Genomic DNA, 103,257 nt, shown 5'->3' with positions numbered 1-103,257 from the left:
TACGGATTAAAGAAACTTGAGCCATTGAACTATGCCTTCCTTGGATGTCGAACCAGTGACTTTATTATCCAATGTTGCCCTATGTATGTCAATACTCAATCTTTAACTGTTAATTAAGGTAAAGTTCCCCGTGCATACAGCACCGTGACATGAAGGCACATTGAGGGGGTGTGGTGCTAGGGCAGGCCCGTAGCCAGGCAGTGGCCAGGGGGACCTGAGCCCCCCTTGGCACTGCCGCCAGCCCCCTTGACATTAGGTAAAACTATCTTGTATTCTAATTTGTTTGAGATGAAGAGTGAAAATGTAGACAGAATATTTATTATTTTGTTCCCAACTTCGTTCGTTCATCTTGTTTATGAGCAGAAGTCGAAGCAGTGGCAAGTGTTTAGAAGATTCTCTAGACTTCAGAAAGTTCTTTCATAGGGGAGCTTTTTTATCTGTACCTTCCCTGTCTCTGTTACAGCCTCTCGTTTGACAGAAATCTGTGACTTCGACGTCATCATTCACATTCCTTCCACACCTGCGTCAAATGTCAACATATCCCAAGGGAATGGAAGGGGAGTTTTATTGCTTCGACTGGGGGTGGAATGTACGGTAGACACTATGATTGAAGTGAATATTGTACATTTTAACATTTATGATATAAATATCTGTATCATCACAAATAGTATGGAGTGGGTACTAAGGGATGGTGTCAGTAGCAGTCATTAGCACTTCAAGATATGTTTTAGAAGATATAGAAAAAGAACTGTAGTATTTTTATGATATTTCTAAATTCTATATTCTAAATTAACTTAATGACCCCCGACACACATAATTCATCTTCATTTAATACTGTTAAACTTTTGAAAAGTGGACTTGGTTTACAAAGTACCCCCCTGTACCCGTAAACCCCCCCCCCCCGGAGATCAGTTCTAGCTACGGGCCTGTGGTAGGACCCCACACATTCTCGATCTCGGCCATTTTGGAGGTGATGTGATCAGCAGCACGTTCCGGTCGCTTTTACCTCACAGGGTTGCCCCTAGGTACCAATTCATTCGAGGCTGAGCGAGCCTTGGAGCCGCTTTTATGCGGGGACATGGCAGGCCCGTAGCCAGAATTGATCTCCAGGGGGGGGGCTCACGGGTTATCAGGGAGGCTTTGTAAACCCAGTCCAGTTTTCAAAAGTTTAACAGTATTAAATCAAGCTAAATTGCGGGGGGGGGGGCATTATGCTATTATAAAACATAAAGTTAGAAATATCATGCAAGTGCTACAGTTTTTTCTATATCTTCTAAAACATATATTGAAGTGTTAATTAACTGTTACTCACGCTGTCCCTTAATACACACATTATACTATTTGTGATGATTGATTGATTTGGTGTTTTAAGTCCACTTTAGGCACAGTAAGGCTAATCGGGACTGGGCCTACAGTTTAGAGTGGGATCCGAAACACTGTGCCATTTGTCTCCACCGGGTATCGAACTGGGACCCCTTGATTACAAGGCGACGAGGCTACCACTTCGCCATCGGGGAGGCCCACTAATTTTGATGATACAGGTATTTAAATGATACAAGTAGAAATGTACAATATTCACTTCAATCATAGTGGCTACCGTACCCCGGCCGAAGCAATGAAACTCCTCTTCGTTCCCAAAACTATGGATCTGTTGGCATTTGACGCAGTGTGGAAAGAATGTGGGTGATGACGTTAAAGTCCCAGATATTTGTCAAACGAGAGGCTGCAAGAGGGGCAGGGAAGTTACAGATTAAGAACTTTCTAAAGTCTAGAGAATCTTCTAAACACTTGCCGGTACTTAGATTTCTGCTCACAAACAAGATGAACAAATGTAATAGCTGCTGTTTACATTCTGTGAATTTATCCCTCGCGAAATTGTGAACACAATAAAATATGCTATCTACATTTCACCTCAAACAAATTAGAATACAAAATAGTTTTGCCTAATGTCAAGGGGGCTGGCGGCAGTGCTAGGGGGGACTGGCGGCCTAGCTACGGGTCTGCGACATGGCCGGAAAAATTCCGACCTTACATCACCCACCCCTGGAATCGAACCCAGATCTCCCACGTGATAGTCATACGCCATACCGCTGCTCTAACTTTTAAATAAAGTTTAATTAATATTGGTATTTTACTACGTTGACATTATTACACAAAACATATTGTTGAAGACTTATTTTTCTATTTACTTTCACGTGACAAAAAGGGTTATCTAGAAACTGTGTCGTCTGTGGTGTAACAGGCCTCTGTGGGCCAGCGACTGCCAAAAAACTCGACGGTAAGCGTATCGAGTCCATCGCCAATAGTTTCGGCTCTTGAGACTATACCCTGTCCAAGCTAACTGTAGAGCAGGGCCGCGCATATCGGCAGAGGAGGAGGAGGACAATAGTGGTAAAAGCGCAGCGTTGCCAACCGTACTGTCCTGACCTTAGTCCGTACGCTAAATACACGGCTTGTCAAAATTTGCTCTTGCAGTTTTATCCCTAATATTTCCCTAAGAAATTCTTAAACCATTCGTACGGACCTGGAGACAAAAATACGGTCCGTTTGCCATGTGCGTTCGTTTCAAAAGTTTGCAACGCTTACAGGGAAATCGGGGAACTCCCGTCGCCCATTACACAATCCCGTTTCTCTCACTGTTCATTGGTGGAGCCGTCTCGCGTCACTACTTGCGCAGAGACTACCTTTTCAAGTAGTTTCGGAATTGTCCTCACGTTGCTGGGCCAACATCGAAGTTTTATGGGCTCCCACCGGGAATCGAAACCGGAACCGCTCGCATCAAAGGCTAAAGTAGAAAAATATGTGTTTGGAGTTTTGATAAAGTTATTATGAAGGCATATACAGCATTACGAGACTTAGGAATTCTTACGCATTCTCTAGAGCATTTGAGTGGATCTTCGTGTGGTTTGCTTTCTTTGTTGTCTAGGTATTCACAATATTTTCCTGGCTACGTAAACCTATTAAGAAACTATTTCAAAATTATAGGCAATGTAATTTCTTCGGTGGTTCACGGACAATTCTTGTGTTGAATAGGGAGGAGTAATAATTACGCAATATTAATAACACTTTTAGTGTAGAATTTTACGAAGAGTTGCAAGTGTCTTTGCTTTCACTTTTCAAAACATAAGGGACGCGCGGGTATAGTTCGCAAACTAAAGCCCCTATCACACGGAACTGGATTTCTAGTAGGAATGTCCTAGTTCGCGCTGAACTAACTTTCTAGCTAGCAATCATGGCCGCGTGGCTGACTGCTTGACTGGTTTGGAGAAATAGGACATGTTCTAATTGCTACTTGCTTTCCTCGACTGGGTTCTGTGGAACAGCCAATCAGAGCAAAGTTTCGCCATGTAAAGATAATCTGTGAGTGTGCAACGGAGCGTTTTTGTCTGTGGTTTCCGAGTGTTACTCCAGCAATATATAACGTATACAGCATGAAAGGCGCGTTGAGTTACACGGTGTTTACATTTGAATCAACTAAAATATTCTTCCATACGTGTAAAGTAAACGTTGTAAAGTATGTATTTAATCAGCGCCATTGTTTTGTATCTAATAACGTTTTATACGAAACGTTGTTTCTCTCGGTTGAATAGTTATCGGCTTTTAAAAATGTGAAGTGATACATTGTTTTCATCTCACACGGCCGCCATTAGAACGTCCCTCGTATGGGAACGAAAGTCTATCGACAAGTACGCTGATAAGTATCGTGTGAGGCGAAAACTAGCAAATTGGTAGCCAGTCCAGCGCCAACTAGCGCATACCTACTGGAAATCCAGTTCCGTGTGATTTAAACTGGATGGAGGTGCCAAAACTGAGGGGGGGGGGGTCAAGGAGAGTTTGCTTTCCATTGGTAGATAAGGTTTAGCATAGTGCGGGGGTAACAGTGGCAAAAAGTGGGTGGGCAACTGCCCCTCACGCCTCCCTAATCTCCGCCACTGCTTACAGGACAGAGAAATAATAACGCCAAATGGGTATCTGTCGCAGGACAGAGTAAGTGAACTTTGCTACAGTTGAAAGGCAAAAGAGATTTTGTTTGTAGAGTAGCGCGCACTTGAGACAAAAATGATGTAATATTTGCTACGATTTCCTTACGGACTCTTTACTGAGGGAAGTTGCCGAATTTGATTTTATTTCTTATCTTGCCTCGGGCTAAAAAATCTCTAGCTACGGCGTGGCAAATTGTCCGTTAATTATTCTTACATCAATCAAAGATTTATTGCATGTTAATTCGCCCTTGGTCTAAAACAGCTATTTTAATTGCTAAGCTTTCCGCTAAGGTCCTGGCCGACGCTAAAGTTCCTACAACACTTAACAGCTGCTAAAGACTTGAGAGGTTCGGGGCGTGGCCTATTATGCTATCGTTGAACCATCCAGTGGATTTTAGTCGACCTCCTTCTCATGTTTATTGTTTTTCTCACAGCAGAATATTTCCCTCCCCCAGAACTTCAACATTTCTAGATAACTGCGTCGTAGGTGTTATTGCGAAAGTTTTAAAATTATTTTATTATTATTGTGTATATGATGGGTTTATCCTTCTGAAGTTGTTGACATTATTATTGTTGTTATTGGTGGTGGTGGGGAAGACAAGAATGGACCAACAAAGGAAGACAAGTGTCACTACTGGATGGGCAAGGGTGGGCTCTGGCCCGGCGTGAAATGGTCTTAGCTTCCCCTCTTTCCTCGTCCAAATAGGCACGTATTTAGAAATATGTTTCGGGGTAGGGTGTCCGAACAAGTTGTCTTAATAATAATAATAATTATTATTATTATTATTATAATGTTTTAATTGAAATAATAAATCAAATTAATGCTAATCACAACATAGATTAACATTGTATTATTATTACATGAATAGGTATAGATAGGGTGACCGGACACACACATTCATAAAAGAGGACAGAGCAGGCGAAAAAGGAGGACAAAGTCATAAAAAAGAGGAATACCAAAGAATGGCAACACATTTGCCATTACTCATAATTTAATCAATATATAATAATCTTAATAACACTTTGCTTACAGAGAATTTTCAGGTGATCTCCTTCAATAACTTCCTCTTATCTTTAAGCAAAGAAAGCAATCTCCGAATCTGTCATTTAACAAATGGCAAGAATATCTACAATTTGAAGCACATAGTTTTACTCCTTTTCTAATTCTTGGATATTAGAATGAAATATCCCCACAAGTGAATACAAATGTAACAAGTAAGATTAGCTTTAACTTATTTCCAAACACCGAATTACAATTTTTAAGTTGTTTACATTGTGTAAAGAAATATGATTTTAATGCCATGAACATTTCTATCACTCGAGGTGTAAGGGGTGCTTGTTCCACGTAGTGCACCCAATAGTCAACCTCACTTCCACGTAGTACACCCTGGACTGCAGACTAACGAGGCTCTGGCGACTGGCCCCATGCCAGTATAATTTTGTTTGTGTTGTCCTTATTTGTGCTGAGTGCTCCTTTACAGCCTCAGCTTTTAACGATAGTCAGAATATTTTATGATTTTACTTATGCAACGTTAGAGTTGTTATGTGTAACGATAAGGGGCTGGACCCCATATAATGTGATAAAGGTAAAAGGTAAAGTGCTCCCCTGTGCATAGCACCACGCCATGAAGGCATATAGGGGGTGTGGGGGTAACGCCCCACACTTTCTTGATCCGGTCGTGAGTGGGGGTGATGTGATCAGCATCACGCCCCTGACCGCCTTTACCCCTCAGGGTTTCCCCCAGGTACCCATGTTATTCGACGCTGGGTGGGCGCCGGGGCCGCTTCCATCGTTAGAAAAGTTCCCGGACCTTTAGCTATTCTGCAATTTTTGCATACTTCAGCTTTTTTTACGTGCCTTTGGCTTTCCCTAGATTCAAGAATGTAAGGCTTTGTTGATGTTGTACTGACTGAAATCTGGTATTTACCAGATTCGAGGGTCTCAATGGATTGGAACATTATTTCAAAATATTCTTTTTGTTACAATGGTGCAAATTGTTGTTTCATCATTTGTTCAAATTCGCACAGTAGTTACCACAAGCTGTTTTTGTGAGAATTACTTTTCCCCACAAATTTGAATTTCGATCAAAAGAGTGTTAATTAATATTGATAGTTTGTTATCGTACTTTTATGGATAAACTGAAGTGTTAATACTAGGGGTGTGCGGGACAGAATTTTTTTGGTCGGGACGGAAAATTTTTTAAATCCCGACATTCGGGACGGGAAAAATTTACAATTTCCCGAAGCTCTGGTAATCTCGAATTCTACACGTCATTTTCTCTTTAAGTGATTATTTTTGCATTTCTGGAATAAAAATTAACAATTTCCGATAAGTTCCAGACACTTACAATGCAGAAAACGTCGAAAATTAACGACTTTTTAAAGTGAACATTCGGTATTTTATTTCCTGACAGCTCGGGATCCCGCACACCCCTAGTTAATACAGTCTGTGTATTATAAGAAGAAAATTGAAATAAGTTCACATTCATTGCCTATTTTAATGTCCTTTCTTAGTTTAAGTGCCTTTTTAAGTGCCTATTTCAGAGGTTTTGAGTGCCAATAAATCCGCACCCTATTAATGACTCAGTCGGGAAAGTGATCGTGTTGAGCTCCCAGATGCTAGGTGAGCATTGCTCGAAAACTTAACGCACCCCAAGTGATATGCCTCAAATGATGATCGTTATATGTAGAAGGATTCTCTACATACATTGGCTATGGGCTTTGCTATAGCTACTCTTTCTAAAAAGGAGGACATTTACCAATTTCGCCGGACAGACACCTAAAAAGGAGGACATGTCCGGACAAAAGAGGACATCTGGTCACCCTAGATAGAGACGGTATAAGAATAGAGATATAACAGCGCATATTCATTACATAACTTACCTGTAGTTAAGATCGGAATAATTTATATAAAAACAAGTGCTCTGGCAATCACATTAATGCCAAATACATGAAGAATTCAATATTTATTGAATAACAAAAACAATGTTAGATGCAGTTGCAGAAAAGTAAAGTTTCTGATTAATATTTTATGCACATTATTATAAGTAGTAGTGTGTATAAATCTTTGTAGTGTCATTCGAAACTGTATAATCCCAATATAATCCTTGACTTTCAATGCGCTCAGAGTAAATTAATAACCATGGATTATACAAATGCTAAACAAGCATATTTTCATTATTTAATTTTAGTACTAGGTAATCCTTTCGGGAGGGGGCCCGGATACGTCCTTCCTGCATGAGAAATTCTCAGAACCAATATAGTCACAGCCCGTACCGAAATTTTGAGAAAATCGAAATCATGGAAGCAGTAAAAAAACAGGAGAAAAAATCCGTTTTTAATATCAATATGTTTATTCATCATTAAGCATTACAATAATGCAATAGATGTCGTCATTGGTACAAATATAAAACATAATACAAGAATAGTATAAACATACAAATATAAAACATAATACAAGAATAGTATAAACATACAAATTTAAAACATAATACAAGAATAGTATAAACATACAAATATTAGACATACCTAATACAAGAATAGTATAAACATACAAATATAAGACATAATACAAGAATAGCATATATATATATATCTAAATATAAAACTCAATACAAGAATAGCATAAACAAGCCTATATATATAATAAATACATAGGGTGAATATGGAGAGAATAGTATTGCACATATTAAGAGTTCTAGAAATTTAAATCTTCTTTTGAGTGCAGAATAAATTCATCTATTGAGTAGAAAACCTTTTCTCTTACCCAGTCTTGCAGAACCTTTCTAAATTTTTCAAGAGGTGCATAGTGGGCTATCCCTGACAGCTGGTTGAAGAGTTTTATTCCCATGTGTTTGTAATTATTTTGTACTTTGCTTAGCCTGGTTGGTAGTGTGTCCAACTTATAACTGAATCTTGTGTTGTGTCTGTGTACAGAGTGTCTTATGTCCTTCCCCCGATTACCACTTTGAACGACTTTTACAACGAAGGCTAAAAATGCTAATTACGAAACATTTTATTGCGTATACCTGCTTAGAAACCAGCCATGTAATATCCACGAATTCGCTTCCTTCGGAAAAAAACTGCGCAGGCTAGTGAAAATAATAGAGCAGGAATCACACACACGAGAATAAAAAGAGAGTGAGAGACATGGAAAGAATGAGAGAGATATTAAATAAATAAGGGTAGTAAGAGACAGAAATAGTGACACAGAAAGTGATAAAAACGGAGGAAGGAAAAAAGAGAAACTGGTAAAGAAATAAAGGAACAGAGGAAAAAGACATAGAGAGAAAGAGAAAGGTGGCGATACAAAATAAGAAAGAGAAATATAACAAGAAGAGAAAGAGATAAAACAACAGAGGAAAAAGAGAGATACAAAGAAAGAAAGGTGGCGAAAAATAAGAACAAAGAGAAATAGAACAAGAAACGAAAGAGAGAGAGAAAGATAGAAAACAGGGATAAAGATGTAAAGACCGCCATGTTAGGCAGATTTAAGTTGTATATTGGCATTTATCTTATTCGTATACTTTCAAGTTAAGAACTTGGATTAAATTATTTATACTTAATTGTTTTTATAATTCATGTATATATTTAAGTTTTATCATATGTTATAATATTATTCGCGTATTTTTGCAATATTTATTCAGAATTTATAGGCTAATAATTATCCCAAATAATAAATGCAACGTTTTCATTGTTTAAGCACAAGTTAAATACATCTCTTCTTAATATCGATTTTTGTTCAACAATGTACAAGATTGAAGTAATTTGTCTTCGTTATAAACTAAATCTTTATTTAATCATTTTCTTATGTGCAAGGGCAAATATGATTTATTTGATAAACTCAGTTTAGTTATTTCTATATAGTTTAATATTGTAATATTATAGCAAAGTATTTCTCCCTCGTTTTCAATAAAATATCGTATTCCTATTGGCTGTTTATGTTAGGAGTGGGGGAACCACGCTTCGTGTTCTTGGCGATGTAAAAACTTCCACGTTGGCATTTTTAATTGTTGCCAACCTGAACTTTAGCTTACTATCGCTAATTAACATTGATGTGTTGTATAAATTATCAGTTTTTCTTGTGTTATTTTATGTTATGAGTTTGTATTGTAAGTTAGAACAATCTGTTATGCTGCGCCTCGCGCTTGAGGTAGCAGTTGAGGTCTTGCTATTAACTGTGAAGGCGGTGCGCGGACTCTCGTGTTAAATAAATTGCTTATCACTGCCTGCGAGCGTGCATGACCCAACAAATTATAACTTTTAACTTGTGCGAATCAGTATGTACGCGCGCGATTCGTGATTAAAGATTTTGGACATTTTAATTATAAAGTATTTGGAATTTTATTTACTGTCACGTGTCGCAATTCGGTGGTTTCCTTCCTGGAGGAAGGGCGGATCGTCTTAATCCCGATCCCTGGGTGAGAACTTGTGCTCCCAACTGGCCAGCCGGAGCAAGGAGCGGTGTGTTGCCAATTCGCAACTCCATACCCTGGAGTTACTTACGAGTGGTGGCACGTTACAAAGAAAAAGAGAGAGAAAGAAAGGTGGCGTAAAAATAAGAAAAAGAAATAGAACAAGAAACGAAGAGAGAGAGAGAGAGGGGAAAGATAAAAACAAGGATGAAGGAAAGAGAGATAGAAAGTTGCGAAAAATAAGAACAAAGAGAAATAGAACAAAAACGAAAAAGAGAGAGAAATATTGAAAACAAGAATTAAGGATACAGAGAGAAAGAAAGGTGGCGAAAAAATAAGAACAAAGAGAATAGAACAAGAGAGAAAGATAGAAAACATGGATGAAGGAAATAAAGAAAAACAAAGGAAGAAGAGGAGACAAAAATTAGCAGCCATGTCCCTACGGCCTACGGTATTACAAGGGTTGGGGATCGCACCGGAGAATCCACCGCTTCTTGAAATTTACATCTTTCATTTCAAATTAGGGTAAAAAAAAGCTTATGATTACTTAATCGATAATGCATGAGCTAGATCAGAACATCATGTATTGATATTCTACCACTTAGTCCAAAGAACATTTGATTTTAGAAGTTTTCAAAATTCGAAAAAAAATAAAAGATTTATAGACAAGAGGCCACACAATGTAAACTTTATGTCTAAATTTAACCCTAACTTTCAAAGCTTTTTCTAAAACCACATCTGTTAAAGTTAATGATAAAGAAACTATACTCGTACATTTCAGTAGGCTATATTAATGTAGGAAATGTAAAAAAATTAAGAACGAATAGTTCTGTCGGATATGGCTCGAGTATGTGCCTTGAAGCAAGTCTTTCACACACACTTCAACGAAACATCCTAGTATTTATCTTTATCCAAATCTACTTACAGTTTGTTAAATTCAAAGAAAACTCGGACGTCACTATATATAATTTCAATATATTTTTCACTTATTGATCTACTGTGTTTTGTTTCTTTTTCGTTGCTATGATCAAAAATGTACATAGAAATGTATACATCGTAATTTTACATTATCAATAATTAATTATACATCATATTAATTCAACAACGTTTTGGAACATAACAAAATAGTAATTGATAACAACATAAATATCATAATGCATGTTAAACACAAAATTAAACAATAAATAATAAATGAAATAAATGAACATCTTTGGGTCAGTCACAATACGCACCCCTTCCGGGTGAAAATTTTCGACTTATTTAAGTTCTGTAAATATCGAAAATTTTACATTTAGTTACAAACTTGTGAACATTGCATTTTTAAATTACAACATAATTTTTTTTTCAAACAATATTAATTCAGTTCACTATGATCTCCGTGAATCAAACTTGACTGACATATTCTTCATTTTGTTTTAGTTGCATGCATTCAGTACATTAAACTAAAGACAATATTCTTGAATGGAAACAATCATGAACATAAATTATTTTCATCTGAAACTGTATTTATAGTTTCTCATTGTCCGATGTAATTCTCAAAATCTTCTAACCTTCTTACTTCACTTCTTCACTAAATCTTGGATAATTTCTTCAGCAATATGTTCAATAAATGTATCTAATACACGGCAATCAAGAAATGCAAAACATACACTTAGTTCATTCCTTCTTCTATATCTTCCAAATTACTATCTTAGTTGGAAACTCCGTAATTATTCATGATTACTTATTTACTTGAACGAATACCTCAAGTTGCCAATTGAGTTGCAAGTAATAATATAATGCTGCGACTGTTTCTTCAAATATCATACTTATTTGCGCACACATAAACTTGTTAGACGAAGATAATTATCACATCGTCAGGGCATCCATGGCCTTTCATAAAAGTATTGTCTACATTCATTCATGTACTTTGTAGACACATCAATTCTCAAATAAAATAATAACCATATGTAATCTAGTGGATAATTACATTTCTCATTCCTACTAGATACAACACATTGGCATAAATCAATTATTTAAATGCAGAGTATATTATTCTCTGAACAAATTCTTAAACAATATTGCGCAGAAACAGAATGTACATTCACATTCTTACTTGCATGCAGCAACAATTCTCGTATTTTAGCACATCAGTAGCAATAGGAAGAAGTTCCAACATCATCAGTTACATTGAATATGCATAGATTAAAATATTCCACCTTTCTTTGAATTAAAGTGAAAATAATTAATAAATACATTTCTTGATGTCATTTTAAGCAAAAGTTTGCCCTTGTACAAAAAAAAACTTGCTTGAAGTAAATCATCTCAACCTTTTAATTTAACATCTCACCGGAACTTGCGTTAAAGGTAAAGAACCTTGTACTTGATTTATTTGTGAAGTATTTTGTTCACGATTTGCCATTCTTGTAGAATCAGAATTAATTTGTGATACCAAACTTGCTGCTACAGGTTGAGAATTTAATGGATTTGAATTTGCAGGAAAACTCTGATATGGCATTGTATTATTATTAGCACTGCGATTTTCATTCCTGTAATAGAATCGCGATTGATTGAGCAAATTTTCATCATTAAATTGTCCTGTAGCTGAACGATAATTATCTTGCCTGTAATTATTTCGGAATTGTCCTCCGTTTCTAGATCTGAAGCTATTATCATTGTTTCGTGCAGTAAAATTTCCATGATGTCCATAATTATTAGAGGTTCGCCTAAAATTGTTGAAATATCGACCTCGAAGATTGTTTCCCTGCCGATTTTCGTAACCTTGATTGATAACAGCATTGGCATCTACCTCACTACTAGTTGGAGTCTGAGTACAAACACTAGTGGTCTTCGAACGTCGAACATTAACTTGCCGCACATTTAACTTGCCTCTATTTTGTTCCGAATTCTTAAAAACCTTTGGAATATTTTCACGTTCGTTGTCTTCATTAGGAAGAACAAGAAGCCCCTTTCTACTAAATTTTATTACATCTATTCTTCTTAACATGCTAGTTAGTTGATCTACTGAACGAATTTCGTGACAAGTAATGTGATTGGCAATATTATCAGGTAATTGGCTAAGTATTAACTGCACAACATCTATATCTTGAGGATTTTCAACCAAATTACAATAACTAGAGTGAGTTTTTAAAGCAAAAGTCTCTAAACTGCCATGTACACTGGGATCGTATTTGCGATTCCTCAATACGGAGAGTTGTGATTGGATAACTTCCGAAGAAGCAAACTGATTAATGAATTCTTGTACAAACTGATCAAAAGAATTAAAATAATATTTATGAGTCCGAAACCAATAACCAGCTCTCCCAATGAAGCATTGTTGAATACTTTGCAGTTTCATTTCTGTTGGCACTCCTACAACATTTAATATGTTATCCAGCTGCTCAATATATTCTCTCGCTGATTGTTGCTCTACCTTTCCCGAGAACTTAGGCAATTGAGATAATTCACTTAATTTTAAACGTCCACTTCTTGCATTTCCTTCTCCATTGCATGTATTTCTAGTTATAGGATGATCACTTCTTAATCTCGAACTATACGGCTGATTATAACAAATATGATTTGCTCCGTTTAACCCCGTGTTACCATAATTATGCAATCTAGAACCATTTACAGACGACTGATGATCATCGTGATTGTTCGAAACTGAACATGGTACACTTGCATCACGATAAATATTACTAACACAATCATTTTGTGGGTTAGGTTCTGATATTTGTGGGTTAAAATCACACCACATACAAGGAGAATTACCGCTTTGATCCAGATGACAATGTGGATTATTATGTACATTACTAACATTGTCATTATTTTTAGTAAACACAGAACTAGAAGTAGGATGTGCATTTGTACCAAACAGTTGATAGCAAGCATCAGTGTAGTTATATTTCTCAGCACCTAACTCTCGTTTTTGGAATAGACCTTCTGCGTCGTCACTTCGGAATTTCTTTACGGAAGTTTCGTCAGAGCTAGACCTTACAGATTTATTATACTTGAGCTTCCAACGGACATGTTTACGAGCACGAGTGTTAGTAACATTCTTCTTACCGGAAACTTTCTTAGAAGAATCATCTGATACATCACTAGACGAAGTACTGAGTCCAATATCACACTGGGTTCTTCCATTCCGACATGTATTAGATTCTGTATTATCCACAACAATTGATTTTGTTCTACTATTACTATTTGTAACAACAGAATTACGAGCAGAGGAATTATGTGCAAGGGCTACGCTACCTTCATCATTATCGTTATAATTATCTTTGACTGTTAAATCCTTGCCATCAGTTTGAAGCTTTTTGATATTTTGTTCTATACCTTCAATGTGGGAATTAAACTGTTGGAACTTTTCTGTACAATGAGAAATATGCTTATGTACATCAGCATTAACATCGCTTTTACTTTCTAAAATAGTGACTCTAGATATAAGATCAACTATATTAGCAGAGCAGTCATTGCAATTTGAATTGAGATTATCTAAACGTTGGTCATAATCAAGAACGTGTTCTTTCAATGATAATTGCACATTTTCAAATTCAGATAGTTTGACATCAACATTACGACATTTATTATCAAACACAGATTCAAGACGTGTAGTTGATTGTAAACACGCTGTACTAACCGAATCTATTTTGTCCTTAAATTCAGACATTAAAATATTGAGCCGATTGTTAACATGACTAATATCATGATTAACAGCTTCAAATTTGACATCAAGCTGTGAAGATAACTGTGTATGTGCACTAGATAATTCAGCTTGTTTTAAAGATATAACGTCAAGTTTAACCTGAATATTTTCATTAGACAGATTTAATTCTGATCTAAGTTCCTGATTAGACTGTTTAAATTCCTGATTAGACTGTTCAAACTGAGTCTTAAGTTCCTGATTAGACTGTTTAAGTTCCTGATTAGACTGTTCAAACTGAGTCTTAAGTTCCTGATTAGACTGTTCAAACTGAGTCTTAATTTCCTGATTAGACTGTTCAAACTGAGCCTTAAGTTCCTGATTAGAACTTACAACAGCTAATTGTATGCTTCTAATGCTGTTTAGTATGTCATTTAAATTAGGATTTATACTTTCCAAATACACAGGCAAATGGTAAGGATCGTAACTGGAATCACATTTGTTACAACAGTATTTTTCCTTAGCGGTGGAATAAATTGTCCAATGTGTGACGGAAAGCTTCAAACATGAAATATGATACCATATCATATCAGGGTCGCCAATTTTGCCTTCGTAACATGTTAAACAAATTGAAACTCGAAGACAAAATAAAATTTTAAAAGTCTATAACTACCATTGCGCAAACTTCTCACCACGCATCAGAAGATTGTCCTTTTTTTTTTCAATCCTGGCTGTAGGCGCCAAATTATTGAAGCAAGTCTTTCACACACACTTCAACGAAATATCCTAGTATTATCTTTATCCAAATCTACTTACAGTTTGTTAAATTCAAAGAAAACTCGGACGTCACTATATATAATTTCAATATATTTTTCACTTATTGATCTACTGTGTTTTGTTTCTTTTTCGTTGCTATGATCAAAAATGTACATAGAAATGTATACAACGTAATTTTACATTATCAATAATTAATTATACATCATATTAATTCAACAACGTTTTGGAACATAACAAAATAGTAATTGATAACAACATAAATATCATAATGCATGTTAAACACAAAATTAAACAATAAATAATAAATTAAATAAATGAACATCTTTGGGTCAGTCACAGCCTCTCCCTAAGAGCGCTTTCAGAACGAAGCGACAAGCGTCACGCATCTTTTACACAGAACCGACACGGGCCTCTTCAGTCTAAGGGTGATTTCAGACCGAAGCGACAATGGACACGGACCCTTCAGCCTAAGGGAAATTTCAGACCGAAGCGACAAACGGCATGTGTTGCTTGGAAACGAACCCTCAGTAGTCCAAGTAAACTTTGAAACCGAAGAGACACGAAAAGCTTAACGTGTCGCTTGCTTGTTGCTCGGACTGGGCGCTTTCTCCATATCGTGCATCGCGTCGCCTCGGTCTGTTCGCGCATCCGCGGTAAATGTCTTGCTTTAGACTAAAGGGGCTCGCGTCGCTTGTCGCTTCGGTGTGAATTCTACGGGACATTTCAGATCGAAGCGACGCATGTCGTTTGTCTTCTGTCGCTTCGGTGTGAATCCTCCCTAAAGCAAAACATTCATCGCGCATTGAGAAAATGATCCAGTCAGAGCGACACGTGTCTGAAATCTCCATAAGGTTATATAGGGTCTATTAATAACAAATAGAGACAGGATTTTAAACGGAAAAAAATTACTCTAAGAAGGACAAAAAAGGGAAAATTATTGTAAAAAAAGGAATTAAAATGTCTACAGTTTACTTTTGCACTCCACTAAAAATACTTTAAATGAAAGCATTGTTGCAACAATCGCTGCAACATACTTCCAACTTTCATGTAGATAAGGTTCTTGTTCTTTCTATTCTCTAAGCTGCACCAAATAAGACAATTGTTGAATGCTTTGTTTAGGGAAAATACAGTCCTACAAAATATTTGATATCTTGTCAATAAAGGGACCAAAGAAAATTTTTTAACCCCTTCAGACCTGATTTTTTTTGGCTGAAATGTAGCTATAAGAGCTGCCCTGGTTACAAAAACAACATCATTTATTTTTTCTGAAAACATATTCGTACATTTTTGGCATGTACATGACCTAATCTAAATCCATGTTAAAGTGAAACAAAATGTAGGATATTTACTTTCAATGTCGTCAACTATTCCCGCCATCATTGCAATGGACATTTCCACTTTGACATGAAAAACGTTTTAAATCTATTCATTTTACAGATAATGACACAAACATGAGATGTGCAAAATATCTCGGCGATATTTGTTTCGGTTCTCGAGAAACACGCCTTCAAACACCGCTGAAATTCACCTACTACGTCACGGATTTGAAAACGTCCTCTCCACAGACAGGAGGTCCTCTGACGTCATCACATAGAAATGCGTGCAGGCGGGGCTTCTGCTCGTCGCGTCAACTTAGCATGATCCGCAGAAGCGACGGAAAATTCACTTGTTACCGTGTAAAACAAGTATCTTACAACTTCCCGTGCAAAAATCTGTGCTCCATTTCTTGGAGATGAATTATGCCCTAGCAGTATAGTAGTATTTACTATAATTCAGCCACTCGGTAGAGGGTTTTCCCATTAGGGTGACAAAGCAAACCTTGTAACAGTCAATGGCTGAACACGTGAACAGCCTTGTTCATTGCGAATACATAGGTTAGTTCTGACTGGCAAGAACTTAATGTTATAGGAATGCCTTTTCTGGAATTACAGTTATTTTCGTCATAATATTTTCTTCACAAATTTTAAGATAATACTTTTAGAACACACTGGTTTACACGCCAATTTCTGCAATATAAGAGGTGATACGGTATAAAAAGGTACGGTGAGTTTTTAAATTTCCTGCAGTAAATGACAGTTTTCTTCAGTTAATATATATATTGCAAATTTTTGTATTTAGCCTACTTTTACGTCGCTTTTCCGTTCACTTTGTTTAACCGCAACGATGAGAACGCACGGTTAATTTATTATGTATCTTCTCTAACATCACATTTCTTCCCACTTTTGGCTAATCGCTACAATGAAGATGAATAAATACAAGCTGTATACGAAGTCGGGGTGTAGGAGTACCCCCCACACATACACACACACACTACCACCAACTGCACAATCTAAGTATCACCCAACCTGCCATGATAACAGACGAACTTTTTCTTCTGTCCCATCTCATTTCGAAAACATTCACTTGTCCCATCTCCTTTTATGAGGCGAGACGGAACATGCCTCGTCTCGTGAGCAACACTAACTTTAACAATAGAAGCATCCCCTTAGCTGTCCCAAACTCTCGAGCAAATATCCTCCCATGTAACAATTTCCAGTTCAATGAAATGTCACTCACAAGGAAATAGTCATGCCCAGGTCGAGAGTCAAACCTGGAACATGCGACTTCCTCAGATAAATCATGAATTTTGTGTATAATAATTACAACGCCAGTTCATTCCTGGTAATTCTGAATCTGCAGTTGGGTTTGCATTTATAAGCAGGATAATATTTAGTTTTCGAGGGCTGTATCGTCGAAACGAGGAGTAAAATAATAATAATAAAAAAAAAATATTAAGAAAGGTTTTTTTTGTATTTATAATGATAAGCCTCTGCATACGTTGTTAATTCTATATTTTTCTAGACTTGAGACGAGAACGAGAATTGCCCTCCCAAACCGAGACGGATGTTTATAAATTGAGACGAGACTGTCAATAGACATTTACAAATAAACACGAGACAGACATTTACAACTCTCAACGAGAACGAGACCAAGGGTGCCATGTCTCGTCTCGATAGGATCCTTAGTGGTGAAGTTGTGAACCAACCAATTAATGCGTTCGGGGTAACGAGATGAGGCGGCTTTTTTCGCAGTACAAAATTCAAAATAATTATATCGTACTATTTCAGTATGGGATATTGTTATACACATGGGCGTATATATAGTTCACGGGGGGAGGGATGGATCAACCTTTGGTATGATTAGGGTTGCTTTATTTCGTAAGTGAAAATCCAGGACACTGCTGGCCGGAAGCTTCTTGGGGAGCATGGGGAGAGGGGATGTTGGACCCAACAAAGTTGTGTGTTTGTAGTCACAAAGTATTGATACTTTTCTGTTCATCTTGTGTCACTACGTTTTTAAGAAGCAAATTAATTGCTTTAATATGATTCGAGGGGGAACAAATAACTGATTTGATAGTCTCAATGCAGTTTCTTATCGCAGAAATTCCGACACTATCAGGAAATTGCAGATATTGGTCTGCAGTCCCATCTGGTGTGTGGAATTACGAAATTTCCTTCCCATCCGTATCCCGTCCTATACGTCTCTAATTTAAGAGAATGAAATAAATCCAAAGGATTTTTTTATGAACAAGCGGATAGAACAAGGAAACTAGTAATTTTAGTGAACCAAAAAAAGAGGGGGGTTGGACCAGCTGAATCCCCTTAAATACGCCCATGGTTTTACACATTATTTCCTTGTAATAATTATACATAAACTAAGTATAGATATGTACTGTGCAACTAATGTAATCTTCTCAGTGTATTTTCTCTTATCTGCACAAAAATATTTGATCATAATTTGCGCCACAGAAATGGAACACAAACTGAAATTGCTTTATGGAAAAGAAAGTTAAATAGGCTTTATAAATAAAGTGAAGAATGTGAAAATTCCTATTTTGCACTACATAGGTTACGGTAAATATCGATAAATATAAGTTAAAAAAATATTTTTGAGTGTCTGGTCAGCAACCAATTTTATAAGCAATATTTTTCGCATAGCCTGAGAACACACACGCAGCTGAACCCTTTCATTTATCTTGCACGTGAGCAGCACGGATATTTCATAGAAGAATGATCATTACAAAGCATAGCTTTCCTTTCTCCTACCCCTCCTTCTTCCATTATTTAAATCGGTACAGATTTGTAAAACTGCTGCACGTGTTCACTACCGTGGGCTACCCATCCGGAACTGGACGCTCGAAGCAGACGACAAACGAGCTCTCCCTAAGGAGTGACGTAGTAACATGGCGGCGGCGTGTTTTCAGCGCAACGCTAGCCTCGCAAGTTTGGAAGTCTCCTTTCTGCCTTAAACTGGACGCAGAGAAACGCGAGAACTTGCAGGGGTCATTTTTCCAGGGTGTAGTTTTTAAAATTGTTGTAAAAGAAATTGAGTGGAAATGTCCATTTACTCTCTATTTTCTGTCGGTGATACCAGGTGGCAGTAGCTTAGCGATTTCTCAGCAGACGAAATGTACAAAATCATGCGGAAAAAAAATCAAATGCTGAAACATTCGCTATCGCGCATTAAGAAAATAATAAAAGTGATGTACATGATCATGTAGAGTCGAATTACTTTCGGAACATCTCCTGCGGACTACGCGAGTCTGACTAGTGAGCCTAGTGGGATTGTAGAGCCTGAGCAGGGGCTTAGCGATAGGTTCTGGGATGAGATGACGTCAGTGGCTCGCTTCGTTGATTAGCTGCTTCGAGAGTCGTGACTCGTTCCGAAGCTTCAAATGCATAACAGCCAAAGATGTTATGGAAATAATCTCCCTCTACAAAGGGTCTGAAAGGGAAAAAACTAGTCAATGAAGGGACCAGAAAGAAAAATGTTTTTAAAAAGGGGGGAAAATGGAATGTGCGCTGAAAAAGGGATGTCAAAACCATGTAATCTTGTTGGTGGAAGATAATTATCAACACTATTGTTCAGTGGCGTGGCGTGACTTTTTCAAAAGTGTTACCGGCCATCAGACGTTATCATCTCCACCCTACCGCCCCCCCAAAACACATGCCTCTGATCTGAATTTTTGTTCTCTTTTTGCAATCCGCTCAATGATTTATTTAGCCACAATCGCTCCTAGAAAGAACTACCACTCATGAGAGAGTTAAGCCCGCATCACACGGAACTGGATTTCCAGTAGATATGCCCTAGTTGGCGCTGGACTTGCTATCAATTTGCTAGTTTTCGCCTCACACGATACTTATCAGCGTACTTGTCGATAGACTTTTGTTCCCATACGAGGGAAGTTGTAATGGCGGGCGCGTGAGATGTAAACAATGTATCAATTCACATTTTTAAAAGCCGATAAGATAACTATTCAACCGAGAAGAATAACGTTTTGTTTAAAACGTTATTAGGTACAAAACAATGGCGCTGCTTAAATACATACTTTACAACGTTTACTGTACACGTATGAAAGAATACTTTAGTTGTTTCAAATGTAAACACCGTGCACTCAGCATAGATGGTGTAACTCAACGCGCCTTTCATGCTGTATACGTTATACATTGCTGGAGTAACACTCGGAAACCACAGACAAAAGCTCTCCTTTGCACACTCACAGATTATCTTCACATGGCCAAACTTTGCTCTGATTGGCTGTTCCACAGAATCCAGTCGAAGAAAGCAAGTAGCAATTAGAACATGTCCTATTCCTCCAAACCAGTCAAGCAGTCAGCCAGGCGGCCATGATTGCTACCTAGAAAGCTCAGCGCCAACTAGGGCATTCCTACTAGAAATCCGGTTCCGTGTGATAGGGGATAGTAGTCGAGCCTTGTCAACCATCTCTGTTTCTTTGCAAAGAGGTGGAAAGGGGAAGAAGAACCACACATTTGGGTCAGTTTGACGTTTCTGCGTTCAGCAGAAGACAGAATTCCCCTCCTCCAGCGGTGGGAGGAAGTCCAGATGTACGTACTACTGCTGCCAAGTTAGTTTTTTGGAGCAAGGTTTGTCCAAATCAACAATCGCATCAAGTACTTATCTTTTCGTCTATTACTAAACGGTCTCAGTTGTAGTTAAATCCAGCTTTGGCTTTGCATACTAGCTCTTGTTGCTTAAGAGAAATAGTATCCCCGTTTTAGGCGGGATTTAGCTCTTTTCTGGAAATCCAATGTGGCAACACTTGCTGATCCGGTATGCCGCAGCGGCAACAGGGCCCCTAAACAGGCATATGAATAACCCCCTAGCACACTTGCCTCCAAGTCTTTCCCCGCTGTTCCCTTGCATTGGTGGGCGCCCTTTCCTTTTGTTGCCTCTTGAGGGTAGCCGCAGAAAAAATGTCCTCTGCAATATACACTCAACTGCAACGCTGTCGGTTAACTTATTTAACAATGTTGTTATTTTATTGAGAATAAACCTTTTAATTTTCTTTACTGCGGTAACACCGGTTACATGCACGCCATGCCTCTGCTATTGTTCATTCTATGATCTGTGGTGAAAAATAATAAAGGAATTCCGTTTAAAATCCGGTCTCTAATAACAATGCCTTCACTTCTTTCTTCTTTGATATAGTTTTGACGTAACTCACGTCTATTCTCTAAGGTTTCTAACAGGGCGTCCCAGTTAAAAGTAGCCCACATTCGATCAACAGTTACGTGCCAAGGATCATGAAAAGAAATGAAGTGTGTGTACTGAAGACCATGAGTACCTACCACGGTTCACGTTACAATGGACTATTCCATTTTACTGGTGTAATATAGCCGTCATTTGCCTCATGCACAAATGTCTTTGAGCCGGGCTACTTGTAACTGGGACACCCAGTATAATAATAGTGTTTCGCTGAAAGCGCTTACATTTTTAAACGCTAATAACTGACGACCTACGATTGGCCCAGTACATGGGCGTATCCAGCGGGGTTCAAGGACAGCCACCTGCTTGCTCTCCGTCCATGAAAAAAAAAGTGGAGAAATTTTCATTCTGTTCATTGTCCTTTTTTGTGTGGAAAGTAAAATACATGTTGTTTCTTTTTTAAACAGATTCCTTCCAGGGAAAGTGTAGTCTCCCCCTCCCTCCATGGGAAAAATCACGGCATGTCTATGGCCCGGTATATAAACCTATACAACAACAATTAAAGAATTTTCAGTATCTGAAGTTTTATTACTTGTGGGTTTACGCTTATCAATATTGTTACAAGTTTAGCAAAATATGCAACAATGACTCTGGGGGCGGCCACATTTATTATATACCTTATGACCATGCAAAAATTACATATTTAGGCTAAAAAGAGGATTTATTTATGTGATTTGCTTTACTCACGGTGGGACGGGGATCACTTCCTCTGCTCCCCCTCCGGCGCCGTCTTTACAAGCTAGCCCTTCTCAAACTTAAAAGATACTTCTAGATCAGTGATATATCCACACACTAACAAACACCTCCCCAAAATTGTCAACTTCCTAAAATATTTAACAAAAATCAATTTTATGATGGGTACTACTTTACTATAGGTGTGACACCTATAAATAATTTATTTCGCACTTTTTTACATTGCTTACGTACTATTCTGCATTGCGGAACATTTCTTTAGGTGAAATAATGAATTTCTAACGAAAATAATGTATATTTCTTACATTTACGAGTACTTACTGTTACTCGTTATTTCGATTCTGTAACACACATTATGGCGATAGCGTACTGGTTCATCGCGCGTTGTGCGAGTGTTTTGTCGATTTATGCAGTGTTGCAGCCTTGTTCACTGGAAAATACCTACTTTCGTGCCCGGATTTGGAATTATCCTAATACCTCGCAAACCATTGACGTTAGCCTCACAAACCATTCACGTTAGCCCCACAAACCATTCACGTTAGCCCCACAAACCATTCACGTTAACCCCACAAACCATTGACGTTAACCCCACAAACCATTGACGTTAGCCCCACAAACCATTCACGTTAACCCCACAAACCATTGACGTTAGCCCCAAAAACCATTCACGTTAGCCCCACAAACCATTTTCCGTAAGGTTAGGTTAGGTAAGCATAGTTTAAAAAATTAATAATACTCGACACGTCATGTTATAGTGAAAACACGGCGAGGTTTGAAACATTGACTACGGGGTTTACGTCATCTAACACACGGAACATTGTTCTCTCGTGCAGAAGCAAATGGCGGCAGCAGAAACAGCGTGTATCGGACAGAGATTTTCGCAGAAAACAACATGCATTCGCATTAAAATGGATCAAAACTACATTCACGAACTTGAACAACGCTACAGAAAATGATTTGCGTAAGTACTTTCTCCTGTAAAAAGTAAGAAATCCGTCATTCCTATATGAAAGTGTTACCTTATGATGATTTGGGCACTAAATATCCCTTTACTTCCCCCAAAAACAACCTTACACCCCCGATGGAAAATTCTGGATAAAGTAATTAGTCGCCGGAAATAAAAATGGGACACATATATCTTGAAAATACTAGCTTCTCTGCAAAGCGTTGTGTGATACATTACTATATGGCGATAAGTGGATATTTATATCAAATTTTCAATGGCAACTTCTATCATCGGCGTAGAGGTAGGCAACACACATAACGAGTATTTCAGGATCTAGGTCTCCCATTTTTGCTGATGACTGTATTTTCAAAATCTACCAACTGGAAGCATTCGAGCACATTGCGAATGTTGACTTCACTGCACGCACTAGACACCAAGAAAAGATGAACAGCCACATGTCATTCGAGCTAATCTCTCGTGATCAACAAGCGTGCCAGATCCTGTAACAAAAAAACATTCTTCTCTCCTTGTTAGCTGGCCAACGTGAAACGACGAGACACTTCCTTCTCTTGTCACAACAAAGAAAGTTCATTCTTTGTCTTACAAGCACTGTTTATCTTTGTTTTTGCTTTATTTTCTTTCAATTCCAATAGACATACAGCTGTATTTGCTGACGCAGAACCACAAATGCAAGGAGACATGAAAAACAGCCCTGTCCTTGTAGCGGCAGGCTAGAGTTTATCTGTCGGTCGCGGGTCGAAAGCCACCGTATGAAAGATAGTAGGTCCTTATGAGGAATATATCGAGATGATAGGCTTCGAAGTAAACATGTACACAGGGTGCAACATAAATCCTTTACCAGAATGGACGACAGCAGAAAATTTTCTAAACAGGGGAGGGATTTTTTATGTTGACGTCAACATCAAAAATCATGTTCTGATTGATTGATTTTAAAATTATGGGCATGTCATCCCCTAATACGAGGATAAGCCCCTTAATGCTGGACTGGATCTATGATAGCCGTCAGGGCAAATTCTTTCAAAATTTTCTCTCCATTCGAAAAGCCAAAATCTGAAAAGTATATATAATTCCTTCTGGTGCATTGATGTGGATTTTCGTGTAGTTTGCTTTCACTGTTTAGATATTCTCTATAGTCTCGCGATTACATAAGTCTATTAAACTATTGATAATATCTAAATAACAGTGAATGCAAACCAGGCCCGTAGCCAGGCAGGGGCCGGGGGGGGGGTCAGCCCCCTGGCACTGAGATCAGCCCCCTTGATATTAGGTAAAACTATTTTGTGGAATTTGTTTGCAGTGAAGTGTGAAAATGTGGACAGCAGCTCACAACTTTGGTGAAGGATAAATTCACACAGCATGAACAGCAGCTATTACATTCTTATTCATAAGAAGTAGTCTTAAGTAGCGGCAAGTATTTAGGAGATTCTCTTCTCTAGACTTCAGAAAGTTCCTTCACAGGGGAGCTTCTTTATCTGTACCTTCGTTGCCCCTGTTGCGACCTCCCATTTATACAGAAATCTGTGACTTTGACGTCATTATGCAAATTCCCTCTGCGTCAAAGGTCAACAGCTCCCAATTTTTGGGAACGAAGGGGAGTTTTATTGTGGAATGTACGCTAGGCACTATGATTGAATATTGTCCTATTGTCAATTTTGTGTTGTGTGATATAAATATCTGTATCATTTAACGTAGTATGGAGTGTGTAGTAAGGGATGATTTCAGTAGGAGCCAATAAACACTTCAAGCGATATTTTAAAAGATAGAGAAAAAATGTAGTATTTGTGTGATATTTCTAAACTTCATGTAACTTAATGAGCCCCCTCCCCTACACACAATTTACCTTCATGTAACACTTAACCTTTTGCAAATGGACTTGGTTTACAAAGCCCCCCCCCCCTGGATATCAATTCTAGCTACAGGTCTGAAGCAAACTACACGAAACTTCACGCCAATGCTCTAGAAGGAATTCTAAGCTGATGCAATTTTCAGATTTTAGAATATCAAAGCGGCTTTTCGAAAGATGGGGAAAATTTTATATATATATATATATATATATATATATATATATATATATATATATATATATATATATATATATATATATATATATATATCCCTGACGGCTCGCAAAGATCCAGTCCAGCCTAAAACAAAACTGAGCACAGGGCCGTAGTCTATTAAAAACTTTCTGAAACTAATACTATGGAAGACTACAAACAACTTAAGCTATGAGGCTGTAATGGGGCATTGAGCACACATACGGAGAAACACCGGACAACACGACAGGCCGTAGCTAGAGGGGAGTAGAGGGGGCAACTGCCCCCCTGAGAGCCTGCTTTGCCCCCCCTGTGAAAAATACAGAACACATTTCTACCTGCAATTCTCACTAATCTTTACAATTATATCCTGTATTATTCTCTAGCAACATAACAAAGACACTTATTGATTTTGTGATTTATTAGGGTGTATGGGATTCCGTATGATGTCGTATCAGGATTGGGAGGAAAATTCTCTTCCAGATTCGGACTTCGGGAAATGATTTCGCAATTTTCAGTATCTAGAACAGTTGTGACATTTTGAGTAGTCTTGTATATATTAAAGGTGTCTAATGTGTTCGGGTGTTTTTCTATGAACTTGCAACTGCTTAAATTTTTGTTTCCCAAGTCTGCCTTTTGGTAATAGTGATTCATGTGGTAGAGAGAGGGAGTGGATATTTGATTTCTGTTACTTAGCGTTGCTTTTCTGCCACTTGTAGCTAATCGCAACAATGAGTGATGATGTGAAATTGATGAAGAGACACTCGTAAACAGTGCTGCAAACACAGGGGGGCAGGGTGCTATATCTGCTAATACGAGACAATATATTAAAAATTTGCCCCCAGGATTGACTTCGCCCCCCCCCCCCCCCTTACAAAGAATTCCTGGCTACGGGCCTGCAACACGATCCCAACTGGCCGTGGGTACAGGCGCCAAAGCCTCGTTAGTATGCGAGAAGCAGTTACCGGGGTATGCTACGGGGAAGTGAGGTTGACTTGTTGTTGCCCTTACAGCAGGTCACCCCTTACACCCCAAAAATCGTGTTCTGAAGTGAACATTGATTGATTGATTTGTTGTTTTAAGTCTACTTTATGCAAAGAAAGGCTAATCGGGATTGGATCTACAGTTTAAAGTGGGATCCAAACCACTATGCGCCTCCACCGGGTATCGAACCCGGTCTGAAGTGAACATATGACGTCATATGTTCAATGGTCATGGTAAAATAAAAATGTGTTACCAGAGGCAGAGAAGGATTAAACAAAAGAACAGAAATAAAAGCGAATAGGAAAAAGAGAAAACAATAATATTGATATGATATGATTTATTTCATTCCTTTGACCATTGTACAGTTCTTGTTTTCCACACATGGTATGGAACATGTCAGTACATTACAGTTAACAATTATTTTCAAATAGGTACAAGTATGAAGATATTATACATAACATTTAAAAAACATTGATTACATTATAATTGATTCTCCTTGTTCTTGCTAGTGTTAGTTGCAAGGTTTATATTAATTTACATACATATAATAGATAAAATCAATACATACATATACATGTCCTAGGAGTTCATTTAGGATGTGACAATTTGCAATTTATTGTCAGGTACTCTTTAACAGAATAAAAAATTGATCTAATAGGTATTTTTTTACATGTTTTTTTATATGAGGTAGCTGATTGTATTATTTTTATGTCACTTGGAAGGTTATTGAAACAGTGAACAGCCATGTATTTTCGGTCCTTTCTCAAATAATGTGGTGTTGTGTGATGGTATCGTGAGGTTTCTGCCATTCCTTGTGTACTTGAAGGAATCGTCTAAGTCAGTTTTTCCATACATCAGCAGATGAAGTATATACAAGCATGGTGAGGGTAATATGGGTGGTTTAGAAGAAGCTGAGTGAGGGGAATAATGAAAGAAATAGAGTGGGTAAGTTTAACAAAATAAAAACGAACAAAGGAGGAGACAATATGGAAGAAAACGACAGAAAAAAATAAAAGAGAAAAGTAGCAAAATAAATAATTAACAAGCCTAATAATCACGAAGCAATAGATTCCAAGGCATAGGAAAGAACACGAAAATCTAGAGATAGAAAGAAAAACGGAATAGAAACATGAGAAAGAAAACGAACAGTGCCAATTTGCAGGGGGGGAGGGGCGACTTATCGATTCGACCCCCTCCTCCTGACGCTCACGTACATCCCCCGTTGATTGATTCGGTTTATTTAACTTCGCTTTTCTGCCACTTTTTGGTTAATCGCGAAGATGAGGACGAGTGGCAAAATTGATGAAGGGTCACCCATGTCAAGGCCGGGATTCGAATTCGGGGCGTCGTAGCGCGCTGTGCTAACCACTCAGCCACCGGCTCGTTCAAATTTGCATTCGCCCATTATAATTTTACATATTTTTTGTGGAAAGACAAGGTGAGAATTCGCCACCGCATGGAGATTGTTATTGAGTTCTTTCTGCCAATATTAAAACGGGGCATCGTTAAATCGCTTCTGCAGAAGCAAATACGTTATCAGTAGTGGAGCGATACTTGACCTTTTCAACTTGCAGGCCAACGGTCCGTCATAATTTCCATTTCCTTAAAATTCGCTTGGCAACCGACAGAAAAAAATAAGAGATCAGAAGAGGATTTGATTTAATCTATTCACTGTGCCCTTCCAAGAAGTGTTTTTGACAACACCCCGCAGCAGATTGATACGCCTCTGCATTGATAAGCCTCTTTCTTTACCTTTTGCTTAGAGAGGAATGGTCGCTATATGGTTGTAGGAAACCGCACCGAGACAAACAAGAGTGATTTCCAATCCGAGACTCTTGTCTCGTATTCACTGGCGTACACAGGTTTTTTTTTCCTGGGGGGCGGGAATTGTAAAGGTGCATGTGCTTTCTAGAGGGTGGAACACACGACAAGATATTTTGTATTTTTAGAACTTTCCACTCAAAAATGACAATAGGGGGCAATTTAAGGGGGGTGTATTTAACACTCCGGTTTCTCCACGAGTTCTTCACTGCTTAAATTTGAAAATGTTGATTTTCTCAAAATTTCGGAGCCCCCCTTCCCCCCCGGTTACGTCAGTGCTCGTATTGGACTTTGATAAACAACTTTGGAAATATTACAGAAACCACAATTGTTTTATTATGCCGCTTAATCCGACACACTGGGATGGCCAAATGAATATTTATAAATAGTTATTATATTTGGTCTATTTCGATGACAAAGTCCATGGGCGTAACTTCGGACCTAACTTTGATAGGGGCAGAATCGGAAACTTTTCCATTCCATAAAAAAATAGCATCCAAGATTATTTGCTAAATAGCGGTTACATTTGCAAAATCATCATTATTACTCTTAATTAATTTGCTCCTCAGTCCTCAGGAGGTTCACCAAAGGAACTTTATCTTTTAAATTTTATTAGCCCTGAAAATGTTGGGGGCAAGTGCCTTACCAGGATTAAACATCTTGTATAATACGTTCTTAGCTGTTCTGCTCTACGTTTTACGGGTAGAGTTAAAGTCTCACACTCCAACCCCCAATCTGGGGGACCAGGATTTTCTTTCGGGGTTCACTCCCTTAGCCTTTGAAGTTCCCCTTCTCCACAAGGCAGTGGTTTCCCTCTTCTCCCAAGAGGGTGGGTTGCCTCTTCCGCCATCTCTGCCGTTCCGAAGGTCTCCTTCTCCGCCACAGATGTCGTTGAGGTCTTCACCGTAACCCTGGCAAGGGGCCCTTACAAGGTGCTACCATCCGGAGCCAGATGGACCAAGGTTTTGTATAGAGGTATTACTCCTCTAGGTTCCTCCGCCTCCTCCGCCGTTGAGATGACCATCCATCTTCTTCCGCCTTTGGAGCCGTTGACCGTTAGGTTGCTTCTTAGTCTGGCTCTTTACCCGCTAGCCTGCCCGGCATGGGAGACCCAGCCAGTAGCTATGCTACCGCCGGTATAGCCTAGGGGATCATCAGAGCAGGCAAGCCCCACCACCAACTACAAGGTCCTGCAACCACTAGGTGGGGTAAAGAGACCGAAAGGAAGACCACGTAGGACATGGAATGAGGGAATGAAGGATATCCTGAGCAGGAGGAACATCTCGTGGAGTGAAGGAAGGAAGTTGGCAGAAGATCGTGACAGATGGCGAGCTCTCTACAAAACCTCGACACCAATCGGTAGAAGAGGATCGGAATAAGTAAAAAAAACAAAAGTAAGTAAGTATAATACGTTGTAATGTACTGAGAAATTCATCTTCAGATTTTCTAACCCCCACCCCCCACTATTTCGCCTTTAGATGTCAACTTCTGATAAGGGATGAGTCCCTCCCGAAATAGAATTCCCGCCAACTTACGCCAATGGAAAAGCTAATTGCTTGGTGCACCTGTGAACTTGTTCAGCGCAATTGCATTACTTCAGGAAGAACCGTTTTCCAAAACGTCAAAACGAGAAATAAAAAAAAAATGTTAAGAAACTTTGATTTGCGATAATAATGACCTCTGGATATAGGCTTACCATATTTTTTGGGGTCATATTTGCGATCAATTCGTTACTGCTGAATCTCAGTTGTTTCTTTTTACAAAAATAAATTCAAATGACTTAAAAGCCTTAACATTTTATTGGAACATTGAACTATAAATTGTACAAGAAAAAATATTAACATTATTTTCTAAAATCAATCAATTAATTTTCAAATGTTTAATTGAATAATACATTGTCTGATGTTTAATAACATCATAACATTCACAACATGAAAGTTATGAATTAATTTTAACTTTCAGCACATGTTTAACAGTGGATACTAGAAGTCTACCGCTTTCTGTAGACCAAATATTCCCCATACTTGAAAATACTCTCTCAACTGGAGCAGATGTTTCAGGCAAAGACATAGCAAACTCGGCCATTTTAGAAATGTTGGTACATGAAATGTCAGTCTTTTGAAACACCTTAAAAATTGCTTGCCACTTCTCTTTAATAGTATCTGGTACTTCTTCAGAACTTGAACCACAACCTACCTTTTGGATTTGAATTACCTTGTTCAACAATGTACGTTCATCAAATAGGTTATCAATATTTATGGCATCTTTTACAATTGCATTAATAACTTGTGCACTCTCTTGTAAATCAGAAAAGGTATAATCGATCCTTGCCGGTCATAAATTTTGGTCGTGAATATTCTATACCGGTAGCTATTTTCATGTTCAGATTCTCAAAACCCCGGACATTTTGCAATCCCGGACATCACCCTGGACAGCTCTAAAAAACCAGGACTGTCCGGGCTAACCCCGGACGTATGGTAAGCCTACCTCTGGACGCTTGTAATTATTTATTTCTGGACTCGAAACGAGCCACGATTCGATACGAGACGAAATCGAAAACGAGACAGACTTCTTCATAAGCTCGATACCACCACCATACAAACATATTTACTCTTTTCTCTTTGTTCTGAAGATTTCTGCCTAATTTTCGTCGTGGAATTTGTTTATTGTGCACTCAATTTTACCAGGAACTGTGAATATGTGTGTGTGTGTGTGTGTGTGTGTGTGTGTGTGTGTGTGTGGGTGTGTGTGTGTGTGTGTGGACATTCACAGTTCCTGATAAAATTGAGTGCACAATAAACAAATTCCACGACGAAAATTAGGCAGAAATCTAAATATATATATATTTTCAAATGCACAGCACAGATTTATCATCCATTAAAAAAGATCGATATTTTGATGAAGTTGTTTGAAAGCGACCCTTATAATTAGGGCCTGGGACTTTATGTTATAACATATTTTTTTTATTTGGCATCAGATCGGATACTGGGGTGAGATCTTTACATATCCGATGAAAATCAGTCGAAATAGATAAACGTGATAAGGCATATTTTGACATATTTTACCAATTTATTGTTTTTACAATATATTTCTTCAATTTTCTCGTATTAAGACATATTTCTGTATAATTTCGTAATTGTCTTGCATATAATCGGTTATTTTATAATTTATTTACTTTTATTTTATAATTCGTATCTTTAACACAACGGATAGTTCATATTATCGATGGCAGGATAAGAAAATTACGAGCGAAGAAATTAAAGCAGATGTCATCTTCTTACCAACTAGTACAGAACAAAAATACCCCCTTTTTTTAGAGCGAGCTGCCAATTGTGCTTTACTTTCCACAAAGGTGTAAATCTGACATAATAGCAAATAACATTTCGGATTATTGCAGTGAACCTCACAATATATTGTCAGTATTTTCCCACTACATTATATGGTTAAAGGGATTCTGACTTCATTTAATACCCAACCCCCACCGTAGTTGATCTTCCCTGGAAGATACTGACATCCCGTGACATTCGAAAGTACTGTTGTGCATATTTTTTGGGATACTTCTGAATTTTTCTGACATATTATTAATTTTTCATGACATATTTTTCCATTTTTATAACTTAATTGCATACATATTTTAAAGTTTTATAGGACATAAAGTCCCTGGCCCTACTTATAATAGTTGAATATGACTAAGGGGAGGGGTAAGAGAGAGAGAAAAAGAGAGGGAGAGATATAGAGAAAGAAAAAGAGAGAGAGAAATACGTAGATTAAAATAACAACAGTTTAGAGCTTACATACAATATACAACGAAACGAAACTAAAAAAAATGAACACCTTATATAAATGAGCTGGAAAATAGTATTAGTGTGGATTTCTCAAACAGTAGAACATTTTTTCACTATTCTACTAGTCACTGGCGTAACTGGGCCCGGGTAAAATCCCGAAATTTTTCCAAAGTATTCTCCTCTACAATGAAATGCTTACAGAAACGAAAGTAGTAGCTCTATATAAATTTTGGACTGAAGAATTCGAAAATGACATTAACCATTACTGATTGCTCTTGATTTGAATCAAGAAAATGTAACTGTACGCTCATAATTTTAACAATCGCAAAATATTGCAAATATTAGTATTCTACGGAAATTCTTCATATTTTGCGCATATTCTGTGAATAACACATAAAGAAATCATAAAGATGCTGCTTTGTGTTTAATATGGTCGATAACATTCTGAAAAATTAGTATTTCATGAATACACTAGTTGATATACACAGGTGCGTTATAAGTCAGTAGAGTGGTGTGACGTTCTCGAAACGTCTAAAAGCGATTAGAGTAGGGAAATAGTGCAAAAAAGTGCCTTTACACCAAGGGCACCCGCAGCATTTATTCTCAGGGGGCAGAGTCATAGAAACGTTTATTATTATTATTATTATTATTATTATTATTATTATTATTATTATTATTAATGTTATTATTATTATTGCTATTATAATTATTATTATTATTATTGTTAGTAGTAGTAGTAGTAGATACTACTACTACTAATTTACAAATAATACAATTTAAATTGGATTGAAAATACTTTGGCGTTGTATACAAGTTCAGACTTGAGTTTACTATTTAGATAGAAACAGGATTCGCCTTTCTTCCTTTCAATAAACATCAGTCACTTTGTTGATGAAGAGTTCTTTGTCTTTTTGTACTTTTTCACAATGCATAGATATCAATCAGAGTCACACACCACTTAACCTACTTGTCCTTCATGGTACCTCTGCTCCATGTTTTTATGTGCCGAAGGGTACTGTAAAATAATAATAATAACGATAATAATAATAATAATAATAATAGTTGCTGTAACTTACGGCCTGTAAATCACAGAAAACAATATTTTTTGGTTATAATATATCGCGACAATTTCACAATTCGAAAAACATTTATTCTTTTCAGAAATCTCAGTGGGGGCAAGTGAAGTGCCCCCCTGCAGGCGCCCTTGCTTTACACACATACACACTCGATATACGCATATTACAGTATTCAAATATAAGGGTTTTATATCTTTCTAAAACTTATGGAGTAAACTAAACAGTGAATATGGATTTGCTATACGTTCGTACAGTTTATTTATTTCTATTGGCTCCTCATCTGTAATTATCTTGCCGCAGAAGTCCGTTTGGAACGGATATTTGAAATTTATCGAGATTATACTACTATAAATACAGAAATTAATCAGTGGTTATTATGACACAACATATCTGTTTTTCTTCTATACTTCTCTATCAGGTTTGGTTATCACGTATTTTTAGTCTAATATCATACATGACCTTGTACATGTTCTTAAATAGAATTCATTTATAAACATAATATTTACCGCATGATCAGATCATTGAGAAGATGTAAATAACAAATCGTGTTTAGAAAATTAGCATATCTCCTAATTTATAAAAGAAATCCAAATCAATATTATGGGAACATTTGCATAGACCTATCGTAAACACACATCTTACTCGTCCAGGGGTATACGGATCGGGACCAAATATTAAAATTAAATAAGTAATATGTTTGTTGCATTACAGTAGCTTGCCTAGGACTTTCATAAGGATGGGTTATGACCAGGGCCGGATTTTGATGACCTGAAAATATCAATAAAATGACCTAAAAATGACTAAAATTTTGTCTTTATTTCAGGGTATGACAGTAAGTACGGTATAGTTCTTATTTCTGTAACGTTAGAACTCAAATTTCAAAGTTTCTGTGAATTTTTAAGTATAAAAATCTGTGAAAATCATAACTTATCCAAAATTATTGCAGTAGGTAATGTCGAATTTCATGTCGCTTTGTTTCTACAATCATATAATCTCGTGGCGATAGAATTTTTGTTTTCAGTTACATACATCAAGGCGATAAATGTCAGTTCCCGGCTATAAATTATGTGAGTCAATGAGTGAGTTAAACGTAATGCAATTACATGATTTTTTTTGCAATTACGCAAAAAAAAGTAAAATGTGAAAAATGACGTAAAACTTGAAAAAATGAGAGAGAAATTACGTGAAACTTGAAAAAATGGCCTAAAATTTTAAAAATGGAAATTATGACGAAACATGCACAATACAATTCACGTTTTTATAATCAGAGGCTCATTCAGCATTTTAATTCATAAGAGCAATGCATACTACATAAGGAAAAAAGATGACGTGATCAAAATCGGGGCCCCAGTTATGGCCGCAGGATTTTTCCAGGGAGGGGCAAGCAAGGTAATTTTCCTCCAGGGAGGAAGGAAACATATTCTCCCCATAATAGTGATGCCCCCTCAAAAAACACTGCTTCAGTCTGAAATTATCATGTTCCTTCAACGCCCTTGTAATAATTAACATGAATTACTTTGACTGAAATGAAATTATGAGTGAAATATATACTTTTTAGGTGAACATTCATTTTCCAGGGGGGGGCGTGCCCATCCCCCTTCCGGACGTCCATAGTTATGACAGTAAGAGCCCGACCCTGTGGCCGAGTGGTTAGCACATCGCGCTGCGACGCCAAGGGTCCCGGGTTCGAATCCCGGTCGGGCTTGGTTGTTTGTGAATGTCCATTCATCAATTTCATCATTTCATCACTCATCCCCATCTTCGCAAATTAGCCAAGAGGCACAAAACGCGAAGTAAAATAAAGTAAATCAATCAATCAATCAATTATGACAGTAAGTGAGGGGGTAGGTTTTTTCGACCTTATATTTAACAATCTTTCTGCATTCTTTTCTTTTCTGGACCAAAAGGGGAGTTGCTTCCCACCCCACCCAGCGCCCCTTAAAAATACTCTAGCGTCGCCAGTATAGTTTACATTCACACCCGCCATATTGAATGTGATCATTTTTATCTATTTTTTTTCATAGAAGCGAGTAGATGTGGACAATATTGCCATTTAACTGTAGTTTCAGGCCATGCCATCAGAAGGCGCATCTACATCATTCTCATAAGTAAACCAATATAAATAACATAAACACATCTGGATTAGTCTATGGCGACATCGAGTCAAAAGAAAATCGTCTAAAGTTATTTCGAAAAGACTAGAAACTTACTGAAACGAGCAAGATAAAAAGTTTGCGTTTAGAATAATGATGATATCTTCCTTTGCTCGATGTATTGATTACCCGAAGCTGGTAAGTATTGACACATGCATTAACTGAAAAATCACTTTAAATTAACTTAGAACATTACTCTAAATATACAATTTAGCGTCGAAGTTTGTTCATTTTGTGAACTTATAAAGCTTTTTGATTATAAAACTCTGGTTATAATAAGAAAGCAATAGTGCAATCGACCATATCTCTATAACACATCGCGCTTCGACGGCAGAAGTCCCGGGTTCGAATCCCGGCCCGTGCATCAATTTCATCATATCATCACTCATCCCCATCTTCGCAAATTAGCCAAAAGTGACACAAAAAGCGAAGTAATATAAAGCAAATCAATCAATCATATATCTACATTTTCTTTAGTGAGACATGTGGCCATCGGAACCAGGGGTGACCCAAGATACAATTACCACCCGCGCAATTGATTGAAATACAAATTATGGGTGCGTTAGCACTTAGGCTATTTGCACCCGTTACATTACAAGGGGTACAGCCAGGGTGCGAAATCATTGAAAACTGGTGGGGGGAGAAAGTTCTTCATCTACAAACCCCTTCCCTCACATACATATTCCTAATTTTATTAAAAGTAAAAATAAATTACTGTTAAAAATATATTATTATTACTATTATTATTAATTACATAAAGGAAATTAATTTGTTACTTTTATACATATCAGATATTGCAAAGCAGCTAATTAATTCCTTTACTAACTGGTTCAAGATGTAAATAACTTATGAAATAGTTCAAGTTGTTTTATTATGTGTAAGTTTTTGTTTAGTTTGTGCTTTATGATAAATCAATTAGATTTCATAGTTGTTATTTTCTTGCATTCTTGTTTTACTTTTATTGTGCGTATTCATGTAGATTTGTTAATGATCTCTTGAGAGAGAATGCATTCAATACCCACAACTACACTAATTTGTGTGCCTTTTGAATATTATTCTTAGTAAAGCATATTTGAAATTAAAGGTAATTGCTTATCCTTTGTTTGTTATAACAAAAATTCTCCCCCCTGAAATGTTTGAGGCCAAGATTGTTGGTGGGGGGGGAATGATTTCGCACCCTGGGTACAGCCCATACCGTAACGATCAATATCTGTCTCTGAGAACTAAAATATCCTTACCTATACCACGTTTGGTAGACCCTGTCCCGTTTCCAGCGCTTGTCGGTCGTTGACATTTCTAGCAGACACCAAGCGGCGTTGCCGCTGTAGACCGAGTGAACCCTGCGTTGGGTAAATCCGAAGCCAGGCTGCGCATATGATACGCGGGAATGCACAAATTAACAGCACCGCGCTTACAAAACAAGCTTCTTGCAGACACAAACAAAACACATGGGAGTTAGACCACAACGTGGCAACAGCGATTGCGTAAGCGCCTCTCTTCTGCCTTCCATTCGCTCCTCGCTGCACAGCAGGTGACTTTTTCCTTGTTTCTCATTGGCTCAGAAACTGTCGAGCGATCGCTAGCGCGGGAAAGCTGACAGGTTGTAACAAACGCGGTATAGTTAAAAGCTAAGGCTGTAAAGAGCAAAGCAGAGGACAACACACAGCCTACATGTTTAATTTATGCATGTTGGACGTAGGTTAAGCCACCAGAGCCTCGTTTGACTGCAAGACTGCATTTATCGGGGTGTACTACGTGGAGGTAAGGTCGACTTCTGTGTGCATTCTCAAAAGGTCACCCCTTAGAACCCCGGGTGAGGTGGATTTTTAGCGCCTATGCTTTCCACTTTCCTTTAATGATGAAATACGTATAATAGTCTCATTGTTTAATTACTTTAAGTGTTACTGTTAAATAACACGTTTATTGTAGGCAAGCTCTTATTTAATTCTTAAGTAATGACATCAAGATAACAGTAATCTCTTAGCTATATGATTTAGCAATATAGGACCTACTTATTATGCTATGAACAGTAACTTCAATTAATTCTTGTCTACAAAAATCCAACTATTTTAAAAACAGATAGTCACGATCACATAATCAGAATACGGAGGATGCCCCGGTTAGGCGGGAATCGTGGTGGCCTAGTCGGTAGGGCATCTGTCACGTGGGAGACCCTGGTTCGATTCCTAGGGTGGATGATTTAAGATCGGAATTCTCACCCAACCTCAATGGGTACCTGGGAGAATCCTAAGGGGAGGGGTTAAGAAGAATGGAGTGTGGTGCTGAGCACATCTCATGCAAAAGGCCGAGGTCGAAGAATGTGTGGGGTCCTCCCCACTAGTCGTAGTGGGAGGGTGGGGTGGAGGTATCCCCAAGTTAAGAACAATTTAGTGAAGCATCTACCAGCTAGGATAATTTGCATGAGCATTCCTCGCCCAATGTTGATCCACACAAGCACTCCTACTATTGGAAACTTGACAAAGCATTCTCCCAGCTAAGAACTACCATCCTATCAATTATTTAACACTTCGCCTGTTTATTTAGCTGAAATGCTCAAAAGGCAGAATGAATATGAACACATACAATAAATGCAATGTTATGTATTCCAGTGAAATACCCACCTTCTTCCCTGGATTTGGCATGCTAGTCACTAGCCAAGTGGTGACTTCATGACACATTTACCTTTTCTACTGCAAATTATGCAGAAGAGTATTCCGAGCAAAAAAGTCCCACAATGTGGCCATACCATACAGTCTAGGGTACTGGTCTACAAGATGCATGCTGCTTTGAGTCTCCTGGGGGGAGGAAGCGAAAGAACTTTTCTCCAGTGTATGGGACCGGTGGCCAACCACCATCATGAGGAAATTGGGGGACTACAACAATGATTGACGGTTTGTCCTGCTGACCACTTGTCATTTTGTAACTGGTTGCATGATTGCCCACCTCTGCTGAGGCAATGTGGGAGTGAGGCCGGCAGTCAGTAGGTGGGTCCTGGCCCTCAAGAGCTGTTATGGCATAGGTTATTATTATTATTACTGAAAATTATATATTTCACACATATAATTTTATTTCAATCACAGTAATTTGCATTAAACTGGTACAGGACATTGCAGGAAAGTGATATGTCCAAACTTTTGAAGAGCAGATCTGTTTTAGAACATGAATGCCTTGTTAGTTCCTCCGTGAAACTATAGGGCGATTTAGTCCACAAGTTACACATGGTGCCAGCAAAACATTTTTCAGTTCCTCCGCACATCCTAGAGAAGATTCTGTTTTGTAGTTTGATTAACTGTGATGACAACAATGCATGCATGATTACGATGAGAGTGATAAAGAAAATACATAAATTTGAGTGTTATTCATCATTAAGGGACTTACACACTTTTAACATGACTTACATTTTATGTTTTTTCTTACTCTTCTAGCTTGCATCTGTCACCAGATCTATCTCTGTGGTGCATAAACAGCATTATGCAAAAAGGGGATGCAAAACTGAGAAGGAATCGGTATGTATTATTTTTCACTATTTAATTACAGCAGGTTTTCCCCATTATTTACCTTGAAGATAACAAAAACACATAACCACAGTGAAACAAGTACTGCATTTGCACTTTTGATAGCATTTCAGCACAATGCATTGCAGTTTTTGCAGTAACAAGTAACAGCGATAATGATGACGACTCTCAAGTTTGAGCTGTTGATACGACCAATTTCCAGTGTTTGGAAAGTTACTTTTTAAAAGTAACTAAGTTACAGTTAGAGTTACTTGCTCCAAAAAGTTACAGAGTTACAGTTATTCATTTTAAAAAGTAACAATTACAATTACAGTTACTTTCTACTGGGAATTTTCTTGCAAATAAATTACACACAATCAATAATCACGAATTGCAATAAAATAATATGTGAAGACTTACATTATGTTTCTGGTACATAATATAAGTCTTCATATACAGGGTGTTTCTTAAGTTCATTTCCAACGCTTAGGAGGTGGTGACGAAATGCTGAAAACGGCACCCATTCGGAGTTACTGAAGTGGGAAAAAGTGTGAAAATTATGTTTCCAAGCAAATAGTGGCACAACGGCCAACCATATGACCGCGGCGAAGGACGTTCCACAAAGAAATGCGGCATGCTCTATTCAAAAAAGCACATGGCAGATGTGTGAAGTTGATGTGCAAGGGATTCCCCAAAGGAAGCGAATGGGTCTGTTGAAGTCATGAGGATAGGGAAGGGTTTAGCAAGATGTTTTATCCACGGAAAGTGATATGTGGAGATTGACAACTAAGAAGAAAGCGAATATCCGTAGTGGACATCACCATTACGTAGAAAAACAAAGATGGTGGTGGTGCTGCGCTAGGTTGCATGTGTGTTGACATGTTCACTGTGTGCAGAGTGGAGGTGCCGAGGGAACCACACCACAGATGTTCAAACTGTCTGCCATTAACTTCCACGCAGAGATGACAACGCCGAATCGATGATTGTCTAGTGCGAGCAAACAACCCCGTGATGTGTACACTTACAGCTGCTTTGCTTTCTAAGTTAACACATTACCATTACTTTCTTTGCTAAAAAACATGTTACCGTTAATTTTGCCACACAATAGGGGCATTTCATTTCTTACACAAGAACCATATCTGTTCTCTGTGCTGTATGTTTTCCCAGCATAACTTTACATGCACAAGTTTAAAATTACACAACAAAGTATGTTTCGTCCTGTCAAATAAAACCTCCAGTTCTGAATTTATCAAGGTAATACAAGTAATGCAAACTAATAAATTATCATTGCAATTACTCATTAATTTCAGTAACATATTACCTGTCAAAGTAACATGCTCCCAATTAACACACTACTTCTACAAAATTTCTGTAGTTTGTAGAGCAAATTTCACTACATCTACTGACTGATTTGGTTCATTTTACTTCGCTTTTCTCCTACTTTTGGCTAATTGTGAAGATAAGGGTGAGTGTTGATATGATAAAATGGTATGATAAAATTGATGCATAGACACTCACAAATGCCCAGGCCAAAATTCAAACCAAGAACCCCTGGCATTGTCAGGAGGTGATTTCAAAAATTTGGGCCCCCTTTGTTTTGGGACCTCCTGAAACTATTATTATGGTTACTACTACTACTTCTACTACTACTAGTAGTAGTAGTAGTAACAGTTTTGTTATCATGGTACTTCACTTCCACTAATTGCATGCTCTGTAACAATAACACTTGTAAAATTTAAAATATAGATACATGCGATTAAAAATTATTCTTTAAAATTTGATAAAACAATAACAAGAGAACACTCACCTAAAACTGTTTCCTTCTGGCTTCCATGGCAGCAAATTGATGAATGACAAGCCCAAAGTCAATTTCTTGCAGGACGTCAGCATTCGCTGTCAAGGATGTCAAACTAGAAAGTCTGCTTTCTGACACTGAATTTCTGAGGGCAGTTTTAATTCACTTTAGAACACTGAACGGCAGCCCTTCACTGGCATTTGAAGGTAAAATATTCACAAAAAATCTCAGAGAAATCTCAAGATTTGAGAAAAGGACTGTTTCACGAATAGTCACCGGCCATTTTCACTTCATACTTCAATCAAGTATAAATCCTTTATATTAGGTAAATCAAAAAGTAAAGGCAATTTTCACATAACATCTTTATTTCCACACAAGAAGAAGAACTACACATATCACTATTCCACATATGAACCCTGCACGGCAATGCACTTTTGGTATCGCGCAATCAGCTTCTGTATCTCCACGAAGAAGGTTTTTGGTTGTTCACGAAGCCACGTCTGCACCGCCTACTGGACCTCGTCATCTGACCTGAACCGAAACTTTATGGTACCCTAATTCATCATGCATATGCTGATGCGAAACTGATGTCCAAGAGTTGCGCCACTTCTGCTATTGTGATTCTTCAATCGTCCCTGATAATGGTATCCACCTGTTGGACGTTTTCTTCTGTGCGGGATGTTTTTGGGCATCCAGTTTGACTTTCGTCCGTTACACTTGTGCGTTCCACCCACTCATACACCTTTCGTTGAGTCATGGTGCTTGCTCCATACTGCGCTAACAGCCGACGGTGGATGTCTGACAGTTTGACTCCCTCGAACCACAGAAAGCGCACTACGGTGCGCTGTTCCTCGATTGTGCATTCATGGAGTGGTGTGTCCATATGTGTGACCTTTTTGCTCCACGACACTTGACTGAATGGGGCAGTGATGGATACTCCTACTTCCACGTCACTCCAAGTATACACGTGGTGACGTCAGACACACCCAGTCTTCGTTTATTCCTGCAAAAACACAAACTCTACCTAGTAAATTTTTTTTAAATTCCACACATTCTTCAATTAGCTCATATGAAAAATGAATTTAATTTAGATATTTGTTTAGAATTTCTGAAAGATGCTTTTCTTTTTCTTTCTGCACTTTTCGTTTATAATCACCACTTGCACTATGCATTTTGCCACACAACACTAATCAGAGGCGAAGATATAGTACAAGCAATGCAAGCACTGCTTGCATAATTCGAATATCATTTAATGTACTTAATGTTCTAACCATATTTAGTTTCCATCGCACTCGATTTCGCGAAAAAATGCGGTCGCAAACTCCCCCAGCAGCTCTGTAGCAAGCACCAGCCTCAATGCTTGCAGCCGTTCTGCGGGAAAATAAGGCCTCCGAAGGAGTCACATGGCGAAGCGTGAAATTCTGGTGGAACCCGTCCACAAAGCTTCTACAAAAAGCTGTGCTTTCCGAGCTTGCGTGATTCCCGAAAATAGCCGAGTTCAACCGAAAGCAGAAGGATTCATCTATGGGTACGTTGCCAGCAAAAACTAGTAACGAATATTTGTCTTCATGAACACGTAAACAAGATCGCAAATATAATAATAATTGTTAGTCATAAAATAACTAAAAGAAGTTATTATCACTGTTCTAAATTCCATATATATATCATATTATATTACAAATTATTTTAGATTTCGCAAAATGTAAAACCCGTGAAAAAAGTTGACATTGGGAGTTGGGGCAGTGGAATTTCTGCACCGCCGTGAAGAGTTTTCTCAGGGAGGGAGGGAAGATTGGACGGACCTTGGTCCTGCACCCTGCTTCCTGGTTGGTCCAGCTCAAATTACGCCAGAAGTGTTGACCGCTACCAGTGTTTGCAACTGCCAAATTATTTACGCAGTAATTCAAGTGAGCTCTTTCACAAATTTTACAATCAATAAATTGACTGCTTTTGAATAAAACTTGGGGTGAAAATAAAGCTATCTGAGAAAGAACTATCTACTGATATTTGTACATGGCATAGAAGTAAATCGTATACATTCTGCATATTATGAGCACAAGAATATGTTTTAATGATTGATTGATTGATTTGTTGTTTTAAGTCCACTTTATGCACAGTAAGGCTAATCGGGACTGGACCTACAGTTTAAAATGGGATCTGAAACACTTGTGCCTCCACCGGGTATCGAACCCGGAACCCCTTGATTACAAGGCGACGACACTACCACTGCGCCATCGGGGAGGCCCAAATATGTTTTAAGTTCTATTATTATGACGCAAGTGGTGTTCCCAGGGTCTTTTTACGGTCCCCATTTTGTCATCTTTTCCTTCCTTTGACGTTTTTTCTTAGATATACTGGGCCAAAAGGGGGTTATGTCTACCATCCACCCCCCCCTTCGCCCCGGGCACGCCATTGAATGACACTTTATTACTTAAATATTAATGTACATACTCGTTCTGCTGAAATGATTCTGATTCCTCCGCGTAATTTTTATCTCCAAACTGATATATCTTTCCTTTGTGACGGATAAAATTAAGGAAATAGGTTGGTATCACTTTCTGTTGTTTCAGAGATTTTTAAAGTGATCTTGTGTGGATGCTTGCATTTGCAGTTGTGGAAAGCGCGTGGGATAGTGTGAGTGTTTGTTGCTTCGTGTTTTGTGCTGTGAATTTATCGGAATGAACGCGTATTTAGGAACGGTTGAGGTGAAGTGCGGGTGTATTATTGAGCAATTGAAAATTGCTTCGTTTAGCTCGAGAGAGATAAGTGTTAAAATGAAAATCGTGGAAGGGGGTCGACCAACACCAAGAGTTTGAAATTTATTGTGGTGAGTACATCGTCTATGCATGTGTTTCTTTGCTTTGAAATGAATTTTTTATTGTTTGTGTTTAACTTTTTATTTAGTGTTTAAGTTACTCCAATGCGGTTTTTAGGGTGCCCAAAAATACTAAATTACATCATGCAGCGTAAAATAAACAAATGATTCCTATTTTTTTTTATCTAAATGGGTTTGGTCACCGTTTGACCATATTAAATAATAATGAACAAATAAAGGTACTAATAAGTAAGTAAGAAATTCCGTCTCCCTTTAGTCGTATGCGGAAAGTTCGCATATGCAAAACGTTTAATATCATATGAATAACGTTACCTGGATTTTTTTAAAAAAGTAAATGTGACGTTTGCGGATCATATGGTTTATTTTTAGTACAGTCACTTTATTACGATATTTTGACAAATCCAGCAACTGGGTAAATGAGGTTATAAACCTTGAATCTTTCCCCTCGGCATGTCGTTGTACTACATGTTTTGTTGTACTGAAACATTGCTTGCCTCCTTCGTAAGACTACGCTTCGCTACTGACACTAATACAGTACACGCACCAAATGAAAAGAAACCGACCCTACATTATGGTAGACACTATGGTCATGAACTGAGAACCAAGGGTGTTGATTTCAACCGTGAATATCACTCCATTTGACTTGCAATTGTTGTCATTCAAAATGTTTACATTCGTTCCTTGGAGGGACAACTGTTTATATTCAAGCACTGTAACGTCATGTTATGTAGCTTTATTGCAGTCTGACATACAGACTTGCACTTTGGTTAAAATACAGTACTGAAGTTACGATGTAATAAGTTATTTAAATGCTAGAATCTTCTTTCGTCTACATTCTTTCATGACATAAGCAAGCAAAAGGACTTGACATGTGGTTTTACTTTGCTATTATCACAATATTAAGGAATTTTATTAGTTCATGTTCTTTCTCCTTGTCAATTCTGACCCTCCAGCGCATCATCTTTGTGTTGCACTACTGGACTTGCGGCCTGTAGGCTATAGCTACCAACACCATCAATAATGATAGCATTACAATATTACCATTTCAAGGTAAATGGTACATGTTATTTCTCATTCATCATGACAGAAATATCGTGGAGTAGTGTTAAGGAGGAGTTGTAGCAAGCTGCCTTTATTTTGTAGAAAATTTTAACTTAAATTTTTAAGTGCTTAGTAACACAACTTTTCTCTCTTTATTGTGTCCTTCTTGTTATGCTAACGCAAACTTTTCTTGCAGCCACTTGCAAAGTATGAAATCGTGGACCACGTGTACGATGCTGTGGTGCTTGGGGCAGGAGGAGCAGGGCTGAGGGCAGCATTCGGGCTGGTCAAGGAAGGTTTCTGCACGGCTGTTGTAACGAAGCTCTTCCCCACACGCTCCCACACAATTGCGGCTCAAGGGGGAATCAATGCTGCCGTGAGTAGCATGGAAGAGGACCACTGGACTTACCACATGTAAGTAATAGATGCATTCAATTAAAAATACAGGGCAAAACATTAATTTTACCTGTAGCATTATGTGGCTGTGAAACTTACTTTAAAAGATGAAAATAAATTAAGAGTATTCGAAAATAAAATCCTTAGGAAAATATTTGGACCTAAATGGACGAGAGGACAGGTGAGTGGAGAAGGTGACATAATTTAGAACAGCACAATCTGTATTCCTGTGCAGATATTATTATGGTGTGTAGGCTATGTGGCACGAATGGGAGGGGTAAGAAGAGTTCTGTTTGGGAGGCCAAGACGAAGATGGAGGGATAACGTTGAGATGGACCTAAAGGAAATAGGTAAGGATGGAAAAGATTGGATTGATCTTGCCCAGGATATGGCCCGATGGGAGGCTTGTGTTACTGCAGCCATAGACCTTCAGATTTAAGAAGGCTAGAGAGTTAGTTAGTTAGGACAAAATATTCAACATATTTTCTATCCCTATTGGTGCTTGAAGTGGTGAAGCTTAATTGATTGATTTGCTTTATTTTACTTCACTTCTTGTGCCACTTTTGGCTAATTTGCAAAGATGGGGATGAGTGATGATATGATTAAATTGATGAATAGATAATCACAAACATCATAGAGCATACCCTCAGAAAGGATCATTTGCACTGGCATCCCAACCTACTATATTGTATCCATGTTGATCAATACAAGCATTCCACAGCTATCCCCAAAGTAGACCAAGAATCCTGAGGTAGGAGTGATTCCCACTGTCTGTTTCTTCTTTAACCAATTAGTGATCTATAGTCCATGACATTTTTAAATGTCCTCCACTTCCCTAGTTGGAGAGAAAATCACACTCATAAATCCTCGGGGAGTAGTATACACTGACAAGGTTTTTGTACTAGTGATGTTACGCATTGTGAATTGAATTGCTTTTTCCGATTAATTTCGAAGTACCATTAACTGACATTATGCTGTATCCGACCCAAGTCATAAACAATTAAATTTGCAATGCAGAAACGCTAAACCCATATTTGCTGCAGTCATCATGAAAGGAAGGTTAGTTCGGAGTTGCAAAGTGTCTTGCCACTCCTCCTAAACAAAACAGGGAGAGGATGGCTAAGGTAGACCTTCTTCGCTTGTTCCCTTGAGTGGTTTCTCGAGGGTCACAAAAGTCCAGTGCCCTTCTTTTTTAACCTTTGTTGATTGAATTGTTGTGTTAAGCCCACTTTGTACACAGAAAGGCTAATTGGGACTGGACCTACAGTTTATAGTGGAATCTGAACCACTATGTGCCTCCACCAGGTATCGACGACGCTACCACTGCGCCATCGGGAGGCCTTTTTTAACCTTTGTCTCTTCATCCCTCCCTCGCATACATCTCTGGGCAATGCAGTGACCATACCCAGAGAAAGGCTGACTGGGTGCTGATAAGACGAGAAGAGGGAAGATGTGGCAACACTTTCAAAGGTCAACCGTGGCATGCACTGTGGTTTTGGCAGGAAGAGGGATGGGGTAAGGTTGCGTATTTGTGGCAAAAAGAATACCATCATCCTTTAATTAGTTAAGTATAGGAAATACGTTTCACTGATGGGTTAACAGACTATAAGCAAAAAGTAGGACACACTACTTGTATAACTTTAGTCAAAACGTAGGACGCATTAATTCACAGTAAATAATGTATATTCAAATCCAAATCGGTTTTAAGTCCACTTTATATACAGATAGGTTAATTGGGACTGGAACAACAGTTGAAAGTTGTGGCAGGAGGATGGGCTAAGACTGAAGTTGAGCTGATAGCACTTTGGATCAATATCTATACTGATGTTAATACTCTTATCGATTCCCACACATACCAATACTGACGTTTGAAAACTGAAATAGTTAAGAAGTCATTCAAAATATGACCATTAGTGCATATGTATTGCACTCCAATTACATGCACCAATTTACCAAGATCTTTGTTTTGCTTCAAAATATTAAGAATTACATAGCAAAATCCAGTTTTCACATAAAAACGGGTTAAAAATAAAAGGAAATTTCAAATTTTGAATAATTTTAGGATAATTAGATTCTGCTAAATTATTGCATGGTGTTTTTGCAGACTCTTTGAAAGATCAAAATGTTAGAGAAGTATCAGCCAATATTAGTAAATAAATTACACTGATGCTTTAAGATACTGATACCACTGGTATCCGATACAGATAGAGCCAGTAATGATCAACGTCAGCTCAGTCCTAGCTAAGTCTATTTTATTATGGACTATAGCCAAACTATACCGCGTACGCTTTTAGAAGGAACATGAGTTCAGCCAATACGCAGCCAGTGCTACTGCGCTGTTGCCAAACTAACTGCTAGCGCAAGGGAAAGACAGAAAATTCGCGATGTGTCCATTATTTTGATGCATGCACAGTATATATGAGTACAGTGAAATAATATAGTGAATATTTCTACACAGGATTAAAATATCATACCACTGCAGCATATAAGAGAAACCCATACCTGAAAGATGCTTGAAGGTATTTATTGTGGAGGAACTGCCAGGACATCATCATCGCTCTCGTTTCTGTTTTGTAGCATGTTTCGCAGGAGATTTGAATAGGGGTTCGCCGATTTCTGTGGTATATGTTTTACCTTGTTTTACAATACGCGACACATTATGAAAACTTACACCACACACTTTAGCCGTATTGTTTTTACTATGTAAAAACACTGTTTTCGCACGCAGCAATTCTTTCAATGCCAATTTCTTGAAGTACGAATACACTTTGTGAATGTATTATTTTACCCTTTGTTCCTGTACTACTGGTGCTAGGTTTCGAGAGTGACGTTATTTTAAAAAAAATAACACACGGAACACACTATTGCACGAAAGGGCTGTATTTAATCTTCTCCCAACTGTTCATTGTGGCGCACGAGTGAACGATAAGCGAATAATTTTACACCACCCTTGCTTCGAAAACACTGAACTAAAACTGACCCATGCTCGCAATGTTCGAGAACTCCCACCACAATGAAGGGTCATTGTGTCATTGTGTATATTCAGACTAATTTAACATCCATTGTTTTCCCTTGACACAACAACTCAGTTGGGTCAACATTGTGGCAAGGGAGAAATCATACGGAAGGGAAATGAAAGGATTATTTATGTTGAGACGTGATATTTCCCGTGTTTCTTCAAGGAACGATAACTCCGGCTGTAGGCGACGGAAATTCATGGGACTTGGACAGTTAGGTTCAAAATGTGTTTCCCCATCTTCTGATGAACCTTAAAGTGGTGAGTTTTATGAAAATGTCTTGCGTGCAAGAAAAATACAGAACACGGCGTTTAACTTTCGCGCCGCAGTTTCCTAACTGTACAACGTTGCACTCCTTCCATTGCCTGATCGCCACTCACACCCTCTGCGTGGCCCCGCCCGATATCGCTTCTAAAAACGTACGTCGTATAGTGAAATTCCCTCGGCATCTATTACATACAATGTTTCCAGTCTGAATAAAAAGCTGGACAATTTGTTACAGGTCAGTATAGTACGGGTCTGTGTTATTGAAATCAATATTCCGTATGTACCCTATTGATATGTGTAAAAGTTTTCATATTCATGCATCTCTAGTTGTACTTTTCTTCTAGGTATGATACTGTCAAAGGCTCTGATTGGCTAGGAGATCAAGATGCTATCCACTATATGACTAAAGAAGCCCCACGTGCAGTTTTTGAATTAGAAAATTACGGTAAGGTTACTCGGAGGAATCCTACTACTATACTCCCAGATTTTACTGTTTTCTGCATTCAAAGTTTTTTTCACCTCGGTTCCTCGTGAATCATGGTATAAGTTCCACTGTAAATAGTTTCTTGCAATTTCTGTTTTAATATGTAGTATACGTTTTTAAATAGTAAAAAATCTTACATTAATATTTGTACCGATTGACTGATTGATTTGGCTTATTTTACGAGGCGTGTCAGGAAAGTAAAGATACAAGAAATTTATACCTTAGGAAAACTATGTAACGTAAGAGTTGACAACACTGACAGTAACCTTGAACCTTACTCTTTCTAGTAGTGTTCATTCGGCAGTGCTGTGCTGAGTCTTGTGTGAGTCACATGTGCTGGAAATGGCTGTGGCGATAAACAATCTTGCCAAATGGGAAGTGCGGGCTGTGATACGGTTTCTCCAAAGGCGAATGTCCAGAAAATTTCGGCAGTTTATGGGAACGTTATGAATCATCAAAATGTGATGAAGTGGTATCGTGCCTTCAATTCCTTTAAGAAGGTCATCAGAGATCAAAGACGGCCTAGCGCTTTTGTGTTCATCATGGATATTTACCCTACCTCCCGCCAAGGCACTTCACATTTGGCGGGATTCTTTATCGCCGCAGCCATTTCCAACACGTGTGACTCACACAAGACTCGGCGCAGTACTGCCGAATGAACACTACTAGAAAGAGTAAGGTTCGAGGTTACTGTCAGAGTTGTCAACGTATGGCCTATATATTTTCCCTAAGATATATATCCCTTGTATCTTTAATGGTACTTTCTTTTTTTTGCCATTTTTGTCTAATCACGGGGATGAGGATGAGTGATGATATGATGAAATTGATGAAGGGACAGTCAAAGAACACCCATGCCTAGGCCAGGAATCAAACCTGGAGCCCCTGGCATCGTAGCATGTGCTAGCCACTCCACCACGGAAGTCAGCAAATAATATCTGTACTACAAGGGTTGGATAAAAAGTAATGGCAACACTGGTATAATTGGTACTTGACTGTATTGGCAGAGGAGCACGTGTTACATTCCTTCAAAGTAATCGCCCCTCATCTCTACGACCTTCTGTCACACGTATGGAAGGCATCGTACACCGTCAGCATGTCCATCTCTGTCGATGTCAAGCAGTGACCGCCCTATAGCACGTATGATGGCTTCGCGCGTGTCGTAGTGCTTCCCGCCCAGTGGTTCCTTCACTTTGACAAAACGGTCGTAATCACACGGTCTCATACCGGTGAATATGGCGGATGTTCCAGTACCTCACACTACCAGTTATGCAGGAGCGCCGTCACATTGTTCACAGTGTGACACCTTGCATTGTCAAGCAGGATGATGGGACACCGTGCCGTCGCTTCCTTCTTAATGCGAGACGAAGGTGGTGTTGCAAGAAGGTGCAGAAGTAGGCAGCGTTGACCGTCTGCCTGAGAGACGTTGTTCTTCTTGCCTAAACATATTGTTAGGGCACTTGCACTCTCGTCCTCTGCTTCAGAGCACTGCTGTTTTTGACTGAATAACATACAATCACTCCCACTCACAATACTTCCTCGTCTGACATTCCTTTATCAGCCACGAAACGCTTGTGGCGCTGTGACTCACCCCTTTCATGGGACAGCAGTGTTGCCATTACTTTTTATCCAACCCGTGTAATATTTCAGTTCCTACAAATGTTACAATAGGTAAAAACTAGTTAAAATATATTTATATAATTGTGTATGTTGCTACATAATTGTGCAGTATCTTGCAACATATTACTTACATCTAACTATAATGTGTAGAATCTCAATACTTGTCCAACTGGCTGGAGCTGTTCTGTTTGAATTTGCATAATACACCTGTCTCGGGGGCATTCTCAAAGAAATAGTGTCCATATTTGAAAACAATTCTTTTGATAACAATCTCCACAATTTTTGGTAGTTTGGATTTTATTTTGTAAATTGAATCGATTGATTGATTTGGTTTATTTTACTTCATATTTCTACCACTTTTGGCTAATCGCAAAGATGAGGATGAATGATGATATTGATGAAGGGACACTCACATCCATGCCCACGCCAGAATTCAAACCTGGGACCCCTGGTGTCGTAGCATGCTATGCTAACCACTCTGACACGGAGGCCGGCATTGTAAATTGAATCAGAGGTGGCAATAAATCTGCATATGTGAAATTGTTGAATAAAAGTGAAAAGACTGATATCTCAACCCAAAATTACTTGATTGATTTATTACAACCACAACACAAACCCAAACTTTTTAGTTTACAATAAGCTTAAATGTGTGAATAAGAAAAGAAATTAACTTTGATTTTTTTCTTAAACTAATAGCAAAACCTGCCACTGGTCCATCTTAGATATTCAATGACATCTTAAAACATGAAAATAAACAACAACATTTCTCTTAATTTCAAAATGCGCGACAACACTGACAACGTAATGCGGCATCATCGACAATAGTGCTTTTGACAGCAAGGGGGGGTATCTGCAGGTTCATCAACTTTGAAATAATGTGCTACCAGTCAAACAGAATGTACCTTACCACTTGCAGCTTTAGATACATAGAGATGTAATACATCTTTTAATCATGCTCTGTCTTACTAGCAGATACCAAGGCCATTCTCAGTCAAAAGTGTAATCAAATATGGTGCAGTAGGATGGTTACAAATTTGTTAATACTTTCTGAAATGTACATAGAATATTGAGATACTATTAATAGAAAGTAACAGTCGTCATGAGTTAAGTAACTAGCAAATTATCTCTGTGAAACAGGTATGCCCTTCAGCAGAACCCAAGAGGGTAAGATATATCAGCGAGCATTTGGAGGACAGTCACTGGAATTTGGCAAAGGAGGTCAAGCTCACAGGTAATTATTTCACGAAACTCAGAAATTCACTTTTGAGAACAAAACACTCACGATGATTCATCTTTTGTAATGTCATCAAAAAGATGGCAGAAAAAACTGTTTTGTTACTTAATTGTCAGACTGTGTATTTGCATCTCCTCCTCACTACATTTTGATGTTTAAACCTGATGATAATGAGCCAAAGGTGAATTCCACATTAATCTTTTTAAAATGTTTTACCCAACTTGAGACTTTAGGAACAGTAACATTGCCTTGATATATCACATAAAAGGTGTCACACAAATTAATATTTGTGTGAAAATTATGACATGATCAAGATTTGTTAGTTGTACTCACAACATGCAGCAAAAGCTATTCAACCAAAAATGTCTGCAAATGTAGACATTAATATAAAGTCAACTTTATAGAGAGAGATGGAAGGGTTAGGGGAGGGAGGTAGGGAGAGAGAGAGAGAGAGAGAGAGAGAGAGAGAGAGAGAGAGAGAGAGAGAGAGAGAGAGAGAGAGAGAGAGAGACACTGAGAGGTTAGCTATCATTGAATAACTTATATAAAAGTTTTGAATATACAATTATTAGGTTTTAAAATTGCAATTACTCACCATTAAATTACAAGGAAACACTATTTAAAATTGCACATAGATTTATAAGACCAAATGTCAGCAATAATGATTACAGAACATGAGATGAAAATGTTTTGTGCCTGACAATTCTGACCAACAAATGTTCTTTGTTTGTAATTTAATAGTGATTAATTTGGTTTTAGAAATACAAAAATGTGTAGTATTAATAGTTTTTCTTGTATGTACGCATTGCTTGCATGATAGAATTATTTTCCTGTAGTTTACGGTTATTACAAGCATAAGAAAACAGTTTTTTCTTTGTGACGTTTCAGGAGAACACACGCTCCTTTCATCAGACATTTATTTTCATTTTGACTAAAGATACAGTTATAACAATGGTTAGTAATTTTTAAACAAAAAGAATCTGTTATATAATGGATGTTGTCAATGTTACATTGTTGTAATATAGCAACTTAACTGTGAAAAAAGCAGTCTATTTTATTTTTATTTTAGAATTTTTTAAATTATGAATCCCAAATATCATCAGGTAATTCAAATTCATCATTGTTTTCACAAAGTCTCTTGATGTTTTCTGTTACATTAAATTTTAAAGATGGTGGCTTACTCCATTTGTGAAAAAGAAAACTCCACACTGGATCTATGTTACCATTTTCATTATTTAATTTATTCCAGTGTTCTTCTGCAATGAACGAGGCTTCCCAGACATTCAACTCTGTGTTTCCCGTTAATCTTTTTAAAACCCTTCTCTTTTTAATCAAATGCTTCTCTTCGATGATATGAGTTGACAAACCTGTTCTTGGGTTTAGATTTATAAAACATGATTTGGACATTATAAATCTAAACCCAAGAACAGGTTTGTCAACTCATATCATCGAAGAGAAGCATTTGATTAAAAAGAGAAGGGTTTTAAAAAGATTAACGGGAAACACAGAGTTGAATGTCTGGGAAGCCTCGTTCATTGCAGAAGAACACTGGAATAAATTAAATAATGAAAATGGTAACATAGATCCAGTGTGGAGTTTTCTTTTTCACAAATGGAGTAAGCCACCATCTTTAAAATTTAATGTAACAGAAAACATCAAGAGACTTTGTGAAAACAATGATGAATTTGAATTACCTGATGATATTTGGGATTCATAATTTAAAAAATTCTAAAATAAAAATAAAATAGACTGCTTTTTTCACAGTTAAGTTGCTATATTACAACAATGTAACATTGACAACATCCATTATATAACAGATTCTTTTTGTTTAAAAATTACTAACCATTGTTATAACTGTATCTTTAGTCAAAATGAAAATAAATGTCTGATGAAAGGAGCGTGTGTTCTCCTGAAACGTCACAAAGAAAAAACTGTTTTCTTATGCTTGTAATAACCGTAAACTACAGGAAAAAAAAAATAGTGTACTATTAAGAAGAATTACATTTACATGTCCAGAAACTTACGTAGAAAGTAGATTTACATTTCAATTTATTTTGCGTGAAGGTGCTGCTGTGTTGCTGATCGTACCGGCCACTCCTTGCTTCATACATTATATGGACAATCGCTGCGATATGACTGCCAATATTTTGTTGAATATTTTGCTCTTGATTTAATAATGGCAGATGACGGATCTTGCCGAGGAGCAATTGCTCTCTGCTTGGAAGACGGAACCCTTCACCGATTTAATGCAAAGAACACGGTAAGTTACAACATGGCCGTAGGCAAGAAAAATTTTCGGGGGGGGTTCATTCATAATTGTTCCCATGGGCGTCGCCATAAATTTGAATAATATAAATAATAACAATAATTATACAATAATAATTAAAATTTCATAATAATAAAACAATTTTATTCCAAAATAATAATAATAATAGTTTATTTTAAGTGTTGAGCACAGTATGAAACCTAATACAGCACTAAGTCAAATACAAAAGTACAAAGTTACACGAATAAAATACATAAGCTGCAGAATAACATAACATAACAAGTTAGCATATTTACACTTCAAGTTACAGTTTTCAATGAGAACTATTATATCTCTGATACTAATAATTGTTTATTGTCATATAATATTGTGCAATTAACTGTGTATTGTTCTAATAATAATAATGATCATATTTATTGAAGTGATGATAACGATTAAACAACCACTATGTTATACAAAATTAAAAAATTGAATACATAATTATAAAATAAAACAGTAGATCCTACAATTTTATACATCAACATAAATTCAAATTGTAGGTTTCAACAAGATCTGCTACTAAACCTCTTGCCTTGTTTAGGCATGTGAGAATTGAGATATACCTATGTGAATATCTGGGAATTTTATAAGCTATATTATTCAAAAAGTATTCACTGTCAACTTGGAAATTTAATATCTTCTCTACAAAATTTATCCTTTTCATTTTTCTTCTTTCTTCTAAGGAAAACATATTCAACTGTGATAACCATTCAGAGTAATGTTGGTCATAGTAATTTTTTTTAAACTTTGTGCATAATAACCTGATAAAAAGTTTTTGAACTGATTCAACTTTTTGAAGGTGACTGGTTGCAGTCAGAAACCATAATTCATTTGCATATTCAAGAATAGGACGAACTATTGTTTTATACAGGAATATTAAGGTATCTTCCTTTTTAAAAACTTTCCATGAGAAAAATATATAACCAAGCATTCTCTTTGCTCTTTTGCAAATTTCTGAAATGTGCTCATCAAATATGAGAGAGGAGTCTATTACTATTCCTAAGTCTTTATGACTGTCGCACACTTGGATTTTATTTTCATAAATAAAATAGTTGGAGACTATATAATGAACTTTCTTAGTACATCTTAAAACTTTACACTTTTTCAAGTTAATTTCCATTTCATTAATCTTGCACCAATATGTCATTCTATCGAGATCAGCCTGAAGTTGAGCGACATCATTATTTGTTAAAATACTCTTAAAAATGTTTATATCATCTGCATATAATAAACATGTGCTAGATTTAAAACATAATGTAACATCATTGATAAAAATAGCGAACAGAATTGGGCCGAGTGGCGACCCTTGAGGTACTCCAAAAAGTATTTCTTTTTTAGAAGAATTTGTTTCACCAATCTTAACAGAGAAACTTCTATTTACTAAAAAGTTGGAAAACCATTTCAGAAATCGTGGTGATAATCCCATTTGGTCGAGTTTGTAAATTAATAGCTGATGGCTGACACTATCAAAGGCTTTAGCCAAGTCAATAAATAAAATATCGGTCTGGGATTGCTTCCTAATGTTAGATTTAAGAGAGTCTATTAAAACCAATAAATTTGTGATAGTAGACCTTTTTCTAAAAAATCCATGCTGATTTCCATCAATATATTGTTTAAAAGAAAAAGACAAATAGTCAGCAATTATGTGTTCAAAAACCTTTGCCATGGAATTTAATATAGTAATTGGTCTATAATTATTAAGATCATTGGCTTTCCCATCTTTGTTTTTAGTTACAGGTACAATAAACACATTTTTCCAGATATCTGGAAATATTCCAGAAGTAAGTGACATGTTGTAAATTTTAGTTAACAATGGTACAAAAACATCTTTGTTTGCTTTCAAAATAAAATTAGGTATGCCATCAGGACCTATAGAAGACCTGCCTTTTAGTTTCTTAATTGTATCACTTACATCCTTTTCCAAGATAACAGGTACATCAATTAAGTTGGTGTATGAATGAAGATTAATATTTTTAAAATTTACATGACTTCTTTTTGAGAAAGATTTGTGAAAAAGCTCACTAAAAGCATTAGCAATATCATATTCATTGAACAGTACATCATTATCATAAATAATTTCAGTGATAGTATTTTCTCTCTTCTTTCTATTAAAGTGAAACCAAAAAGCATTCTTATCACCATTAACATTGTTTTCTAAGGAGGAGTAGTAATGCTCCTTTACATTAGAATATTCCTTTTTAACATCTTTCCTTAATTGGGAATAAGTAGTGTAATATACACACTTATTTGTAAGTTTAAATTTATCATGATACCTTCTCTTTTTATTGATCATTCTCTTTAGTTTCCTTGTCATCCAAGGCAGTTGATTGTTTGTTCTTTTAACTTTTGAAGGAATATTGTTTTTTAATATTGCATACACATTTCTAGTCAGTTCCATAACAGATTGTTGTACATCATTAGATATTTCAACCATATATGGTAAATGCAACAATTCATTATAAACATTCACATAATCACCTCTGGCAAAATTAAGACATCTATAAATATTATTTTCCCTTGTATCTATATTGTCTTTTTTAGACCTATCCAATTCAAAATAAAATGAAAACGGTGGATGAAACTTATCAATTTTAGATAAAGGATGTTCATTAAAACTAATGTTACAAGTGGAAATGTTAGTAAGTAGAAGATCTAAAACATTAAAAGGCAGTGAAGGGTCATACGATACATTGTGCTGAATTAGATTTGAAAGTGTTGCGATTTCAACAATTTTTTCAGCCTTTCTTTTAACATAATAATTAGAGCAATACAAATTTCCAGTAGCCCAGTCAATTCCACCAGCATTAAAATCTCCAACTAAAATTATTTTATTGTGTTTCATTAACATCTCTAGAACTACCCAATCAAAGTAGTTTGCAAACAAGTCACAGTTTAAATCAGGTGGCAAGTAATGCAATCCTATTATGGTTGGATCAGAATTATTTGACATTAATTTTACCCAAATTACATCCAATTCTGTAAAAGGTGATTCCAAGATCACAAACTGAACCTTGTTTTTAATAAATAAAAGACAACCACCACCACCAGATTTCTGTTTGTTTAAATCCAGATTTCTATCTTTTCTTATCACCCTGTACATTGGATCTAAATCTATAAAATAATCTCTATCTTGTTTACACCAACTTTCTGTAAGAAAAATTATGTCATAATTTTCAATATTTATATTGCTTACTAATGTTTCAAATTTGGTGTTAATTCCTCTAACATTCTGATAAAAACATTTAATCATATTATTACTAAGGAAAGACAAACTTAGTTTTTTGAAGTTGAGTTTTCTCCAGACTTACTGTTACTATTTGTATCAGATACACTTTTGTTTTTGTTGGCAACTATATTGTCATTTTTCAATTCGCCATAAAACCTTGTTACTAATACCCCTTTAGGCCAGATATTTTCATCGAATAGTACATCATAGTCATCCTGGGAAACAGCTACATGAAAAGAAGAGTAAGAATCATATTTAGTTTTTAGCCTTGTACATACCATTTTCTTTACGGAAGAAGTTTCAGCAATATATTGCTGAAGGTCAGAATTTGAAACTTCACGATGAAGTCGAGTCACAAATAGAGCTCTCTGAGGAAAAACTTTGCGTTGCACTGCTAACCTAGTAGATGGATTCTGACCTTGCACTGATTTCTTCACGTCGTTCACCTGTTTGTTTACATTTTGCAAGGTCGAAGCTTGATGAGTGTTTTTGGAACCAGATGCATTTAAAACCTGGTTGTTTTCTATCGAATGCACTGATTGACCCAGAAACTTATCAGATCCCTTATCTGTGTGAGTTTTGTGAGCTACTGTAGATAAAGGTAAACAAGGAGTACTGCGGGGCATTCCGATTGTGTTTTGTTTTTCTTTCGGAAGATTCGTTTGAATTACGTGTGCATAAGTGTTTTGTAGAATCTTTTTTTCTTCTGTTTTCATTAGTACTTCATTCTGTTCTTTCAATACAATCACTTCGGCTTTAAGAGATTGAATTTGATCACTTAAATTCTGCACTGTCGAGATCAATGTTGACATAATGTCTTTAACATGGCAGCAACTGAAACAGTTTACATTACCTGGCTTTTGTCCTCCAAGTTGATGCTCTTGATCAATATCATCTTCATCACTATTATCACTATGTATTGCCATTTCTTCATTATTTTCTCTATTTATGTCCATGTTTTCATTGGCACTATCGCGAGCAGCTACACGATTCACCGGAACGGGTCGTGGCGTCACAGGCGTTTCATCGCTACGCTGTTGTAAACATTTCGTACATTTATAGGTAGATATGTCGTTCACCATAAAAAATTCAACTTCATATTTAGAAAGTTTCAAACATGGTTTAACGTGAAACCTTGTATTACACAGACAGCATGCCAATACCTGTTGCTTTCCATAAATTCCTTTGGAGCAAATTCCACAGTGATCAGAGGCAGGCGCCATGTTGAATCATATAATAATAATAATAATAATAATTATTATTATTATTATTTTGGAATAAAATTGTTTTATTATGAAATTTTAATTATTGTTGTATAATTATTGTTATAATAATAATAATTATTATTATTATTATTATATCCTTAAGGGGGCTTACTCAATTCAGCAGATGAGTGAATATCGAGCACAAGTTTTTTTTGTTTTTTTTACGTTTCGTACAGTGTGTACTGAAATGCACAATTATTATACTTTGTTATCAAATTTTAAGATACATTCAAGAAAAAGCTCTAAAATTTAGATAGAAATTTTAGTCATAAAGTTTTTGTTGTTTGACCTTATAACTTAATTTTTGGAATTTTGAAAACTGTGGAACCAGTTACTCCCTTTAAAAACTTAGCCTGGTGCATGGATTGTAACCTCAATCGCGTAATGCGCTACGACACTGGAGATCCTAGGTTTGAACTCCTATCAAGGGGGATTTTCAACTTTATCGGACAGGGAATTTAAAAGTTGGAAATAAAATTTTGGGACAATCATAAGGGAATTTTCTGTGTATATTCCTTGTGACGCAGGAACTAAACTGGAAAGAGGACAGCATAAATGAAAATGGAGGGGTTATGGGTGGGCTGCAATTCCGAGAATAAATCCTGTTTCACTCAACTTTCAGAATTCCAAATGTATGAAAATTCTAGCTCTATCGTTTCAACGTCTCCTTGTATTTGTGTGATGCTTCGAAAAAAATTTTGAAAATAGTTACAGATTTTGGTTTCTGAACTTCCATTAATCCAACATGTCAGATGTTTCGGGGGGGGGGGTTTGAACCCTAGAAACCCCCCCTCTAAATACGGCCATGAGTTACAACTACAGTTAATACCTTCTTGAATGTTCACATTAGAATATTGCATGGAACCACTTTCGCTCACTCATACTCGTTCGAGTCTCCCAAACTTACGCACACTGTGTTCGAGCATTTACAATGGAATATCATTTTAATGTGAGAATAATCGTAGACACATACATGCAAAATATCCGTCCTGGCTGTTTCAGCCCACAATCATCTATTTCATTTTCATATATCACTATATTGTTAAGAAAGACTAAACTACAATTTACATGGAAATAATGACTATGCTTACTTAAGTTTCACTACATCTTCCACCTCATGATCCATATTTGATGGGCCACTACCACAAACAAATTATGGTTATACATGTATACTGGGCTTCGAGCATATGCCACTCATTTTGCCTGTTCAAGAGTTACTCGCTACAGCGAAGAAGCTCTTGATTCCATATGCTATCTACAGGTAATGGACAAAATAATATGAACACCAATGCAATTACAGAAAACTTGTATTAGTAGGGGGTTTGCCCCCCCCCCCCTCTTCCTTGCCTGAATGACAGCTTGTATCCTACGTGGGATAGACAAATAAAGGTCCTGTACAGTGTGAACTGGAATACGTAGCCACTCCTCGCACAAAACAGTCTCAAGTTCCGAAAGTGTCATTGGAGGTGGAAACCGATTACGCACTTTGGCCTCCAAAATACCCCACAAAGGCTCAATGATGTTAAGATCGGGGGACTGTGGACACCAGATGAGATGTTCTACCTCATCACTGTGCTCATCAAACCATGCATCAACGCACCTAGCAGTGTGAATAGGGGCGTTATCATCTTGGAAGATGGGGCATGCATCGGGAAACAAAGTCTGAACCATGGGATGGAGGTGGTCACCCAGGATGGTGCAGTACTTCTCTGCGTTGATTCTCCCACGCAGGACGACAAGTGGGCCAACACCATTCCAAGATATAGCCCCCCAAACCATCGCAGACCCCCCACCATGTTTCACGGTAGGCACTAAGCAGTCAAAATCAAATGCTTCAGCAGGAGTTCTCCACACATAAACACGTCCTGTGGTCTGAAAAAATGTGAAAGACGATTCGTCTGACCATATCACATGTTCCCATTGCTGCTGTGTCCAATTCTTGTGCTCTTGGCACCACCTTCTTCGTGTCACTGCATTACGTGGAGTCACCAACGGTTTGGGGATGGCAACTCTGCCATGAATGTTCACAGAATGCAGCTCCCTTTGAATGGTTTTCGTTGCTACAGGGTCCTGGAGGTGATTGTTCATCTCTGTGGTTATCTGGGACTATGTTGTCTTGTGCTTTCGAGTCACTATTTGCTTCAACACACGTCGATCCCTGTTGGATAACTTTGTTCTTCGCCCACTATTCTCCTTTGCAGACGTTGTCTTTCCATGTTGTCTATAGGCTGTCAGAACAGTTGGCACTGTGCTCCGTGCTACACCAACATGTGTAGCTGTTTTTGTCACAGACGCTCCAGCCAGGCGGGCTCCTATGATCATGCCTCTTTTGAAGTCTGAAAGGTCGGACATACCTGCATTTGACGGATAGCTGACTGCTCGCATGCAACTCTCACACCAGCTTCTGATAGACTGATATGTTTGCTTTCATCGCCACTAGATGGTTGAAATCTCTGCTGAGTGTTGTTCCTTTTCCACGACGGCATATATAGGCCTTTGCAAACCAAGGTGTTCATATTATTTTGTCCATTACCTGTAGTATCATCCATGCAAATTACTTGGCACTTGAGTGAAATGCTATTCCTGCAGCATTCTAGTTCACCTAATTACTGTTTCACAATAAGAAAATAATAATAAAAGAGATCCTTGTTCTTGTCACAAAATTTTGATGTTTCAGCCTCCTTTCTGGAATCTTCCTCAGTAGTTTTCGCAGGAATTTAAAACATTAAAAATACCTTAACAAATAAGTTAAACATAGAGAAAAAGATAAAATGTTTGAAAAAGTTAAAATAGGATAGTTGGTGATTGGAAGACCTCCAGTTTTTAAAATAGTTTCTTGTAATTACAGAAATGTGGATTTATAGTTGAATATAAGTACTCTGAAAGAACACTAGGTGGCACAACTGTCCCACTTTTTCATGTAGTTTCAATAGTTTGTGTATGCCAGCAAATTTTGTTGGTAACTTCTCTTTCAGATTGCATGAAAATCTGAAGAAACATTAATTTATAACAGAATTATAAAATTCATTGGTTGATAGCTTTAACCATATCTTTGGACATGCATGTGAGAAACATAAAAAATAGTCACACACATACTTGTTGTGGAAAATCATTGGGATTTCCCATCTGTTGTAATTCATACAGTCTAGTGTAGACCAAGTAGTAGCTGTGTGCTCACTTTAGATAGAAATACACAAACACAGACGCGAAACAACTGATTTATGATTTTAAAGTGAGAATATTAACAAGAACACAAATGTATACAACTTCAGGAATTGGTACAGTAATTAGAGGAACAAATAATAACTTAGTTATTAACTTCAGAAAAAAAAAATTGAAACAGTTAAACCTCTTTAAGGAATGAAAATGTATGCATATATCTGAGAATACATACAGTATGTCCAAATAGTTTCAGGAATAAATATTTCTTGGAAGTGCTATGCGCACCATAGCTTGGGCAACACATACACTACATCCTACAGAGCCTCAGTATGCAATTCTAGCTTTTCACCAGTTCTGTTTCAGCTATTGTAAGTGTTGCATGTTTTTCTGACAAAAATAACATTGTCACACTTCAGAGTTTGAAGCAATGAGCTGGCATTGAAAGTTCAGCTTCTAAGGTAGAAAATCTGCATTAGAAACACACAAATTGATGAAAGAAGAACGTGGTGGTGAATATTTCTTCGAGTCAAAAGTGTATGAATCATATTTGTGATGGTCAATGATCATTGAGGGTGATGAAAGGAGTAGATGCAGTGTTAGCACAAGAAAAAATTAGTGGGGAAGGAGAGCAGGATGTGAAATACTTTCTAAGGGACAGTCACATTTAATATACTCATAAGAACTACAGTGCGCTCTTTAATTCGAACTTGGATAATTCGCACAAAAGCACATTCCCCTTGAAACCCCTATCTAAAACAATGTTAAAAGATACTACTTAATTCGAATTTTGAAGGTTAAATTTGGATAATTCGAAGTCAGGTTTCCAATAATTTAATATAAATATTTCCAAGAAAGGTCAAAGTGGGCAAGAGAGGGCAGCGGGAATCCCCAGAGCTTTTGTTTGTAGGAATGTGACCTTCACCCTCTCAGAAACAAATTGAGAGGGGAGCGGATAACCGGACAGAAGGGGTCATTTGTCTGTGTGTTTAGTGGAGTCACAAAATCGAAACGTGGTGCGTACAGCAGCTTAACATTAGATAAGAAAGTTGAAGTGCTTAGAGAGGTAGAAAGAGGAATGAAAAAGGATGAAAAACAATCACATGATGCGAATATTCCAATAAGTGTACTGTTCCTGGATGGAGATATGGATAAAACACAGCAGTTGTAAGGTAAGGTGTACTGCTTGCATATTAATGCAGTTTTATGTTTAATACAGTGTGTTATTTCATTCGTGTGTTTTCTTTTTATTATATTCTGGTTAATTCGAAATTTGGATAATTCAATTTTTTTCATAGCCCCTTGGAGTTCGAATTAAAAAGAGTCCAATGTACATGAAAAGTACATATTTGGGTTGACATATCATTTATCTAATTTTACTTCTGGGCTGGAGGTGAACGGGCAGACCAGTAAACTGCTGCACTGAAATGAAATGTAATAATTGAAATGAAATGAAATATTTTTACCACTGAATTATTCCTGGAACTTTATGAACAGACTTTGTATTAAACAATAATAATGCACATTTCTTATTCCTGCAGGTCATTGCTGCAGGAGGATTTGGGAGAACATTTAAGTCCACCACATCTGCACATTCTTGCACAGGGGACGGAACGGCCATGGCTGCTAGGGCTTGTATACCATGCCAGGATTTGGAATTTGTCCAGTTTCATCCTACAGGTATTATGCACACAAGTACTCAAAAAGTGACTAGTATTGTCAATTGTTTCATTGTTTTGCTTCAATTCAATTCCAAACTAGGAGTACATGTCTACTTTAACTATCTTCCTGCTGTCTTGATGACCGAGTATGATGAGTGGGACTAGGAATGCAAGATGTTTATGTTTCATCGCTGTGGAAGCAATTGAGTAACATGATATTTAACCTAATCATCATTGTGATGTCCATAATTCTTGTATTCATCATCATCATCATTGTAATTGCATGTTGTTGTAATTTTTGCAGAATAGTATATGAAACATATTAGGCTGGAAGGTAGTGTGAGGAAATTGTTTTATTTGCCCATATATTTTTCATTTTTTCTATTTTAGCGTTAATAATATTTTTATGTGGTCTTATTAAATACTTTATTTTTTATTAAACATTTGTTAATACATATTCAAGTAGACTTCTTTACACATCAATTGCACACTGTGTCCGACAGACACTGCTTGCCCGTTTATGTAAATGAAATGGAAAATATTTTTTTTATGCCTGACATCAAACAAAGTCAAATATTGTGAAATGAGAAAAAAAAGTAAAAAATATCCTGTTCGCAGGAAATATCGTTTGGATTATGTGACAAAAAATATAAGCAACAGTGTCTGATTGACACTGGTTGCCCGGTTAAGGGTTAAAACAATTTTAAATTTGGAATTTTCAAATTTATCAAATACCAGTACAGATATATAACAGTTTTTCTTGTATGTACGCATTGCTTGCATTGTAGAATTATTATTATTTATTTCATTTTAATATATCAGTGTGTATTGGTAAGATAGGCTAAATTACATTTTAACATGAAGATGATGTCCATGTTCACTTAAGTTTCAATTTCCCTGCGCTTTTCATTTCACGGTCCATATTTGAGAACCCAATACCACAGACAATTTTTTGTTATACATGTACTATAGATCCACCAACTTATTTGAAACCCTGGCCAGAATCAAGTGGCGCTAGTGTCGAATGTTTAGGAGGGGAGCTTGGGAACTCTGGGGCAAGGGAAGGGATAGCAGAAACACGTGTTTTCCCCCCTGTGTTGCCAAATCTAGAAGTGGGCGTGTGCCGTGAAAGGTTTGCAAGTAAACAAATATGCAGGCCGAATATTAAGTTTCGTTTCTAGACGTGGTAATTCAAATAACATAGCATAAGAGAGAGGAGGGAGGGGGACACTAAGGTTAAAAAACGCCTTCTGTCTCGCGGAAGGATATCAACAATTTAAACACATATGATTAATATTCTAAATTATGTAAACTAAAAAAAAATATGTAAAAAGAAAGAAAAAAGCATGAATCCAAGTTTCATCAATGTAAACAACAGGCCTCCCTTCGTTGCGGAATCTGTTGATCGCACGAAGATATCTTGCTCTCCAAACCACAATGTTGCTTCGTTCAATCAGAGCTAAGCGAGAGTTTCTACATTTCTTAAATTTAAAGCCTATTTGTTTCATAATTTTCCGTAATGTTTCTCGGCCCCCCGATAATTAATTTCTTCCTTAGCAATAACTAAAAGTTTCAATATTGTAGGAACTTCTCTTTTCACTACGTACATTTCATGGACAATTTCTGGTCAGGGGTTTGTAAATCTTTTTTCTCTCTTTTCATTTTTTTAAGCAATGACTCCGACCGTCCCGTTAGATATTTTGATTTGATTTGATTTAGATTATTTTACTTCACGTTTTGTGCCTCTTGGCTAATTTGCGAAGATGGGGATGAGTGATGAAATGATGAAATTGATGAAAGGACATTCACAAACAACCAAGCCCGACCGGTATTCGAACCCGGGACCCTTGGCGTCGCAGCGCCCGTTAGATATACTGCTCTCTTTAGGGGTTGATCGCGAGGGTAATTCCACCCTTCTCTTTTCTCTTCTTCACTCTTCTCGATGATTCGTAGTAGCAAATTTCGCTCACTGCTGTGAACAACTTTCGACACTTTACACTTACTCAAAAACACGTCTACGCACATCAACAACACTCCTCGAATTCTTGAAGAGAGTAAAATTAGCAACACTGTGTCAGCGGAAGTGGGAAGGTCCTTGCCTGACCAGCGCCAGAGCAAGCACCGGGGGTGAAAGAAGGGGGTGGGGGAGGCCGGTTAGTTCGCATATTTTCCGAGGTTTCAGAAAGCTTGGTGGATCTATACTGGTGGGCTTTAAGTGTATACCATTAGTTTTGCATGTTGGAGTGTTACTCGCTCAAGCAAAGAAGCTCTCAATTATATACGGTATCTAGTGTCGTTTGTATTCTCCCTGCAAAACACATCTACACTACAACACTTTCATCTAATCATTCATCACCACCGTAATTAGCCTACAAGAGCAAGAAAATATGAAAAACGTGTCTTCTCTCTACACCGTGACAAAAGCATGTAATGTGAGAATGTATTTTTTGATGATTTTATCATGTGTAGGATTAGTCAATCTAACATTGAAAACAATTCAGGAATGGGCATTTCATATATAGTAAACAGTAGGGATGGGACCCATTAATCAGTATTGGCCGATATAAGCATATCGGTGTATCAGTAAAATTACCGATTATTTTACCGATCTGATATATCAATAAATATCTGATAATTTAGTGCAAAATTTTGCCATTTTGTTGTAATTTTCATGGATAATCTCCATGCCCTAATTTCTAAAAAAGTAAATGTCTAAATATGCAATTTCTTTTTTACTGCAGTCACCTTGAAACACACATTTATTAAGGAGGTCAATGAACCTTTGAGGTTCTTCAAGGACTATTTCTAATTTTATATCGGATCGGTAGAATATCGGTTATCGGTAAATTTTATATCGTTACTTTATCGGTATTGGCCAAAATTTCATATCGGCCCATTCCTAGTAAACAGATATTTGATACAAGTCTTCCTAGATAATGGCAGTTCATATTCATACAATGTATAATTTGCAGAATGACTCTGAGGTAAATTTGAAAATGTAAAACCTTTCAAATACCTCAGGAGTATCTTTGTGAGGGTTGAATTCACTGTTCAGATATTTGTTACAGTGCCATGGTGCCAAAAGACTATTTTTAACATTTATACAACAGAACATTCACAAAATTCATGCCAACAGCAGAAAAAAAGGACCTTCTTTGGTTCTTTCTTATTTAGCCATTTACAAAATCAGTAATTAGTTACTGTAAGATACCAGAAATACTGACACAGCTATTTCTTTAATCCATCTTCAAGGAATATATGGAGTGGGTGTCCTCATTACTGAAGGAAGTCGGGGAGAGGGTGGCTACTTGGTGAACGACAAGGGAGAGAGGTTCATGGAGAAATATGCACCAAATGCCAAAGACCTAGCATCACGAGATGTTGTGTCACGAGCAATGACCATTGAAATTAGAGAAGGAAGGTAAGTCATTAATATTACTTGTAGAAAAAATTACATATTCTTATAAAATTACACGTGGTGGAGTGGTTAGCACATCGTGCTATGATGCCAGGGGTCCCAGGTTCGAATCCTGGCCTGCGCATGGTTGTTTGTGAGTGCCCATTCATCAGTTTCATCATATTATCACTCATCCTCATCTTCGCAAATTTGCCAAAATTGGCACAAAAGCAAAGTAAAATAAAGGAAATCAATCAATGAATCAAAATCAATTATCTAGTTTAAAAAAAAGGTTTTGGAAATTTTGTTGTGTAGGGACAAAGGCTATTAGCATAGTTTTTTTAATTATAATTCTCTCAATCAAATCTGAATTTACACATCTACCCCTCCCCCCACTTCAACCTTTACATGTAGTGTTATTTCATGAACTACTAACGTGTGTTTTAATTATTTGACATGATGATTGATTTGGTTTATTTTACTACACTTTTCTGCCACTTTTGGATAATCCTAAAAATGAGGATGAGTGATGATGATGATAGGATGAAATTAATGAAGGGACACTTGCAGCAAACACGCATGCCCAGGCTGGGATTCGAACCCAGGGCTTCTGGCGTCGTAGTTCTCTGTGCTGACATGTGGTAATAACCATTACCTGGTTATATGCATTAATTAAGAATTGATTGATTGATTTGGTGTTTTAAGTCCATTTTATGCATAGTTAGGCTAATCGAGACGACCTACAGTTTAAAGTGGGATCCAAACCACTATGTGCCTCCACCGGGAATCGAACCCGGGATATCTTGATTACAAGGCAACAACGCAACCACTGCACCATTGGGGAAGCTCGCATTAATTAAGAAGGTGAATGCAATATTTAAATTCTTTGTGAACATTGATAACTTTATATAGGATCAGCAGTATATTTTGGTATTCAGTATCAGTAAATTTTTTGGTTAGATAAAATTTTTATATAAGTCCATTTCTAATTTACATGGAATATTGTTGTTTCATATCTATTACAATTTACACTATTCGCTGCCCTTCCAGAGGGGTTGGTCCCAAAAAGGATCATATACACCTTCAACTCCACCATCTTCCTCCAGAGCTACTGCACGCAAAGTTGCCTGGAATTTCTGAGTCGGCCATGATCTTTTCTGGTGTGGACGTCACCAAACAACCAATTCCCGTTGTTCCCACTGTCCATTATACCATGGGAGGAATTCCAACCAATTACAAAGCACAGGTTAGTATTAATTGATTTCATTTGCATTACTTAAAGCACAGAAACATTGCATTCATTATGTGTGAATTATACATTATACGAGGGTCGTTCAAGGAAAAAGTTTCCCTATGTTGCAAAAAAATTTATTTCTTAAGTTAGAGACAAAAATCAAGTTGCACCAAGTAGCATGGTTCTTTCTCACTTTTCAACATAATTTCCAAGGCGGCACAAGCATTTGTCCTAGCATTGCACAAGTTTTTGAAAGCCATCTGCAAAAAATTTGGGGTCCAGGGAACAAAGAACACTTTTCACGGCTGTTTCCATTCCCTCAACGTCCGTTTGAATTCTGGAGTGTAGTGATGAATGAAGCTCTAATCCTGAGTCACAATATGGCAGAGAAAGTTGTTCCCTTCATTGTGTACCAGGTCAGAGAATCCAGGCGACATGTCATACGCGTCGTGAGATGTTCTGCAGTGAGTTGTCGTGAGACCCAACGCGATTAAACCTGACTGACACTGACATTACAGAGTCTCCATAAACAACAACCAGCTTCCTGTGGATGTCGATAGGAGCAAGACCATTTCCCCACTCATACCGGATCACAGAACGAATCTCTTCTTAACTCCACACCGACAAAACACGTTGTTCCGCCATGACTCGCTACTCCTTATGGCCAGGGCACGTTTCTCACTGCATGGCTCACGCTAATCACGTGCCGCGCATGCATGGTAGCCCGCACAACATTGCATTGTGTGTAAATGTAGAGGAAAGTCGAAAGAACACATTGCTAGTTTCATTTCATTTATCGGGCTCGTACTTTCTCCAAAAAAAAAAAAAAGGGAAAATTTTTCCTTGAACGACCCTCGTACTAATGTCTAAGATTAAACCTGTAGCGCAACAACCTATGAGGGCCAGAACGTGCCTATATGAATATCATTTATACTATTTGGATCAATTAAAAATAAAAGACATAAATTAGTCTAGCTAGTACCGGAAGGTGTGCCTGCCCTATCAATACTAATTATAGCTAGCATGTATTGAAATAACTAGAAATTTAATCTGCCCAATAACCCTGTTTATATGGCTAGCAGCAAATATAATGGTAGAACATCTAAAGTTATCCATAATTGGAAATACAGGGTCAATATTAGAAATTACTGCCCTTTGTATATTATTATCAGCACATATTAATTTTAATTAATTATATCATTTGTCTATAATAATTATTATACTAGGGCAAATCAAAAAGTAAGTTACACCCTGTATAAAATAAACAAAACACATTAGAAAGAAAATCATTATTGGACAAAAATGTATGAACATTTAACTTTCTCTCGACATAGTCACCAAGGCTATTGTGTGACCAGTTTTTCAATTTCTTGTGTGTGAAATTTCCGTTCAATTTCAATTGAGTTGACTTTTGTGCTCATCGGTTAACAATCATGGCACCCAGTGCGAGCACAGTTTACAATACACCAAACTGGTCATGAATCAGCATAGACACACTATCGTAAGATACGTTCAGTTCACTTGCAATCTCTTTTAATTTTCACGTCGCGGTTGGCAAGCATGAATGCATTCATACGCTATGTTTTGTCGATAGTGTTCACAGTTGCAGGGTGCCCGACACACTGTTCCTCGTTCACGTTCCTTCTTTCCTCTTCAAATATCTGGCATCATTTCCTGATCATGGGGTGTGACATTGCATTCTCACCATACACCTCGACAATTTGGCGATGGATTTCACTCTGATTATGCCTTCGTGCCCCAAAAATTGAACGACGGAGCGCACCTCAATGTTGGACTCCACCTTAATATGACGTGCCATACTCACATGCTGACTGTTTGCATACTAAACCAGCTGCATTATGGCTGCATCGGGTATGGGGAGCAGGCCCATAGCTAGGATTTTATTTTGGGAGGGGGGGGCTTATCCCATATCAGCAGAGGCGTCGCCAGAAATATTTGTAGAAGGGTGCTGATCATTAATAAATCTTGATTAGTAGAAATAATAATAACAATAATAATTATTACCATGGTTATAATTGTAATTTTACAATAATAACTATTATAAGTTATTAAAAATAAACCAATTTTAATGCAAATTTATTGTTAGTATTGTTATTATTATTATATAAATGGAGAGACTTTGCTACTTGATCCACCGTATGAGTGAATATCCAACACAACTGTTGTCCATTATTTTTCTTACATTTTGTTCAGTTAGTGTACTGAAATTCATAGTTACTGTATTTTGTTATTAACTTTTTCACACATTCCGTTCAAAAAAAGACTTTAAACGTTAGGAGCAAATTTCACTCATAAAGTTTATATTGTGACCTCTCACAAAGAAAACTATAAATTTTGGGAGCTGTGGATCCATTTATTCTTTGGATTAAATTGTAGAATATAAAAATATAAGATGGTTGCTCTATTATACTCTAAACGTTTTTCCCTCTAATGTTTAATCTTGCTAAGGAAGTAAAATTAATTACCACTATACACTATTTAAATTAGATATTTGTAGGATTTCGGGGGGCTCCAGTCCCCTTAGCCCTCCCCCTGGCTACATGCCTGATGGGGAGAATACATTCTGGACAGTGTTGCCACCAAGTGTGATTATTTTACCTCTTTTAGTACAGGAACACGGCTCGGGTGTAACTTACTTTTTGATTCGCCCACATAGAAGCCGCAATAGCATTCATTCAATCTTATGTATTTGCTCTACTTATTGCTATTTAATCTAGAGAATCAACCTCAACCAGCCTCACTCCCACCAACAGAGGTGGACGATCATCCAGCCAGTTACGGGGTGATGTGTGGTCAGCACGACGAACCCCCGGATGTTGTTGTAGGTTTCCATGACCAAGTTATGCTACTAATTTGTAGCTTCCCAATTTCTTTACGATGGTGGGTGGCCATAGGTCCCATACATTTGCCAAAATCTTAAGAGGAAAGTTGTTACGCTTCCCTCCAGGAGACTCGAAAATGTGTGCATCCTGTAGCTTAAGCCCAAAGCCTGAAGCCTTGGAGCACATGGCCATGGTGCAGGACAAGGGTTATTTTTTAAGTAAGGTCCGTTTTGCAATAACGAAGTAAGTAAATGTTTTTCAAAAAAACATTTATTTCCTGAATGTACATACACTTCTCTATTTGCTACATAATTTCCTTGCCGGTTTAAACATTTATCTTAACGAACTTCGAGTTTTTGGATACCCTCCTCATAGAACTCTGCCGCCTGGGAGAGAGCCAGATACTCATGCTTGTTTTCACTTCTTCATCAGTGTCTAAACGCTTGCCGCCCATGAAGGTCTTCAGATGGCGGAAGAGGTGGTAGTTACTAGGTGCAAGGTCTGGACTGTATGCGGATGATCGAATACCTCCCAGCCAAAAGATTTGATCAGATCATGATCTGCATACAGTCCAGACCTCGCACCTAGCAACTACCACCTCTTTCACGATCTGAAGACCTTCCTGGGCGGCAAGCGTTTAGACACTGATGAAGAAGTGAAAACAAGCATGAGTAATTGGCTATCTCACAGGCGGCAGAGTTCTATGAGGAGGGTATCCAAAAACTCGTAGTTTGTTACGATAAATGTTTAAACCGGCAAGGAAATTATGAAGCAAATAGAGAAGTGTATGTAAATTCAGAAAATAAATGTTTTTTTAAAAAACATTTACATCCTTCGTTTTTATTGCAAAACGGACCTTACTTAAAAAATAACCCTCGTATATATAAAAAATTAATGCTAGTGTGAAAACCTAATGAAACTTTCAGACCAAAGCAAAAAGCAACACAGGGGTTTCACATTAAAGTGACAAGCAACATCCAGTTCGTAGAAAAGCATTCACTGTGTACGCACTACCAACAGACCAAGGCGACACAATACATGATATTGAGTCTGAGCGACATGTGCAGCTTCTTGCATCAGTTCAGTACATAAGGTTGCATTTATTTCTGAAGGTTAGTTTCTGAGTGAAACAAGTCACGGGTTACTTCAGTCTGAAAGCTCCTTGATTAGGGTTTTAACTCACAATTGTACAATAAAAACACTGTGAAAAGTGTACCAATCTGATGATGAACATGAAAAGTAAAAATACCGTGCATAAATGTAATACACCAGCCGTATTTGTGAAGGAGCATTCTCGAATGCATTAGTAAACTGTAGAACAAGCAGGGGTGCTGAAGCGTTGCAAGGGAGCGGATAGGAGAGAGTGAAAGAGGCAGGAGGCATCGTCTGTCGTGTTCGTTCAATGGAAAACCTCTCTTCATGTGATGCTTCTCTCACTCCCTCCTACCATCGCAGAAGAAAGGGGAGGTGGTTTTGAGAAAACGATGACATTTATCCAATATCCCCAGTTCCTTTCTGTTTTCATTTATTTTTTTATGTTTCAATGAAAGAGGCTCCCTCTTGTGCTACTCTGTTGCTTTTGAGGTGCATTGTGCAGGCGGGGAGTTCGCATCGCAAGAAGCACTCATCGGACTCCATGCAACAGAGTAGCACCAGAGGGAGCCTCTTGCATTGAAACATAAAAAAATAAATGAAAATAGAAAAGAACTGGGGGTGTTGGTTAATGAATCGTGTGAAAACCATTTCCGAGCAAGTGTCGTTATTTTTTCTTTACAGATTGTAACACATATCTGAACTTCAAATAAAAACAGACCATTATATATAAGCTTACATGGCCATGAAACTATTGTGAATATTTAGACAAGAGCGAAAGCTAACCACACGAAAATTCACATGAATGCTCTAGCAGGAATTCTAAGATGTAATTTTTCACATTTTCAAATATCACAGTGGTTTTTCGAAATGAGAGGATAATTCGAAAATGACTTCGCTGTCATTGGCCAAAGGTCCAACTGAGCCTTTAACACACTTAGACATCGAGCCAGTGCATTCCGATTCAAGAGAATCAACTTCATTTATCATTATGCTAGATAAAGAAAAAAAAATATGGTGTAAAATATTTATTACTTAGAATATCTCCCATGAAGAAGCTGGTTAAAAAGAAAACGTAGAATTTACCTTCATTTCAAAATCCTGGCAAGCACAAAAAATAAAAACCTTTGGTTTTACTGGACTTCTTGTGCTCATAGATATTACCTCAGGTTTTCCAGATCAGTTAGAACCTTGAGAGAAATAGAATTGTTACCCATATTTACGTGGGTTGTAAATAAAGTAGTGGCAACACTGTCAGGAAAAGATGATAACACTGTGCATGTGCTATCAGGCAGTTAGCAATGTCAGTTTGGGTCCATGTCGATGTGTGGAGTGCGAAAACTGGTCGGTACAGCGAGTGCTGTGGTGTATGTACAATGCTGAAATGAACACCATTTTCTGTACTGCTCTAAAGCATATTTACAAAGGTAGAATAGTGATTGTGGATCAAAATCCAGGTTGCCTATGAAAAAAATGCACAACAATGTCAGCAAGACTTGCATGAAGCCTGTAGGAACAATACCTAGCCGTATCTGATGGTTGCATAATGGGTAAGTGCATTTCTTTAGGAGGTTCCGATACTTCCGTGAGAACAACCTCAACATGAGGAAAATTGCATCATGCTGGGTTCCCGATATTGTCACCAATGTTCAACCATCAGGTAAGGTTAGTTATTGTTGCTTCACGTTTCATGCAAGTTTTGATCACATTCTTGTAATTTTGATCCACAATCACTGTTCTACCTTTGTAAACATGTTTTAGAGCAGTACACAAAATGGTGTTCATTTCAACATCGTACATACACCACAGCACTCGCTGCACCGACCACTTTTGGCACTCCATACATCGACATGACTCCAAACTGACATTGCTCACTGCCTGATAGCACATGCACGGTGTCATTATCCTTTCCTGACAGTGTTGCTACTACTTTATTTACAACCCACGAGTTTACGAAAAATCAATGCAAGAAACCACACTGTAAGTTTTTGAACTCACCTTCAGAGTTTCGATTACAAGTTACAATACCTTATATTTCCAGGTACTCAGATATTGTGATGAAGATGTTGTAGTGCCGGGGCTGTATGCTTGTGGTGAATGTGCATGCGCTTCAGTCCATGGAGCCAACAGACTCGGGGCAAACTCCCTCCTGGATTTGGTGGTGTTTGGGCGTGCAGTGGCCCACAGTATAGCCGAGGAGAACAAACCTGGTGATACAGTACCTGACCTTCCTCCTGTAAGTAGAGGTTTACTTTATTAAATTTTAGGGTGTCAATAGTATGTAAGGGTTCGAAGGATCCCGAAATATTGTTACTGGAATTGGGGGAAAATTTCCTGTTCCAATCCTGACTTCAAGAAATGATTTTCCAACTATTCATGTATGACCATTTCCTGTCGTACAGGATTTTGTGTATCGCGCATGCGCGAGAGGTTACCTGTTTCGTTTATACCAGTGTCAAGTAAAGGAAATAGTTCGGTACGAAGCCAGCTACGTGCAAGGTTGATTCGAAGTGTTGCTTGTGCGTTTGCAGAAATGTAAGTGTATGCTGTATGAAAGCGAGCTATTACATATATCTTACTTCAACTGTATTTTTTTTTATTTGTATAACCCGAAATGTGTTTGACAGCTTCAGGCAGGGTGGTTATACAAAGCTTGGCGTACCCGCCACAGGGACTCGAAACGAACGAGCATTACTCAGCGCGTATGGACTGTTAAGATAGAGAGCGACTGGCAGTGTAGCGACCACGTGACCTTTGCGATTCAGTTTTTTTCCTCGCCAGCTGTGTGCGAAGACGTTGCAGTGCAGGAATCATGTCAGGAAAGGTGAAAGAAATGGAGCAGCTTTTAAAGCAAATGGAAACTCGTATGTTCGAAAAACTACAAGAGCAGAGCAACGAGATGCAGGGACAATTACGAGAACAATTGAATTTTTGAAATAGCATCTTTATATATGATTAACGTTTTCTCAAAAAAATTGCATTGCTTGATTTCCATAATTTCCTCATCTCACGATCTCATTACTGAAGGATCCGGGCTCGAGCCCTGGCCTTTGCATGAGTGTTTCTTTGCAACTAATCTTCACCCGTTTAATTAAATCAACGTTCATCGTCATGGCAGAAATTAGGTAAAGCGATGGAAGAGAGAAGAAAATACAAATAATTTCCTCCCAGTGCATCTGCTAGCTTTCTTCAATGATATTCATTTGGCTTTAGCAAGATCTTGTAAACGAACATCATAATTATCTGACCTTACTTTTAATTCTTTCGCACTATATTCATTACTAGCAAACTTAGCCTGATCTTTATCCATTGCTTTCTTTATTTCAACAAACACAGTTTCGTTTTGCTTTACTTGATTGTCAAAAACTTCTCGTAATTTAATGTTTTGTGCATTGCAGTTATCTGCAATCTCATTAATTTTACCTTCTAAATGATTACGTAATTCTAAAACTTGTTGTTTGAACACACCTGTACATTCTTTCATATTTGCTTTATCGTCGGCTATTTTCTTTTCTATTCTATTTTCCAACGACACAAAATCTTCTTGAAGTAACTCAACTTTTGCATTCAGGTTACATTCAATCCTCACTATTTCACTTTTTACGACATCAATTTCTTGCTTCAACGAGGTTTCAACTTTGCACACACTTGAATTAATTTGGCTTTATGCGTTCTGGGATATCTTTTTCATTTCTAATTTTCTCATTATTCACTGCAGGCAGAGTATAACACATAAGAACAAGAATGCACGCTCGTCACGAATCCCGGCCTGAATTGTTCATTGTGAGGTCCCTTAATCAGTTTCATCATATCATCACTCATCCTCATTTTCGCGATAACCAAATGTGGCAGAAAAGCGAAGTAAAATAAACCAAACCAACAACAAGAATTAGAATGCGCGTTCTCTTGCCCAAATAAGTACATCCGTATTTATGATTGTTTAGCTTATCCATTTTTTTTATTGGAGGCCAAGAGATTAGTATATTTAAATAAAACACTACTAATACGAGAGCAAGAGAGAGCATGAGCAAATATTTGTTATTTAATCATTATATATTCCATATTTTTTAAAAAAAGCATAAAATTTTGTCTGCACATAAGACGTTCCAATTGCATAAATGATAAAAGTACATCCCATATTATACATACATATTGTACAACGTGTAAAAAGTAGTGTAAATACAGAGGACAGAAGTACTGCAGAAAAATTTCCCCTTAGTTCTTTAGAGGATTTACAAAGGAAGTGAAGGGAAACCAATCCCCTATCTGTCCTATAGGAGATAGACTGGAGGACCTGAAAGCACGGGCTTTCAACCATTGGAGCGGGGGAGGGGCCAAGGGAGGTAGAGGCAGAAATCTTCCCTTTCCCTTCGAAAACCCGTTTCTACCTGGAACTGTGAGGCAGAGAAAGAGCGAGCTAGGCCGCTGAACGCACCGAGAGACGAGAAGCGCGTGAAAAAAAGTGTTGCATATGAACTGTGGCTTCAACAAAACAATAAATATTGTGATTTGAAAATAATTAGAGATTTGAGATTGATTGATCTATCTCTGCTAGACTAGCTACTCCTCAGTGCACGTCACTGTTTAATATGGAATAAAGAAGAAATATCTCAACAGTGGAAAGAATCCATAATTGTTCCTGTGTTTAAAAAAGGTGATAAAATGAACTGCAATAATTACCGTGGAATTTCTCTACTCTCAACAACATATAAAATATTATCTAACATTCTTTTAACAAGACTAACATCATATGCTAATGAAATTATAGGTGATTATCAATGTGGATTTAAACGTAACAGATCAACTACAGGTCAAATTTTTCACATCAGACAGACACTTGAGAAAAAGTGGGAATATAATCAAAATGTCCATCAGCTATTCATTGATTCCAAAAAAGCATATGATTCGGTCAAAAGAGATAAATTATATAATATATTAGTCGAGTTTGGAATACCTAAGAAGCTTGTTAGTATGATAAAAGTATGCACCGGTGAAACAGAAAGTAAAATTCGTGTGGGTATTAATGTGTCTGACAAATTTACAATTCATGATGGGTTAAAACAAAGAGATACATTATCTCCATTGCTCTTTAATTTTGCCTTAGAATATGCTGTTAGGAAGGTAAAAGAAACTAACGAAGGACTAAAATTAAACGGTGTGACTCAGTTGTTAGCATATGCAGATGATGTAGACTTATTAGGGGATGATATAAATACAATTAAGAATAATGCTAAAATATTTTTCAAAACTGCTAAAGTGATAGATTTGGAAGTTAACAAAGAGAAAACTAAATATATGCTTACAGGCCGAAACCAAGTGTTAGGTAATAATCAAAATCTAATTATTGATAACAACTCGTTTGAACCAGTTTCCAAATTCAAATACTTAGGAGTAATATTAACAAATGAAAATTATATTAAAGAGGAAATAAAAATAATTAGATTTTGATTATTACCTAACACTTGGTTTCGGCCTGTAAGCATATATTTAGTTTTCTCTTTGTTAACTTCCAAATCTATCACTTTAGCAGTTTTGAAAAATATTTTAGCATTATTCTTAATTGTATTTATATCATCCCCTAATAAGTCTACATCATCTGCATATGCTAACAACTGAGTCACACCGTTTAATTTTAGTCCTTCGTACGACCGGATCAAGAAAGTGTGGGGCGTTACCCCCACACCCCCTATACGCCTTCATGGCGTGGTGCTATGCACAGGGGAACACTTTACACTTTATCTTCTTTTATAAAAAGTAGGCTTAATTCAGGAAATGCATGTTACTTCTACCTTCATAAACTTTTGTCTTCTCGTTTAATATCTAAGAAACTAAAAGTTAAAATATACAAAACAGTAATTTTGCCTGTAGTATTGTATGGATGTGAAACTTGGTCCCTTACATTGAAAGAGGAACACAAATTGAGAGTATTTGAAAATAAGATCCTTAGGAAAATATTTGGACCTAAAAGGGATGAGGAGACAGGTGAGTGGAGAAGGTTACATAATTTAGAACTACATAATTTGTATTCATGTCCAGACAGGGACGTCATTAGGGGGGAGCACGCGGGGGCACTGGCCCTGGCAAACGTCCACGTGGCCCCGGGAAACTGTTCTGTATTTGCTGAAAATTTTACTTTGATGACAAATATTGTAAAATAATTCTTCAGTAAATTTTGCTTGCAGTTTGAAACACTTCAATTTTCAGTAGCACGAACCCAAGCAAGGCATTTCTTTCTTATTTCCCTGTTTCTTGCTTGTTGAACACAAACAGATGGATTAGCAGATAGCAGAGGATGCAGTTAATGGTTTTGTGGTCCGCCCCGGTCAGGGAAGTTTGACACCTATTGAAAATGCACTTTTCATCCCTGCTGCACACCAGATCCAGGATCCCCCCAAAACCCGCACTTTCCTCTTCATCTGGCCCTGTACTGGCACCATGAGCGCTGAAAGAACGCTGCAGGTGGCTAGAACTTTCTGGGTTTATCCCATGCGTTTCAAATTCCAAGAACAGAATTCTATTGCTTGTCCCTTTTTCGGTGCAGGAATGAATGACATAGCGGTTTCTCTCACATGCACTCAACCCTCCTGCTAATGGCCTGCCCTGCAAAAGAGGAAAAGGCCACTTTCTGAAAATTCGGAGAAACATTGAAACGGTCGGTTCATCTGTCGATTTGGTGGATAATTGATATATGTCAGATAGTTTCAAGTAGGGTTTGTGGTCTGATCGGTGGTTAACTTCTGTAAACGTGAGAAGATAGAATCACGAAGTGTTTTTGATCTCGTTTTCCTACATCGCGAGTGAAATGTCGAATGATAAGCTGAGAGATTGTCTTCCTATGGAAGCAATGGATCAGAATCGACTGATCGACCAAATGTCAAACATATTGATGTTCTAAAAGAGTCTGACTACCACACAAGATCCTGGGTTCGACTCGCAGGGTGGTTGATCTCATGTATAATTAAGAATAAACCACGTTTCAATTAAGGAAGAAAACTAGGTATGTAGCAATTTTATTTACAGCCGTCTGCATGCTCTATAAGTATTATGTTACAAAATTTGTATATCTTTCTGACTTTCTGTGATTTTTCTTCATTTAGCCTCCACCTGCAAATGCGGAAGCTGCTGCTGCTTAGGTGGCTAGGTTGGCTAGACATACAAATATAATTAATCCCTAGTCATACAGCGAATAATACTTATAAATAATATAATCATGAGTTATGGAGAAGCAAATTACTTATCAAGCATTTTCTGTTTCTATTTGTTGTGCTGTGGTTAACAAAGTGCACTACGTTGTCATGGGTCCTGGGTTCGAATCCCGGACTGGGCGTGTGTGTTCCTTATGATGGTTCTCTCATCAATTTCACATCACTCATTGTCATCTTCACCTTCACGATTAGCCAAAAAGTGTCAGAAAAGCGAAGTAAAATAAACCAAATCAATCATTTCTATATTACGCTGCTTTTCTACCTCTTGGGTTAAATGCGACGATGAGGATGAATGATGAGCCGAAGGAATGGCGATGGGACAGACATGACACAACCATACCTGTCCAATGTCCGAACCTTGGACCTCTGGTTTCGTAGCGTGTTATACTCAGTGGAATTCTTAGAAGAAAAACTGTAAAAGTAGGGTGAAAAGAAGCAAAATTGCATAAAAAGCCATGTTTAGTTCTTCTAAAACCTTCCAATTATCAAGTTCGTGCTTTAAGTCCACTTTATGCACAGTAAGGCTAATCGGGGATCCGAACCACTATGTATGTACCTCCACCGGGTATAGAACCTGGGACTCCTTGATTACAAGGCGGCGATGCTACCACTGCGTCATCGAGGAGTCCCAGAAAAACTTACAGTTAGTCAGTAAAATTAATATTGAGGGACAAGGCCTCCGAAGAGTTCTTTCATTCGGTTGCGCGTGGTCATAACATCGTGTCCCATAGTTTCGAGACCAGAATTTACTTCCATATCGCTTTCAAGTATTTACCAAATTGTCCTCATGATGTTGGAACAGCACAGAAAATTTGGAACTAATACACGCAGGCACATACCCAGGAAAGGGGCTCGGGGCTTCAGTCCTTTCCCGAAATCCTACAAATATCTGATTTTAATAATGTGTAGTAGTAATTAAATTTATTTCATTAACAGGATTAAACATATTGTATATGGTTAGTTGCAATTTACCAAGAAATTCATCTTCAGCGTATTTACCCTCCCCCCCAACCTTTTCGCCTTAATTGGTGGCTGCTGATAAGGGATAAGCCCCTTCCGAAATCAAATTCTGGCTACCGGCCTGACCACCAGCGATCGAACCTTGAACCTTTCGATTGATTGATTAATTTGGTGTTTTAAGTCCACTTTATGCACAGTAAGGCTAATCGGTACTTGACCTACAGTTTAAAGTGGGATCCGAACCACTATGAGCATCCACCGGGTATCGAACCCAGAACCCCTTGATTACAAGGCGACGATGCTACCATGCGCCACCGAGGAGGCCCTTGCTCCTTTCCTTTCCAAGACTATATATAAAATATATGTATACAGTATAGGCCTATGTGGTGTATAAATAGTTTGTTAATTTATAATAGTTTGATAGAAAATATCTTACGTTTGGGTCCCCCCAAACTGATCAACCTAGCTACGTCCCTGTGTCCAGATATTATTAGAAGAATTAAATCAAGAAGACTTAGGTGGGCAGGCCATGTGGCACGAATGGGAGAGGAAAGAGGAGTTTACAGGATTCTTGTTGGGAAACCTGATGGTAAGAGACCTGTAGGAAGGCCAAGACGAAGATGGAGGGACAACGTTGAGATGGACCTAAAGGAAATCGGTAGGGATGATAAAGAGTATATAGAACTTGCTCAAGTTAGGGACAGATGGAAGGCCTGTGTTGCTGCAGCCATGAACCTTCGGGTTTAAGAAGGCTAGAAAGTTAGTTAGTTAGTTAGTTACGAGACTAAAAATTTTCATAGTTACTAAGTTCTATGCATAGTTTCAACTCCCCAAATTTCATGAAAATTGGATATGGTCAGGTTGAGGTCTGTGTTGATTTGGCATGGAATGACTCTTATGTATTGTACATATGTATTATTATATGCCCTTCACCCATTGAGATTAATTAGTAGGACTAGGATTTTTATGACCTAAGAATCACCAAAATATGCTCTTATGACATAAAATTTTACAAAATATGCACCAGAATTTGAAAAATATGACCTTATAACTGGACTGTTTCAAACATCAATATCTAGATGTAGAGATATTATCACGTACGTACTTTTTTTAGTTCACTTTATGTGCCCTGAGTTGCAATGCACAATGAATACTTTCAGTAAATATTCAAATATAAATTAAAAAGATTTTGCTGCAGTTTAAGAAAAAAAACTCTCAAGTGAACATGAAAGTAAGAACGAATCCACTTTGAAAATGACTGTATATTTCTTGGAAAAGTGAAAATATGCTGAATATGACCGAAAACCCATCAAAATATGCTCTATCACGCAGAAATGGCCAAATATGCCCTTAAAAAGCACCTTAATTTGATTAGTTTCTTCATAATATGAATTTCTATATGTTTAGGGAACACATCATTTTTACCAAACAAAAAACATGCTAAGTCATGAAAATCCTAGCCATATTAATTAGATATAATAGAAATAAAGAACCAACATAGGCATGCAAGTAAAACGAACTGAGTAGTACGACAACTTTAAATTTTCCAGCAATTTCGATATTTTTTATAAAATTTCCCTTTTCACTGGAAAATGGAGCTGCATTTTGCTTCACAAAGGGAAATCTATGAGGTAACGTGTCCTATATTTTTACGCCCTTCGCTGTTGGGCAAGAGATAATCATCTCCTAAGATAATCTTAACCCTCTTCATGAAACTACATAACAGTTGGGCTGAAAAGTTCGTAGGCTAACATAGTAAAAAATATTTTTTTGACAAAAATTCGATTTTATTATTCAATATAGTTGCCTTCGAGGGCGATACAACGATTATAGCGGTCATACAATTTTTCGATGCCATTTTTATAGTACGATTTCTCTTTAGCCTCAAAATAGGCCTCAGTTTCGGCGATTACCTCTTCATCAGGGCTAAATTTCTTTCCAGCTAGCATTCTTTTAAGGTCTGCAAACAGGAAAAAGTCACTGGGGGCCAGATCTGGAGAATATGGTGGATGGGGAAGCAATTTTATTACGGTTGAATATCACTAAACATTGCTCCGAATCATCAAAACGTTGTTGCTTTTGATCGATTGTGAGCACGCGCGGCACCCATTTTGCACACAGCTTTCGCATGTTCAAATATTCATGCACAATATGTCCAACACGTTCCTTTGATATTTTTAAAGTCTCAGCTATATCGATCAACTTCACTTTACGATCATTTAAAATTATTTTGTGGACTTTTTTGATGTTTTCGTCGGTAACAGCCTCTTTGGGGCATCCACTGCGTGCATCGTCTTCGATGCTCATTTCGCCTCGTTTAAATTTAGCAAACCACTTCTCAACGGTTGATTTTCCTGGTGCAGAGTCCGAATAATGTTTATCAAGCCAAGCCTTGGCTTCAACAGTATTTTTTTTCGCCAAAAAGCAATGCTTTATTAACACACGAAATTCTTTTTTATCCATTTTTTCACAATGACAAAAGCTGCTTCACTCACAATGCTATATCTCACGAACTAATAATCCGGCAGCTGTGAAATTTATACACGTATCTTTTGAAGGTTAGTACTAAGTAAAAATCACATGGATTTAATTCTAGTAACGCCATCTATGAGTCAGCCTATGAACTTTTCAGCCCAACTGTTAATAGGGTAGGGGATAAACTTGTCCTAGGATATTATTACCCCCTTTTTTGACATGAAACTGTAGTAATGTGGTTCTAGACAGGAGGTAAGGTTTTATCTGGGACATTTTCACCCCCATGCAGAAGACAATAAATGGTTTCATTTTATTAGTGAAGTAATTCTATACCAGCATATTTTTAACAAGATTGTAAAAATGTTTAGGGGTAAGACTGTCCAGTTACACCACCACTGTTGCCATCTGCTTTTCTGAATCATAGTTTGCTACTTCTTCTTTTGAAGTAACCCCTGTCCTCAGGGTGTTGTTGAAACTGAAACTGGAATCAAAGCTGAGACTGCTTCTATCAAAGATGAGAACACTAAATATTCAGCCACTCATGATTCAACACTCCTCGCTAAAACATGAAGCCAGTGTTCCGTTTCAAGGAAAGAAATGACAGAATTCTGTTTGTCTCCTCCATGACTTTGTGCATCCCACACATTACAGTATTAACAATGACGGTGTTACCATAATGGACATTTCCACTTTGACATGAAAAACGTTTTAAATCCATTCATTTTACAGATAATGACACAAACATGAGATGTGAAAAATATCTCGGCGATATTTGTTTCGGTTCTCGAGAAACACACCTTCAAACACTGCTGAAATTCACCTACTACATCACGGATTTGAAAACGTCCTCTCCACAGACAGGAGGTCCTCTGACGTCATCACTTAGAAATGTGTGCAGGCGGGGCTTCTGCTCGTCCCGTCAACTTAGCATGAGCCGCGGAAGCAACAGAAAATTCACTTGTTACTGTGTAAAACAAGTATCTTATACTTCCAGTGCAAAAATCTGTGCTCCATTTCTTGGAGATGAATTATGCCCTAGCAGTATAGTAGTATTTACTATAATTCAGCCACTTGGTAGAGGGTATTCCCTTTGGGTGACAAAGCAAACCTTGTAACAGTCAATGGCTGAACACGTGAACAGCCTTGATCATTGTGAATACATAGGTTAGTTCTGACTGGCAAGAACTTAATGTTATAGGAATGCCTTTTCTGGAATTACAGTTATTTTCGTCATAATATTTTCTTCACAAATTTTAAGATAATACTTTTAGAACACACTGGTTTACCCGCCAATTTCTGCAATATAAGAGGTGATTCGGTATAAAAAGAAGGTACGGTGAGTTTTTAAATTTCCTGCAGTAAATAACAGTTTTCTTCAGTTAATATATATTTTGCAAATTTTTGTATTTAGCCTACTTTTACGTCGCTTTTCCGTTCACTTTGTTTAACCGCAACGATGAGAACGCATGGTTAATTTATTATGTATCATCTCTAACATCACATTTCTTCCCACTTTTGGTTAATCGCTACAATGAAGATGAATAACTACAAGCTGTATTCGAAGTCGGGGTGCAGGAGTTCACCCCCCCCCCCACACACACACACTACCACCAACTGCACAATCTAAGTATCACCCAACCTGCCATGATAAGAAACGAACTTTTTCTTCTGTCCCATCTCATTTTAAAAACATTCACTTGTCCCATCTCCTTTTATGAGACGAGACGGAACATGCCTCGTCTCGTGAGCAACACTAACATTAACAATAGAAGCATCCCCCTAGCTGTCCCCAAAGTCTCGAGCAAACATCCTCCCATGTAACAATTTCCAGTTCAATGAAATGTCACTCACAAGGAAACAGTCATGCCCAGGTCAAGAGTCAAACCTGAAACATGCAACTTCCTCAGATAAATCATGAATTTTGTGTATAATAATTACAACGCCAGTTCATTCCTGATAATTCTGAATCTGCAGTTTGGTTTGCATCAGGATAATATTTAGTTTTCGAGGGCTGTACCGTCGAAACGAAGAGTCAAATAATAATAATAAAAAATATTAAGTAAGGTTTTTTTTGTATTTATAATGATAAGCCTCTGCATACGTTGTTAATTCTATATTTTTCTAGACTTGAGACGAGAACGAGAATTGCCCTCCCAAACAGAGACGAATGTTTATAAATTGAGACGAGACCGTCAATAAGACATTTGTAAATAAACACGAGACAGACAATTACAACTCTCTTATCGCAGAAATTCCGAAACTATCAGGAAATTGCAGATATTGGTCTGCAGTCCCATCTGGTGTGTGGAATTATGAAATTTCCTTCCCATCCATATCCCGTCCTATACGTCTCTAATTTAAGAGAATGAAATAAGTCCGAAGGAATTTTTTATGAACAAGCGGATAGAAACTGGTAATTTTAGTGAACCAAGAAAAGAGGGGGGTTGGACCCGTTGAATCCCCCTTAAATACGCCCATGGTTTTACACATTATTTCCTTGTAATAATTATACATAAACTAAGTATAGATATGTACTGTGCAACTAATGTAATCTTCTCAGTGTATTTTCTCTTATCTGCACAAAAATATTTGATCATAATTTGCGCAACAGAAATGGAACACAAACTGAAATTGCTTTATGGAAAAGAAAGTTAAATAGGCTTTATAAATAAAGTGAAGAATGTGAAAATTCCTATTTTGCACTACATAGGTTTCGGTAAATATCGATAAATATAAGTTTAAAAAATATTTTTGAGTGTCTGGTCAGCAACCAATTTTATAAGCAATATTTTTTGCATGGCCTGAGAACACACATGCAGCTGAACCCTTTCATTTATCTTGCACGTGAGCAGCACGGATATTTCATAGAAGAATGATCATTACAAAGCATAGCTTTCCTTTCTCCTACCCCTCCTTCTTCCATTATTTAAATCGGTACAGATTTGTAAAACTGCTGCACGTGTGCGCTCACTGTGGGCTACCCATCCGGAACTGGAAGCTTGAAGCAGACGACAAACGGGCTCTCCCTAAGGAGCGACATAGTAACATGGTGGCGGCGTGTTTTCAGCACAACCCTAGCCTCGCAACTTTTGAAGTCTCTTTTCTGCCTTATACTGGACGCAGAGAAACGCGAGAACTTGCAAGGGTCATTTTTCCAGGGTGAAGTTTTTAAAATTGTTGTAAAAAAAATTGAGTGGAAATGTCCATTGCAGTGGGACATCTTGTCACCCTTCATATTGTCCTAACTTTGCCTCGAATGAACGACCTCATGGATGTTCAGAAATTCAAGTTTAATGATGAGATGAGTCCATCTGTGAACAGTTCAACACATGAACTACCAGAAACTCTATCCCAAAATGGTATCATGTTCATGATACTTATGTGCAGTATTTTCCCTTCAAATCTTTTTTCCATGTTTCAGCCCCTGACACAATTACCAGATAACATTTTTAAAAAGGGGGTTAAAATTATGTTTAAAAAGTGTAAAATGGGAAATCCTGATATTATACTTTTTAACTTTTTTTAAAAAAAACATCTTACCTAACCTTTTAACATGCACCTATGAAATTCCTAACCTTTTGTACAATTTGAGGATCTTTATGAAGAATCATGGTGATATTCACAAGCTTATAGCATGTTACATATTTTCATTGCAATGCTAATAAAGGTGTCCCACACTCATATTTGAATGGTTGTTTCAGTGTTCAGTGGTTCCCAAAGTTTTCATCGCGGCACCCTGGGGCGTGGCGAAATTTTCCAAGATTTTCACTGAAATGATAAAATTGTTCTAAATATGTGCTTATTTAGTCCTTTTTACAGATAAAATGAATCTGAATTTTGAAATATGTGTTTATTTTTTAACTTAAGGCAAGCAACCTAACCACACTACCGGAGCGTTGCAAGTGTTAGGCCTACATTGTGACTTGGGTGCCGTGGAAAAATCTTGGAACACTAAGGGTGCCGTGAAATGAAAAAGTTTGGGAACCCCTGATCTAGGGTGTTCAGGAAAAAGCACATAAGTCACGAACTGCAGTATTCTGATGCTTTCATTGAAGTGACAATGAATGAATTAAAGAAAATATTATAAGTATAATTTTGTATTGGGCATGTGTAATGATTCTAAACAGTGATGATTCAACATGCATATCATGCGAGTAATGTATCCTATTGAAAGAATTAACATATAACTGCCTGCTGTAAAATTTCATGTTTTGCCTTAAGTGTTTTTTCCCAAACACCCTAGATCAGCGGGTCTCAACCTTTTCCCGGGACCCATCTTGAAGGATATTACACTTCATGGGACCCATAAGAATGGGCACTGGCAGAATTACTTGTAGAGGTGTGCACCCAGTTTATAAATATTGTTTTGCTGACATCGAGTACTTTAAGAAGCCCTCTTTTACGCTTGTTTAAACAAATTACACATAATTCATTCTAGAAAAGTAAATATGTAAACCGCCACAATGCATTTGTTTATAGGCAGTTAGCTTTGTAATCCAAGCAGTCTCCATAGCAATGTGAAATGATGACAGTTGACACCTCTCGGCAATGCATGCACACACACATGCACACAGGCGATTGAAAATATCAACTGATCAACTGACACCTTAAGTCGGCATGCATGACACACAGATAATTAAGAACTCATTGTTGCAACCGAAATGAAAACGACAGATATTCGATTCCCTTCAGTTAAACATCAGAGATGCCGGTAAAAAGCAATGGAAGAGTGCAGGGGTGGCGATTGGGTTCCAAAACCGGAAGGGGGGGGACAAGGTGCCAAACTGGGGGGCAAAGACAGTTTATTTCCCTTTGTAGATAAGGTTTAGCACAGTACAGGGGCAGCTGCCCCCTCAGCCCCCTAATCGCAGCCACTGGTAGAGCGTGAATAACATAAATGTAGAGACTACATACAACACGGGTTGAATTTAAAATGATAAAAAAATAGTAATTTAAATGTTTGGTTTGGTTTGAGTTGCTGTTTTAAGTCCACTTTATGCACAGTAAGGCTAATCGGGACTGGACCTACAGTTTAAAGTGGAATCCGAACCACTTGTGCCTCCACCGGGTATCGAACCTGGGACCCCTTGATTACAAGGCAATGACGCTACCGCTGCGCCATGGGGGAGGCTCAATTTAAATGTAATGGGTTTTTAAGACAGAGTAAATAAATTTCCTAGCACGATTTTGCGACCCACCAAACACTCCCTCAGGACCTAGCAGTGGGTTGCACACCATAGGTTGAGAACGATGCCCTAGATATTACATATTTAATAATATTGATACATTATTGCAGAATGCTGGTGAAGAGACGATAAAAAACCTAGACAAAATGCGTCATGCAAAGGGGCTATTTCCTACAGCACAGCTTCGTGAGAAAATGCAGCAAACTATGCAGGATAATGCTGCAGTTTTTCGCACTGGAGATGTTCTGAAGGCAGGCTGCAAAGGAATGGATGAAGTGTTCCGCTGTCAAAAGGATTTGGGGGTAAGAATTATGTTATGTGTAGAACAATTAAACAAAAAATTGGTAACAAGAAATAGACCAAAAATAGGTCGATATAAAACACACACACACTCCTCACTCTCTGTGTGTGTTTGAAAATAACAGTTACTTTTCTCGAGCAATGTGGTTGCGCATTTCAGAAAGTAACTCAGTAACTTGTTTCATGTAACTGGCAGGAACAAAGTTACTTTGTAAATTGAACAACCCAACCCCATCTCCTTATTATTATTATCTGGAAATGGAAGTCTTATGTTGATCAGATATACATATACAGGGTCTGTTCTGAAAGTATACGAACTTGTCAATATTCTTCAATGTAGGTACCTTCAGCCTTAATACAGCGAGTATAGTGACTTTAACACTGTTCACAGCAGTCCTGGAAGTCCTTGACTGACACCCTCTTTAATTCTGCGGTCATGGCAGCTTGAACCTCTTCAATTGACGCAAAATGCTTCCCCTTGAGCACCCTTTTGACCTTGGCAAACAAAAAGAAGTCAGCCAGTGCCAAGTCCGGGCTGTAAGGAGGATGAGGCAGCGTTGCCATGCATACGTTGGCCAAAAAACTCACCTACCAACAGCGCTGTGTGAGCCGGCGAGTTGTCGTGGTGAAGCACCCACCTGTCGGCGATGTCAGACCGGACACGCTGGACCCTCTGTCGGAGAGGCTGAAGCACTGTTTTGTAGTAAGCTGCATTCACGGTGGTCCCAGAAGGTACAAACTTTTTGTGCACGACCCCTTTCGCGTCGAAAAACACAAGGAGCATTGTCTTCACCTTTGATTTTGACATCCGGGCCTTCTTTTGACGAGGGGACGAGGGGGTGTGCCATTCTGAACTTTTTCTCTTGCTTTCGGGGTCATACTCGAATAGACAGGTTTCATCCATTCATGGTTAAAGTCTCTGTAAAGTTTTTTTTTCACAAAATTTCACAGCGTAGTGCTGTTCCAAAGTGCGTACCATTTTCACCAAATCCACCAAATTCTCGACGTGACGTTTTTTACGTGTACACAACACGAGCGATTGCACCTCAACCACTGCTCGCAGGCAACTGAGCGAGGCCTTGTTTTGAAGGTTAAGGTCCCCAGTGCCACCTCGTGCAGCTTACCCGAACCCTCGACCGATTCTCACGCCGCGCTGCGGACAGTTCGCATACTTTCAGAACGGACCCTGTAAGTCCAGCATATAAGCCTACTATTTGTGGAGATTCAAATATCATGGACTTGTGCTGTATAGCATGAAAGTAACATTAGTAACACTGTGTCAACATGTACCCAAGGCCATTGCCTTTGCAGTGCCAAAGTGAAAGGAAAGGAGTTTGCATATTCTCCAAGGGTACAAAAATCTTGGCAGAATAATACCTTCCAGATAACATGTGTTTTCAATTGTACACAACAAAATGTTACAATTATTTCCTGCTTTCAAGGTTATTTAACATGTTTAATTTGTAGAGTAGCTCTGTCCAAGTAGTCTCTAATATAACGGGAAAAATTCTTGCATGAGATATTGACAAGTTGTCAGCCTGATCTTGCACGGGGGGGGGGGGGGGGGGGGGGGAGTGTGAACACATGAGCATGTGGGAACCTTGGGTCTCTGAGGACACTAGCGATCGCTATACCCTGTACCAGCTAACTGTAGAGCAGGGTTGTGCATAGCGGCAGAGGAGGAGGAGGGAAATCGAGTGGTGAAAGCGCAGTGTTGCTAACCGTATGGTCCTGGCCATACATGTACAGAAGTACAGTCCAAGCCTTAGTCCATATGCTAAATGCACGGCTTGTCAAAATTTGCACTTGATGTTTTATCCCTAATATTTCACGACCTGGAGACAAAAATATGGTCTGTTTGCCAAGTGCATACGGTATTACCTTTTCAAAAGTTTGCAACACTAACAGAATGAAGTAGGGAAAGTGGATAACTCCAGTTGCCCATTATGCAATCCCGTTTCTCTCACTGTTCATTGGTGGAGCCGTCTCGCATCAATACTTGTGCAGAGACTTGTTCTCGTTCACCTGGTTTACATTTAGCTGGTACGGGGTTTATGTGACATACTCACCCTTGATCACAGATTAACTCACACTTGTGTTGCTAGGCAACATCCTGTTTTTTGAAAACTATCATTTATTAAGGAGAGAGAGATGGTATCTTTTCCTTTAATCTTTCCTAGAGGAAGTATCGAACACACTACCTTCTGCGACTTCTTTGGCAGAAAAAGGCCGCACAATAAGAAATATTATTTGATGTAAGAGACTAGTGTCTGCTATTGTCAATACAATAAAAGGATTTGGCCTGTTACACTAACATTTTACACTTTTTATGATCTGTTTTCGACTAGTAAACCAAAAAAACAACACTTTTTGCTGCTGATATCCTTCATCATATACTTGACTATGTGCTTCACAATAAAATTATGAGAAATCGTGACTGAAATCATTCAAAATCTTTTATTATTATTATTTTAGGGCTAGTAATTATGGCTACTTACAACATACAATAATTTTGGTTATGTTTTAACATTGACTCCTGCGATACTGATCTTGGGCACTAAAATCGCAGCAGTTCAAAACGGATGCACCAATTAACTGGAACTACATCAGATCTTCAAACTTACGTGGTGTCACTACAACATCATTAAAAATTGGCACACTTTTTTGATGAAGTGCCCATGAGGTGCCGAACAGCATCTGCCACATATCATACAACAGCGAACATGATAAGTTCAGCCCTCTTAAAAATATGTTTCATTTTATAGATAAATACAATTTTTGATAAAACTAATATTTTCCTTTCCCGTAGGTGACTGACCGAACTCTTATATGGAATACAGACCTGACTGAAACACTAGAACTACAGAATTTAATCCTGAATGCTCTCATGTGTGTGTATGGAGCTGAAGCAAGGAAGGAATCACGAGGGGCTCATGCGAGGGAGGATTTCAAGGTAAGGGGGCAAAAATGCATATATGATTTATTTAATTTTGGAATGGAAGTTTTCCTGGCAATGCATATTATTTATACTGGAGCAATTTGAAGAAGAAAAAAGCAATTTAATCAAGAAATCCCTTTTCCAGAAGCCCCTGCTGCCGTTTGCACCAGCACACACTGCTTTGTTCCATCCACTTGCTTTCTCACCTTCTCTACCTTTATGTGTGGTATTGATCCACAGACTTCTGTTAAGCTTAGTTGAATATTTTCCCATAGTTTATACTTTAAAAATAATTTATATGTTTTATGCACAAACAAGTTGCATTGGCCACTGCCATTGGTCTAGTAACAAGTTATGTAACCCAGTTACTTGAATTTATGTACAAAGACTACACGTTGAAGATATGTTATTCTTGATTTTTTTTTAAAAAATGCACCTATAGCCTGACAAGTTAAGTCCTGATATGCGCAGATCACTGTGGAGCACTGCCTATTACGTCATCCTCCCCACCACTCTTCTACTCACTGGTCTGGTGTTGAGAGTACCAGTAGTGCCAACTCAGCAAAATTAAGCTAAAACAAATATGACACGATTTTCACTGTTTAGCGTGATGGTGCATGCAGGCTCCTATTATATCAGTGGTTCATTTTATTTAATCCGGCCTTTGAAAATGCATGTGGTGCACCGATCGTAAACTGTAGTATTACGCATGTGCGTTAAGGTTTATAACAAAGAGAAACTAGAGGCAAATGACTTCATTTTCTGAATTCGACATCAAGCAGTGGCCTTTTTTTTAAAAAAAATAAAAAATAAAAAAAACGAGTGGGGTGGTGGTTCGTTTGTTTATCGTACAACAATCACTACGAGAAGGCAATCTGATAACACGCTTGCCTGTGTTCTTTCTTAAAGCATTGAAATGTTCATGCTCTTTACTCTTGGCTGCATATTTTTGAAATGCAAGCTCCTCTTTTATATCTTATCGATATCAGTATGTGAACAATATTTCACCGTTGATTAACCCAATCTTTCTTTATCTGAACAAAAGGCAATTTTACTTAAAAATTCAAAGTGTACCTTATGTGAAACAGTATGCGATTGACACGAAATTTAGAAGCATGGGGCACACCATAATACGACTTCCGCCTTACCACGCAGACTTAAATCCCATTGAACTTGTGTGGGGGGAAATCAAGGGTAAGGCAAGGGAATTCATTTCGGATTCACTGGACGCAAAGAAAGAATTGCTGGGAAAATTATTTAGTGAATATTCTGTACAGAAATTGATTAAATGTTGTGAACACGTGAAAAAAAAATTGAAGATTCTTACTTTGAAAGAGATGGACTTATGGACGAGCATGTAGATAAACTGATAATTAGACTTGGTGAAGCCGATTCAGACACGGACACGGATTCATCGGTAGACACAGACTCGGATGAGTGGGAGAGTAAAACTGAAGAAGGAGAACTGGAAAACATTTAGAAGGTGAAGTCAGTTCTATCGCTTATATATTTTTCATTTTTCTATCGTTTTATTTCATACATTTCTTATGCTGGTAAGAAATATCACTAATATAACTTAATTCATCTAAGGTTTAAAGGGAAAATATCAAAATGTATTTAGAATTTAGCGTAATCAATAGGTAGCGTAGGTGAGGGGATACTAATTCAAATTTCGTCGAAAATTCTCAGACGATTCCACTCCGACCAGATTGCAACACTGCAAACGAACGTCGCCGCAGACAATGGAGTGGGGAAATGTGATGTGAGGTGCGCAAACAATGGATTGCAGCGTCTTGTTTTTGAACTTGTCTAGTCTGTAGGGCATCTGACTGCCATGTAAGAGACCCAGGTTTGGTGATCTAAGGTTGGATTTTTCCGGCCTTGTCCCCGCATAAAGCAGCTCTGGGGCTCACCCAACCTGAAATCAATGGGAATCTGGGGAGGGGGTTAAAGGTGGCTGGAGTGTGGTGCTGATCACATCACCTATTTTACTTCGATTTTGTACCTCTTGGGTTAACCATGATAATGAGGATGAATGATGAAATGATGGGACAAAGCGGCAGTACCTAACTCTGGCCACTCCATCACATAGGCAGTCCACCATTAAATTTGAACAACTGCACTCTGATACCAACCACTGGCAATGGAAATCAACTCTGCAACATTATTTTGTGATATTTATTTAGCTATGCAGGTTCTATCTGCCTCCGTTACAATTCATAACTTACTTGTTTCTTTGCTAGGACCGATGCGACGAGTTTGACTATTCCCAGCCAATCGACTGCCAGGAACCACGTCCATTCCAGGACCACTGGAGGAAGCATACCTTAGCGTATGTGGATTCTGAAACAGGGACCGTAAGACAATATTATTTATCTTATATATGAGGGCTGAGGCATAAGTCATGGCAACTATATTGTTTCTCAAAGTTAAACTGTGGTACCACAATATCATTGTATGTCCCAGAGAGTATGGCACCCATATTATGTGGACATGTCTATAGATAGCAGTACGATGAATGGTTATTCTACAATAGGCAGTGGTAATTCATTGTCGAGTCAACCACTGTTCCATGTTCAAAGTACCCATTCTTTGGCACAGAAATGCCAGATAAGTATGCTTTCAAACTTGTAAACACATATGGCACAATGCTATATTTAAGGATGTTTGCTTGCTTCCCTATCTTACACCTGGTATACATGATCTGCATGTTCCTACATTCCATAGTGCCAAACACTGCCCTGTTCCATTTGTATATTTTGTCCCACATTATCGTGAAAAAAAAGATAGTTGCCTTATGCAACTTATGACTTATGCCGCAATTCTCGTACATCTACAAGCATAAGAAAAAACCTGCACCACTTAAGTTTGACTGATTGATTGGTTTGCTTTATTTTACTTCGCTTTCTGTGTCACTTTTTGTTAATTTGTGAAGATGGGGATTTTTGATGATGTGATGAATAGACACTAACAAACATCAATGCCCAGGCTGGGATTCAAACCCGGGACCCCTGGCGTCGTAGCATGATGTGCTAACCATTCCAACATGGGGGCCGTTGCACCACTTTAGTATTTTTACATCTGGAATTATTTATCTCCAAGATTTGCAATGAAAAGAGACAGCTTGTTTAAAGTGCCATTAAAATATAAGTATAAAATTACACTCTCAGAGATTTGTTGTTGAAGTGCTATGTAAATAGTTTGTAAATAGATGTAGTAACTACAAATTTCTTTTACTTTAATAATCATTAATCATAAGATTGATTGATTTGGTTTATTTCGCTTTGCTTTCTGCCACTTTGTAATAATTGCAAAGATGATTGATTGATTGATTGTTTATTTTACTATTTGAACCTGGGACCCTTGAAATCGTAGTATCCACCACAGAGGCCAGCTGAATTGCAAAGATGAAGATGAGTGATGATATGGTGAAAGTGATGAAGGGACTCTCACAAGAAACACCCATGGTCAGGCCAGAATTTGAACGTGAGACTCCTGGCATTGTAGCACACTGTGGTAACACTCCTCCATGGAGATCAGCAATCACAGATATCTGCCAATACTTTTCTGGAATCCAGTGACTTTCAGTCAAAATGAAGGACACAAAATGTTCACAGTAAATAATACACATTACTAGAACATGTTTGCAAATAATGTAAAATTGACATTTTCAGATTTTTTAAAAAATAATGATTCTTTCATTTCTTATGTACAATATTTCCAAACCTGTAATCACTATTAAACAATATGCTTCTCACTACATGCGTTTTCAGTCGTACTTTTCCGAGGAGCTATTTTTTTCTAAAAATAGGTTAGTCAAAGTATACAAAACTCTGAAGAGTCAAACTCTGAAATAATACTAAAGCAGTAGACTCTATGACAAATTTACTACTTTCAGGCACAGAGGCAGGGGGAGGACTAAGGTGTTGAAGCCCCCCCCCCAAAATCCCACAAATATCTAATTTAAATAGCGTATAGTGGTAATTAACTTTACTTCCTTAGCTGGATCAAATATTAGATTGAAAAAAGTTGTGTATATTAAAGGTACCAGTTTATAGTTTTATATTCTACAATTTAATCCCATAGAATAAATGGATCCACAGCTCTCAAAATGTATAGTTTTCATTCTGAGAGGTCACACAATATAAAATTTATGAGTAAAATTTGGCTTCAACTTTTAAAGCCTTTTTTTAACGGAATGTGTAAAAGTCAATAACAAAATACAATAACTATGAATTTCTGTGCACTAACTGTACAAAATGTAAGAAAAATAATGGACAGCAGTTGTGTTGGATATTCACTCATACGGTGGATCAAGTAGCAAACTCTCTCCATTTATATAATAATAATACTAACAATAAATTTGCATTAAAATTGGTTTATTTTTAATAACTTACAATAGTTATTATTCTAAAATGACATTATAACCGTGGTAATAATTATTATTATCATTATTATATCTACTAATCAAGCTTTATCAGTGGCCTGCCACCTCTACAAATATTTCTGGCGACGCCTGTGCTTATAAGGGATGAACCTCCCCCGAAATAAAATTCTGGCTACGGGCCTGACTACTTTAATCAGTTCACTGTACTGATATTAATGAAAATACCAGAAATTTCACTATTGAGCTTTGAAGCGCAGTCCACACACTTGTAACTTAATGATTTCAACTGGAACACGCATTTCCTTAATTCAAATTATGCGACGCTGAAAATGTCGGACATGTATGATCTTTTCCAAATTCCTTCTGGACGCTGGACATAAGGCTAAAATGTAGGACATGTCCGGGAAATACCGGACGTCTGGTAACCTTATGCTTACCTTACTTACCCCACGATGCTACAGCCCCTGAAGAGCCCCCTCCTCAATAATCCTAGAACATTCTTCTATCTTTGACTTTTTCTTCTCCATTACTCATAGTGGTTTCAAATCTTGTTCTACATATCCCAGCCATCTTTTCCCATGACGTCCTCTCATTGTACTTCCTCCTGGTTTTCAAGAGAAAACTTTATTTACAGTCCTGTTGTCATACATCCTTTCCACATCTCAGTCATTTTGGGCACATTATTTTGACTTCAGGTACCAAGGTTTTCGATTCTATATATGTCCTTATTCACCATTGCTAAACACTGCTTCCAAGATTTTTCTAAGCAATTTCCTTTCCCACGTGTTTAATATCTTTTCTTTTTTTTGTCAGGCAGCAAAATGGACACTCAGCACACAAGACAAACACAGCCCTATGGAGGATGCCAGAGCCTCGTTAGCCTGCATATTGCAATTACCAGGCAGCACTAGTGGGAAATGAAGTTGCCTTTTAGATGCCTTACCCCTGACACCTCTAGTTTTATTATTATTACTATTATTATTTCCCTGGGAGAGACTTCTACTGGATTCACAAGATGAGTGAATATCCAGCACAATTATTTTTCATTACTTTTTACTAGGGATGGGCCAATATGAAATTTTGGGCAATACCTATAAAGTACAGATATAAAATTTACTGATACCGATATTCTACCTATCCGATATAAAATTAGAAATTGTCCTTGAAGATTGACCTCCTTAATAAATTGTTTCAAGGTGTCTGCAGTGCAAAAGAAGTTGCATATTTAGACATTTACTTTGTTAGAAAGTAGAGCATGGAGATTATCCATAAAAATTACAACAAAATGGCAGAATTTTGCACTAATTTATCAGATATTTATTGATATATCGGATCAGTACAATAATCGGTAATTTTACCGATAAACCGATATGCCTATACCGGCTGATACTGATAGAGTACCGATTAATCGGTCCCATCCCTACTTTTTACATTTAATACAGTTAGTGATTTGAAACACATAGTTATTCTTACTTTGTTACTAACATTTACATACAGAAGTTAGGGGAAAATTTTAGTCATAAAGTTTATGCTGTGCAACCTCAGACATAAAACTCTAACTTTCAAAATTTTGTAAGTAGTGGAAGAATTAATAATAAAAATAACAGTCTTCATGCTTTTTTGCAACTTTAAATGAATTATGCCAATATCCAGGGAGGGTAAACAGTCTGGTTCAACCCACACTCCCTCCATCCCGATGCCCATGCTATGGAGCATATTCATTCTGGGCAAATTGTGGTCTCTAACCATTCTTTCGCTTGTATCAAATTAAGGTTTCAAAATATGTGAAAAATTCACGTTAGATTATTATGCAAATTCACATTTGTTGGGTGTACCAGAACCACATTTAATATTCCTGGTCTTTTACCAGTTTTTGAAAACCTACATGAAATTCCAAAACTCTTCAAAGTCAGTGAGCATCCTGCTTAAGAAGTGCATTCATTCACTCTTTCTCATAGGAATTCTCTTTCTATTGCAGGTAAATCTTGAATACCGGCCAGTAATTGATAAGACGTTGGATGAAAAAGAAATGAAAACCGTTCCTCCAGCTATACGTGCTTATTAGGAAGGATTTATTCAACTCTTGAACCAAAAAATATTTGAAAGAAGCGACTGCAATGCTAGTTCATTAACAACGATGCAGCAGTGATGAGCAAACTGCATTTCTTGACAACATTTGTTTTAGTTTTAAAATGTTGATATTGGCTTTCCTCAAACTTTACGTTGGCATTAATTTTTCATTTCTACTTAGTTCATTCCAATCAAAAAAATTGGTTATTCTTGTAACGTATGAAAGTTCATTAAAGTTAATTGGAAATAAAGTGATATTGTAATCTTTTATAGCAATAGATGTGCATTAGAGTCCTGCACAGAAGGTTTTTTGCTCGACCATCTAATAGTTTGCACATATGACGCTAGATAGCATACGAAATTGGCAGTTTCGTTGCTCGAGTGAATAACGCTCAAACAGGCAAAACGATCAATAGGTATACTCTAAAAGCCCCATAGTTCACGTATAACCATAATTTGTCTGTGGTAGTGGGTCCTCAAATATGAAATGTGAAGTGAAAAATGCAGTGAAATTGAAACTTAAGTGGACTAGTCATCATCTCCATGCAGGTATGTATCTAGAAACACATTTCAGGAGGAGGGGGAGGTCTGACCAGGTGTATCAGTAATAATAATTGCCACGTCCCTCGCGTGAGCATCTACCAGCTTAGCACAGGGGAGAGACAATGAGATACCTCTGGGCACAGACCAAGGTTACTAACGCTAAGAATATATGAAAGGAAACAACAGATTTAACCCACTACGGAGGGTACAATTCGTACTATATTCTTGAATAATTATATACAAGTATTAATATCTTTGTAAATCCTTTTATACAATATTATTCTTCTATTGTAGCTAATCTTCTTTAGGCTTCTTCTTCTTGTAATCAATATGGCCTCTTCTTCTTATAATTAATATGGCATCTTCTTCTTACAGCCTCTTAATTAATATGGCATCTTCTTCTTATAATTAATGTGGCGTCTACTTCTTATAGCCTCTTAATTAATATGTCATCTTCTTCTTATAATTAATATGGCATTTTCTTCTTATAATTAATATGTCATCTTCTTCTTATAATCAATAATATTTCTTTTTCTTATAATAATTAAAGTGCCTTCTTTATACAATTAATAAGGCTTCTTCTTCTTATAATCGCTAAGGCTTCTCCTTCTTGTAATCAATAATATTTCTTCTTCCTTTTCTTTGTCGATCTTATCCAAATTGACGGAAATTTTAATAAAATCAATCCCCCAGACAAACAAAGAGAAAGGGGTTAGTTAAAGATCGCCGCCTAGCCGGCACTAACCTTAACTTGGAGCTACAGTGTATGCGCTTCCAAATGTGCTTGGGTGCTGCCGTGAAATGGCACTACACCGGGGGAAAAACAACCCAAAAGCCACACGAAACTCTCAGTTCATGGGAACTGTAAAAAGACCCAGAATCATAATTACAATTCGACTTCTTTACTTTTATATAATGATCGCATATGTCATTACTGAATGATAATTCCCCTTTTCTCCTTATTTATATCCTGTTATTATTTTAAACTTATTTATTTATTTCCTTATAATTAGTATTAATATATACAATCGTTATTTCATCACATCTGCTCTTTCCGTTGTCTCTATTTACAATCGTATAAGTTCTCCTGGGTGGTGCCATCTCTTATCCACTTTCTAAACTGCTTTATGCATCACCTCATATAACCGTTGTTCCTTTTGCATGCTGCCATCTATGGTCCTTTATTTCAAAGAATAGCAATGCAGTTTGTGTACGTGACAAAATAATAATTAGAATAATTATCTTAAATTAAAATAATAATAATTAAATATATAAATTAATTATTGTATCGTTATCATCACATGAATAGGTAAAAAGATGGTAGAAGAATATAAACATAACAGTACGTATTCATTATCTAGTTAAGATCGCCAAAATTTGTATAAAAATAACTGTCCTGGCAAGGAAATTAATGTCAAATAGATAAAGAATTGAATATTTATTAGGGATGGGCTGATATGAAATTTTGCCCGATACAGATATAAAATTAGAAATGGTCCTTGAAGAACCTGAAAGGTTCATTGACCTCCTTAATAATGTGTGTTTCAAGGTGACTGCAGAGAAAAAGAAATTGCATATTTAGACATTTACTTTTTTAGAAAGTACCGCATGCAGATTATCCATAAAAATTACAACAAAATGCCAGAATTTTGCACTAAATAATCAGATATTTATCGATATATCAGATCAGTAAAATAATCGGTAATTTTACCGATAAACTGATATGCCTATATCGGCCGATACCGATTAATCGGTCCCACCCCTAACATTTATTGAATAAGAAAAAAGAAGTTAGATCCAATTGTAATAGGCAAAAATAATTGTACGGTGATCACTTTTAATTGGCTATTACAATTCACGAAAAATACAGTTGGTGATTAATATTTTATGCATATTATCATAAGTAGTAGCGTGCATAAATATTCCTTGGGACTGTGCTTCAAAGCCGTATGAGTCTAATTCCTTGCCTTCCAATAAGTTCAGCGAAAATAAATAACCATCGATACATAAAAATGCTAAACAATTATATTTTGATTATTTAATTTTAGTACTTACAGGCCGCGGTGGCTCAGTCGGTAACGCGTCTGACTACCATGCTAAAGGTCCCAGGTTCGATCCCCAGCAGGTTCGAATCCGGGAACTTTTCAAACGTTGGAAGCAGCCCGGTGCCCACCCAGCGTCGAATGACATGAGTACCTGGGGGAAACCCTGGAGGGTAAAGGCAGTTAGGGGCGTGATGCTGATCACATCACCCCCACTCACAACCGGATCAAGAAAGTGTGGGGCGTTACCCGCACACCCCCTACACGCCTTCATGGCATGGTGCTAAGCACAGGGGAGCACTTTACCTTTACCTTTTTTTAATTTTAGTACTTGGTAAATCTTTCGAGATGGGGGGTGGGGTCTGGACCCCCCCACCCCATAAATACGTCCTTGTCTCCATGTTGAAATGTAGTTTAGCCTTGCAACAGTTCTTTAATTCAAAGACAATTTTTGCAATTATATTTTGTTATTTGGTTTTGTTTTAATCTGAAAAGAACGAAGAAAATTCTGTTGTACTAATTTATTCAATGTTGATGTTTTGTTTATTATTCGTTACTATGGTGACTGTAAAAGATTGATTAATATACTCATGTGTTGAGTGACATTTGAAAAGTTATTTTATTTAATTATTGCAACAAACTGCTCCACATTGGGGACAGTTGCAGCCTACCTTACAAATACATAACAATATACGAAAATAATGAAATAGATGATTATGGGCTGAAACTATCAGGGCAGATTTTTCCAGAGAGGCTACGATTAATGTCACATTGAAATGATATTTGATTCTATACACTTCAGCATGGGAGACTCTGAACGAGTATGATTGAACAAAAGTGATCCCATGCTGTACTCTAATGTGCATGGTATATTAGAAATCATAGTTCTTGTCAATCACTGTACTTCACCATGCACCATGCTTAGCCGAGACAAAACCAGTTGATTCCTGCACTCATTTTTATATTTGAGAGATGCAGCATGCTGCTCAACAGCTTCATAGTCCCCATTTTATACAAAATCTTTAGTATGCACAAAACAAAACATTTCTTCTTCACTTTTCATCTGTCCCCATTCAGATAAAATGTATCTTTTTTTAAAGGTAAAAAAAGTGTTCCCCTGTCATAGCACCACGCCATGAAGGCATATAGGGGGTGTGGGGGTAACGCCCCACACTTTCTTGATCCGGTCGTGAGTGGGGTGATGTGATCAGCATCACGCCCCTGACCGCCTTTACCCCCCAGGGTTTCCCCCAGGTACCCATGTTATTCGACGCTGGGTGGGCGCCGGGGCCGCTTCCACCGTTAGAAAAGTTCCCGGATTTGAACCGGCCGGGGATCGAACCCGGGACCTTTAGCATGGTAGTCAGACGCGTTACCGACTGAGCCACCGCGGCCAACCCTGTATCTTTTTTACCTTTCTTATTCAATCACTCAGATTTAAAAGTGCACTTTGCTATCAGTTATAAGTCTAACTCACAAAATTAATATAATGTTCATAACTGCTCCAATATAACGTATACAGGGTGGCTACGAATTAAGCAGGTGCCTTTTGCTGTATTAATTGAGCTATTTTTTTTTATATACACGCATGTAAAATATAACCGACATAGCAGAGGAGGTCGCCTAAGTATTGAGCAGCATGTCAAATGTGTAGTTGTATTTTCCATTACCAATAACGTTAAGCTGAAATTCAGCGACAAATAATGCAGGGATGCACTCAAGCACTTAAAAGGGACCCCATCTCAAAAATGACAAGTTTTTTGCTGCAACGAGAAGTGTTTCAGACCTTAAAAATCTGGTAAGCCACGAACAGATAGAAAGCCAATTAAGTCTACAAGTTCTCTCTGTTAAAAGTAATTGATGATTAAAAGGTGCCCTTAATTTGTGGCCACCCAGTATAATGTGAACTGATTGTGAATGGAAAAAAAGAAAGAAATGTAAGTTTCATGAACTGTAAATAAAATAAATAATGTTCAAAGCAAAAATCAATATTAAAGTAATGAAAACAATGGTGATAACATTGCTAACATAGGAGACATGGCCCTCAAACAGTAAACTGAAGAGAGCGAATGATCAATAAAAGAAATGCTTTCATCACTGGGCCACTATCAGAATAATAAGAATCATTGAATAAGTAGAGAGTTTACAATTATTACTAGGTTAGTAAAAACAGTTAAAAATGTTCTACCTTTAGTAGAATTGGAAAAAAAATATCTCACCGGGAAGTCGTGACAGTATCAAAAAAAAAAAAAAAAAAGACTTTTTTGTGAAACTTACAAATTACAGACTAAGGAAAAACTGACTTTTACTGATTTTACTGACAATTTTTCACCACGAAGGCACTTTCTGTCCTGCATCGTGACAGGATTGCTGGATTGCTTACTTTATGCCCGAGGCAACAACAACCCATGGCATGGCATTATCCACATTCTCCCATCAAACCGAAGAAAGGCAAGCAGACCATCTCTGTCAACAAGACAATGACCACTATGGTCTGTCATTATTTGAACTCATACTGCGAGACAATGAAGAGATAGCCTGTTTGTCTAACAGTGTGATCATCATTCTTGGCAACGCTTGGCTGCATGTCACCATGCAAACAACAGATGTTTCAGAGGTTTGAGATCACCTGGACTACAGTCCCGATCTTGCCCCTCAAAATTACCATCTTCTTACACAATTAAAGGAGTTTTCTGGAGGAAAGCACTTCAATGACAGTGCTCGACCAAACAATAACTGCATTTCTCAATGGACTGGCGGCAGAAGTGTACGACGAGAGTATACAAAAACTTGTCTCCTGGTTCGATATGTTATATCAATATCATGCAAATGATATTGATATGAAAGTCATTTGGCAAGAAAAATTTAGCTTTCTTATTACTTCTATAAAAGGAAATTACATACATTTTTCTTTATGGCAATTAGAAATTAAACTTTGTTATCTTCCTACATGTGGTTTATCTTCCAAATTTCAAATAAAATTCTAAATTCTGTAAAAAAGATCAAGATATTAACTCATTTCCACCACAGTAAAACATTCAGAAACAATAAAGAAAAATGTTAGAAAAATACTCATAAGTCCAGAGCCATCTATTGTTCATAGCAAACCATATCCCAACATAGTAGAGATTTTTTTTTAAAAAAACCTATTTTATTTCAAATTATTCAATAATAAGTTAAAATCAGACAATATTGTAAAAACTATTCAAATTTGTTAATATAAAACTTTGTAGAAATTATGTCAACTTGTATTCGATTCTGGAAGAAAAATATCAATAAAGAATGAGGTGAAAAATTATCATGACCACTACTGAAAAAGATGGCAGAAGCCTAAAATCAGAAAATCTGTAAGTAGTTTCTTATTTCTTTATCCCAGGTTGCGTTTGTGTTTTACCGAAGCAATTTGACGTGTAATATTTGTGTATTACACCTTGAGTGCTTGAAAAACATCATAATGTGCTTCAATGCCACGAGTGCCTATACAGAAAAGTAGCTCAAGATGTGTACTTTCAGGGTACAAAGGTTTTCTTCAACTAACTTCTTTCATTCCTTTTTTTTTATTACCACACAGGAATCACTTTCTGGACATGCCTTGTACTTTGAAGAGAAATATATGTACAATTAAATGCAATCCAGTCATAACTGCAGTAACGTAAAGTGATATACTCAGGGGGAAAGAGTGTGGGTAATGCTTTCTTTTAGGGAAGAAAAGTTCCGGTATTCTTCAAATTGTTATTGTGTTCCTAATGAATTACTCAAAATATTGTTACGTTTACAAATGATTGGGTAAGAGTCTAGTTTACGTCCTTTTCCTAAGGAATACGTGTCATATATCGTTGGAAAGGTTATTTTATAAGGAATTCAACAAAGTAAATCCCAAGGCGAGGAAAAGTTTCCTGGAGAAGGAAATCGAGAAAAACCGATGTTGTCCG

At 37.5% G+C, this 103,257-nt stretch overlaps 1 protein-coding gene across 2 annotated transcripts; it reads left to right on the top strand.

The window, feature by feature from the left end:
• Positions 1-34,853: 34,853 nt before the first annotated feature.
• Positions 34,854-96,935, top strand: LOC145982002 (succinate dehydrogenase [ubiquinone] flavoprotein subunit, mitochondrial-like). 2 transcript variants are annotated; one of them, XM_083115535.1, is made up of 14 exons: positions 34,854-34,994; positions 38,282-38,362; positions 44,219-44,436; positions 48,047-48,147; positions 50,941-51,034; positions 53,102-53,297; positions 62,534-62,672; positions 65,906-66,074; positions 67,101-67,296; positions 73,261-73,455; positions 87,156-87,347; positions 90,155-90,298; positions 92,527-92,640; positions 96,649-96,935. In XM_083115535.1, the coding sequence occupies exons 1-14, from the start codon at positions 34,950-34,952 to the stop codon at positions 96,733-96,735; spliced, it is 1,971 nt and encodes a 656-aa protein (XP_082971661.1). In that variant the 5' UTR covers positions 34,854-34,949; the 3' UTR covers positions 96,736-96,935. The 2 variants fall into 2 exon arrangements, with proteins under 2 accessions (XP_082971661.1, XP_082971662.1); XM_083115536.1 differs by lacking the exon at positions 73,261-73,455.
• The last annotated feature ends 6,322 nt before the right edge of the window (positions 96,936-103,257 follow it).

The sequence above is a fragment of the Lepisma saccharinum genome, chromosome 30, assembly GCF_977018435.1.
Source record: "Lepisma saccharinum chromosome 30, izLepSacc3.1, whole genome shotgun sequence".
NCBI classification, from domain to species: Eukaryota; Metazoa; Arthropoda; class Insecta; order Zygentoma; family Lepismatidae; genus Lepisma; species Lepisma saccharinum.
Note: the sequence above shows the minus strand (reverse complement) of the source record. Positions and strands in the feature narration are given on the sequence as shown.

What these genes read in the sequence shown, in the direction of transcription:
- LOC145982002 (XM_083115535.1), top strand. Translation starts at nt 34,950, where the DNA reads ATGATGATATCTTCCTTTGCTCGATGTATTGATTACCCGAAGCTG. An exon ending in GTATTGATTACCCGAAGCTG is followed by an intron (nt 34,995 to 38,281) that starts GTAAGTATTGAC and finishes TTACTCTTCTAG; the next exon opens with CTTGCATCTGTCACCAGATC. An exon ending in AAAGGAGGTCAAGCTCACAG is followed by an intron (nt 51,035 to 53,101) that starts GTAATTATTTCA and finishes TTTTGCGTGAAG; the next exon opens with GTGCTGCTGTGTTGCTGATC.